This window comes from Phocoena sinus, chromosome 20, assembly GCF_008692025.1.
Source record: "Phocoena sinus isolate mPhoSin1 chromosome 20, mPhoSin1.pri, whole genome shotgun sequence".
NCBI lineage: Eukaryota > Metazoa > Chordata > Mammalia > Artiodactyla > Phocoenidae > Phocoena > Phocoena sinus.
This window is the reverse complement of record NC_045782.1, coordinates 41,079,902-41,211,761: the sequence shown is the minus strand read 5'-3', so window position 1 is coordinate 41,211,761 and position 131,860 is coordinate 41,079,902. Positions and strand designations below refer to the sequence as shown.

The window sequence follows — 131,860 nt, the reverse complement described above, 5'->3', positions numbered from 1 at the left end:
AGTGACATCACCCAAAAATTCTCTCTAGGTAATTCTTATGTGTATTGAGGTTTGAGAACCACTTAGGAAAAAAATGAAAACATGAAATGTGGGCCAGAATAAAAGTGAGAGGGGGATTGTTTTGAATGATCTCTGTTCAAGGAGGTTTAAACCTGACATAGCACATGAATGTCATCTCACGTGCCAGCTCAGGTTGATGGCTGTCTGGAGTGGAGGACTGCAGACTCTCATCTGGAATCAGTGGGTTAGTCCGTAAGTGATTTGGGGGAGGGGCGGGGGCCTCTGGGAAGAATGCTGTCTCCAACTAGATGTTTAAAACGTAAGTGGTTTTTTATTGGAGTATAGTTGATTTAAAATGTGTTTCTGCTGTACAGCAAAGCGAATCAGTTATACGTTCACATATATCCACTCTTTTTTAGATTCTTTTCCCATATGGGTCATTAGAGTATTGAGAAGAGTTCCTTGTGCTATACACTAGGTTCTTATTAGTTATCTTTTATATATAGTAGTGTGTGTATGTCAATTCCAATCTCCCAGTTTATCCCTCCCCCACAAGCATAAATTTTCAAAACATCCTCCAATATGCACTCAGGACTTCCGGCTTATGACTATGACTAGACCAAGAACCACCTCACCTTGTATATGAACGAGTTTGGTGTCTTTACTTTGGAGTTTCTCCACCCTACATTTTATAACATCTTTGAGGAAATTAGAAATAGGAAGTGACTCAGGTTTGGAAAACAAAAGGAAAAAGATGATGACATGGTAACACGCATCCGCTGTCAGTTGGTTTTCTCTCCTGCCCTCTCAATCCTGAGGAAATGGCACGGCACTTCCTTGCCCTGCCCTTGACATGCTATGCCTACTTTAAACGAGATTCAGGGATTGTGAAAGAAAACCTATGGAAGCCCACTGCTAGCGCCTCAAGGAAAAGCTGACCGGATTCCCTCTTTACCCTCGGCCAAACCTCCCCCAAGTATCCTTGTCTGCTCTGCTCTGCGGGGCCATCACACAGGGTATGGGCTGGCTGACAGCCTTAAACTCCAGGCAAGGCAGAACCAAGCAACCGTTCATAACCGATTTCGGTGCATAGCCAGTGACCTGAATGGGACCTGACCATGGGGAAGAATGATACAGAACTAGATAGCTTTTTTCAATTTTATTTTTAGTTTGTACAGTCAGTCCCGTGAAAGTGAAATTTTATCTTTGCTCTGGAAACATTGAAAAACACTGACAGGGAGCTCCTTCAGCCTGGCCCATTTTCCTGAAAGCGTGTTGCAGCTGTGGCTTCTGCCCAGCAGGCAGAGACTGATGTTCGATCCTGTACCCAGGTGCTGTAGAGAGCAATGACAGGCCTCAACTTCTGACTGCAGAGGGGTCTGCACAAGGATTTGGGCTCCGTAAGGCACTTTTAATGCCAAAAGTCCTGGAAACAGAGTGAGTGCAAATTGTCAGTGGATTGTTTACTTCACATTCAAATGGGGAAATGATCACAGACAAAGGAGCTACAGCTTTTTTAAAAAATATAAATTTATTGTTGGCTGCGTTGGGTCTTTGTTGCTGCACGCGGGCTTACTCTAGTTGTTGCGAGCAGGGGTTACTCTTCGTTGTGGTGTACGGGCTTCTCATTGCGGTGGCGTCTCTCGTGGAGCACGGGCTCTGGAGCGCGGGCTCAGTGGTTTTGGCGCATGGGCTTAGTTGTTCTGTGGCATGTGGGATCTTCCCGGACGAGGGCTCAAACCCGTGTCCCCTGCATTGGCAGGCGGATTCTTAACCACTGCGCCACCAGGGAAGCCTGAGCTACAGCTTTTGAACCAGTTGTGATTATAGACCAGCTTGTGATTGTGGTGTTTAGTTCCAGTGGTCTGCTTTGGGGGGCTTGTTGACCCAGAAGACACATAGTGTGGGGTAGGAACTGCTTTTCCTTTATCTTAATTGACCCTAGGCAGTGAGCAGCTGCTCAAGCCAGCCCTTTGAGTTGTTGGCTATGATCCCGGGAAATAGCTAGAAGAGTAGGAAGAGTAGGGACTTCCCTGGGTCCAGTGGTTAAGAATCCACCTTGCAATGCAGGGGACATGCTTTTGATCAGGGAACTAAGAGCCCACATGCCGCAGGGCAACTAAGCCCGTGTGCCACAACAACTGAGCCTGCGCTCTAGAGCCCGCGAGCCACAGCTACTGAGCCCGTGTGCCACAACTACTGAAGCCCACGTGCCTAGAGCCCGTGGTCCACAGCAAGAGAAGCCACCGCAATGAGAAGCCCATGCACCACAACGAAGAGTAGCCCCCACTCGCCGCAACTGGAGAAAGCCCGTGCATGGCAACAAAGACCCGATGCAGCCAAAAATAAATAAATACATACATTTATATATTTTTAAAAAAGTAATACACGTGCACATGTCTTAAAAATTCAAAGTACCGGGGCTTCCCTGGTGGTGCAGTGGTTGAGAGTCTGCCTGCCAATGCAAGGGACACGGGTTCGTGCCCCGGTCCGGGAGGATCCCACGTGCCGCAGAACGGCTGGGCCCGTGAGCCATGGCCGCTGGGCCTGCGCGTCCGGAGCCTGTGCTCCGCAGCGGGAGAGGCCACAACAGTGAGGCCCGTGTACCGCAAAAGAATAAAAAAACAAACAAAAATTCAATGTACCAAAATGTGTTAAGTGGGTGAAGAGTAAATATCCCTTTCCCAATAGTTTTTCTCCGCAAGTGTAAATGCTGGTCTGTTTTTGTGAGTTCTACACAGGTTTCTCCTGTGCGTATATCAGTCTACGTATGAGGTGTCATCCTATAGACACCTCCATGTCTTATTTTTTCACTTCCTACATCTTGGAGCACTTTTCACACTAGCATTTGTAGACCTGCTTTGCTGGATGCCTTCAGTTTTATATTTTATGCTCCTAGCAACCCTCAACACCGTGTTCTCGAGAACAGGAGAGAGAGCTTCCCAGAAGTGAATTTGCAAGCGCTTACCAAAAGCGAAGACCATGCAGGTGCTTGATGGGGGGTCTTCAGCTGTCTCTCCGAGCGTAATTTCGTAATTTCTAGTGTCTTCGTATAATACATCCTCTGAACAAGGATTGACATGTAGTTTTGGCTCTTTCCTAAAAACTAAAAGCTATTATTAAATTTAGCCCCCAAAACTTTCTCAGATTTAACATCTACAGATTTAGGCCAAATCATGGTAAGATGAAGGCCAGTAAATACGCATTTCTGATGTGGTCTGATCGGAGCACAGTTACTGCTTCTGTAGAAGTGAGGTTTCCTCATCAAGGATGGTATTGGGCCCACTGCTCTGGCTGTACTGGTCGTGACACTGGAATATTCTGTTTCTGGGCAACGTGCTTTAGGAGGAACATGGGTAGGTTGGGGCATGTCCAGAGGAGAATAACAGGACAGGGCAAGACCTGGGTCCCTGGCCCGTGAAGGGCACTTAAGGTATCCGAAAGGATCTTTAGCTTGAGAGAGAGAAGACTTGCACTGGGGAAGTAGGAGCAGTCCTCGCAGTTAAAGGACTCGCCTAGGAATTCCGTGGTGGTCCAGTGGTTAGGACTCTGGGATTCCACCGCAGGGGACACCGGATCGATCCCTGGTCAGGGAACTAAGATCCCGCATGCAGCGGGACGAAAAAAAAAAAAAGGACAGTCCTAGGAAGATAAGAGGACACTAGTAAGGAGGAATCGGAGGGAGGCAGAACGTGGTTACACTTTAAGTTTTCTGATAAAGAATCTCTAGGGTTTTGAGGTGGTGTGTTTCCCATCATTGTAATTCACACGAAGGCTAAACTGGGGGGTTTGCAGCAGGAATCAAGCGGGAAGTTGGACAGATACTTTCTCAAGTCCCTCTCATTTCCTGATTCTGCAGTTCTGTCTGAATAAACAAGATTTTAGTCTCTATCCCCCTTTCAACAACACTGATTATTAGGATTTTTTTCTTTTATTCTTTCCCCTGAAGCTCCTGGAGGGGCTGGGCAAGTATTTTAGTAAGTAAACACTATAAATCTTTGAAGTTTATGAATTACTCAGAAAAGGGAAGAACCCATGGAGATCCTCTGAAGCTAGTGGCCGGCTCTTGTGTTGGAGCAGCAGGCCTGTTCTACCTCACAGCTCCACCGTCTCCGCTCTGGGCCACGGCAACTGCACAGGGTGTCACGTGTTGGCGTCCTCCCCAACAAGGATGTTAGGTAGCCCCACATAGGAAAAAACTCTGCAGAAGTTGCAAAAAGACAGAAAACGAGACTCCCTGAGTGCCTTTACAGAGTTGTAGAAAATAGGAGCTTTACATCAAAGTTAACAGGGTCAGATGAATGTTACAAGCAACATAGTGGGTTCAAGGGGGCGTGTCCTCTAAGGCTGGGTTTCCTTATCTGTCAAGTGGGGCTAAAATAGACCTGCATTTGGCGAGTGTATCACCTGAGATGCTGCGCCAGTGCCCGGCCCACTGTAAGCCCTTACTAACTAGGGGCTGTGAGTTCTAAAGCTTCATACATGAGGGTACTTGGTGGGACGAATGGTGTTTCCACCAATAAACCTGGAAAGGCTCAGAGGAAATATGGTTGAGGGAGAGGGTTTGGGATTGGGAATATAATCCCAATTCTTTTTTTTTTTTTTTTTTTTTTTTTTTTTTTGCGGTACACGGGCCTCTCACTGTTGTGGCCTCTCCCGTTGCGGAGCACAGGCTCCGGACATGCGGGCCCAGCCGCTCCACGGCATGTGGGATCTTCCCGGACCGGGGCACGAACCCGTGTCCCCTGCATCGGCAGGCGGACTCCCAACCACTGCGCCACCAGGGAAGCCCCCCAATTCTTTTTTACAGTAACAAGTCAGTTATTCTTTCTGTTGTGCATTGGGGAAGACATTTCCACAGTGAACACCTGCTGTGGGGTATGTCTCAAATGAAACTGTTTTGCTCTCACACCCAAAGATCATTCACATTCCAGATTAAACCCCAGTTCAACACGACAGGGGCTCCCCTGGTGGGCCAGTGGTTAAGACTCCACTGTGTGGCCGAGAAAAACAAACAAAAAAGCAGGACAGTTGTGAGCCAGTCTGGATTTTCAGGTCCAGTTGTATGTTTCCTATTCTTTTCCCTAGCCCAGTACGCAACCATCCAATCCAGGCCCGTTTAGTCTTTGGAGGCGCTGCTTTTTTTTACTTGACAAACACTAAGCACCACGAATATTGCAGGCATCAGATTACGTGCTGGGAATATGATACTGTGAAAGGCAGGCTCTGCCCACCCGTCATGGAGCTGATGCTGTCTGGAGGGGTGGGAAGCATGCGTGGACAGGCTAGTGTGATGGAGTGTGCTGCGTGCTCTGATCTAGGAAGGAGAACAAGTGTTCCAAGAACATGTGGGGGAGACACCCAACCCAGGCGTCTTTCTGGAGCAAGGCACATCCATTGAGACCTAAATGATGAATAGGAGTTAGCTGGATAAAATGAGGGTCACGTCATAAATGGGGAGAAGGTCCTGAAAAACTTCAAGAGACTGAAAGAGATTCCCAAGGTTGGAGTCTAGGGGGAAGGTGGACTTGAAGTGAGCTGGAAAGGCAGGTAGGGAACAGGCAGGTGAGCCAGAGCTCCGCGTTGAGGAGCGACGGGAGAGGGCGTGGCTGGAGGAGTGGAGCTGGCCGTTGCCAGGGTCCGGATGATGGGATAGAGAAGGAGACGGATTTGGAGTTGACAGCCTCCAGTGTTTGCTCCAAGGACTGGATGATTTTTTTTTTTTTTTGCGGTACGTGGGCCTCTCACTGTTGTGGCCTCTCCCGTTGCGGAGCACAGGCTCCGGACGCGCAGGCTCAGCGGCCATGGCTCACGGGCCCAGCCGCTCCGCGGCACGTGGGATCTTCCCGGACCGGGGCACGAACCCGTGTCCCCCACATCGGCAGGCAGACTATCAACCACTGCGCCACCAGGGAAGCCCTGGATGACTGATGAGGAAATGTGATGGTAGGAGCAGCCAATTCTATCAAGAAGTGTGGCTGTGGTGCCACAACTACTGAAGCCCTTGCGCCTAGAGCCCACGCTCCACAACAAGAGAAGCCACCACAATGAGAAGCCTGCGCACCGCAACAAGCCCGCGTGCAGCAATGAAGACCCAACACAGCCAAAAATAAATAAACAAATACATAAATTTATTAAAAAAAAAAAAAAGAAGTGTGGCTGTGAAGATTCAGGACTGGTAGCCAGGGGTGTTCTGGTGGTGGTGGTTTTGTTTTTAAAGATGGAAAGGTCTTGAGTTTGGAAAGAAGTAGAAGATATCAGGGGAGAGGATTAGTAAATGACAGAATGGGGACTTCCCTGGTGGTCCAGTGGGTAGGACTCTGCACTCCCAATGCAGGGGGCCCAGGTTCGATCCCTGGTCGGAGAACTAGATCCCACATGCATGCCGCAACTAAGAATTCACGTGCTGCAACGAAGATCCCACGTGCCGCAACTAAAATAAATAAATAAATAAGTAAAACTTAAAAAAATAAAAATTAATGGCAGAATGATGTCCTGAGAAGGTGGGGGGGTTGTGGTTCTAGGTAAAGAGGGATTGACCTTTGGGGGGAAGGACTCAAGAACACTGGTAAGAATGCAAGTGGGACCCTGGTAGGGCTTAAGAGTGGGGTTTCGGTTTGAGAGTGAAGTAGGAGGCTTGTGGTTATCTGGGTGAGAAGGGGTGGGATGGGGTAAGTTTGTCGGGAGCAAAGGAGGTGGGATTAAATGACGGGGAGAGGAAAGCATCGACCAGGCAGATGCAGGTGTGCCTGTGCCGCCGCTGTGAGCACCCAGCTGAGGTGGGAGACTACTGTGTTTTTTTTGGTTTTGGTTTTTTTAATTTTACCTATTTCTTTAATTGAAGTAGAGTTGATTTACAGTGTTCTGTTAATTTCTGCTGTACAGCAAAGCGATTCAATTATACATATATGTATTCTTTTTTTATTCTTTTCCATTATGGTTTATCATAGGATACTGAATATAGCTCTGTGTGCTATACAGGAGGACCTTATTGTTTATCCATTCCATACATAATAGCTTATGTCTGCTAACCCCAATCTCCCACCCCATCGCTTCTCCAATCCCCTCCCCCTTGGCAACCATAGGTCTGTTCTCTATGTCCGTGAGTCTGTTTCTGTTTCGTACATAGGTTCATTTGTGTCATATTTTAGATTCCACATATAAGTGATGTCATATGGTGTTTCTCTTTCTCTTTCTGACTTCACTTAGTATGATAATCTCTAGTTGCATCCGTGTTGCTGCAAATGGCATTATTTCATTCTTTTTTATGGCTGAGTAGTATCCCACTGTATATGTGTACCACATCTTCTTTATCCATTCATCTGTCGATGGACATTTAGGTTGTTTCGAGACTATGGTTTTGTAATGATGTCAACCTGGGCAAGCCTGAGAGTCTCCCTCCCCCTGGAGGAAGTTACAGGGGTCAGGCTGAAGAAAGGCAGAGCACGAGTTTACTTTTAAACCCAAGTGGGCACTCCAGCTGCCAGGGAGGAGCAGACAGCTCTTGGGGAGAATAGAGGTTGGCAGTTGGTCAGACACTTGTCAGGAAGCATGTAGGCTGCCAAGTGGGCAGGGGTTCAGGTGGCTGGAGGCCAGGACTGTCCCTGAGGGGCCGGGGTGGCGAACTGCAGGGAGCAGCAGGTAACACTTCAGAGCCCCAGACGGCAGTGGGGGCACGAGGCCTGAGCCCAGTGGTCCGGGCTGCCCTGGGGCCGTGAGTGTACCGAACACGGCCGGCGTCACTTCCCGGGGGGTGGGTCAGGCTGGGTCTCAATTCGTGGTCAGACGGACCACGTGAAGAGCTCTTTTTTTTTTTTTTTTTTTTTTTTTGTGAAGAGCTCTTTGCAAGAGCAAAGGGCAGTCCAGCATCAGGGATGCTCTGTTGGCATTCTGGGGGACCAAGTGTGCCTCATCTCCTTAGAGCTGAGCTGGAATGCAGCACTGCATGGGGGATGGGATCCAGGGCTTCACAGCCTCATCAAGTTCAGGAAGTAGGGAGATAATTCTCCCAAGTTCAGGCGAGAGCAAGTCCTCCTGAGGACTCCTGCCCCAAGGGCTGTCGCCGCACCTTTCAGGAACTGTCACCAGGGATGGCGTCCAGGTTGTAAGGTCATAAAAGAACAGTGATAGTTTGAACCACAGCACCGATTGACGTTTATTTCCCACCTTGCTTTCAACACCAGGAGGCCTGAAGAGCCACTGTGAATGTGGAGCTAAGGTTGGGGTGCGGAGGGTTCCTGCGCTTGGCGGGAGCTCCTGGGGGTCTGTGTGAGCCTGGGGTGCAGAGATCTCACTCCCTTAAATGTATCTGTAGCATCTTAAGAAATGAGAATTAATCTCCATCTTCAAAGGCCAAATGTTGAAGCTGAAGCCATTACTGACAGCCCTTGAAGTCCTTTCGGCAAGAAGAGTCGTCATCAGCACCAAGCCGCGGGTCGGGGGCTGCCTGTCTCCCGCTGACCTTCTGAACAGGTTGATAGAAGTCTGACTGTACCTACAGCAAGTGCCCGGGGGCCAGAGCTGCTCTGAGGGCAGGACACATTTAGATCTCTCAATCTAGGTTAAGTTAAAATTCCCCAATCCTGGGACTTCCCTGGCGGTGCAGTGGTTAAGAATCCACCTGCCGGTGCAGGGGACGTGGGTTTGTGCCCCGGTCCGCCGTGGAGCAACTAAGCCCGTGCGCCACAACTACTGAGCCTGCGCTCTAGAGCCCGTGAGCCACAACTACTGAAGCCCATGCACCTAGAGCCCATACTCCGCAACAAGAGAAGCCACCACAATGAGAAGCCCCCGCACCGCAACGAAGACAAAATAAATAAATTTATAAGAAAAAGAAAAAATTCCCCCACCCTGCCAAAGTCATCCTAGCCTCTCTCTCGCCTTCTAGAAAGGTACACACGGGATCCCTCTGACCTCATTCACGAGATCTTGTCCACTGCAGCTGATCCAAGTCTTCCATGCTGTAATTTGTTTCCTCTCTTCTGTCCTTGCCTGATTTCCAAGTTGCCTGGGTTTAGATATTGCAACCTAGCAATGTTAGTTATTTTCTGAACCTACGTTGTCCGCTCTGGGAGCCACTGGACACAGGTAGCAGTTGAACACTTGAAACTCTGCTGGTCCAAACAAAGATGTGCTTTAAGTGAAAATACATTCCCGATTTCAAAGGCAGAGGGCAAAAAACAAATGAACCCCCCCAAAAACCCCAAACCCAATATAACATCTCAGTGATTTTGTTGATTACATGTTGAATTGAGATTATTTGGGATATACTGGATTTAGTAAAATGCATTAATATTAACTTTGCCTGTTTCTTTTTTTAATGGGGCTACTAGAAAATTTTAAAATACATACATAGCTCGTTTCTGTGGGCTGCATTCAATTCTGTTGGACACTGGGATGAGCCAGAATGAATTTGTAATCATTTCTTCAACTCCACAAGGAAGCTCTGAGCGAATTCAAGGTGCTAACGTCCCCAGCTCTCCATCCCGGCTACCTCCAACTCATGAGGGCACCAAGGGGACCCACACATTAGCCTGAATAAATAGAACTGGGAGCTGAAATCTGCACCCATGATTCACCCAGAAATCCTCAACAGGTGGGTGCTGGTTTAGGGAGTGAGACTCAGAGGCAGTCTGGGACAGTGATTTTATCTGCTTTTTTGTTTCTACTTTTGAAAAATCAGATACCTGGGAATTCCTTGCAATAGGTGGTCTTTTTTTTTTTTTTTAATTTTAGCTGCACCATTAGGCATGCAGGATCTTAGTTCCCCGACCAGGGATGGAATCGGCACCCCCAGCAGTGAAAGCGCGGAGGCTTAACCACCGGACCGCCAGGGAAGTTCTGCAATAGGTGGTCTTCACAGTAAGTTTAATTTCTGGTTCCACGTCACACTCTTTAGGCACCACTCTACCAGAACTGCCTGACATGTTCTGAAACCCAAGTAAGTACAGGTTTCCCCCACCATCTGAAAGTAGAGCGTTCCTAGGAGAACCTTCATAAGCCAAAATGGAGTACAGCAAAGAAGCAATTACCTTAGGATACATCTTGCTAACGAACGCACAAAATAAATCACGATAAAGCACCAATGCTCACAGTGCATTGGCAGCTTGGTGCTGAGTGTGGTTCTTGGGGAAGGAGCTTGGCGGTGCCACTCTCTCTGCTTGGGGTGCTTGAGGCCTCTATAAGGGCTGTTGCAAACATGCTGAACGCTATTTTCGCCTTTCATCTTTTTTTTTTTTTTAATTTTATTTATTTATTTTTGGCTGCATTGGGTCTTCGCTGCTGCGCACGGGCTTTCTCTAGTTGCGGCCAGTGGGGGCTACTCTTCCTTGCGGTGCACGAGCTTCTCATTGTGGTGGCTTCTCTTGCTGCAGAGCACGGGCTCTAGAGCGCACGGGCTTCAGTAGTTGTGGCGCGCGGGCTCAGTAGTTGTGGCTCGTGGGCTCTAGAGCGCAGGCTCAGTAGTTGTGGCGCACGGGCTTAGTTGCTCCGCGGCATGTGGGATCTTCCCAGACCAGGGATAGAACCTGTGTCCCCTGCACTGGCAGGCAGACTCCTATCTACTGTGCCACCAGGGAAGCCCTTTTTGCGGTACACGGGCCTCTCACTGCTGTGGCCTCTCCCGTTGCGGAGCACAGGCTCCGGACGCACAGGCTCAGCGGCCGTGGCTCACAGGCCCAGCCGCTCCGCGGCATGTGGGATCTTCCTGGACCGGGGCATGAACCCGTGTCCCCTGCATTGGCAGGTGGACTCTCAACCAGTGCGCCACCAGGGAAGCCCCATCTTTTTTAATAGAAGTAAAAATCCTCTTCGAATTTCTTTCAGTTAAGGAAACAGGTACTAATGTAGGTCTCTTGTAAAAGCAAAGGGGCATAAAGTGAACTGTCAGAAAACGGGGGATGTCTGTACTTTCCAGATTATCTGTTTGGACCAGATCTCATTGTTCCATTCCAGCCTACAGAGCCTGGCACCTGGGCAGACGGGAAGTGCGCTGGCATCAGAGGCGCTACCTCTCCGGCATTCCCGCTGCCCACGCCCCTCCCCTGCGCCTGCTCCGTGGCCTCCTGCACCTCTGTGCACCCTCGCAGGTAACATGTGGGGCTCCGGGTTGGGCCTGAGGCTGAGCGCTGACCTACAAGAGCCAAGTGCTGGGCCTCCCGAGTCCTCCGCCAGTGCCTGTCGGCAGCCACACTTTTCACTACCTGAAGTGTCAGCTGTATCTACACATCAGACCGAGTTTGAAGGTCACCACGGACCCAGAACTGAGAAGGGGTCTGCACGGGGATTGGCAGAGTTGAGAGGCAGAGCAATGAAGTTAAAAGCAGGGTTTCCAGCCCAGAACAGAGAAGAGAGGGCAAACCTAGACTTCCGGTCATGACTGAGGTTTGAGAGCGATTCTTGCCGGGCTGCCTCACCCGTGAACCCAAGGGGAAAACGCTGACCTTCTGTAGTGGGGGAGTCTGGGGGTAGAGGTTGCAGATGTGCTGGGGGATTGAGATGCCGGAACAGGGTGGGGACCAGGAATTTAGGCCAGCACTGCCCCGAGCCCTACTCTCTCTGCCCGTGGAGGTGGTCCTAGGAATCCTGCCCTTCCGGCAGCTTCTAGCTGCTCGCCCTCCCCAGGCCCTTGCCCACTGCAGCTATTTCTTGCTCCCCTTATCTCTTCTCTACCCTTCCCTTCCTCCATCCTTGCCCCAACCTCTCTCATCTTATCTTTCCCCTGAACAGGCGGGACTTTCAGAGCAAGATATCTGCGGGCCCAAAACGCTCTGGAGGGGAGGATGGGAGGAGGAGGCTCTTGGCTCAAACTGGGCCCCCAGTGGGGGAGGGACTCCCAGCCTTGGCCTTGCTCAGCCCCTTCCTGCCCCGGGCACAGTGAGGAAAGAGAAAATTCTCTGCGGGATCAAGAGCACAGTGCCCTTGGGACCAGATAGCGGTTTTATCCAGCTTTCTGGACTCTCTTGGGAGGTGAGGACAGGCTGCTCTGGCTTCAACCATAAAAGGGAAGTTGGGTCTTCTGCCTGTTGGTAAGATGCTTTCCTAACTCAACTCCCATCTGCTTTGCTGAAGCCAGAGACAGCAGTTATCTTTGTCAGGAGAGCAAGGAAGCGGAAGCGCCAGGCCCTCCACCCAGTCGACGCCTATTTCCGGTCTGGGAATGGAAAGCTACGCCCCTTCCTCCCAGCCTCCCAGAGCCCAGTCCTGGGTGCTCCCGTCCCACCTTTAGTGCCCAGTCATCACACTCCCTCCTGGGCCAGAGAGGACAGGGAAGGGTCCTGGGCCACCGCTCGGTCATTTACAGAAAGGAGAGACACAAGTCGGTGTGAGCTCCATGGAAGCCCCTGGACATGATCTTTAATTGATGTTCCTGTCCCTGCCTCCCCACCCCGAGCCCCAGATGACATATTTACAGGATGCTGTACGGAGCCAGTTCCAGGCCCAGGTCAGTGCAGCCTCCACTCCTCCCTGGGCACTGCCAGGGTGGGCGCTGCCAGGGTGGGGCAGGAGGATGCAGACAGCTGGGAGCCAGGTGGACTGGTCACAGGAAGTCTTGTGTTCTCCACATGCCCACCCCCACCCCTATGCGCACGCACACACAGGTATGCCTGTGCGTGCAGAGGTATTCAGACTTGTGCGGAGATGTGGATCCAAATGCTTGTGCCAGATGCGTCGCCACCTGTGTGCACGTGTGTACCACCAGAAGATGCCTTAAGGTACCGCAGCAATAGTGCAAAACCCGGCCCTTAGCCTCCTGCCCCTGCCTCAGTTTGTATGGCTGGTGGGGCAGTACTGGCCAGAGGGGTACTCCATCCACCCCCCTCACTTGGTTAGTACCAGCTGGAGCTCAGTGTCAAGGACCCCACTGCAGCTGCATCCAGCCACCTTAAAGGGTGTCAGTGGCCCTCAGTCCCCAGGTTGCCCTGAGGGGTGGTGCAAATAAACAGGGAGCCATTTCTTCCATGATTCCTCCTCAAAGATGCCCCAGGGGGAGGCAGCTCAAAGGCCCTGGGGTGTTCAGAAACCCCTGCTGGTCTGGGTGGGGGTATCCCTGGGAAGACGGGCTCCGTTCATTTGTGGCTTTCATCCGGAAGGTGGCTTGACCCCCAGCTTGCCCCTGCCGGCTTTTTCTCAGCAGTTAAGGAGCCAGCTCCTCTGTCCCAAGCGAGGGTCATGAGGAAAGGCCCTGGGCAGGACTGTGTTTATGGGGGGACTGAGGAATTCTGCCAGCCTCGGTCTCGGGCTCAGCTGCAGTGGGGATCAGAGGACGAATGGGGAAAACGACTGTAAACTTACTACTCTGCCCTGGAGTGGGGTTAAGGAGCAGAAAGGGTTTGACAGGGACTTGAGGACTTTTCTAGAAGCTGAGGATCAAACATGAGACTTGCCTTTTCCTACGTCCTCTTGCACGTCACAGGCAGAGCCCCTAACCCTCCAGGCACTGGGCCACCCCTGGCCTTCCGGCCTTGGGAGAGTGCTCCCTGGGAAGATGGCCCAGCCGGGAACCTCCAGGCCACGCCAGGGGGCACCTAAACCCTGAGTCAGAATCACCCTTCTTGAAAGGGGGAAGGTGCCATGTTATTTTAGGGACTGTATTTTCTAGGACCGTCCCCCCAATACATGTGTCCTGGCAGGGACAGCAGGACGGTTGTTTTGGAATTGAAGACAATCTGGGACATGTGGTTGCCGTACCCATAACCTAGGCCTTGGGCACGGAACAGGCAGCTTTGGTTTGAATCAGCACTCATACTTCTCTCCAAGCTCAGCAGGGCTGGGCGGAGGGGGCAAGCAGGGATGCCAGGCCCCTGCCTGGCTTGGGGACGTCTGTGTTCAGTGAGAAGATTCCAGGTGTGACCATCCCAGGGGAGGGACGGGGGGGATGGTCAGACCTCAGCTCCTCCAGTCCTTCCTGCAAATGTCAAAACATCCCCACAACTGCCCTGGCCCCAGCACCCCCAAAGTTACATTCATCAGTTGAGATTCAGTTAAAAAAAAAAAAAAAAAATGTAGATGTCAGCCCTCTCCCCCTAGGTCCCAGAGAGCTTAAACCCTGCCTGGTCCCAGCTGCCAGGTTTTGAGGAGGGGCCATCCCAGGCCATGCCCACTGGTGGCTGCCTGCCCCACTGGGGCACCCCTCTAGCCCTCCCCCTACCCAACTTGAGCTGTGGCAATCTGTGATGATGGAAGGTACATTCACACAGGGAGAGTTGGTGTGCAAGGCCAAAGCTGCATGAGGTGGGGTGGGGGACCATGGGGGAAATGCCCTCCAGGCCTGGTCCACCCTGGTGGTGTGAGGGCAGGGCCACAACCCGGCCCCAAGCCCCTGTAGGGCCGGGGGTTGAAGGGCTGAGCCCGGAAGACATTTGCATGACGCCTCCCTCCGTGGCTGGGCTGGGGCAGACTCCTGGTTCAGGGCCGAGATGGTGGACGCCAGGCTCGGAGGGAGGGGGAGGGCACTTAGGCTCCTCCAGACCTGGAATGGAGAGGGGGCATCAGGGGAGGATATAAGGCAGGGCCCAGGAGAGCCCTCGAGCTGGGCCCCGGGAGGTCAGTGCTGGGCCCTGGAGACGGCAAGTCACAGGCTGGCCAGGGAGGGGATCTGACGGGAGGTCAGACAGCGGTGACATGAAAGACAAAACAGATGGGACGCAGAGGTAGGCTCCCTTCCCAGGGGTTGGGGCCTGTGTGGGTGGGGGCACAGCTCCAGGGTCCACGGGGCCAGAGGTGGTCTGGCCGTAGGAAGGGCAGGAGTTAAACGACCAAGGCCTGAGGGGGTGGGTGGACTGGAGGAAGGGGCAAGGGGCAAGTTGAGGACACTTCCTGGAGTGGGGTTCTCCCACCCCTGTAGTGACAGCAGTGACAGCAAGGGTGGAGGAACCAGCCCCAGCTCCCCATCCACAGAATGCGAGGTGACGAATGAGATGGAGGAGACAGGGACAGCAGGAGGGATGGCGTGGCCGGCGTCACACTGCCCCCTGCTGGGTCGGGTCATACCTTCCTCGGCGGATGTTTCTTCAGGAGCCAAGGAGAGGACAGGCAGAGAAAGGAAAAGGAGCCATCTGTGACCTTCTCCTTCTCCCAGGGAGGGGCCTTCTGGCTCCCGGGAGACCCTTTGCCCCAGAGATGGGCCAGGGGCCCCGGGACCTAGATGCTAATGACAGGCCCAGGGAGCGCTACCAGGAATACCTACTGAACTTGGGTCCTGGGTTTGAGTCGACTGCAACTAACTCACCACATGACCCTGAGCCTCAGGTCCTCCTCTGTACACTCAGGGGTTAGACCAGCTCGAGGGCCCCAGACACGGGTGCCCACAGAGCACCGTAGGCTGGGTGGGGCCTGGGGACTGAGGACTCGGGCAGCTCCCTGCTCAGCTCCACTCTGTGGCCAGGCTGGGATGCACTGAAGCACAGGGGACCCCCATCTTCTCACATTTCAAGAGAAGCTGGAAATCAGGATTCTTAACGTAAAATCTCCTGGGTTTTTAAATGTGAGCAACCAATATTTTTAAATGTTAAGACAAGACGCTGTGGGCTGGCTTGGATTGTGATAGGCGAGCTCCGGTTTGGTTAACCTCTCAGGGAGGCCCCCTCAATTCCAACAGCCTGGGCTTCTGATAACCCCAGAGGATGCCAGGGGGTGCAGGGGCCGTGTGTGTGTCTTACTTAAATCCCCAGCCCGTGCCGCCCAGGACGATGGCTGCAACCAGGACAGCCCCGGCGATGGAGCCGATGATGATGTTGGTGCCACTGGGACCTAGGGAGGAGGGCAGGGCTCAGTTGGCAGGGACAGTCACGGAGGACAGGAAAGATGGAGCCCCACCCTGGCCAGCTCCAGCCTCACCCTTATATCTCTCCGTCTCCCCTGTGGGCAGAGACGTGGGCAGGGGGTTGTGGATACTGCAGTCCTTGCCCGTCCAGTCTGGCTGACAGATGCATTTCCCTTCATTGCTGCAGACCTAGAGGTGGGGTGGGGCCAGTAGAGGTGAGCAGGGCCCTGTCCCCACTTGTAAGCCCTTCGCCTGCTCCCTGACCTCCAGGCACCCACCCCGTGGTGGGAGCAGATCCGGTGCTCCCCGCTGCCAGGGCAGGTGCTGAAGTTGAAGGCAGAGGCTGGCAGGCAGCGATGGCCCAGGCACAGCATGTTGGGCCCGCAGGCCGTGCCGTCCTCTACGTAGCTCAGGTCTGAACCATCGGCCAGCTGCACGTGGCCACCCCTGGGGGAACAGCACAGCCGACCTCTGCCCTTGCCCCCGACCCCATCACGGCTGCAACCTCCCCTTCCCCGGCCATGGTGCCAGCCCACACCTGCAGTCCAGCTCCTTGCCCTGGTGGTAGAAAGTGACGCTGCTGATGTCTCCCCCTAAGTCCCCCAGCCGAGGAGCTCCAGAAATGTTGACACAGAGGAGGAAGCCACAGAGCACATCCCTGTTGGGGTAGTGTGGAGACAGTGGGCCCCAAGTCTGACCTCAGACCCAACAACTGACTTCATATCTGCCCTCTCCCCATCCCCTGATTTTTCACATAGTCTCCCCCTGGGACTCATAGCCCGCCCCATCTCTGAAAAAACCCTGCCCAGCCCCAGAGCCCCAGCCCCAAAACTGGGGAAGCCCAACCAGGAGATTTGACTACTCACTGTTTATTGCACTGGACCCAGCCTGACCCCTTGCGCCCACAGTTCCCACGTTCTGTCCCCTCCACATTCAGCTTCTCGTAACAGAAGCGATCAGCAGCCGCTGTAGGGAGATGATGCCAGGCATCACCCCACCCACTCCAGAACCCACCTGGGACCTCAGGCCTGCACCTCCAACACTGGCCTGACCCCAAGTCCAGCTGGGTCCCTGAGATCCTGGGGAGCCACACATCTGGTGGAAGGCATTTCAGCCAGAGCCTGTCCCCGCTCCAGCCTCTCAATTCCAGGTATTCCACAGTCCCTCTCCCATCTCCAGCCAAAGACTCACCATGGCCCCAAAGGGCCTGGCACTGCCGGTCCCGGGTTTTGCAGCGACCTCCGTAGCAGCGGCCCTGAGGGACAGACAGGAGACAAGGGACACAGACGCTGAGGACAAGAGACTACACTGAGCCAGAGACCCAGAGGGGGTAGAATCTCCACCCCATCATACCTGTTCATGATCACAGTAGTAACCATCCAGCTTGTGCAGGTTGGGGGGACACTGCGGAGAAAGGGGCTGGACTGAGTAGAGCTGACCCAGGACTGGGAGCTGAGGTTGGCTCCAGGGAAGAATAAAGGGGTGCCAAAGGCCCACCAGGTGGGGGCTCAGGTCACAGGGCTCCTCCAGGTCAAGGACAAGAGGAGGGAACTCAGACCACACATGGATTGGCAGGTCCCATAGCTTCTCCAGTCTCCCTCAGTTTCCTGCACCTCCTTCACAGGGCTGGGAGGACTGAATGCCTGGTATGTAATAAGGACTTAGAGGTTAAATAATATTATCCACTGTGATCCCTAGTAGACACCAGGCACTGCGCCAGGCACTGGGAACACCAGCTAGACTATAAATACTGGTTTAACGATTGGAGGAGCAAAGCCAGAAGGCATGAAGAACTCCTTTCTCAGATGAGAAACTGAGGCTGATCAGCGGCGGCGACTACAGCAGCGGAGAGGAGGGGCGCGCAGAACAGTCACCCAGCAGAGCTAAACGGATAGGGATAGTGGTTGCCTCGCTCGGGACTCCTTAGGGCGGCCGGGACGGACGGACCTGGCTCGAGTCCCCGGTGCAGGTCTCCGCGATGTCGCATTCGTTCACGGCCTCTCGACAGGACACACCCCGCGGCTCGTACTAGGGAAGAGATGTATTGCGGGGCTCAAGCAAGAACCACTGACCCCTCGTCTTCCCGCCTCCTCGGCCCGGCCCCCGCCCGCTCCCTGCCCACTCAGCACCGTCCCCAGGTCCGTTCACGGCTCCGCCCACCCCGCTACTTCTCAGCAGGTGCTCCGCCCCACTCCCCGTAGCTCCGCCTTCAACAGAACGGAGAGGGCCGCACGCCCAGCTCCTCCCTCCCCGTTGGCGCTTTCTTCGCGTCAAGCCCCGCCCCTACAGATTTGCCTCCAGCGGCTCCTCCTCCTTAAGTCCCGCCCCCTATCTGGACGTCCGCAGCCCAGTCCCTCCCGGTCCCCGCTCCTTCCCGTCCCAGCGGCGGGTCCCCCTCACCTTGCAGCGGCGACAGCAGAGCCCGTCGCTGCACATGGCGTCGTGAGTCAGGGTGCATTTCTTGCAACAGTTCCCGCCCGCGCGGCTGCACTCCTGAGGGACGCAGGGAGACGGCGAGCCCTGACCCTCCCCACCCAGACCCTCCCTCGCACTCACCCCTGCGTTCCCGCCCCCCACCTGGCACCAGCACTAGTCTCGCACCTGCACCGAGCCGCAGTCGCACTCCTCCCCCGCCTCCACGAAGCCGTTCCCGCACTCAGGCGGGTCCAGGAGCTGGACGGGGAAGGGGTGTCGGGAGTCTGGCCGGGACCCTGCCCAAGCCCCGCTCCCACGTTCCCAGCCCTGGGGCTGGTACCTTGAGGGGCTTGTTGAAGAGGCAGCTCCCGCCGCCCTCCTGCAGAAACTGGTTATACTCGTCGATGCTACAGCGCGAGAACTTGCGGGGTAGGTAGAACCTGGGTAGGGATGAGGGGACCGTGCCGCTAAGTCCCCGCCAGCCCACTGTCTCGTCCCTTCTCAAGACTGGGATGGGGTGCACCGGCGGACTCGGTCACCATCTCGAGGAGGCTGAAGATCTATGTGCCTGGACACTGCATGAGAATCCTCCCGCCTGCCCATCAAGGGGGAGTGGGCAGGGGACGCCGCTCCTGGCTTCTCCCCGAAACCTCAGGACTCCGGGAGTCGGAGGTTTGTGCGCCAAGGAGGGAAGGTGCCTCCAAATGAGGCTTTGGCGGTGCCCAGTGGCGACAGTGCGCACTACAAGCCTGAACAATTCGGGCGTCAGCCTGGGGAACCTATGCAGTGCGTCTCCCTATGCAGTGTCCACAGACAGCTGTGCTTCCTGGAATTCTGAGTGGTCCCGAGAGAGAGCTGGGTCTCTTGAGGCCACCGGGTCCAGAATGTCACCCAGTGCTCGCTCTAGGACTCCCTTTGCCCAAGATCCTCCCCCGTTTTGTCCCCAAGAACTCACCCAGTGTCCTCCATGATGCAACCCAGCCAGTTGTCCGGACATTTGCAGTCCCCTGAGAGGTGAGCCAGGTGAATATAAGGGAGGGTGAAGAACCGCCCCCCTCCCGTGGACAGCCTCTTCATCTCTAGAGTGTGCGTCTGGGCGGGGTGTGAGGGTCTTCACTGATACCTGCCGAGCTCCGGTGTTTATTCCACATCATGCCCAGGTTCTGTCCCAGCGTCTGGGCCAAGGTCACCGCCATGGCCCCCATGTTGTCATACTTGGGGTGAGGAAGATGGAGCACAAAGATGTCTACATCCCTCCCAAAGGCACAGGGCTCATGCCCTTCGCAGCCCCTCTCCTTCCCACCCGGCACCCCAGCCACGCCCCCCACACTGCTCACCTCGTTCACACCCCCACCCCTGGACAGCGAGCAGATGCCCCCCACGTAGGCAGCGCCACTGCTGGTGCTCTGGAAAGTTCTGCCCCTGGAAGGGAGAGGCTTGTCAGGAGAACCCACTGCCTTCCCCGTGGTGGCTCCCCTGGGCTCTGATGGGGAGACAGGTGAGCCCCCCCCACCCCGCCCTCCATGAGGAGGTGAGTTCTGCCCTTCACGTCAGTCTGTGTGACCTCAGGCAATCCCCTTCCCTTTGGATTCATTTGCCCTTAAGCCAAATGAGGGATTCCTAATAGATCATCTCTAACTGCAAGGACCTTTTATCAGATTTTTTCTTACTAGGGCATTGGAAGGGATGCCCTGAGGAAGGGATGCTGGGACCATTTGAAAGGGGAAGAGGGGACGAAGGGGAGGTTATGGGCAGAGGAAGACCACGGGTGGTAGGAAAAAGGGGCCTGAGCCTAAGATGCAGGGGAAGATGCCCAGCCACTGCTGCAAATGGCTGGGAGTAGGTACAAGGGGAGCCCAGTCCCCACACCCTGCCAGCGTGCCTGGCCCAGAGCCACGTTCAGTAACCCTGTGCACCACAGCTACCAGCAGAGGCTGGCAGGGATCATGGGGCGAGGGACTCACGAGAAGAGGTGGGTGGCATCACTGCGCTCAGGCAGGCCCTCCCGCCGGTAGACCATGAGCCGGGCCAGGGTCTCCAGGAGGTCATCCTGCACCTGGATCTTGTCCCCATCCGCCCACGTTTCCATGGCAACCAGCACGATGCGGGTATTCAGCTGTTCCTTGTACATCTGGGCCGGGAGGGGAGAAGATGAGGAGGGGGCTGGAGGGTGGGAGTGGGTGTGGGGGAACAGGGCCGGAGGAAGGTCTCAATCTGTCCCTCCAGGAAGTGGGGGTCAGAGGCTGACGGTGCCCTTGAGAGCTCACCCTGAGGATGCGTGCGGTGGCATGGGGGGCGGGAGGAGAGGAAAGGGAAGGGAGGGCTGCTCACCACATCTGCCAGGTTCACCACGGACTTGGCAAAGTTGCTGGTGAGGACCACCGACTGTCGCATCTGCTCAAACTGGGAGAGAAGAGAGTGGGCGGAGGGCCAGTCTGTTTCCAGCCCCTCCTCCCAAAGTTACTCCCAGCCTGGGACTGTACCAGCTGGTGGTCGTTGATCACAATCAGCTCCACATACTTGGTCTCACTGTGCACTGTAGGGTGGCCCCGGCGGACCTGGCGGGGGGGAGGTGGGCACTTGGAATCAGTCCCCTCCATGCCTGGCATCGTGGCCAAGCCACAGACAGACTCAAGGAGGGGCTGGACTCCAGCCAGAGACAGTGTCGGTTCCCCACTGGTGCGGGTCCCATCCAGCCTTGGTACCAGGGCAGGCAGCCTCGGTTTGCCTAGACTCTAGGGGTAGGGCCTAGGGTGGGCGCTTCCTGCCAGAGGTGGTTCCCTGGCTTCCAGCCACATCAGTCTGAGCCCTCCTTTGCCCCAGCTATGGATGGGGGTGACCTCCTGCTCCCGGCCACAGCCTCAGGCCTCTGCAGCAGGAGGTCTGTGCGGGCCCCCATACCTGCCTTTTCCTTCTCAGCCTTGGTCGGTTCGGAGAAGCAGAATGGGCAGGGGCAGCAAACAGGCAGCCTGGGGGGAGGGTGCCGGTGAGGGGGGCACAGTCGAACCCCTCCCTAGCCCCATTTTCCCTCCCTTACCTGGTTCCCTGCATCCGAGGGGGGCTGGGAGGAGAGGGGTCCGGTAAATGAGGTGGGGAAGGGGTCCCTGCAATGAGGGGATATTAGTTCTTGGGGAGGCCGACCAGATCTGCTCTGAGCCCAGTTGCGGGGGAACATCTCCAGCCCTTCCCCCCACCCCACCCCAGGGTGACCCAGAACTGGCCAGAGCTCCCATGTCGGATCTGATCTCCCAGATGCTCAGATTCCGGGGTCAAGACCTGGGGGCACCCTGAGAGACAGGGGCAAAGGACACTGGAGCCCGATGGGAGGTTACTTGGGGGACAGAGGGGACATTGGAGCTGGGGGCACGGGGGAGGGCAGTGAGGCTGAGGTTACCAAGGCAGGAGGATGAGGAGGCAGCAGTGGCCACTGCAGTGACAGCCATTGGGACGAGCGTGGCAGGGCTGTCAGAGGGGCCAGGGAGGGGCTCACCTGGAGGGTTTCCCGAGGCCTGGCCACCTCGTGGGGCTCCATGATGTAGGTGAAGTTCCCGTCAGAGAAGACCCCGCTGCAGTGAGAGAGACGCAGCTCCCCACCGTCCCCAGGGCTGGAGGCTCATCCCGGCCGCCCAGCCCCTCCCCATACTCACTGCAGCCCCTGGCAGGTGGAGAGGGCAGCAAAGGAGTTGGGGTTCCCTCGGAGCCTCCCCTGGTAGTAGCAGTGGTCTCCAGCCCCCTGGGGGAGCAGAGAGCATGAGTGGACATGCTCCCTTCCCCGCATGAAGGCAGGAGGACGGGTGAGGGCCGCTGAAGCTGCCCCGTGTGCAGGACTGCGGTCCCTGGATACACCTGGGGATCTGGAGCCCAGCTCTGCTCTGGCTCTGCTCCTAATTTGCTGTTTCACCTTGGGCAAGTTCCTAGCCCTCTCTGGGCCTGCTTTACCTCACCTACAACGTGAGGACTTCGGGGCACATCAGTGGCTCTTAACCACGAGTTGGGGCTGGTACAGGGATCGCAGACTCATTTGAGAAGAATAGCTGACGTTCATATAGCACCTACTGGGTGCCAGGCACCATTCTAAGCACTTACCACGGATCAGCTCACTTAATCAGATGAAAGCTATGGACTCACCCCCAACACACACACACCATTCCACACGCGGTGTGTTCACAGACGCCACAGCCTCTGTGGACCACCCCTGGACGCATGGTCTGTGGCTGAGGAAATGTGAGCAGCGTGTGTCCTCCTGGCCAGGCTCACAGGTCAGAGGGGACGAGCACCCCCTCCCCTCTGCTTCCTGCAGAATTACTGGTGCTCCAGTTACTGAACAGTTTGGAGGGGGAGGGCCGAGGCTATATATAGACAACCATTCATCTCTGCTTGCACCCCTGGGCCTTCAGGGCTGGGACCCTGGGGTCCCAGGCAGCCCGGAATTCCCAGGGCCTTGGTGCTGAGCAAGACGGGCGTTGCCCCAACCGCCCCCTGCCAGAAGATTCTGGGCGTGGAGCAGTGGGGGTCCTGGAATGTCTCCATGCTGGCAGACAGGCTGGCTGGGGGGTCAGCCCTCTGGAGCTGGGCGAGGGGAGCTGAGGGCTCCATGCCATTCGACAGGCCACCCCGACTCCAATCCTGGAGGAGCCAGGCCCAACCCGAGTGTAGAATATACCCCAGACCCCATCTCCACCGGCCACCTGTCCCTTCATACCACCTTCCCATCCCCTTCCAAAGGCACTCACGGTGCTGTGCTTGGTGGGCCCCTCCCGGCCGAAGTGGCGCTCCACATATTGCGAAGAGAGAAGGTGACTAGAACAGACAGAGAGGGCAGGAGGAAGGAGCGGGTCACAGTGGGGCTGGGTCCTGTTTGGGTCCCACCACAGCTCAGATCCAGGTGCCCTGCCCCAGCCAGCCTGCCCACCTGCTGCCCTTCCCCCAGACTCAAGGCCACACTCACTGGTTCAGCTCCAGGTCCAGAGTGAAGTTTGAATTGAAGGCTGGGATGACGAAACTCACCTGGGCCAGGTGGACGGTCTGAGAGAAAGTGGGGGAAGGCAGAAGGGGAGTCAACCTGGGGAGGCCTGAAGGTGGGAACTGGGGGGACTGGCCAAACCCCAGTAAGGGGAGTAGCCCTGGGGAGGGGATGGCCCAGTCCCAGCAGCTGTGGGTACCATTGATCTAGGGGGAAGATGCTTTCCTCCAAGACCCTGTTCCTTTCCTGGGGGGAGGGGCAGGAGCACGCATCCCGGGGCACAGGCCTCCCGGCTCTCTGGGTGCCAGCCCACCCTCTCTGGTGTGGCCCTGGGGCCAGTCTACGGTAGGGATGGGCAGGGGCAGCTCAGCCTGCCCACTGCCTCACGCCAGGCCCTCCCTGCTGCTGGCAGGGCCACGCTCACCCACAGGTGAACTAAAGGGAGGCCCCGAGAAGTATCACGGGAAAAAGGCAAACAGGAGATGGGGTGCAGTGTGACCCCAGGGCCCTGCTGAAGCAGGCCTCTCCCTTCCTGTCCCCCTACCTTGGCCCTGGCCTCAACTTATGGAGGAGGCCTCGTACGCTGCAGACAGGGGTGGAATGGGTTAGAAATGATCGCAGGGCTCCTGGAAGCTGGGATGATGGGCAAATGCCATCCTGTCAGGGGGAAAGAACGTGGCTCCTCTACCCCCAAGTCCATTGCCCTCTGCCTCGCCCAAAGCAGCTCATCTTTGATATTTCAATCCCATGGTTAATTTTTAAACACGTAAGTTTTCCTGATAAATTTTTCAGAGGGGCCTTTGCAGTGGGGCTGGGAGGCTCCAGGTTGTCATGGCAACGTACCAGGCCTGAGCAAGATGGCTGCCCTCCCAGGCCTGGGTGCCCAGCTACTGTAGCGGGTGCGGATTCCAGACCTGACGCTAGGTGTCTGGAGGGAAAGCGACCCCAAGAGAAGAAGGGGCAGGAGAGTCTGGGCTGAGGAGAAGTCAGCCTTCTCGGCTCCCACGTCCCCAGCCCAAGCCTCAGGTCTTACAAAAGATCTCAAAGCACAGGAAGGGCCTGAGAGGGGCTGGAGCTTTCTGTTCATCCCCATCCGTTTAAGGAGACTGAAATCCAGATCCCCAGATGAGGGGCCCACCACTGGGCTGTACAGATGTGAGGAAGTTTGTTGGCTGCCTTTCTTTCGGGGGGAGCAGGTTACAAGATGGAGGGGAGCCCCGATGTCACAAAATTCCACAGCCTGGTGCAAGTCGGCTTCCTGATCAGCCACCTAGATTTCTAATCTTCATGAGCGCTTGTATGCGCCAGGCACTGTTCTAAATACTTTACAAGTATCATCGTATTTGATCTTCACTACAACCCAATGGGATAGATACTAATGTTATCCTCATCTAACATATGGGGAAACTGAGGCACAGAGAGGTTAACTAACATGCCCATGGTCGTAAGGCTAAGAAGTGGTAGAGCTGGGATTCAAGCCTAGGGAATCAGCTTCTAGGGCCTTCTCCCCTCAACGGTGAGGTAAGATGGAAACAGCCCAGTGTCCATGAGAGGCCCTGGGAGTCAGGGTGAGGTAGGCAGCCCTCTGAGCCCCAAAGACACTGACTCACCCCACCCCAGGCTGACCGAGGCTCCAAGCTCCATCCTGAGCTCCTAGAGCATCAACCAGATTTGAAAAAGAAAGTCAAAGACAAGGAGTCACTGCTTCCCTCTCCCCACCTTGGTCTGGACCACCCCTGCCCCTGGGCCTCGACCAGCTCTGTCCCCAATACCCTAACTCCTTGGTCTGGACCATCCCTGCCCTCCCTCTCCCCTCCTGGACTTGGACTATCTCTGCTTTCCCCACCCACCCCTGTCTGGACCACCCCTGCCCTCCATCTCCCCTCCTGGGCTTGGACTATCTCTGCCTTCCCCACCCATCCCTGTCTGGACCACCTCTGCCCTCTCTTGCCCTCAGGTCTGTTCCTGCTTGTTCTTTCTGGCCCCCACTGACAAGCCTCTATCCCGGCCCCTATGCTGGCCACCCAGGAGAGCAGCCTGTCCAGGCCCCTTGCCTTGATTCCGCTCTCTAAAGTTGGTGGCCTCAGGGATAATCCAGCAACCTCTCTGAGCCTCAGATTTTCCCACTGAAAATGGTAAGATGAGCCCAGATGCAAGGCTACAAGGTTGCCTTGTGTGGCAGAGGTTGTCCTGGGCCTGGAGGATTCTGGAAGAGTCGACCCTGGTGCTTGCAGAATCTCCCCCACTCAGAAAGTCAGTGAGCTAACCCATCTGGCCTCCCCACTCTCTGTGCAGACCAAGCTGACCCCAACTCCGGGTAAAGCCCGGACCGATGCGGGAGCAGACACCAGGTGGCTTTTGTCCCCACCACTTCCTGCAGCCTGCTGAGGCCTCATCCCTCTCCTTACCTGGCAAGGCCTAACTGTGGGGCTGGGAGGCCCCCTTCTCCAGCGGGACACAGGGGTCAGGCCAGGTAGGATCCTGGGGCAGTGCAAGGGCAGCTGCTGGGACTGGGAGGCAAGCCCAGGAGGGGTTGGGGGAACCACCAAAGGCTATGGGAAGAAGAGGACGGAAAGTAGATAATGGGGCACGTTTGCCTAACCTGGCCCGATGCAGGGGCACTGGGGGGGGGGAACACCCCCTGTCTGCAGGAAGAGAAAGATCAGGCAAAGCCACCTCAGTCCGCAGGCCCTCTGTACCCCAGGCGCCCGGGTAGGGGGTTCCTGCTGGCACCAGTCTTAACCTCCCCCCACCAACCCACACACTCCCAGCCAAGCTTTCAGCCCATGTTCTATCAAATCCAAACTGCTCCTGGCCTGCATCCTGCCAGACCTGTCCCTGACCTCTCTCGCTATCCCTCAGTCCCTCCCTCGGGAGCCCCTTCTGTCCCCGACTGCTGCCCTCCTTTGCGCCCAGCTCAGCGCTGCTGGTGACCGGCCGACCGGGCCTCCACCCTGTGCCCCGTGCTTGCCTCTCGCTCCCCGGCCACTGGCTCTCACGTGCTCAGGCTCATTCGATCTCAACCTGCCCGGGCAGTCTGGTGCTCATTTTATAAACGCCAGGGAGGAACACTTGGAGGTGACTGGCCCAGGGCCACGCTTGGGAGACACTGGGTCGAGGCTCACCCTCGGGCCGGAGTTCCTGTCTCTCATGGCCGCTGTGACCACCTGGCTGCGGTGACCTCACCCTCCCCTGTCGCCAGCTGGTCCACTCTCCAGGCACCTGCTTGCCCCCCACCAGATATGAGTGTGGAGGCAAGGAGGCAAAATCCCCGCTGAAGTCCCAGAATCACAAATGCAGATGCTAGGCCTCCACCCCAGACCTACAGAATCACAGTCTCGGGAAGGGGAAGCCTAAAGATCTTTCGGGTTCCCAAACACCCCAGAAAGTTTGAACATCCAGGCGCTACCCCTCAAACAGTTACCCTGAATCCCTCCTCCCAAGCTTCCATCTCCTCCCAGGACCTTCTCCTCACCCTCGTCTGCGACCACAGGGCGTGCACCCACCCACCCCACCTGACAGGGCTTCGGCCCCTCTCTATCCCTGGGACCTAGGGCACATCGATTTCTTTGGTCACTGATTCAATTCTTCACAGGGGCGGCCTTTAGTCCCCTGGGGTTCGGGCTACACCCACCTTTTTCCTTGCCCAGGGGCTCAACACTTATGTTGAAGGAAAGGCATCAGAAGGCCTGAGTGAGCTGCTTACCCTCTCTGAGCCTCAGTTTCCCCACTGGTAAAATGATGCTGTCATGGGGACTAAATGAAAGCCCTTTTAAATGTGTTTTTCTCACAAGGATTAGTAATATAATAATCAATGAAAAAGGAAGTGTAAATGTTCCAGCTGAACAGGGCTTTGAGGCACTGGAGAAACCGCGTGGGCTGGTGGTGGCAGAGGGGGAGGAGACAGAGAGGCAGGAGCCCCACCTGGGAGAAATCCCTGCCTTCCCAGCCCTGGTCCCCCAGGATGCACCGAGCCTGCACTTTTCGGCAGGACAGCGGGAGTCCCAGATAGTGAGAACAGTTGGACCAACTTCCGATAATGGGATTTGACCTAAATGCTTGAGGACAGAGGGACTCCTTACAGGGTCATTAGTCTCTCTGGGGACAGACTCTGGGCAGCTGGGTCCCTCCAGGCAGCCAGGAGGGGTGCTTTGGTGAGGCCAAGCCCACAGGCTGGAGTCTGGCTGGGGAGGGCTCAAGACTCCTGCCACGTTGCCTCTCCCCCAACCCTGCACGGAGTCTGACAGGTAACCCCAAATGCCCTGGCTCCTGTTCCTGACACCCAGCCCTCCTGCCACACCTGGCCCCGGACACTCAGGAGGCCAGATGTTGAACATCTGCTCCTGCCGGATCCCAGGCAGGACACCTGCCACCCATCATCTCCTCTAATCCTCACAGCAGCCTGGGCGAAGTAGAGACTTACTGTTACCCCCACCTCATGGATGGGGAAGGTGGGGTTCAGAAGGCTTGCCAGGCCACTCAGTCAGAAGCAGGGGAGCCAGGACCCACTGAGGCTGTCCCGCGCCAAAGCCACAGGTACAGCCTTTCAAATGGAAGCTGAGCTTCCTGCATGAACTCTCCCTCTGCCCAACCTCATGGCAGGGCTCGTTCAGGGCCCACCCTGGAGCAAGCTGGGCCCAGCACAAATCCTTCCAGCCACCAGCCCCCTCCCAGGAACCCCCTCCTGCCTCTGATCCCAGGTCAGAGCTGTGACCTTGGCCCAGGTCAGGTACTAGGGCTCCAGGCACAGGCCCTGTGGCTTCCTGCCCGTGACTGCCATCTTGCAAGGGGCTGGGGACTGAGCCTTGCCTAACTGCCCCCCACTCCTCCTCAGCAAGAAAACGCAGACACCACAGCACACGCCCTCGGTTAAGGGCTTTCAGGTGGCAAATGCTGGTCTGGGCAGCTCTCACAGGAGCTCAACCCAGTTACTGAGGTCCCCTCTGCCAGCTGACTCCTGGGCCTGGGACCCTCCACGCCCCCGTTCACTAACTCACATCCTGCCCTCTCCTTGGTTCTGAAGGAGGCTGGGTTTTTCAGGGGGAGGCACAACCTGCACAGCCGCTTCGTGTGGATTAGAAAAAGGGTCCCTTCAGAACACATGCAGCCTCACGAGTCCTCCGATCCATTCAGCCCACTGGCCCGGGCACCCTTGTGCAGTGAACACTGAGGCCCTGCTTGTTCTTCCGCCTCACACCCAGCTGCAGGCTCCCTGTGATCCCAGGTTTCTACACTTCCAGAAGCTCCCCGACCTCTCGGCCTCAGGCCTAGCCTGTTTCCAAACTGGACAGAAGTGAGATGTTGAGAGCCGTGGCAAGGAGGGCAGAGTCCCCTGGGCCTTTCTTTGCTGTACCCTTGCGCGAGGGGCCGGCATGCACTGGCTAAGAGGGCTGCCCTGAAAATCAAGCTTGACCATGCTGCTTAAGTGCTGAGCGACCTGGGGTAGTTACTTCACCTCTTTGTGCCTGTTTCCCCATCTGTGAAATGGGAATAATAATAGCCCCACCTCCTGGAGTTGTGATGCGGGTGAAATAAATTAATAACATAGAAAGGTAGAACAGTGCCTGTCCCATTGAGGGTCCAGTAAATTGTAATTTCTCTAGCTTCGAACTCCTTCCTGGACTGCTTCGCTCTCCCTGGTCCCCCCCCTCACAAAAGCCAGGAGTCTTTCCCCATCACTACCTCCTGGCAGTGGGTGGGTCTGAGATCAACGTTCTCATCATCCTGATTTGAGGGATCCGGGCTCAGAAAGGTGCTGGCCCAAGGCCAGAGCAGGTGAGCACCCTGGTTCCCACCATCCCAGCCCTGCCGGCCAGCATGTGCCCCCAAACTTGTCACATGACCCACAGCAGATGGAGATCTTGCTGCTGACCCAAGACCTTGTTTGGCCTGAGATCCCAAATGGGTACAAGAACTTCAGACAAAACCACACGGCAGCAGGGTGGGACACTTCCTGTGGGGACGTTGGGCTCAAAGCTGCACGGGCTCCACCATCGGCCCCTGAGGTTCTGAGGCCAGAAGTGCTCCAGGGAGAAATGCCAAGTGGGAGCTAGAGGGGCCTCCTTCCGGGCAGGTGGGAATATTCTGGACATATCTTTGTCTCCCCTGGCCTTCCTCCACCTTGTGCTGGGCTGGGCGGTGGGGGGGGGAGGTTGGGAAATGCCCCCCCACCCCCACCCCCGTGCCAAAACCCAGAGAGTGCCTGGAGGCAGAATGGCACTGTGGGAAGAGCCCTGCTCTTGGAGAAGATCACCCCACTGATTGAGATCTCATTGACTTTGGGCAAGTTACTTAATCTCTCTGAGCCGCAGTTTGCTCATCGCAAAATGGGCAGACAAAAGTTACCCGCCTGACGGAGCTGTAAGAATTCCACCCCAGGGGAAAGTGGTGTACAGACAAGTCAGGACGATGAGTGAGCCTCATCGGGAGGCCGCAGGGAGGTCCCAGGGAAGGCTCAGCCCCAGAGAGATCCCCGCTGGAAGCGACCGTGACCACTGCCCCACAGCTCCACAGAAGCTCCACTCCCACCCTCCAGACACCCGGTTGGGCTTATTCAGACTTGGTCACTCACACACTGTAACACATGCACACATGCCACCCACTCACCCAGCAGAGACACCCAGAGAGACTCCCCCATCCTCTGCATACTCAACCCATCCAGTCCCAGCGCACCGATCCCCATCTCCCCACCGTCACAGGTACCACCATACCTCAGACTCCTGCCCCCACTCTTTCTCTTCAGGAAGGACTAAGCTGAAGGAGCACCCCCTCTTCATCCTTCCCTGGCCCCCCGGCTTTCCCTCATCCCTGTCCTCTGACCCCACTGTGGTACCACCCCATCCTCCAATCTGGACATCCCCTAAGACACCAGTCAGACTCCCAGCAGCCAGGAACGGCAGCCAACTCCCAGCCAACACAGGCTTGGGGTGCACGGTTCACAGGTAGGGGGCCACCAAGGAAGAAAGTCAGACCAAGGGCCAAACCCAGCCAGGACACCCTATCCCTGGCCCTGGGACCATCCCGACTGCCCATCTATCACCTGCCAGGGAGCCTGGGCAGGCCCCAAAGGCAGCCTCCACCGCCTTCCCCTTCCTCCCAGCCCACCTCCCCCCACCCCTCCCCATCTTCACCAGGCCTGCCCGCTCAGGACCATTAACTACCCCTCCCCCACTCAACACTGCCCTGAGTGATGGTCCATCTATTATGCATGCCGCCTTCCTGCTCCATTCCATTTCCCCGAGTACCCCCACCCCCCCCCACACCCGGCAACGCCACAGCCCCCTCCACCCCCCCAAGGGCTTTTAACCAAGTACATTAGGCAGGGCCAGAAGCCAGTCTGACAGATGTCCGCAATGTTAGCCTCCGTTTCCCTGCTTCCTCCCTCAGCCCAGCCCAATTTACCTCCCACCACTCCCAGCTGCCCAAACTTCCCAGACCTTGATTGTACTCGTCTGAGTCTCTCTCCTCCTCCTATTTCTGCCAGGCCTTTGCCGTCCTGCCCTCGCCGACCCCTTGGCCTGGCTAACTTTCAGCTTCCAGCTCCTGGAGAGCCTAGGCATGCTGAATGAATATTCCATCTGGTGATTATTATTCACATGATATTAATTAATTATTAATTGCAATTAATCTCCTTCATTCCCAACCTTCCTCAGGGAGGCAGGGGGCGCCTGGCAGCTGAAAGGGACAGCGGGTGAGTGGAGTGGGCATTTGTGAGTGAGCTTGGGGCCTCGAACATTTTCCCAAGGCCCACCCACAGCGAGAACAGAAAGGAGAACAACAATTCGATCAGGGCACAGGGGGAAACTGAGGCAGAAGCAAGCACTAAGCTGGTCCCCAAGAAAGCCCACTGAGGGTGGCTGTGGCGGGCACCCAGCAGCCCTAACCCCTGACTGGCCTCTTAGCTGCTTCTTCCTGCCTCTCACTGCCCTCCCCAAGCCCCATCTGGTGTAGGACGGCTTGCTTTGGCAGGAGAGGGGGCTGGCGGAAAGCTGACCAAAGCTGGACTGAGCCCTGGACCTTCTGGGTCCACTGAGGGCAGGGGATCCACACCCTGATGGGAGGGGGCCTGGAGAGGGGCAGGTGTGTGCTCCCACTAGTGGGCTCCAGCACCCCCTTGGTAGCCCATTGTACAGAAGGGGAAGCTGCAGGAGCCGGGTGCTGGGGAGGCAGGCGCCCAAGCCCTGGCTGCCCCGTGGTCTCCCCTGGGCTCTAAGGCCTGCTCCAGCCCCCTGGCCTCACTGCCGGCCCCACTCACCGGGCCACCAGGAGGCTCCTGGCGGACCCTGGTGTCCAACTGCTGCTTTCGGACCTCTCCCCCGGAACTCTCCCCCACCAGACGGCTGGGCTCTGTGACCTCCGGGTCTTCCGGGCCCCCCAACGGGGGAGAGACCCTCCAGCGCAGAGCTCCGGCGGAACCCCGGGTCCCCACACCTGGGGAGAAAAGGGCATAGCTGCAGACAGATGCCCACCATGGGGCAAGAGACGGGAATGGGGTGGGTACGGCACGCCCATCCCCCACTCTGATGTGGCCCCTGGAACCCTGGGGGGATCTGGGTGGGAGGATCTGCTGCCCTGCCGAGGCAAGAACCCGATGGGGAGGGGGCCAGGAGCTGCACTCCAGCCCGACCGTCACGACTGCCCCCCCACCAAAGCCTCAAAGACCTGCAGAGTCCGCCGGCCGGCGGCAGGGGGCTGGCCGCGGTGGGGGGCAGATGTGGACAGGTGGGTGCATGCACCCTCCCTCCCTCCCCCCCCCCACGCCCTCCCGCGCTCTGGACCTGCTGTCACCCCGAGCACTGCAGGAAAATGTGGCTGCAGCAGAAACCGCCGCAAAACCCGGGGCGGGGGCAGGGAGGGGGCGCCGAGGCCGGGCCAGGCGGGGGTCACTCACCGGGCGAGGGGAGCAGCGGCAGCAGCAGCAGCAGCGCCGCGAACGCCCAGCGCCGCAGCCGCCTCATGGCTCGTTCATAAACCTCCGGGTCCGGGGGCTGCGGCGGCGAGCTGCGCGGCGCGGGCGGGAGGAAGGGCGGGCGGGGAGGCGCGGGCTGCGGGAGCCGCGGGCGGGGGCGCCGGGCAGTCGGGAGAGGGGCGGGAGCGGTGCGCGGGCCGGCGGCTGCGGCGACGGCGGCAGGGAGGACGCCCGGCTCAGCGCGCTCCGGCCGCGGCCATCCCGGCGGGGCTGCGGGCCGGGTTAAGAGCCGAGCGGCGAGCACGTGAGCCGAGGGCCCGCCCCCGCCCCCCGCGGCCCCCACCCCCACCCCCAGCTAGGCAGGGCCGGGGCCGCCGCGACGGGAGGACAAAAGAGGCGCCGCCCGGGACCAGCCTTCCCGCCCCTCCTCGGCCCCCTCGGCAGGTGCAGGGCTGGGCGCACGCGGTTTCCACCTCGCGATCCCCTCCTCGGCTGCCCTTGCTTGGGGAGCTCCGAGGACCCGTCGATTCATAGGGGGAGGGAGGCAGGGTACAGAGGGACCCCCGGGCTCTGATCTGGTGACGGCTCTTCTGGGGACCCGCGCGATCGAGGTGCGGGGGCGTGGCTGCCCCGCCTGGGGTCACCCCTCTGGCTTCGTACCCGGGAGAGGGCTTCCCTGGACCCAGCCCCCAGAGCCCTGCTCCACTGAAGGCTATTGGAGCTGGGAAGGCTGAGGCCCCAGGGATGGAAGCGAGGGGCAGGGGCTCTTGCGTCCAACCCAACTCAGTGCCTGTGGGATCTCTCTCGGTGGAGTAGGGCACTGCTGGGTCCTTTCAAACGCTTGGGCCAGACCCCTTTCCATCCAGCAGCCTCCTCTGGGCGAATGATGCCCTTGCCTCCAGGAGGGCTTCAGGCATTGCTGTCACCGGGGGGTCCTCCCCTCACTGGGCTGAGTCCCTCACACAGGACACCTCAATTCTTTCCCCTTCCCCTAAATAGATAAACTAGCCAGGTAATTTACATGAGGTTAGCATGTCCAATTTCTGTCCCTCCCTTGCCAGCCCACATCTTTGAGGAGCAGAAGATACCTCTGCAGCCCCAGCCTCCCCTCTCTCGCCAAACTAGGTTGCCCTGTCTATAGACCATCTGGCCTCCCAACCTACCTCCCCAGCTGTGCCCTCAGCTCAGCTCCCAGGTTCCTGGGCAAGGTGGGTGCCCACACTGGGGGCTTGGGATCTCTGACCCCTGCTAGGAATCCTAAGAGTCAGTGATGGGTTAAGGTGTGGTAAGACGCGTGAGCCCCGCTGGTGAGGCCTCACCCTGACTTTGTGCCCCAAGTCAGAGCATCCTCACACCCACCCTGGGAGACCACAGATCACTGAGGAGCAGGAATGGAGGCAGGGATCCCCTTGCTGGGTCCTCTGCTTCCCCAGGGACCCAGGGCCTCTGCCAGGGAGGGAGCGGCCTCTGGCTCATGACAGGCCCCCCCAGCTCTATTTTAGGCCCAGGAGAGGTGAGAAGGTGATTTCCCAGGAGGCGCTGACATCAATGCTGGGAACAGGGTGACTCCCCCTCCCCCCCATCCAACCACCTGCCATTCCAGACCCAGATGCTCAGCAAGTCTGAGTCGATTGTTCCTTCATCCTGGAGACATCTTGGAAACCTCCCCCGGGGTGTAGGGGCTCTGAGGAATTAGGACCTACTGTGTGATATTCCCTGGAAGCCCACAATTATCCAGGAGGGGGAGACTGTGTTTCTCATTTTACAGGTGGGGAAACTAAGGCTCCAAGAGGCTACGCGAGCCTCCCAAAGTCAAACAGCTGGTCGGTGAGAGGTACATCCCATATTCCAGGGTCCCCCTCCTCCCTGGCCACCCCTATCCCCACCCCTGCCTTCTATCTGGGACCTAGAAGGGACTGGCCCATCTGGTCCATCTATCCCACCCTCTACCCCTTTGGTTGGCACCCCAGACACCACCAGGGTGAGTCTGTCCTACCTTACCCTCGCCACGTTACACGGCCTCCCAGGGTTTCATTTCACCATGGAGGGCTTTGGGCCTGTGGGAGTCTGGATCCCCTCCTGCAACATGCCCAAGACCACACAGAGACCCCAGTCTGTGGCCCGGACCTCCTAGGCTGAAGCACATTCCTACAACTTCTGTGGCCCTGGTTCCTTGGTCTTCCTGGTGGGGAGATCTTGCTGGTCCTGAGTGACACGTCTCCCGTGGCTTTCTGGGCCAGCTCCCCTGGAGCTCAGTTGTAGGCCCCACTGGCCTCCAACAGCCCCTTATCTCTCTGGGTTCCCAGCTTTGAGCACACCCAGCTGGACAGCTTGACCTTCCCTTGACCATACTCCACTCCCCACCCAAGTCCCCTCCTCCCCATCTTGTCCTCAGTGGCAGCTCTGCTACAAGCTGCACGCCACTCCCAAGCAGGAGGCTTGCTTCAATTCCCTCATGCAACCTCCTGCCTGACGTCGGGGGTGGCGGCTGTAGACAGCTTCTCCTCAGGCTGGGACTTCACAAGAGTAGGGATTGCCGCCCCATCCTACTTGGCCCCTGATAGCAAGGATGGTTTTCTCCTTAGATGGGGGCCCCTGAGGGCAGGGCCTGTGTCTCCCCCTCAAACAGGGGTTGGTTTCCCTGGGGGAGTGCTCACCCTAACCCCACAGCTATGGTGGGCTCCTTTGGACCCTCTGCCCACCACTTGTTTCCCCACGCAGCAGAAATCAGAGGTTGGTGGCCACCGCTGTCTTGATGCCATCCTCGGGCCACCCTCTGGGGAGATGTTAGGCTCTGGTCCCCACCCCCAGTCCTCTCTCAGGAGCCCCCCTACCATCAGGAGGCTGCGGCCTCCTTCCCTGTACAGTCTTCCTGCCCTTCAGCCAATTTTCCCCTCAAATATTCCTGCACAGGGGCGAAGCTGGGCTTATGTGGGACCAAGACCTAGTCCCAGCAGCAGCTGCAGGTAAGGGAGGGGTGTCTGCTGCCTCCGCCCTGGGGCGGCATGGTGGGCAGGGATTCCTGCCAACAGAGGCAGTCTAGGCCCCTTGCCTGGTCTGCGAGGCCTGCAGCAGAGACCACGCCAGGCAAGGGGGCAGGGTGGTGAGGTGAGTAAGAGTAGGACTCAGGGCTCCAGGCAACCCACTGGGGTCCCAATCCTGGTTAATCGCCGTGTGACCTTGAGCGAGTCCCGCAACCTCTCTGAGCCTCAGTTTCCTCATCTGTGAAATGGGGGGTAAAAAGTCTTCCCCGCAGTGTTGCAGGGGAGATAAATGAGTGGATGGGCCTCAGGTGCTCAGAGCAGTGCCTGGTGACAGAAGGGCTCACTCACCCTGGGCTCGCACTGTTCATGTTGCCCTTACGGTGCCAAGGAGGAAACCAGCTCCTGGCCGTTGTCCAGGACCCAAAGGACTCCTTTATGGCTTGGGGGCCTCGGGGTCCTCTCTACCCAGCATGTGGGGAGACTGTGCCTAATGACATGATACTGAGGGGTGGGGGGTGGAACAAGAAGTTCGTTCTGCTTCCTCCCAGGTCCCACCCAGTGCTGTGTCCTTTCCACCAGGAGAGGACCGTTCTTGTCGTCGGAATATCCTTCCGAGGGAAGCCTCAGCTCCTCCCTCTTGGTTGTCTGGGCGGCCCCCTCCTTTAATCTCTGAAGCTCTGAGGCCTCGCCTCAGGGAGGAGTTGGAGGTGCCTAGGGTGCCAGAATCCTGGGGACACCCATCCTTTGAGAGGTTCACAGTGCACAAATGCAGTCGTGCCCCTGGGGGGCCAACAGTACGCCCACCCCGCTGCCCCTCCTGTCCCACGCAAGGGATCCTCCTGGAGTTCTGGGGAACCGGCTGTTGGAAAGTGGGGCGCCCAGGGGTGGGGTGTCTCACAGAGCCCCTTAGCAGCTTCATCCACAAATTTACACTGGAGACGGGGCTATGGGTCAGAGAGCCATCATGGGGTGGGAGAGGAGTGAAATTCATCCCTGGTGAAATGTCTAGAAGGCAGGCCTCGCAGGTGTGTGTGTTGGTGGGGGGATGTAATAATAAGTTAGTTTGCTGAGTGTTTACCACGTGCTAAGCACCTCGCTGACACAAGATTTAATTCTTACTTCCTGGTGATGTGGCAATGACAATTACTTCCATTTTTCAGATTAAGAAAACTGACTTTCAGGAGTTTGCCCAAGGTCACAAAGTGGCAGGATCTGGATTTAAACTCAGGCCTGCGTGGCCTGAAGGCTACAGGGTTCGTGGAAAATATGAAAGCTGTGCCTTGAAGAGTGGGCATTCTGGCTGTTTTGGAGGGTCATTCTAGGTCAGGGCCCAAGAGTGAGGACACGGGGCTGCATTGCCCGCGATGGTCTGGCTGGACAGGGTCTGAGATGGAGGGGATGGGGAGGACAGGGAGGCAGGGAGCACTGTCAGTAGGGAGAGTGCACAGGAGGGCCCTGGGGCTGGCGGAGAAAACAGGAGAGACGTATGACGAAGTGGGCAGGGGATCCAGGCTCGGACCAGAGTCCCTCTGTGGTGGCAGCAGGACAGGAGGGACGCAGGGATTCCTAGGAGGTTATGGTATTTTATTATCGGAGGAAGGACACTTGAAATCATCTCAAACAAGCCCCCTCACTTAAAGATCAAGGTCAAGCAGCACCTACCTGTCCTGGCTCGGACCTCAGACGTCCTGGGTTCCTCTCAACTTATATCCTGGAGGCCAGAACAGAGACATGGCTGTGGAGAGATGTTACCTTGGGGCTTGACCTGGCAGAGATGTGATGTCCAAGGTCACATGAAATTGTTGAAATGGGAGGGGAATTCCATACAGTTGGATGTGAGGTCCTGGGCAGATGGTGATGAAGGTATTAGGACCCGGTGCATCGGTTTTGGAGTGAGTAGCATGTGAGGCTATCAGAGGTCTCAGAAAGGGGTGGGGGAGCTCCCCACCCAGAGTGGCAGAGTCATGGGAAAGGCAATGGGGGACAAGGCACGCCCATGTGTCACAAAAGGAAAGGGATGCACCCATCAGGGAGCTCAGAAGGAAGCTACTGTCTGGGCCCCAGGGAAGGGGAGAGGGCCTGGAGCAGAACGCTCATTAGGGCGAAGGAGTTTCTCTGGGAGTGGGCGGCGAGCATGCCCTCGGCAGGCGACCACTCAGTGGGCAGCAGGGCCAGTGAGTGACCTGAGCAGACTGGACAGGCACGGCCCCACCTCCCTGCAGCCCTCAGGAGGGTGGTGGCACCCACACATGCTCTCCCACTTGCAGGAGGCACCCGTCCTTTTTACCAGTTGTTCTGTCTGTATCTGCTGGGCTGTCAGACTGCTCAGGTCCCTGGAGGGGAGATCAAGGCCCGACACACATACTCCAGCCCCCCATCTTTGCTATTTGTTATTAACAAATTTATTTTACATCTCCTGAACCAAGATAATTGTGAAATTTAACAGGATGGCATAAAAAGGACAAACATGACCTCTATGAGGGTTGCACACATAGTTGCTCTATTTCCAAACTAACAACTCAGGTCCTCACCTGCAGGTAGGCCCCCCTTTCTTCCTCCAAAATGAGATACAGAATAGCACCAGCCTTCTGGTAGCTCCCACATTTAAAGAGAGAAACACACAGAGGCAGAGAAGGGTGAGAAGAACCACAGTACAAAATGTTAAAAAAAAAAAAAAAAAGTGGCCAAAGAATCGATAGCAAACTCATCTCTGTCTCCAGATTAATGGCTTGGCTGAAAGAAATGGGGGGAGGTCCTTGGGGAAGGAGAGAGGGAGGAGGGTGATTGCAGAAGTTGGCAGGTGAGCCACTGACACTGGAACTGAACTCTGGGTGGGCAGCCAGAGCTGAGCGGCAGGGAAGAGCTGAGAGGGTCCCCAGAGTGGGCTCTGGCTACATCCTGGGCTCAGGGGAGAGGTCAGTGCTGGGCCCCCACTAAGTGCAGCAGGGAGGGAGCTCTGGAAGTGGCGCAGCCGAGCCCCTCCTCTGCTTCATATGTTCCTGAGGATCTGTGTGCACCAGCGTGGGGGGTTGGGGGAGGGGACAACACGCAGGCAACTCAGAAAGCAGGAGAGCCACACGCTTGTGGGAAAGGAGGCTGGGGGGGGGGGGTTGTGAACACCGACAACTAACCCGCTTGGCTCTGCAGAGCAAGTGCCTGCAGAGGGACGGTAAGCCAGGCCAGGGCGCCTGCTGCTCTAGCTTCCCTGTGGGCCCTCCCTATGCCAACCTTGCCTCTGCCTCCTGGCCTGGGCAGCTGGCCGTGGCTGCACAAGCCATGGCTGGAGGAAGGGGAGAGGGCAGCCCCCAGCCCAGACCCTCTTGGTCCCACCTGAAGACCTGGCGTGTGTGAGGACTGGCCCCGTCAACCCCACAGAGCTTGGCCATGACCACACCTGTTCACGTGGACTTCAAGGGCCAGGCCCCAGGCGCAGCTCCTCCCCGTGTGCCCGGTCAGCCCGGGCTGGGTATGCAGCACTCGGCAGAGGTGGAACTTGCCCTGAGTCAGGAGCTGTCTGGTCCCAGAGCTGCGTGCCTGGGGGGACTCACAGGAGTAGTTCTCTGTTGGCACTGGGCTGGGGTTGGGACTGGGAGACAGGGAGAGGCTGGGGGGTCCAGGACCATCGGGAGCGGCTGGCCCCCCGGCTGGCTGGAAGGGGCGGGGGCAGAGAGGTAGCCTGGCTCTCTGCAGGTCCTCCTGGGGTCTGTGTGCCCGCAGCTGAGTGCAGGTGGGCTGGCAGCTGGCCTGAAGCTGCGGGGCCGCCGGGGAGCTGCTCAGCCTGCTGGGAGACAGGGCCAGAGCCTGCGCACTCAGAATCCTTAGATCCTGGGGGCCATCCTCCCCCAGGCCAGGGGGCCTGTGTGGCCCAGAACTCTGCTGGCCTGTCTGTGGGCTGCCCGGGAAAGGGGCCCGGGAGGGACAGGCATGTCTGCTGGTGGCACACGGGCTGGAGGGAGGCCAGAGGCCTGGGCTCATGGCCTGGAAGGGGAAGGGAGGGAAGATGCTTGCCACTGGTTGTCCTGGTGCCACAGGGGCTGGGGGCTCTCGGGACGAAGAATGAGGCCTGTGGCCAGGACACCCCTGGCCTCTTCTCGGCATTGCCACTGGGGAACTGAACCTTCCGCTTGTGGCCAACAAGTGCCAGGTCTGGGCCAGAGGAGAGTTCAGCAAATCCAGAGCTGGTCAGCAGGCACTGGTAAGCAGGGCTCCTGGACACTGGTGTCTCTTGGGGGTCCACAGAGACATCAGCCGACCCTCCCGGCTCCTGGTGGCTTGCTATTGGTCCAGGGATCTTGCCAGCCTCCACAGGTTCAGCTGGTGCTTTCATGCCGCCCACTGTCCCATCTTGCTCTGAGGCACCTGGGGCCTGGTGATCGTCTTCTTTCCTCCTCCTGGGAGATGCTGCCCTGAGATAGGATGGCTGGCTGGGAGGCGGAGTCTCAGGACACGGAGGGTCACAATCCGAAGCCAAGGAGCCTGGCTGCCTGTGGGGATAAAAGCACCCAGCGGGCCATAGCGTTCAACTCCAGAGCAGGTGGCAAGCTGGGGTCCCCCCGGGCTGAGGCTGGGGCCGAGGGCAGAGCGGGGGCCTTCTGTGTTCCGGTTGTGCTGAAGACAGCTGGCCACTCTGGGTCCCTGTGAGAGGCCCGTTCTTGGCTCTGCGGCCTGTGCTCGGGGCTGGCCGGAGGAACAGGTTAGAGGCTGTTCCGTTTATTAACTTCACACAGGAGGCTGTGCCCCTTGGTGGCTAGAGAAAGCAGCACAGGTCCCGGGTGTCCAACCTAAGCCCAGGGAGGCTGCCCGGGGTGGAGACTTGGGGTGGGAGGTGAAGCCACAGCTCCTTGGTGGGCAGCAGGGGGAAGCTGGGGCTCAGAGGGCCCTGGGATTCTGCTGAGTCCCCTGCAGTCCTTTCTGGGGGTGAACGTCGAGAGAAGCATTAAGATCCTCCTCTTCACCCACCTGGGAAGGACCCAGGAACCCCCTCCCCACTTCTAGGAGGCAGAAAGGCCCACGACCAGGCACATGGCGGGAAACAGCAGCTGAACGGCTCCTCCTGTGCCCCTAACTGTGGCGATGCCCGGGCGTTAAAAAGGGAGCCATACTCTGATCGGGGCCCATCCTGATCTGATCAGCTGACGCCACAAATGGAGGTCTTCCCCCACCCCAACCCCCCGAAACAAACGGACAGGAGATGGCGGGAAAGAAAGGGAAGGGATGCCATAGCCTGGTCCCTGCTGCCGCCAACCTGAGGGTCCTTCCCACCTCAGGGTGGTCGTGCCCGCCACCCGCAGCAGGGCGGCACGGCGGCGCTCACCCGGGGAGGCTGGCCTGGAAGGGGATGTCCGCGAAGCTGTGGCTCAGCTGGGCGATGATCCGATCCACTTCGGCGTACGGGCGGGCTTCCAGGGCAAAGCCCTGGTGCTGGGGGCTCTGAAGATGCTGCCCAGGGTGAGAGGAGGCAGGGACATTAGACCAGACCAGGGCGGGAGACAAGCGGACCAGGTGGGAGAGACCGGGCGGGGCAGGCGGCCTCAGGACAGGCTGGGAGCTGCTGTGTGTGGTGGGGAAGGAGCTCACCCCGCGCAGCTCCTCGAAGGCCTCTTGGCAGCACTCGCAGTACCCCTTCTTCCTCCTGGGCACCGTGCAGGCGGCCGATCGCCGGCTTGGCTCCTGGTCCCTGGCTTCTCTGGCGAGGGGACAGGGTGGGGGAAAGCGGTCACTGCTGGGGCCCTCAGAGCAGGAACTGCTGCTCCGGGGCCTGGAGCCCAGACCAGGGCAGGGGTGGACCAAAATGGCCAGAGCCGGGCAGGCACAGGCTGGCCTGCCTACACTTGGCCTCAGGAGAGGCAGCAAGGAAGGCGAGGCCTCCCTGTGAGTACCCCTTCTTAGCTCTGTCCTGTCCCTGCCCCCACATCTCAAACCACAGGTGAGGACGGCTGATGACTGGCAGCAAGAATCCCTGAGGACATTCCAGCTCTGCGCGCACACCCAAACCCATGTTCATTTGACCCGCACAGCTGCACCTTCACTGAGGACTTTCACATCTTTCTCGAACCTGACCTCTCCTCTGAATTTCAGTCCTGTATTTTTTTTTTGAGTTTTTTTTTTTTAATTGAAGTATAGCTCATTTGCAATGTTGTGTTAGTTTCTGCTATCGAGCAAAGTGATTCAGTTTATATATATGTGTGTGTGTATTTTTTCTTTTTCATACCCTTTTCCATTATGGTTTATTATAGGATAGTGAATATAGTTGCCTGTGCTATACAGTAGGACCTTCTTGTTTATCTATTTTATATACAGTAGTTTGTATCTGTGAATCCCAAACTCCTAAATTATCCCTCCTCCACCCCCTTTCCCCTTTGGTAACCATAAGTTTGTTTTCTATGTCTGAGTCTGTTTCTATTTTGTAAGTAAATTCATCTGTATTATTCTTTAGACTCAACATATAAGTGCTATCATGTGGTATTTGTCTTTCTCTACCTGATTTACTTCACTTAGTATGATAATCTCTAGGTCCACCTATGTTGCTGCAAATGGCATTATTTCAGTGTCTTTTATGGCTGAGCAGTATTCCACTGTGTGTGTGTGTGTGTGTGTGTGTGTGTGTGTGTGTGTGTGTGTGTACATCACATCTTCTTTAGCCATTCATCTGTGGATGGCCATTTAGGTTGCCTCCATGTCTTGGGACTGATGGATCATATGGCATCAAAACTAAAACTCTATTTTTAGTTTTTTAAGGAAACTCCATACTGTTTTCCACAGTGGCTACACCAATTTACATTCCCACCAACAGTACAGGAGGGTTCCCTTCCCTCCACACCCTCTCCAGCATTTATAATTTGTAGTCAGTCCTGCATTTTTTTTTTTTTTTTTTTTTTTTTTTTTTGCGGTAGGCGGGCCTCTCACTGTTGTGGCCTCTCCCGTTGCGGAGCACAGGCTCCGGACGCGCAGGCTCAGCGGCCACGGCTCACGGGCCCAGCTGCTCCGCGGCATGTGGGATCTTCCCGGACCGGGGCACGAACCTGTGTCCCCTGCATCGGCAGGCGGACTCTCAACCACTGCGCCACCAGGGAAGCCCCAGTCCTGCATTTTTAACAGCCTGTAGGGTATTGGTATTTGGCCGTCCCAGCAAACTCAACGGGTCCAAAATATTCCCCTAAGGACTTTCTAAGTATGACACAAAACCCAGGAAACAGAAAAAAGCTGAAAAATTCAACTACATGCAATTTTTAAAAATATATGCATGGCAGAAAACATAAACAAAGTTAAAACACAAACCATAAACTGGGGAGGACATTTATAACTAATAACATAGCAAAGGGCTCGTTTCTCTGAAACACAAAGGGCTCCTTACAAATCAGTAAGTAATCAATAACTGAATAGAAAAGTGGGCAAAGGATATGAAAAAGGTTTACACAAAAAGAAATTCAAATGATCAAACACAGGAAAACACACTTCAGCTCATTCATAAAAAGAAAAAAAATTAAAATTACAATTACACTGAGATACGGTTTTTAATCTATAAGATTGGCCGAAGTCAACAGGTCTGACAGCTCACAGTATTAGCCAAGGGGATAGGGAAACGGGCTCTGGTCCAGTGCGGGTGACAGTGTACCCTGGCATCACCTCCATGAAAAGCAATTTGGCCGCATTTCTCAAAATTACAAATGTAAGCACCCTTTGACCTGGCATTTCCACTTTTAGGAATTTATCCCACAAATATGCTTGAACAGTCACAAATTTACTCTGAACAAGACGACTCCCTGCAGCACTGTTTATGATAGCCAAAGACTGGAAATCATCTACGTGTCTGTTAAATAAAATACAGCAAATCCATACCATGGGATACCCTGCAGCCATTAAAGGGAATGAAGATGCTTTTTAGGTACTAATAGAAATTAATCTAAGATATATTAAGTGGAAAAGCAAGATCCAGCACAGGGAAGAATATTGTGAGAAGAGGGAACAAAGGATACACAATGTATTTATGTCCATAAACTCTCTCTGGAGAGAGACTCACAGTCTGGAGATTGGGGGATGGGTGTAGAATATAGGTTTTTCACTTTAAACCCTTTGTAACTCTTGAATTTTGAACCAAAATATAACAATTTTAAAATTAAAAAAAAATTTAACATTTCCTCCCACAGATTTTCTATGCACACCCCCAGAACGCTGTGCTACCCCCTCTCTGTTCCTCACATCTGGTCACCAAAGCTTCACTGCTTCACTGTCTTCCCTTTACAACCTGTCGGCTCCTCTGCCATCCCCAGGCCATCCCAGGCCGAGCACCCCGCCCAGGCCCAGCCCGGGCAGCCTCGTGACTTCCTCTCTGCTGTCCCTTGCACCTTCTGGGAAAGGGATGAGGGGCACCTGGACTTCACCCCAGCCTGTTCTTGCCTTCCTCTGCTTTCCATCTACTGCCACATTCCCTTTCTGTTTTTCTTACCATTAGCACTGTTTCCTGATCACGTGGCCCTTTTCTGCTGGTGGAAGCCACAGGTCCTCCTTGGCCCTGGGGACCCTCAGGCTGAACATCTGCCTTCTATTCTCCTGGTCTGTAAACTAACCCTGCGGCCCACAAGTTAGAAAGGGGCTGAGAAGGTGTCCAGGCCATCACCCGAACCACCTTCCTTCTGTGATTTGGTCAGTGAAGGTTCAAACTCTCACCCATCTGCAGAGTAGGAATACCGACCAGCATACAAGCCACTCTGGACCACATGGTGTGGCAGGTCCCCCAGATCCCCTGCCCCCATGTTTAGCCCAAAAGGCCTCGAACTTTGATGTGCACTGAAATCACATGGGGAGCCCACGAACATGCAGGTTTGGGGGCTCCATCACCAGAGACTGTGATTCTGTGAGTGTGGAGTCCAGGACCCTGCATTTTTAAAGGGACCCCAGGGGACTCTGATGAAGGTGGTCTATAATTCGAGTTTCAGAAAACGGCCTCTTGCCCTCTGGACACAAGTCAAATTCTTCAGTATGGATGGAAAGCACCAAATAAAATGGATGAACACTCCTGGTGTCTCTCTTCTCTGGGCTAAGTTCCCGGAATAGACCTCGCCTAAGGAGCTAACACATGGCCATTTCCAAATCTGACCAGCAGGCCCAACGGGGAGGACTTTGGCCTGGAACCAGCTCTTGGTACTCAGGAACCAGAAAGACCCACCTGGTATGGTGCGAGATGCCCGGAGTCGTCGGGGCCTCAAAGGGACTTGCGTCTTTGGGTCCCAGAAAAGAAATTTCGGGAAAGGATTTAAACTGATGGTGGAAAGGACGAAACTTCCTGAAACACAGAAAACTTCCACTTTGACTACAGTGGGGAAGTGGAAAGGGTGAGGAAGGGGGGCTGGCCCAACTCCCGAGAATTCCACTCTCACCTGCCCAACTTTTAAATTCTAGAACAATGCTCTCATCTGCCTTACTAGGTTAGATTAATATTTTAAATTAACACTCTTCCTGTCTACTTTCCAAGACTGTTTACACTTACTGCCTCCCCTGAATCCTGTAACCTCTGAGCTGAGCGGGGCAACGGTGTTACCCTGTTTTACACAAGAGGAAACAAAGCCCAAAAGGTTTTGTGACTTGCCCGAGGGCTCACAACCCATAAGTGGCCAGGTCCAGATGGGAAGCCACGTCTCCCAAATCCTGATCTAGTTCCTCCCATCTTTTCATTTTGTTTCTCGATCTTCACGTGACCTCTGAGGACTCTAGCCTGGCAGAATCTAAATGCAAGGATGTTTAACCCAGAGCAGTGATCTTCCTGTTCCATGAAGAGGAACATCTCTGCTCTGGGCTGGTCCTTTGTACTATCTGAGGGGTGGTGCTCTGGAAGGAAGAGAGGCACAGTGAAGGTTCTGGATAGTCAGACCTACACTGAGTGGTTTGGGGGGTTTGCTTCAAGTTGCTCACGTTCAGGAGACTTTCAGAGCCAGATCTGGCGATCTGTGGATACTCAGCAAACCCTGGGCACACCGTGTTGGGTTGCAGTGGCCGGTACTCCAGAGGAGAGCAGGCCCTGGGTTGCTGGGTGGCACAGTAAGAGCCCCGTGGGCTCAGGAGTGAATTAACAAATGAGTCTTCTCGGGGACTTCCCTGGTGGTCCAGTGGTTAAGACTCGGCGCTTCCACTGCAGGGGGCTCGGGTTCAATCCCTGGTCGGGGAACTAAGATCCTACAAGCCGTGCGGCACAGCCAAAAAAAAAGTCTTCTTGGACCCTGAAGGAGAAGGAGGCGCCCTTCACAGTCCTGCTACCCGCCTTTCGCCTCCTCCATGTTTCTTTGTTCCTGCTTAGGAGTCTGGAAAGTTGAGTTTGGTGTGGCTATGCTGGGCTTTGAAGACCGCCTGCTTTAGAACCACACATAAAAAAGGATCGTGAGAAAGCTCAGCTCCACTTGGATCTTGCCTACGATGCCAGGGGCACACAAACCCATGTACCCTGCTCCGGTTACCAGTGACACGGACTGTGCATGCCGTGTGCAGAGATACTGAGGCCCTGGTGGTGTCTCAGCCACTGCGTTGGAGTCATGACTACTTGACTTAGCTGGTTGTGAAGGGGCTGAGTGCGAAGGACGTGCCTCCCGGCCCACTGGAACAGCAGACGAGAGGGCATCCTTCCATCCCTGTGTTCTTTCTACTGGCTTTCGAGCTGCCAGAACCAACTCTGTACTGTGTACCGGTGCCATCTGGAGGACGGGCAGGCAGGCCAGGCTCCTGGGCCTGGGTCTCTAGCTGGCCTACCTGAGCTGAGGGACACAGAGAATTCTGGTGCAGGAGTTGCTGCTGGGTACATGTGGGCTTTTTCTCTTTTAAAAAAACTTTTTGGGTTAATTCTAGATTCTCACAGACTCCTGATCTAGTTTCTATGGAAGAGTCAGTGGTAACCCAGGTGGCTAACAGCTCATCAGGTTATCATCAATGTGACCTTCCTGCTCTAGGTAAGAAGGGGCCCTCGTGGGGGCAGACAGGGCAGAGTGGAGAGGGTGCCCGGCTGGATGTGGATTCTAGCTTTGGGCTAAGATTCATTAGGAAAGTGGCCGTGTTCATGTCCCTTAATTTCTCTGACCTCACTTTCCCCACTGGGAAGAGAATGGACTCTCCTCATGCCAGTTTTACCCAGGGCTGTCACAAGATAACATGTACCAGGAAAGGGTTTTACACAGCCAGACAGAAAGGCTTCATCAAGTACAAGGTGATCTGACAAGGGAACCCCAATATCACCCCAGAGATCTTCACTTCATCCAAGACGGTACTAGCACTAATACCAGCAATGATTCGGTATTGTCAGTGTACATGTGGGGGGAAACGAGGAGCAAAACTGAGCCCGGATGGGACACCATGGACTCACAAAAGCAGAGCATTAAAAGGAGGGAATTCACACACAGGATCATTGACCTCTGACTTATGACCAAGAGGAGTGCCGGCTGGGCACGGTGCCTCCTGAGAGGCACCGTGTGAGACTTTTCCATGACAGAGGGGACAAAGGGGCTTCCAGGGAAGACAAAAGTGCAGGGCTGAGGGGCTCCATGTCCCCATGGCAGCTTGGGACCCCCGAGTACCTCTCCTCCATGTGTGTCTGGTGGCCCACTCACCTGCTCTCATCTTCGACTTTGAGGAACGGTGCCTTCAGTCTGGCCACTGGAAGGAAGAGTGTGCCCGTTAGCCATCTGTCTGCTCCGGTGTGGGGCCTGAGCTCTACATGCAGGAAATGCTCAGGGAGGTGAGGCTCTGCCAAAGCCTAAAAGGCTCTCGGAGCTGGAACACTCGCCGCCCCGAGGTGCGCCTTTCCATTTGCAGAGCGAGGCACCCACTCTTAATTCCTCCAGCCTCTACCTGGGAGAGAGGCAGCAACTCTTGCGGGGAGAGGCTGCAGGGTGCCCGGGGTCCTAGGAGTGGGTGCTGGAGGCTGTCAACCTCGACCGTCAGAAACTTGGCTGCGTGGGAGAAACCTAGCCCCTGTTGATTTCTGCTAAAAGCCTCAGCTCCTTCCCAGACCTTTACTCCTGGTGTCTCAGAATCCCAAGGGGCCTGAGAACAGCTCCTAGACAGAATTCTCCATGAGGATCCTGGGTTTTTTTGAGGGGAGGAGCAGTGAGGAAGGGAGCTAAAGAGTGTTTCGAGGTCTTGGCAGAAGGGCAGGAAAAAAACATCAAAAGTGAAATCTGGTTCCTGAAAAAAACAGGGCAAAGGGGTGCTGAGAAGACAGATTTGGAGTCAATTAATCAAGAGATTCATCCCCTACTAGCTGCCTATCTGCACAGTTTACAGACTCTCTTAGGCATTATAAACCACTTCCACGCTCCCACAATGACCGGAAGTCCTGTCAAAGGGGAAGCCAAGGCACTGGAAGCCTGGGCAGAACCAAATCCCCAAAGAGGCTGGCCCCTCTCAGCTCCCAGACCCGCTCCAGGCCACCAGTGCCCAAACAGAAGCAGCCTTTCTCCTTGCGAAGCAGCAGATCCCATTAATTGCTTTTTGGGGCGACCTCTCGTCTTTCTAATTAACTGAGACAGTGATTAAAATCAATTCCCCTACAGATTTCCTTGGATTTCAAACGTGAGAGGTGCCAAGTGACTTTTCTTAGCTCCTGTTTGTGCACAAATAAATGCCACTTAAAGAGCATCTCTGGGAGGAACATCCAGGGGGAGAAACTCTCCTGCTGTCCAAGAGGAGCCGGGCCTATCATTCTGCCTGTCTGTCAGTTTCAGGGAGTCTGGCATTTCTGCAAGTGGTAGGCAGCTGTCAAAGTGCCCACCCCAAACTGCTCCTGAATCAGAAGGAAAAGGATGCTGAACTGCGATCAGTGACCGGGAACAGCCAGAGGATGCAGGAGCCAGAGCGACCGCCTGAGGTCTTGGCTCTAAAGAGAAGGCCCAGCCCAGCAGCCCGGGACTCGCTCATGGAGGCCTCTCTCCCACCACTCTCCGCTCCGAAGCTCAGGCCCTGGAAACACGATGGGGCCATACAACCTGGACTTGCTTCCTGCCGCAGAAAAGTGAGCAGATGCTGCCACAGAGGGAGTCGTGGGGAAGCATTTAGGGAGGGAGGGATGGCAATTAAATGAGGAAGAGCTATCACACTGACCTTTCCGTGTTCTTGACTCTGCTGGACATGTTCCCTAAATGGAAAGGGAAAATAGGTTAAGGATGTGAGGCAGCCGGGGGAGGGGGGGGTCGAGGAACTGGGCCCAGTGAGCCGAGTTGCCACCAGTCTGCCCCACTTAGCTTCCTGCCCACGGCTGGACTGTGAGCTGGAGCAGACCTCAGCACCACGGCTCCCTCCACCTCCCCAGGGACTTGAAGTGTGGTGAACTCTGTGCGTGAATCTCAACGGCAGCTGACTTTGTACAGGGAATGCAGGGCAGAGCAAAGAGCAAGGGCTAGGGGGCCGATGTGCGGAGTTCCCACTTAACTCTTTGGATGTGGCACAGATGAAATTCCAGCAGGTAACAGACCTGACGCAGAGTAGGTGCTTGCTAACGGCAGCCTGTATTTTCTAGGCATGGCTACCATTTCAGGGCAGCTGATAGGAAAAGGGTGAAGACAACACCTCTTGCTTACGGTGCCCTACCTTGCATACCCTGACTGTGTTTGTCAAAACCGACTTTTAGGGGACTTCCGTGGTGGCACAGTGGTTAGGAATCCGCCTGCCGATGCAGGGGACACAGGTTTGAGCCCTGGTCCGGGAAGATCCCACATGCTGAGGAGCAGCTAAGCCCGTGCGCCACAACTACTGAGCTTGTGCTCTAGAGCCTGCAAGTCACAACTACTGAGCCCATGTGCCACAACTACTGAAGCCCGTGCGCCTAGAGCCCGTGCTCCACAACAAGAGAAGCCACTGCGATGAGAAGCCTGTGCACCACCACAAGGAGTAGCCCCCGCTTGTTGCAACTAGAGAAAGCCCGCATGCAGCAACGAAGGCCCATGCAGCCAAAAATAAATAAATAAAATAAACAAAAAAACCCACAACAAACCAACTTTTAGGCCAAGGTCAAACAAAGCTAATATTAAAAACCAAATGGAACAAGTTTTTAAAAATCAGTTAAAGAGTTGGGAGGGTGCGGATAGGATGAGAGATCCAACGGCTCCATGACTGTCTGCGCCTCTGGGCCCGAGGAGGTTCCAGATTCTCCTCCAGGCCACACTGCCGGGGCAAACACAGCCCAAAGAAGCCTTCCACCTGCCCTCACCTATTAGCAGATTGCACCCAGAACTTGCTCCGAAAGGGTCCCAAGTAACTACAAAAGAGATTATTAAGCAAACAAAGTAAAAATACTATGTATTCGCGTAAAAGGGGGGAATTTTGACGTATCTGCTTGTAGATGCTTGGAGTCCTGGAAGGACATTTGAGAAACTGTTCACATTGTGGACCTCAGGGAGGGAGCTCGGTGGCAGGGGAGCAGGAGTTGGAGGGGAACGAGACTTTCATTGTATACTTTTCCCAAATGCGAGCAATGTAAATCTACGTAGCAGCGGCACCAAGACCCTAAAGATGCCCAAACCAGAGGGGCTGGGGCGAGGGGCGTCGAGGCTGAGCACGCCATCTGGTTTGGATGTGGTTCTGCTCCTGGGTATCAGGCCTTGGATGGACCTGTAGGGCTTAACTTTTCCTCGGATTCAGGCTGGGTGAACACCCCGTGGCTTTAAATCAGCCCGGCTCTCTTGACGTGATACACATCAATTTCTAACTCCAGCAAAGGAAGGAAAAGCCAAACAAGAATTGGGAATATGGCAGCTACTTCCAACACCATCACCCCACTGCCACCACCCGTGCAATCTGTAGGCTCATTCCCGGGCCAAGAGCCATCCTCAGAAGGGCAGGCTGGCCAGCAGGCCAGGAGTGTTTATGTTTTATCCAGGCCAGGACTACCCGCAGGCAGTCCACAGCCCAGGCTGCAACGAATGCCTCAGTGTAGCATGGGGGATGCGCAGGTAGCACAGGGAAGAGAGAAGACAGGGCAACGCAGGGCTGTGAGCACCAGGGATGAGCTGACCGAGAGGCCGAGCTCCTCTCGGTCGAGGCCAGAAGGAGGTGGCTGGAGTGGGTCCTGGGTTTACCAGCGTTGTCACAGACTTTACTGTTGCCCTTCAGTTCAGGGGAATGACCTACCTCTGGCTCCTTTGGCCCTTGCTTCTTCACACATGGCGCATCAAGAGACAGCTGCTGTACGTGCATCACCATCGCTGTGGAGGAAACAGAGGGCTGCAGCCAAGGCTCCCTCTCCTCATCTCCCCAGCACAGCCCCACCGTGGGGCTGGGGGACTAAACTTCTCACCCGGCCTGGCGTGCTGGATCACACCAGCCTTGCCTGCCACCTTCTGGCTACGTGTCATCTCTGCACCTGCTGATAATAAAAGAGAGGGCTGGGTCCTCTATCCCTGGAAAAGTACCTAAGCTGGCTTCATGCTCCTTTGGAGCACTGAATACAAGTCTTGAACAGGAGGTGCCTTATGACCCATAAAGAGCTTTAAGGTACTACTGAAGAGCGGCTTCTGTGGGGGAGACCAAGCCATGGCAGTTTCTCAGATGCACCCTTAGGTGGCAGACCCAGCAGGGGCTACACATGCTGCGGCTTCTCAAATACACGGAAGGCAGGAAATTAGATCAAGTCAGAAATGGCCGGTTTTCCAGCGGCGATGGAACCCCCCAGCACCCCAGACCAGGATCTTCCCCAGCACAGTTCCCGACCACCCGCACCCCCCCCAACCGACCACAGATCTAGGGCTGGATCTGGACCATCCCCCTTCAATGGGTCAGAGAAAAAACCCCAGACTCAAAGTGCAGCTGGGTGTGAGGGCTGGCTGCAGATTCAAGACAGCTATTCTCATGTAAATTTACTATAACCTGCAAACAGGTGGTTATAGTGTGAGGCAACCCTAGAGGAAAGAACGAACATGAAATTTAGTTGAGCCAAAATAGGTGGGAATGTGAGCCACACTATTCACTCCTGGTGAGACTATGGATAATTTACTTAATCCACTCTCTGAGGCTCAATTTCCTCATCTGTACAATGGGCAGAAGACTGCGGTGAGGAGGATTAAATAAGGCGATTCCTAGCACAGCGGAAATACCTGATAAGGGGTCATGGATATTAGGATTTGTTTCTTATTTGTAAAACAGGATCGTCACAGCAGCTGAGGAGGGCTGTCCAGTGGGTTAAACAAAGCAGCCTCCCCAGCGCCCGCGCTCTGCTACTGCTCGTGCTGCTCCCCACGCCCTACCCCCCACCGTAGCAGAGCCGCACGCTAAGTAACTGAGGACATCTGGCTTCAACTAGGACACGGCTCCGGTCCCCATCACAGCCGAGGTTCCCAGACAAAGTCGGCAACCCTCCCCTCCGCAGGCCCCGGGCAGGAAGGGTACCGTCCACGTGGAGAATCCGCACTCCCCTCCCCTCCGCAGGCCCCGGGCAGGAAGGGTACCGTCCACGTGGAGAATCCGCACTCCCCTCCCCTCCGCAGGCCCCGGGCAGGAAGGGTACCGTCCACGTGGAGAATCCGCACTCCCCAGGAGCGGGCGTTGCTCAGGAGGCTGCTGCCGCGCCTGCCACCGCCTCCGCCGCTGCTGCCCTGGAAAGACAAGCCAAGTCAGGCAGGAGCATGAGACCCCCCAAGGCCTGAACACCAGGGGACAGGCTGGCCTCGCTTCTGGGAGCCCCGGGTCATCCATGTGCGGGGTTGTTGTGTGGGGCGGGGCGGACAGGGGCGAGAGCACAGGGCCTGGACAGTTGATCCCAACCCCTGGGAAGACCCTCTCCTCTGCACGGGCTGGCCACATGGGGAGGGCACGGACTGCTGATCTGCCTATAGGCTCTGCTCTGGCCACCTTGGGACCAGAAGGACACAATAAACACCAGTGACAGTCACCATCATCGAGCAGGAAACTACGCTGGCTGGCCGAGTCCGGCGACACCACCCTCCCGCGTCACAGCCACAGCCAAGGCACCCATTGATGGCACCTGAACTACTCCTTTGCAAGGTCACCTTAACTCCTCCTCCTGCCACTTCACTGTAATGGCCCTGGATTCTCACAAAAAGGATAAACAGCTACTTGTGAAAGCCGTACAAAGTCTGACACGTGCCACAGCGTTTCTCCCAAGTTCTCTTGGGAGGCCCTGGAGCTGGAAAGATCATGGAGTCAAATCCTGGCTCTACCACCTCCACCCTGGGTGACTCTGGGCAGATTACTTAACTTCTCTGAGCCCCACTTCCTTGTTTGTAAGGAGAAAATCTCGACAATTCTACACATCTGCCTGGGTGTGCCTTTTGTGTTAGTGCTTCAGAAGAACCTCCGGAGGCAAGGCTGACTCCGTCCCTGTGCCAGAGACACCGGCTTCCAGCCCGTCCCCCTCAGCTCACCTGGTTCCTGATGGCCTTCTGCAGGAGCTCCTTCCCTCTGCTCAGAGGCACCTGGCGGAAGAGAGGAGCCATGGGGGCAGCTGTGGAGACCACCTGTGCACAAACAGATGTTTCCACGGGGGCTGGCAAGGACGTCTGGGAGTCACATCCCTCGGAAAGCTGGGAGCAGTGACAGCTGAGGAGTGGCAGAAGTGAGAGCCCGGAGAACCTTCCAGAGGTAAAGGTAAAGCCACACTCAAGTTCAGGTCACCCACAGGGAGCTGCAGCCCAGGCAGCTTGGAGCCTGGTGAAGGGCATTCTGAATTCACCCAAGATCAAGCGTTACAAATGTCCTGAGACCTCTCTTGAAGAGCCCGCACTCCCCAGCAGACAAGCTTCGGCCAATCCAACAAGCCCTCTCTGGTTTACAGAGGACGCTCCTACCGCTTCTGAGCCTCGGACTCTGAAGTCCCAGAAAAAGTGACCGTGTATCACAGAAGGGAGGGCATGGGGATAGCATGTCGCTGAGGTGTGTGGATCCAGAGCTGTGATAAGACAGTTTCAGCCCCTGAATTCAAATATGAGATTAAAATAAACCAGATGAAACTAAAACCAGAAACTGCCGGAGCGGGCTCACCAAGGCCTGCTTCCTTCGTTTATCAGACCCACACTTCCTTCCCCACGAGGTTCTTACCGAGTCCACAGCTTTCTGTGCGGGGCTGGCACGGCTGCCTTTTGGGTTGGCTACGGACAGTGTTTCCACTCTGACCTCGCTGGGGCTGGGGCAGCCTCTGTGACTTGTCCCGCTGCTCTCGACCTTTGCCTCCCTGCGGCTGGACACGATGTAGCTTACTTCTTTGCTCAGAAACCCCTCAATTACCTGAAACCAGATCACAGAGGTGGCTAAAACCCAAAAGGCAGAAGTAGAATCATCAATATCGAGAGGTAGGGGAAGGAAATCTTGGCTGCCAGAAGTTCTAGAATCAATGTCTTTAAATAGACCAAATGCAGTTCAGTGCCAGGCCCCCAAGAAGACATCATCCTGAAATATAACAGGGTTTATATATATATATATATATATATATATATATAAAACACAGGTTCTTGTCTCCAGAACTGCAGCTCCTCCTGACCCAGCAGCAGAAGCCTGGAGGCTCTGAGTATTTGACTAGTTTGAGTTTGCATGGAGTGAGAGCACACTGAAGTGATTGGAGAAGATAAGAACTTGGCTAAGCCATGATTTTGCTGTGAAGATACACTGGGACATCCAGACGCTGCATCGGTAATCTTGACCACCCTACCAAAAGGAGCCTGAAACAAAAATGGGTTTTGGCTATGACTCAGCTGCCTAAATACCTGCTCATCCTACCTGTGAGCCCGTCACGGCACTGAGAGGCTCTGACTCATCTTGCATCCCAAGAACCCAACACAGTGCCAGAAACGCAATGACAAAACTCATGTCTGTGGGAAGAAGAAAAGACGGAAATGAGCAGTAGTGAGCTGGCAAATGCTTAATGACCAACTCTCCGGGTGAAAAAACCCGCTTTGTAGCATCTGCCGATTTCTGTGGGGTAAGATACTACTGTGGCTGATTGCAAGCTACCAGATGACATCAACGAATGTGGAACTGGAAAGAGATGGTAACAATTGGTTCCCGTGAGCCAGTAGCTGCCAGCTCCAGCACACCTGTGAAAGTAAGGATGGATGATCTCTCTGAAGTGTGACTGGATGAGAAACCTGACACTTAGGTTTAAAAAAAAAAGTTTAGGTTCCTCAAAAAGCTAAACATGGATTACCACATGACCCAGCAATTCCGCTCCGAGGTATACACCCAACAGAATTGAAAACAGGGACTCGAATGGATGCTTGTTCACCAATGTTCACTGCAGCATTATTCATAATAGCTAAAAAGCAGAAACAACCCGAGTGTCCATCAATGGATGAATAGATAAGCAAAATGTGGTTTATCCATACAATGGAGCATTATTCAGCCATGAGAAAGAAGTGAAGCTCTGATCTATTCTACAACATGGGTGAACCTTGAAAACTTTATGCTAAAGTGTAATAAGCCAGACACAAAAGGACAAACATCAGTGATTCCACTGATATGAGGTATCTAGAATGGGCAAATTCAGAAACATAATGTAGATTCGCGCTACGGGGGCTAGGGGGAGGTGAAATGGGAAGTTACTGCTTAAAGGTTACAGAGTTTCTGTTTGGGGTGAAAAAAGTTTTGGAAACAGATAGCGATGGTTATACAACAGGATGAATATAATTAATGCCAATGAACTTAAAAGAATGAATTTATAAATGGTTAAAAAGGCATATTTTATGTCATATACATTTTATCACAATTTTAAAAAATCTTTAAAGCTATGGCTTGAAGGAGTGTGCCTATCTTCTGTAATATGGCAAAAAGATGATTTCAGGGCCACACGTTCCTCCCATCCCAACAAACCCACTCCCTTGACTTTGCTGTTCCTCCCATCAGGAGATGGAGCCTATCTGTCCACTCCCTTGAATTGGACTCCTTTTGACCAACAGAATGTGATGAAAGTAATACGTGTGAGTTCTACAGCCTCAAGAGACCTTATAGCTTCTCCCTTCATCTTCTGGGAAAGCTGCCCTAAGACCACCTTGTACATTAGCTGGTCTAGCTCACTGTATGTACATATGATGGTATATATACATATGACGTATGTAAGACACTTCTCATACAATGTATGAAAAGTCACATAGAGGCAGCCAGCACCAACAGCCAGCTGTGTGAGTGAGGTCATCTCTGGTCCTTCCAGCCCAGCTGACCCTGCAGCCGAACGCAGCTGCAGGTGTGAGCCCTTATGAAACCAGCAGAGAAAGCACTCAGCCAGTACACAGAACAGTGAGAAACAATAAATAGTTTTAAGCCTAAGTTCTGGGGTGGTTTTTTACACAGCAAAGGCTAAATGAAAGAACAGACTGAAAGTTCAACATGTAATTTTGGGCTGGTTTGGGTGTATAATCCTCATTCTGTCCATCCCCATTGCTGAGTTTCTATATCCCTGAGTTTCCATTCGTTTGATGGCAAAGAGCCTCTGCATTCTGATCCTATTCATGCAATTTCCCCAGTTACCTGCCTCTTTTGGGCCAAGTGTTACCATCCTATTTTCTAAACACAGAAATACCCCTGTCAACTCCTTACTAAAAGTACTGTATGATGTGCTCTAGAAAATACTGTAATGGACTCAGATACAGCAAATGCTTTTACCCAAGTTGTTCACCACAGTACTATTTATAGGAGCTAAAATTCAGAAATAATCTAAATGCCCATAGGTTAACTGTTAAATAAATTAATAATTTACTCAAAAGGATATTATATACTCATTACAAAGAATGTCCATAAGGGGTAAGAATGATAGGAAAGTGCTAATGCTTTAAGGTTATGGGCAAAAAGTTGGTAATCAAAAATGTATTCATGATCATAGCTACACAGAAAATAAGCATTAAATAAAATAAAGTAGATGAGTGGTTATACAGGGTTGGGAGTGTTGAGGGAAATGGGGAGTGACTGATGATAGGCATAGGTCTTTTTTTGGGGGGGGCTGATGAAAATGTTCTAGAATTGACTGTGTAATCACACAATTTGCACATCTCTGTGAATACACTAAGAACCATTGAACTGTATATTTTAAATGGGTGAATTGTATGGTATGTGAATTATATCTCAATAAAGCCACGAGAGAGAGAGAGAGAGAGAGAGAGAGAGAGAGAGAGAAAAGAAAAGAGAAGGGAAGGGGAGGGAAGGGGAGGGGAGGGGAGGGGAGGGGAGGGGAGGGGAGGGGAGGGAGAAAAGAATCCACAAGAAAATAAATATATCACAATGATGGTTGTTACTTGAACAGTTCCATGTTCTCCAAAGTCTCTAGAATGAACAGATATTACTTTTCCAATTAGGGAACAAATTTAACTTTATTTTTAAAAAATGGTTTATACTTAAATTGCTTTGGAAAATGTAGTGATACCCCTGAAAATACCTGGAGGTCACAGATATAATCCCTCTCCAGCTCCTGCCCTACAACGCACAAAGGCACATGGTACCACAGGAGAGAAGCAGGTTACATACCCCACCCAGCTGCTGGATGGCCCCCGTCAAAAACTGGAGGTTCTTGCCAGCGGGCAGATCCAAGTAAAAGGACTTTCCAGAAAAGGGCTGCCTCCCAGCATCCGGTGAGCTCTTCTGGCATTTTCCCAGACAACTGGAAACTCCTAGCTGAGCCCCTAGAAAACAACAACAAAGGGGAGCAAAGTGAGAAGCCTGAGGTAAGAGAGAGTCCTGCAGGTCAGTCAGCCCTCGCAAACAGCCCCCGCATCATGGCACCTGGCCAGGCCTCGGGCACCCATCCACCAAGGTGGACGTGAGACTTGTGTTCCTGTCCTCGGGAAGCCCAGATGCGGAGAAACCCAACCCTCATACATGGATGGTGGGAATGTAAAATGGTGCAGCCACTTTAGAAAACAGTGTGGCAGTTTCTCAAAAGGTTAAGTATAGAGTTAACACGAAACCCAGCAATTCCACTCCTAGGCATACCCCCAGGAGAAATGAAAACATACTTCCAAATAAAACTTGGGCAAGAATGTTCACAGCAGCATTATTCATTTTGGCCCCAAAGTGGAAACAATTCAAATGTAAATAAAATGGTAGGCAAAATGTGGTCTATCCATACGATGGAATATTATTTGGCAATAAAAACAAATGAACTGTGGACACAGGCTACAGCAACAGGCTACAGTTCTGAACCTCAGAAATATGCTGAGTAAGAAAAGCCTGACACAAAAGACCACATACTGTAAATTACATTTTTATGAAATGTTCAGAAAAGGAAAATTAGAGACAGAAATTAGATTAGTGGCTGCTTAGGGCTGGGGGTGGGGATGAGGAGTGTTTGCAAACTGGCATGAGGTTCTTTCTGGGGTGATGGAAATATTCTGCAATTAGATTGTTGTGTTAACTGCACAACTCTGTAAATTACCTAAAAAGCATTGCAAGTGTATATTTGCAACAAATGAATTTTACAGTATGTAAATTATAACTCAATCAAGCTAAAAAAACCTCACCTCAATGAACATACCTTTGAGAATTGTGCATTTCATTGTATACACGTTTTACATTAAAAGGAAAAAAACTACAAACAAGTATGGAATTCTGGTCAATGAAATGCATGCTGAATTATTATAATGTCTACAAATTACTTGAAGTGTGTCAAAAAAAGATGGACAGATATGTGATAAAACAAATGTATTAAAATGTCAGTCATAGGGAATTCCCAGTGGTTAGGACTTGGTGCTTTCACAGCCAGGGCATGTGTTCATACCCTGGTCAGGGAACTAAGATCCCAAAACCCGCGTGGTGCGGCCAAAAAAACAACAAAACAAAACAAACAAAAACACATACACACACACACACACACACACAAAACAAATAAAATGTCAATGGTAAAATCTAAGTGGTGTGTCTGTGCTCACTGTTACTTTCAACTTTGTTGCAGGTTTGAAAACTTTCACAACAAAATGTTAACATTTGAAGAGATAAAAAGGATTCAAGAGAAGGTGGCAAATATTGAAGATAAGCACAGAAGTTCTAATATACAGATAATCAGAGTCTCTGAAGACAAAAACTAAAACAAACAAAAACACCCAGAATACTAAAAACTCTAAAATCTTTCCTGAAATAAAAATACATATTTGAAACTAACATATTGAAAGAGCATGACACATACTTCAAAAAATTGACCCAGAATAGCTGATACCAAGATATAGTTAGTAAAACTGCTGGACTTTAAATGAGGGGTTTGGACCTGATTTTATTTTTAAAAAATATTTATTTATTTATTTGGCTGCGCTGGGTCTTAGTTGCGGCACGTGGGATCTTCATTGCCGTGTGCGGGATCTTTTAGTCGAGGCATGCAGGATCTAGTTCCCTGGCCAGGGATTGAACCCGAGCGCCCTGCATTGGGAGCGCAGAGTCTTAGCCACTGGACCACCAGGGAAGTCCCATGGACCTGGTATTTTTTAAAATCTTCTAAAACTCTTCGATTCCATGAATTCCTGAATTTTTCCTATCTACCAGCCAGACAGACTTTTGATTGAACCTCCTCAGTTAAACCCTGCTTGCCCTGATGAGATACTGTTTCTCTTTCTCTGAGTTCCACATTACTGATTGTCTGTCCTCTTAGTATTTTCAGCTTCATATTCTTGTTTACTCACTCCTTCAGGTCCACCTCTGACCTCCCCAGTAGACTGGGAACTATTTTGGGAAGAGTCCTCTGACTTACACATCATTATCATTCCCATAATGCTTAAACCAGATCCTGCTCTCCCATCCTCAGCTGGCACCTGACCCTCAAGCACTTACCTTCTGGTCCCATAAACCACCCTTTTCCTGAAAGTCCTAGGTATATAGAGACAGAAAATACTGGAAAGTCAGCTTGGTATTTTACAGAAAAGGCCTTTGTTCTGAGTCCTGCCTCACCCTCCTACTAGCTGTGTAACCCTGGGTAAGTCACAATAATCTCACTTAGTGTCTATGAAACCCTATTTCCTCACTTCTGAAATAGTGATAATGATAAACACCCACCCTCACTGAGGAGCTATTCAAAACAGGCACCAACCATTCAGAATGGAGACTGGCCAGAAACATCTGATACAGCCATACCAGGAGTATGCGCTGAATGTCAGCCAGGGGAATTATTATAACTGTAGCCAGTTTGGTTCCCTCCCCAAGGCCACCTTCTCCAGAAGGCTTTCTTTTTCTTTGCTTTTTTAAAAAAAAAAATTAATTAATTAATTTATGGTTGCATTGGGTCTTTGTTGCTGCACGGGGGCTTTCTCTAGTTGTGGCGAGCGGGGCTACTCTTCGCTGTGGTGGCTTCTCTTTTTGCGAAGCACGGGCTCTAGGCATGCGGGCTTCAGTAGTTGTGGTTCTCGGGCTCTAGAGCACAGGCTCAGTAGTTGTGGCGCACGGGCTTAGTTGCTCCACGGCATGTGGGATCTTCCCAGACCAGGGCTCGAACCTGTGTCCCCTGCACTGGCAGGCAGGTTCTTAACCACTGTGCCACCAAGGAAGTCCCTCTTTTGCTTTCTATTGAGGTATAACTGACATACAACATTATATTAGTTCCAGGTGATACAACATAAAGATTCAACATTTGTATAGACGGCTTTCTCAGAATAAGCCCTTTTGACTTTCAAACAAGGCCTGTGACTTTCTCCACAGGACCTAATCCTAGGGAAGCCACTGAAGAGGGAATTAGATGGATGCCAGAGTCAGAAACGGGGGGCTGGGTGAACAGCAAGCCTAGAGCGGAATGCCAGGACTCATAGGAGGGTGAGACTGGAGAATGCCTTCTAGTTGTGCTCACTGGGTCACTGCCAGTGCCAGATAAGCAGCCCAGCACCAACCAGACACAGTAGGGCAACATCAGGGCAGTGGTGGAGCCTACCTTGGGGTGAATATGCTTGTGTGTGAAAGAGAAACAGTTAACAAGAGGTCAAGATGGCACGAATGAGCCTCCCTCCCTTGCCCCATCCATTTGGTTAGTTTGGTAATTACATCTCAAGGAAACAGTTCTTGCAAATGAGTAGTACAAAGCAACATGTGTGTACTGGGGGGCTCAGAATGCTGCTGCAAAGGGGGGGGTGACTGAGTCCACACTGGAACCAGGGGCTCCCCACCTTGGGGTGGTTTTCCTCTTCTATCCAACCCCCAAGCCCTAAACTCAAAGGAGGGGCATAACATGAGAACTTAAGCTTTTGCATCTTCTTCCAGGAGCACATTACCAATCAGAGTGGCTAACAGTCTCAAGAGAACATTAGCTTCTAAGAAAATATGAGGCAACTGAAGAAAGCAAGTACTATAAAAGATGCTTTCTCTGGTATAGGTTGTCTTTCTCTCATAAGTAATGGACCAGACAGAAAAGAGAATTTTAAAGCATAATAAATATCCTCAAGACGGCAAGGAGCATACTAGAAACATAAAATAGGAACAGCAGGTAAAGAAAAGAAGTAATTGGAGATAATGGACGTAAAAATATAATAGTTAAAAAAACCCTCAAATATTAAAAAAAAACCATCCAATTTAAAAATGGGCCATGAACAGACATTTCTCCAAAGATATACAAATGGCCAATAAGCACATGAAAAGATGCACAAAGTCATCAGCCATTAGGAAAATGCAAATTGAAACCACAAAGAGATACCACTTTATACCCACTAGGATGGCTTTAACAAAAAAAGACAGATAATAACAAGTGTTGGTGAGAACATAGAGAAATTGGAACCCTCATTCTTTGCTGGTGGGAATGTAAAATGGTGCAGCCAATTGGAAAAGTCTGTCAGTTCCTCAAAAGGTTACACAGAGAGTTACCATATGACCGAGCAACATGACTCTTAGGTACACTCATGGAAAAAAATATATGTCCACACGATAACCTGGAAACAAATGTCTATAGCAGTATTATTCATAATAGCCAGAAAGTGGAAACTCATGTCCATCAACCGTTGAATGGATAAAATGTGGTAATCCACACAACAGAATAATATTCAACAATAAAAGGGAATGTTGTATGTCAATTGTATCTCAATAAAAAATTTTTTTAATTAAAAAAAAGGGAATGGGGCTTCCCTGGTGGCACAGTGGTTGAGAGTCCGTCTGCCGATGCAGAGGACATGGGTTCGTGCCCCGGTCCAGGAAGATCCCACATGCCGCGGAGCGGCTGGGCCCGTGAGCCATGGCCGCTGAGCCTGCACTCTGCAACGGGAGAGACCACAACAGTGAGGGGCCCGCGTACCGCAAAAAAACCCCACAAAAAAACCATCATCAAACATTAGCTCACACTCCAACATTAAAAAACACACAAAGAAAACAAACCATCATGGATAAGAATCAGCAGAAATTAAAGACAGCAAGATTGGATCCCCAAGAGCTTCAAACAGAATGATCAGGCATAGACTATAAAATAAGTATTTAAATTATTAAATACTTAAATTTTATTAAAATAAGTATTTACAATGCTGGGGGAAAATAAATGTCAACTTTGAATTTTACATCTGATTAAATAAAGAATGAGGGTAAACTAAACACATTTTTTAAACAAAAGCCCAAACAGTTTATCATCAACCAATTATTACTAAAGGACTTCTAAAAGGTATACTTTGGAAAGAAGGAAACTGAACCCAGAAGGAAGGACTGAAATGTCCCCAAACTGGTAAAAATATGTATAAATCTAAACAATCACTGACTGTGTAAAACAATCATAATGACGACTAATTCGGAAGTAAAAAGGAGAGACAATAATAACAGCAGTATTGTTGCTAGACAGCAATCATGCTAGATGGGGTAGGGGTGGTTCAGAGCACATGGGGTCTAGGCCCTTGCAGTCAGTGTGCAGGACGAGGGTGGAAATACTGACAACATCAGACTTTGCCACAGCACAGTGGAAGCTAAAAGATGAAAAGTGTCTTCAAAACTCAGAGAAAACTATTTCCAACCTAGAACTCTTTATGTGGCATAAAGAACTGTCATACCTACAAGGTCTCAAAAACTTTACTTGTCACATACCCTTTCTCAGGAAGCTATACTAGAAGATGTACTCGCCCAAAATGAGGATGTAAACAAAGAGAGGAAAATATGGAATTTAGAACACAGGGAACCCTACAGAGGAAAGCGGCAAAGGGAATTCCACAAAATGATGAAGGGAGAGCCTAGGATGGAATCAGTGCAACAGGCCTAGTGCAGAGCTGGACCAGACTGTAGTACTAAGACAAATGGTCTCAGGAGGTATGTCCCCCACAAAGAAGAAACTGATTCTCTGATGAGCTTGAAAGTATTGAGAGAAGGTTTATATTTTTGGTTTATATTTGGTTTATATTTAGACATGAATTAGTGATCCATACACAGAAAACAAAGCTTACTTCGGTTTGCTATATGGCTCAGCTAATATCATCATAATGTAAATACAAAAATGACAACAAAAATTACTACATATATATTGGGGGAATGGGAGGAGAGGAGGGAAATGTGTATGTGTTTATGTGTGATGTAGAGGAGAGGGGGCCAGAAAAATCTCTTTATCCTCTATATCAGAAAGTCAATAGATATAATTGAAAATTGAAAACAACAAAAGCAGTATGAGCTCGCTATTTAGAAATAAGAAGGTAATACTAGAAGAAATAGCTAAAAGAGCATAAATGGTTGTACCCTAGGGAGTGGGAATCAGGAGTTATGAAAGGGGGAGCAACTCCCACTCGTGTGTGTGTGTGTGTGTGTGTGTGTGTGTGTGTGTGTGTGTGAGACATACCTCGGCCTTTTAAACTGTGCAAGCATAGGGACTTCCCTGGTGGTGCAGTGCTTAAGAATCCGCCTGCCAATGCAGGGGACATGGGTTCAAGCCCTGGTCCGGGAAGATCCCACATGCTGCGGAGCAACTAAGCCCGTGTGCCACAACTATTGAGTCTGCACTCCAGAGCCCGTGAGTCACAACTACTGACCCTGCGAGCCACAACTACTGAAGCCTGTGCACCTAGTGCCTGTGCTCCGCAACAAGAGAAGCCACTGCAATGAGAAGCCCTCGCACCGCAATGAAGGGTAGCCCCCGCTCGCCCCAACTAGAGAAAGCCTGCGCGCAGCAACAAAGACCCAACGCAGCCAAAAATAAATAATAGATAAATTAAAAAAAATAAACTGTGTAAGCATAAAACTGTAATTTTTGTTTTCATTTCTCATAATTTTATTTTTATGAAAACTAAAACCCTCCAAAATTCACACATGGTTATGGTATAGTGAATTTTAAGAACAAATATAAAGAGGATAATCTAAAATCTTCTACAGAGAAAAGCAGGTCACAAACTAAGTAACAAGAATCAGATCGACATCAATTTTCAACAGCACCTGCTTTTTGCAAGAAGAAACCACCGTCATTTTTCAATGTGTTGAAGGAATAAAAACTTTGACTCAAGAATTTTAATACAAGGGTGAAATAAACATGTTCTCAGGCATACAAGCCTCAGAAAGTTTATCACATAAAGCCCCCTTTTGAAAACACTCTTGGAGAAAGTTCATCAGCAAAAAGAGAAATAGATCCAGAAGAAAGCAACAGACACGGGAAGGGAGAGTAAATAATTTAGTGAGGTGTATCACTGTTTGAAAGGCAACAAACAAATGGCATATGTGTAACAATCCAGGACTCAAACTAGATGATGCTAAGAGGGGAGAAGGCAGTACCGAGGGAAGTGACTACATGCTGGAATACTTATCTAATTGGGTGGGGCCGTTTATCGATAACTTTAAGAATTGTATGGTAAAAATAACCATGGATACGGGTTTTATAAGTTAATAATTAGCAAGTCTTCTAATCTTATTCATAATATCTGACTGAAAGCTCTTGTTTGACCTTTATCATGAATTCCTAAATGATCCATGACATCCCTCAACACATACTCCACTCCCCCACTCCCCCTCCGCCACACAAAGTAATTAGAAAACCTTAAGAGAACTAACATTTCTCGGCCTTTTCTTCCCAAGAGACTCTGGGGCGGGAGTTGCAACTGTGACCTCGCATCCCTAGGTTTGACCTGTTACCCACCTAGGTCCGGAGCCCGGAGCCTACTCTCAGCCATTGAACTCTCCAGTTCAAGGCAATCGTCGCCTGAAAAAGAAGGACAAAACAGCAGCTGAACCACCTTCACTAGCCTTCGACCTTCCATCATCCCCTCCTCCCGCCTCCCAAACCCCGCACAATTCCCATCGAGGGTCCCAGGAACCCCAAGACTCAACTCCATCCCAACCCATGTCCCCTCTCCATTCCCGCGCCTCCTTCTAGGTTCTTATCCCTCAGTCCCTCTGCCCGCTTTCACACTCTGCTCCCTCAACTCCCGTGGCCTCTTCGCCACCCCTTGTCTTACATTTCAATTCCCGTGCCTCCCTCCAGGCTCTTGTCCCCCCAGTCCTTCTGCCCCCTTTAGATCTCTATCCCTTCTATTCCTGTGACCCCTTCTCGGTCCCTCTACTCTCCCCAGCTCCCGGACCTATCTGCTCCCCAATTCCTGTGCCCACTTCCCAACCCCGCACCCTTCTTTAACTCTTAGGACCCTTTCCGCCTTGCTTCTCACCCCTGCTTCCCCTTCCCGGCATCCGTACCCTTTCCCGGCTCCCTCCTCAAATTCTCGGCTCTTTCTCGGCCTCCGTACTCCTCTAAGGCCGCCGTATCACATTCGCGGGTTCCATGAGCTTTCAGCCTCCCGTGCGCCGGCTGTTTCTCTGCAACTATAACATCATTCTCTAGGTGCCCAGGGCCGCGGCTTCGGTTTAAATTTCCTGTCGTCTCCGCCTCTAAAATTACGTAAGAGCTGCGAGACTGCCCTACGGGGGCCCTGGGAGGACAATATTAACTCAGCAAACCTTTTTCCCCCCCTTCCCCTTCGTTTTCCGCTCTGTTCTCTATTTCTGTCTCTTCATGTATCGGCTTTTCATAGGCTGGAGATATTTTGAGGCTTAATAGCCAGCAAGCTGGAGACTAGCAGTAGCATCTTAGTGATTCTTCACACTAAGCTAGTTTGAAATTCCTAGGAGTTCAATAATAACTAACAAAATAAGCCTAAAGCTTATAGTTTACATAAAGATTTCACATACACACAATTTCATCTTCACATCTTTTGTCTCCCTTTTTCCACTTATCCAACCCCCCCCCAAAAAAAAATTCTCAAAAGTGGTGTCTCCATTCCTCACTTCCCTTCGTTTCTTCAACTCACCCAATTAGAGTTTGATCCTCACCCCTCCACTTATCAACTGTGACTTGCATTTTCCCCAATCCTATCTGACTTACAGAACATTGAAACAGCCTACTCCCTCCTTCTTGAAACACTTTCTTCTTTTTGCTTCCATTTCTACCCATTTTCATCTTACCTCAATGGCTCTTCAACCTCCTTTGCTGGATCCAAAGCCACTTCCATTTAAAAATGTTGGCGTAGGCCAAGGCTTTAGCCCTTAACCCTCAGCCCTCTTCTCTTCCCTATTAACACTTTCTCCCAAGGAGATCTCTTCCAACTCCATGGCCTTACAATTCAGCTCTATGCTAACGCCCAAGTTCTGATATCTCCCCAGATCTCCAGACATATATTAAGTACCTACTAGACATTTCCATTTAGGTGTAAAATAGGCATCTCAGGCTTAAGATGTTTAACATTTGTTCCACCCCCCCAAAAAAACCTCATCTATCCTTTTCTCAGCCTGTCCCATCTCAGTAAATGTCACATCATCCACTCAGTTGTTCAAACCTGTAAGTTATCTTTCAGTACTTTCCCTTATCCCCACCCCACTCCCAGAACAAATTCTACCAACTCCAAAGTACATCTTGAATCAGACCACTGCCACAACTGTAGTCCAACCCACGGTTATTTCTTGCCTAAAGTACTGCAGTCAATTCCTAACATACTTCTACTCTTGAATAGCTTCCTACCTCTTCCCAGTATAATCCATTCTCCATGAGCAACCAGTGATATTCTTTAAGCACCATGGTAGAAGTTTATATACCACATATACTTGGTATCCCTTCCCATGGGGCCTCTCCCTGCAGAAGAGTATACATCTCAGCTCTGAAGAATCCAGCTTGGCCATGTGACTTGCTTTGGCTATGAAACAAGGAAAAAAGTGACACATCATTTCCAAGAATAAGTTTTAAAAGGCAGGCTGGTTTACCAAGTTCTCTCTTCCCCTATCTAGCGATGTCCAGCCAAAGGGTGCGCTGTCAACATGGGTTCTTTGATGAAGAGTACCTGGAACAGAACCATGGGCAAGCCATAATGGATGTGTAGCATGATTAATAGGGATTCCCTGGTGGCGCAGTTGTTAAGAATCCACCTGCCAATGCAGGGGACACGGGTTCCAGCCCTAGTCCGGGAAGATCCCACATGCCACGGAGCAATTAAGCCCGTGCACCACAACTACTGAGCCTGTGCTCTAGAGCCGCAAGCCACAACTACTGAGCCCATGAGCCAAAACTACTGAAGTCCGCGCTCCTAGAGCCTGTGCTCCACAACAGAAGAAGCCACTGCAATGAGAAGCCCGTGCACCACAACTAAGAGTAGCCCCCCGCTCGCCACAACTAAGAGTAGCCCCCGCTCGCTGCAACTAGAGAAAAGCCTGCATGCAGCAACGAAGACTCAACGCAGCCAGAAATAAAATAAATTAATTAAAAAAAAAAGCCATTCATCTTAAAAAAAAATAAACCTTTGTTGTTGTAACCTACTGAGATTTGGGCATCATTTGTTACCATATCAGACTCTAGCTCAAGATTGTCAAAGTGTGGTTCAGCCCTTTCAGAAGGTTCCATGAGGTTGAAACTTTTTACAGTGATATTAACATCATTACCCATTTTTTTTTCAATGACGATAAATGCATTTCATCATTTATTTAAGGTTTAAGCCCTCGCACTAGATTTTTACAAGCTGGTGAACACTGACAAATTATTTCTCCCACAGAAGTATAACCACATGTTCCCGGGCAGTATAAATATATGGTTGAGCTATAATATATGGTTGAGTATAAATATATGGTGATGTGGTTAATACACATCACCATATTATCAATTACATAATAAAACAAATTGTCAAGTATCCAAATATTAAGTTACACAGCTCAAAAGGCATATAAAGTATTAAATGTAAACCCACTTCTGTTTGTTTTTTTTTTCTGCAAGAGAGGTTGGGAATCACACTTCAAACAAAATTAAGTTGGTAAACAACTTCAGATAAGTTTGAAAAATAATTACAAGAATTTCAGAAATTTTATGATTAAGAATTGTTTTAGCTACAATAACAAAGTATTTCTACCTTTTAAAAAATATTTACTAAGTTAAAGGGCATGTTCTCTACGTCCTGCACAAGACAAAGGCAACATTTTACTAAAAGTACTTAATAGCCTCCTCCCATTCTTTCATCAGGCCCCCCCATGTAAGTTGCACCCCAAAGCGCAAACATTAAAATTAAGGCTATTTTTGTCTGGAGACATTAAAAACATGTGCTTCTGTACAATGTAGATTTTCAAAATGGAGGTCTTCTATAACAGCACAAAATGAGATTTACAGAAAGACATTAGATAATCACTGTAAGACTTGGTTAATTAAAAAAAAAGAGCAAATCTGATGTATACTGGTATGAATGTGGGAACTGCGAGCAAAGAACCTTACAGGCCCTACTTTCTATGTTTGAGATGATGGAAGGAATAAACCACACAAGGTCCAGAGTGTTCATAGTTCCTGGGATTTCAGTTCTATATGATACAAAAAATATGTAAGTATTGTCCTGGGTATTTTGGCACCTAGTCTTTCTAAATTTCTTATATATTGATACAACTCTGGCATGGAAACAGATTTAAAGACATGACTCAATACTGTATGATTTCAGGAAAGGTCAATTGGTACAAATGATAAGCACATTTTAAATGCTGAACAGCAAGAATCCTTTGCTAAGTGTCCAAGTAGGTTGATCATAACCCAAACATAGAGGTTGCAATTCTGCCAGGTTTCTGGCCTGGTAAAACTGCTTTTCAACACTCCTATGGAAGCTTCATCAGACCTCACCAAGCCAACGTGCTGGATAACACGTATGACAAATTCCATCCCGTCTAGTTTCCACTTCCAAGCAATGGCATCAGGCACCCCAGTTTTACTGAAGGCAACAGTTGTTTCTATGACCACTGGAGTCTTTGAAGCACAGCCACATTTTAGGACGATACTTCTCCAAATACAAAAGTTGCTTGCTGTTAAAAGCTCCAAGCCGCTTTTGTCTTATGAACTGTACTGCATCTTCATATTTCATTCCACCTTCAATTAATGCTAGGGCGACAAGCACTGGAGCTCTCCCAAGGCCTGCAACACAATGAATGGCAATACAACAACCAGGGTCTTCACGGAACTTAATTTTCACAAGACTTAACCAATCATCAACAATCTGGTTAGATGGTGGTGTGCCATCATCAAAAGGCCAGTCGAGAACATGGATGCCTTCTTTCTCCACGAGAGTAGTGTCATAAGTTGCTTCACATAGTCTTACTATTGTGGTAACTCCATACATCTTAAGGTCCTCTATAAATTTGCTTAAGGTCACATTTGTTGGATTGTGTGTAATAAGAAATCTCATGTTCTTGTAAGTGACTTCCACAGGAGCTGCATGGATCATCTGAGCCATGTTAATTTAGTTTTAAAACACTCAATAGAGTTTATGAAAGAATTTTAAAAATTGAATACAGAAATGATGCAAAGAAACTGAGTCTACTTCAATATACTCCACTTGAAATTCTCAGTGCTTTTGAGTATGAAATTGGGAGTAATGGGAAATGAAATGAACCTCCTAACAAAAAGCAGCAATTCTTCAATCCAGTGATACTGAGGCAGTAGAAAGGAAGTACAATGCTCTGAGGATTTCAGTTCCACGCTTCCGTGTCCAGGTTAACCACTTTTATGGGGGCTTCTCGGTGGAGTAGTAATGGATTTCTACAGTTCACTTGTCTGCACAGAGGTCATGCTGTGCCTGGCAGTAATCTCCACTGCCCTTCTGAAATTCCATAAATGGGTGACCAAGAGCACCACAGAACCTGTCTCCAGCCTGTTCTCTTGGCATAGGTTTGGTTATCCCAAGAAAGGTCCACTCCTGTAGCTTCACTCTCAGGACACCAAATGCTCATTAACCATTTTTGCTCTCTTTCTCTCATGAATGTTCAGTGGAGTATGCAGAGGCAAAAATGAGACTCCAACACTCTTCTGTTAAATCAGGTATTAAAGAGATTTGCAGAAATGTACAATAATGCCATTCTTCTATTTCCATTAAAAATGCACCATCTATGTTAACACACAGAGGGCTTATTTTTATTTATTTTAAAAATTATTTATTTATTTTTAGCTGCGTTGGGTCTTCGTTGCTGCGTGCGGGCTTCTCGTTGCGGTGGCTTCTCTTGTTGTGGAGCACGGGCTCTAGGCGCACGGGCTTCAGTAGCTGTGGCGCACAGGATCAGTGGTTGTGGTGCATGGGCTTAGTTGCTCTGTGGCATGTGGGATCTTCCCGGACCAGGGATTGAACCCGTGTCCTCTGCACTGGCAGGCAGATTCTTAACCACTGTGCTACCAGGGAAGTCCCTCAGAGGGCTTATTTTTATTTTTTAAAAATTTATTTATTTATATTTTTGTCTGTATTGGGTCTTCGTTGCCGCATGTGGGCTTTCTCTAGTTGCAGCGAGCGGGGGCTACTCTTCGTTGTGGTACGCGGGCTTCCCATTGCAGTGGCTTCTCTTGTTGCAGAGCATGGGCTCTAGGCGTGTGGGCTTCAGTAGTTGTGGCACACAGGCTCAGTAGTTGTGGCTCGACGGCTCGGAGCGCAGGCTCAATAGTTGTGGCACATGGGCTTAGTAGCTCCGTGGCATGTGGGATCTTCCTGGACCAGGGCTCCAACCCGTGTCCACTGCATTGGCAGGCAGATTCTTAACCACTGTGCCACCAGGTAAGTCCCTTTTTTTTTTTTTTTTTTTGCGGTACACGGGCCTCTCACTGTTGTGGCCTCTCCCGTTGCGGAGCACAGGCTCCGGACACGCAGGCTCAACGGCCATGGCTCACGGGCCTAGCCGCTCCGCGGAATGTGGGATCTTCCCAGACCGGGGCACGAACCCATGTCCCCTGCATCGGCAGGCAGACTCTCAACCACTGCACCACCAGGGAAGCCCCACCTATTTTTTATTTTTATTTTTTTTCACATCTTTATTGGAGTATAATTGCTTTACAATGTTGTGTTAGTTTCTGCTGTACAACAAAGTGAATCAGCTATATGTATATCCCCTCCCTCTTGAGCCTCCCTCCCACCCTCCCTATCCCATCTCAGAGGGCTTATTTTTAAATGAACAAACTAGTATTTTAAAATTTTGGTTTAATTCCTAAGATGGTAAATATCAAATATGATTTTATAAGAATATATATACACACAAATACATAAAATATATTTATTAGTATAAATTTAAAGATACCCACATTGTGGTAGCCGGTCTCTAAAATGGCCTGCATTGACTATCCTCGACTCCTGATAGCATGCCCACATCCAACAGGGCTATGTACCAATAGAGTATTGAGGAAATAATAATGTGTGGCTTCTGAGGCTAGGTCATAAAAGATATTTCAATATCTGTACTGCTGTTTCTTAGATCACCTGATATGGGGGAAGCCAGCAGCCATGACATGAGGACACTCAAGTATGCCTGTGGAGAGGCTTGCGTGGAGAGGAATGGAGGCTTCCTGCTAAGAGCTGGCCCCAACTTACCCATCCTGTGATTGAGCCATCTGGCAAGCAGATCCTTCAGCCTTAGTCTAGCTTTCAGATGACTGCAACCTCACAAGAGATCCCAAGTCATAAAATTCCAGCCAAGCTGCTCCCAAATTGCAGGCCCGCAGAAACCCAGAGAAAATAAATGATTAGTGTTGTTTTAAGTCATTAAATTTTGGGTGATTTGTTACACAGCAATAAATAACAAATACACACATAAGCAAAAGCTGTTTGGCATTCTCCATTTTTTTTTTTTTTTGCTGTACGCAGGCCTCTCGCTGTCATGGCCTCTCCCGTTGCGGAGCACAGGCTCCGGACGCGCAGGCTCAGTGGCCATGGCTCACGGGACCAGCCGCTCCGCGGCATATGGAATCTTCCCGGACCGGGGCACAAACCCGTGTCCCCTGCATCGGCAGGCGGACTCTCAACCACTGCGCCACCAGGGAAGCCCTAGCATTCTCCATTTTAAAAAATGGAAAAGGGCCTAAAACCAGAACCTACCTTATCCTCACTGACAAAATCACATATTACTCTCCCTTTCAAAAACTCCGAGCGGCTTTCCCAGTTTGCTCCTCAGACCAAACCTCTCTGAGTCTTGAACAAGCCTAGCTCGTTCCTGCTTTAGGGCCTTTGCACTAACAGTTCCATTTCCCAGATCTTCTCTTTCCTTTTAGGCATCAGATCAAATCTCATTTTTTTTCCAGCTAGGACTTCTGAGACCACACAACCTAAAAGTAGCGCCCCCATTCCTTGTCAGTTACACCATTTCGGTTTATTTTCTTCACAGCACTTACCACTATCAGAAAGTATCTAATTTGTTTTCTTGTTTGTGGTCTATATTGCCGCCCTAGAATGTAAGTCCATAGAACAAGGACCTTTTCTGTTTTACTCACTGCTATATCCCCTAAATAAAGAATTTGGTAGGTTCTTTGTTTTTAATTTTTAAAAAATTTTATTTATTTTATTTTTGGCTACATTGGGTCTTCTTTGCTGCGCGCGGGATATCTCTAGCTGCAGTGAGCAGGGGCTACTCTTTGCTGCGGTGCACAGGCTTCTCATTGCAGTGGCTTCTCTTGTTGCGGAGCACGGGCTCTAGGTGCACGGGCTTCAGTAGTTGTGGCACACGGACTCAGTAGTTGTGGCTCACGGGCTCTAGAGCACAGGCTCAGCAGTCGTGGCGCACGGGCTTAGTTGCTCCACGACATGTGGGATCTTCCCAGACCAGGGCTCGAACCCGTGTCCCCTGCATTGGCAGGCATATTCTTAACCACTGCGCCACCAGGGAAGCCCCAAGAATTTAGTAGGTTCTTTTTTTTTTTGCGGTACTCAGGCCTCTCACTGTTGTGGCCTCTCCCATTGCAGAGCACAGACTCCGGACGCGGAGGCTATCGCTCACGGGCCGAGCCGCTCCGCGGCATGTGGGATCTTCCCGGACCGGGGCACGAACCCATATCCCCTGCATCGGCAGGTGGACTCTCAATCACTGCGCCACCAGGGAAGCCCAATTTAGTAGGTTCTTAATGAATATTTGTTGAATGAGTGAAAAAAAAATGAATCTCTCTGATCTTCAGTTTTTTCATTTGTAAAGTGAAGATAATATCTACCAGGAAGTGAGGCTTTAAAGATTAAAGATGTGTTTAGCACAAAGTCTGTGAACAGAAAAAGGGAGCATTTACCATTCGGCAAAAATATTTTGAGATAATAATTCAAGTTGTTCTCTCTCATTGTTTTTCTTGATTCCTGAGAGGAAGTGCTTAGAAAAAAAAATCAGCTTATATCATAGAACAAGGACTGATTTCCCAATATCTAAAAAACTTTAACAAATAGATCCAGAAAAGATCAACCACCGAATTGAAAATGGGTAAAGGCACATTCACAGAAAAGGAAATACAAAGAGCATTCAAATATGCTCAACCTCACTTAAAATAAGAGAAATGCAAATTACATCTATACTGAAATACCATTTTTCACTTAACAGCCTGGCAAAGATCAATTTTGCTAGATAGTGCCAAATTGCCTTACATTGGGGTTGCACCAGACTCCTATGTAAGGCAATTTGGCACTATCTAGCAAAATTACAAATGCACATATCTTTCCACCCAGCAATCCCATTTCTAGGAGTTATTCTACAGATACACTCAGACATATGGGATATGACTTATGTAATAAAGGTATCTACTGCAGCATTACAGTATCTAGCAGCTATATGGTGTTGGTCAGACAAATACCTATAAAATAGTGACACAGAAAAGGGCTGCACATATATATGTTTAATTATTTAATTTTACAAATACACATGGAGTGCTTACTATGATGTTCAAAGTGCTTTAAAAATAGTAATTAGGTTAAAAAAATAGTAATTAGTTTAATCCTCATAATAATCCTTTGAGATAGGTAGTAACTGCACCCATTTTATACATGGGAACACTGAGGTTAAAACCTGCTTGAGGTCACACAGCTAGAAGGTGTCAGTGCTGGGATTTGAACCCCAGCAGCCTGACTTCAGAGTCCATGCTCTTAACATTGCTCTCTGCTGCCTCTCAGTGTAGGGCAAAATGGAAAACTGATACAGTGATATTAAAATCTGACAGGATAGATTTCAAGAGATAAAGGATTATTAGGAATACAGGTGTCATTTCTTGACGATAAACAATTTGCCAGGGACGAAATAAACTGGTACTTATATGACTCTAACAACATCAAAATATTTAAGCCAGAAATACAAGGGAAGACTGTAAAATCTACAAATATACTGGACATTTTAAGATACTTTTCTCCAAAAAACAGATGATAGATGAAACAAAAATAAAACGACATTAGCAACATATAAAAGATTCAATGATATAACTAACAAACATTAATATATAAATATTAGAAAAAATGTTCAAGTACACATGGAACATTATAAAAATTGACATACTATGCCACTAAAGTACCAACCGATACCAAAAAATCGACATCATACAGAACACATCCTATGACCACAATATGATGAAGTTAGAAATCAAAAACAAAAAGGTAAGTTTTTTGTTAAAGGATAAAACAAAATGCACTATTCTGGAATTTAAAAAACCACATTTCTAAATAATTCATGATAGGAGAATAAAACAATTACAGTGGAAATTGTAATATATCTAGAAGTGCAACAATGAAAAACGATATATCAAAAGCTGCGAGATTCCTTTTTAAAAGTTGTAAAATTCAGCTAAGTAACCAGAGAGAAATGTATGACCTTAAATGTATACGCTATATTAGAAAATAAGACAGACTGAAAATGAATCAGCTAAGTGTTCACCTTGAGAGGTCAGAAAATGAAGATTACAGATGGTCAGATGGTGTAATGAAGATTACACCCAAAGATTACAGATGGTCAGAAATAATAAAGGATAGAAATTAATGAAATTAAGAAAAATTAATGAAATTAATGAAAAAATTAAGAAAAAAGAAAAAGTAGACTCCTACAAATTAGCATGGCAAAGACAAACAAATGATCCAATAGAAAAACCCACAAGGGATATAAACAGGCAATTCAAAGATGAGGAAATTTTTTTTTTTACTTTTTTCACTCAGAGTGTTTTTTATTTGCATTTCTTTTATGGCTAATGATGTTGAACACCTTGTTATGTGCTTATTTGCCACTTGTGTATCTTATTTGGTAAAATATCTTCATGTCTTTTGCTCATTTTCTTTTCTTTGTATCTTTATTGGAGTGTAACTGCTTTACAATGTTGTGTTAGTTTCTGCTGTACAACAATGTAAATCAGCTGGGACTTCCCTGGTGGTGCAGTGGTTAAGAATATGCCTGCCGGGCTTCCCTGGTGGCGCAGTGGTTGAGAGTCCGCCTGCCGATGCGGGGGACACGGGTTTGATCCCTGGTCCGGTAAGACCCCACATGCCGCGGAGCAACTAAGCCCATGTGCCACAACTACTGAGCTCGTGGGCCAAAACTACTGAAGCCTGAGCGCCTAGAGCCCGCAGTCCACAAGAGAAGCCACTGCAGTGAGAAGCCCGTGCACCGCAAGGAAGAGTAGCCCCCGCCCGCTGCAACTAGAGAAAGCCTGTGCGCAGCAATGAAGACCCAACACAGGCATAAATAAATAAATAAAAATTAACAAACAAAAAAACAAAGTAAATCAGCTATGTGTCTATATACATCCCTATATCCTCTCCCTCTTGAGCCTCCCTCCCACCTTCCCTATCCCACCCCTCTAGATTGTCACAAAGCATCAAGCTGATAAAAGATGAGGAAATTTTAATGGCTGATAAATGTATTAAAAGTGCTCAGACTCACTAGTAGTTAAATGCAAATTAAACTAGTAATGCAAGTTAAATTAGATGCTCTTTCACACCCCTTTGACTGGCAAAAATTAAAGTATATTAAAAGCAAGTTTTAGTAAAAATGTGAAGGCAAGGGTGGGAATGCAAACTGGGACAAGCCCTTGGGAGAGCAATATGGTGATATCCACAAGGTTTATGCCCTTCAACTCAGCAATTCTGTTTCTAGGTATATCCTCGTCTCCAAAGAGAGATGTGCACCCCTCAGACACAAGATAATCACAGAGGTGCCAAAAGGAAGCATTAGTATTTAAATATATTTTTTTATCCAAAAGAAAAACAAGTAAGTTTTACTAATCTTTAGGAAACAGACTGATGCTGGCGCCCTCCCTGTGCTCTTGTCAGAGATCCTGGGTTATGAAGTAAAGCAAGTGAGTTATATGGGTAAAGGGTAAGGGAGCTTCATATTTGGAGGGGTTGTCTGTGTTTTCTTTTCAGGGTTTGGAGACGTGTTTTTCACTGTTCTCCACAGTTTACAAATCCCCAGATAAATGGAATTACAGATTATGCTATTTGGATTTTCCTAGCCCCCAAAAGTGAACAAGAGGCTTAACAAGATTCCTCCAAAGAAGCAAGATTAAGATTACAAATAATCCTAATGACTCACACACAAGTGTGAGTACAAACTCTCAGGTTCAATAAGAGAGTCAGCTGGTCAATGGGTGAGAAAATCACTGAAGTTCAAGAGAAACTCTTGCCAATAATGAATCCTTAACACTACTGAACTGTACATTTAAAAGTGGTTCAGATGGCAAATTTTGCCACAATTAAAATTTTAAATAAATAATAAGTGGGAAAGTAATGAAGCATATTTAGCCACATTATTTTCACTAAAGATTTTTTTAAAAAAATATTTACTTATTTATTTGGCTGCACTGGGTCTTAGTTGCGGCGTGCGGGATCTAGTTCCCTGACCAGGGATCAAACCTGGGCCCCCTGTATTGGGAGCGTGGAGCTTAGCCACTGGACCACCAGGGAAGTCCCTCACTAATGATTTTTGTACTACAAATAAATAAATATTTGTAATATATTATTCCCTTCTTTTTTCAATTGCCCTTTTTACAGTTATCTTTTTGTATATCTTATGATGGACATACTAATTTGGAATAGTGGTTCACATATGTATTTCATAAATAAATACATATTCATATTTTAGGGGTGCACAGCAAAAATATTTTTCCTGCTAAGAGGATGTGGCAAAAATATGTTTGATGCTTGCTGGCCTAGAGAAACTTTTCCACAGGTGGGCAAGGAGACATAAAAAGGAATGTGACTTGAAGCACTGTTTGAAGAACGGGGAAATAATCTAAATGTCCATCAGCAGAGAAATGGATCAGCTGGGCTATATTCAAGCACTGGAATACTATACCGTGCTTTAAATGAATGAATAAGAGCTACATGTATCAACATGGGTAAATATTTTCAAGATCTTAAGTGAAAAAAGCATACTGTAGAATGAAAAGTCTAACATGCAAAACAATGTGATATATTGTATATGGATGCATACACACATATGTTATAATATGTATTACATATGTAGTAATATGTACTATGTTTAAAAACATTCAAGAGGAGGACAAATACCAAATTCAGGAATAGAGGTTACCTCTTGGTAGGGAAGGAAGCAAAGGAGATTGGAGGCATTATTTCTTTAAAACAAAAAGATGGGGCTTCCCTGGTGGCGCAGTGGTTAAGAATCCGCCTGCCAATGCAGGGGACACAGGTTCAATCTCTGGTCCGGGAAGATCCCACATGCCGCGGAGCAGCTAAGCCCATGCGCCACAACGACTAAGCTTGCCCTCTAGAATCCGCGAGTCACAACTACTGAGCCCTCGTGCCACAACTACTGAAGCCCTCACGCCTGGAGCCCGTGCTCTGCAACAAGAGGAGCCACCGCAATGTGAAGCCCATGCACCACAATGAAGAGTAGTGCCCACTCGCCGCAACTAGAGAAAGCCCACATGCAGCAACAAAGACCCAATGCAGCCAAAAATAAAATAAATATTTTAAAAAGATGCAAGGTAAATTAATATAACAAATAGCTCATACTTTTAAAACAAGATGTTCTAAAACTAGTCTCCCTGAGTTCTCCTCCTCAGCGACGACCCTCTTCACATTCCCTTGTGTATCTTTCCAGAGATATTTTATGCACATGCCAGGTCAGATATGTGTGCGTATTTCTCCCCATCCCTCCAACTTTTTAAACACAAATGGTAGCAAACATTACATACTGTTCTGAGCCTCACTTTTTTCTTTAACAATGTATCTTGAATTTTGTTACATGTCACTACATAAAGAGCTTCTTCCACTTTCATGGCTGCACAACACTTCCTTCTGTGGCTTTTTTGAGTCAGTCTCCTATAGATAGAATGTAGACTATTCCTGTCTTTTCACTACAATTAACATCACTGCAACGAATATCCTTATAAATATGTCATTCTGCACACATGCATGTATTATAATAAATTCCCAGAAGGATAAATGCTGGGTCTTTTCAAATTGCCCTCCAAAAAGATTGTACCGATTTACTTTCTGCAGAAACATTTTCCAGTGCCTGTTACCCAATGTCAGATCAACACAGTATTATCAGACTTTTAAATCTAAGAAGAAAACATGTTATCTCATTGCAAGTTTAATTTGCATATTTTAAAAGTTATAAATGACTCTTTTTTTTCCAGTGTAAAAAGCCATCTTGATTTTTTTCTGTAAGCTTTCTGTCATTTGTCCAGTGGTATGAATTGGTTTTTTGAACTATGAGCTGTAACTTTTGTAATAAAATAGCCAATGAGGATTTTGTAAAATGCAAGGTCTGTAGAGCCTTCACTCAGTTTTGTAAGAAGTTTCTAGGATGTCTTCAAAAAGCCTTTGTGCGCTGTACCAATATCGATTTCCTGATTTTGATATTATACTATAGCTATGTAAGATGTTACCATTGGGGAAAACTGAGTGAAGATGCACAGGTCTCTAAGTACTACTTTTGCAACTCCCTGTGCGTCTGTAATTATTTCAAAGTGAAAACTTAAAAAGGAACAAAATTTTGTGCTCCTTTTTCTTTTTTTAATATTTATTTATTTGGTTGCACCTGGTCTTAGTTGCGGCACGTGGGCTCCTTAGTTGTGGCACGTGGGCTCCTTAGTTGCAGCATGCATGTGGGATCTAGTTCCCTGACCAGGGATCGAACCCCGGCCCCCTGCATTGGGAGTCTTAACCACCAGGGAAGTCCCCTGTGCTCCTTTTCTGATCGTGGGGGCTCTGACCTCAAACTATGATCCTTGAGTCATGATGGCTCCCAAGTCTGTTAACCAACAAACCCCACCTGCAAGACAGCCACTGGGTTAGAAAGTACATCTGAGGATCTGAAATAGGGGCAAGTCTTTGGGGGCTGACTCCGGCTTCTGACTCCATTATTGTCACATTCTAACTCAGGGAGCACACAGAAGCCATGGGGCTAATAGTCACAGTATCCTGTATTTCTACTGAGCTTTACAATGTTCCATGTTCATTCATTTACATTATCCCAATGATAATAAGGGTAGAGGATTCTCTCAGGAGGCGCTCTGCCAGGTATATAAGACCCTTCCTTTCCTTTTGTCATCCCTTGAAAATCTTCTATCTGAACTCTGCTGCTCAAGCCATCCATGATTCTCTGGAGGGCCCACACAGTGCCATGCATCTGGGTCTGCTCCCTTTCTCTTCTAGTCTTTCTGCCTAAAAAACTCTCACTTGTTCTTCAAAAAAGTGAAAGTATCGCCTCCACCAGAAGCCTTCCTAGATCTCCCATCTCCAGTTTCCAACTCCCATCCAACAGGCAATGTTAACCTAATCTTCTTCCAGGCAACCTACTGCAATCTCCATTAGATATTGAAACACTTATCTCACTGTACTGTCATGATTAAACATGTCTGTTTCCACTGAAGACCCTTTGAAGGGAGAGCTTTTGTGACATTTATCTTTATATATCAGTGCCTAGCAGCAATGCCAATAAATATTTAGTGAATGAAAAAGTCAGGCCAGTGACCTGCCAGCCCCCTCTGCAGTTCAGGGAAAGCTAACCCGGGTTCTCGGGTAGTTCATTTCAGCCCAGAGACAGGTGTTTTCAGAGCCATCTGAGGCTCTGCCTGCTATGCAGGCGCACTTGCCTCTGGTTGGGCTCCCTGTAACTGTGTGACTCTGTGTTTCATTTTCCTTACCTTTACTATGTGGACAATAAAAGCATCTCCTCACACGGTTGTTGGGAGGATTAAAGAGATAATGTACCAAAAGCTCTTAGATAATGCTTGACCATGGGTAAAGAAGGCTCCTCGGAGTTATTTCTGTGTAAGTGTTGACTGAGTGAATGAAAGAAATGACTCGAGGTTGCCTGTTCATTTATTGAGCATCCACTATGTGTCCGGTAGCGCGTTAAGCACAGCATGGTAAATGCAGAGAAGCAACCGCAGCACACTGGAGTGGTCTTAACACAGATTGCAGGGAATCAGGGAAGGTTTTCTGGAGCTTGAATTTTCATACGGGAGGAGCATGGAAAGGTGCAGGTGGTAGCAGTTGATAGAGACAGTGGGCATTCCGGACAGAGCCAGCTGTTTCCTCCTTGAAAGCTGTGTGGGAGTGGGTGGCTTAGCTTCCCACGAGTGGCGTGAAAGGGCGGCTTGGTGAGGCCGGTCGAGGCGCTAGAATCGAAGGTGAGTTCCAGTCCCGTTTAGTTATTAGCCGCGTGACTTTGGTCAAGTCACTGAACCCCTCCGAACTTCCCCAACTGTAAAAAAAGAGTCGGTTAAGACTACTCACCAGCCAGGATTCCTGAGAGAACACATGACCGTGCGTAAACCAAGACGCGCTCTACTTAGAAGGTACAAAACACCCGGCAGGTCACTACGGGTCGACGAGGTTCTACGCCCCGCGCGCCGGGGCGTGGATTTCGCTTCTGATCATGCGCAGTGAGCCCGTGGCGCGGCCCGTCAGGCGCTGCGGTAGGCGCCCTGGGGGCTGGCAGGACCCTGGCCCCAAGATGGCGGCGCCCAGCGCAGTGGCTGCTGCTGCCTCCGGCGAGAGCGATGGAGGGGGCAGCGGCTTTGAATCGTGGCTAGACGGACGGTTGGAGGCGCTGGGAGTGGACCGAGCCGTTTACGGTGCCTACATCCTGGGTGTCCTTCAGGAGGAGGAGGAAGAGGAGAAGCTGGACGCTCTGCAGGGTATCCTCTCTGCTTTCCTGGTGAGAAGCCCGGACACATTCCTTTAGCCTCTCTGCCGGCCCCTGTCAGTACTTCGTATCCCCTTTCCCCTACTTGGTGTCCCAGAGGATTAGTGGTCTCACCTGGGAAAGGAATACTCTTCTGAGCCCTGGGCCTCGGGGGAAGGGGGTTGCTCCCCATCCAGGGTTTTGGGAGCCGGAAGGTTGCAGGTGCATAGAGAGGAAAGGCTTTACCTTATTCTTGAGGACAAGGCCCTCTCAGATGCCTGTGGATGAGCTGGGTGAGTATTCTTCCAAAGGCGTTGAAATGTCTAAATGAGTTTTATCATAAACGTCTAACAACCAATTTCATTCCCATCCGCTGACAGTGTTCAGAGGGGGGAATTAAGTGCTCTGAGATGTCTGTGCCCTTTAAGAGGCAGTGCCCCTGACAAAAGCCTGCAGGAGGTACCCTCTCGGTTTCCTATTTTGGAGGTAGGAGTCCAAAAAAGGTCCGTTTAGGCGGTAGAGGTCTTTTCACGCCTAGGCAGAATGGAAACAAATTTTGTGCTTGATCCTTTACTGTATTTAGAAATGCAGTAATCATTGGGGGGAGTAGGTTGGGGAGTAAGAGAGATCAGAGTTTTAAAGAAGAGAGATAAACTTGATACTTAGCCTTTTAGAAGCAAATTCAAGAATCCAGAAATTGTGCTTTAAACTGTATTTAAGTGGTAAGTCACCAAGATGTCCACTTTTCCAACCTAATCATTTCTCCTGCCCTCATCTCTACCTACACTTACTTCGTGAAAGTGCAGTTCATTGACTGGTCACGTGGTTAAAACATAACACTAGTGCAGCTGTCCCAGGGCCTCCTGGCAAGGGCCCCCTTTTAGTTCCAGAGCCTGCTCTGGTGAGATTGACCTATAAATGGGAAAGCCTTAACACAGCTTGTGATGCAACTCGTAAGTTCAGTGGAAATACAACACAGTGGAATAACTTCTTTCCTTGAACTATTACATTGCAGGTCATAGAGGGAAAGAGTAGGAGGCAAGCAATTTAAGTTACTTTTTAAAAAATTTCCCACTGGGAAGTTTCTAAAGACTCCATGAAAAAGAAGTTGAAGTAATTTGGGTACTCATTGGTACCAGCTCCTTAACCTGTTCTTTACATTGTATCATTACTTAGAACTGCATGTCTGCTGATGAAGGCAGGCATGAATTTGCCTTAGACTCTTAACAGTCTCTTGGTAGAAGAGTTATCTAGACCAGATTTGGTTCTTTGTGTCTCCCTCTTGTTTGCATAAACTGCAGAAGACAAACTCATTTTTAAGGTGGCTTCCCCCCCCTCTGCCCAATTCACACACCATGCTTAATTTTCTCACAGTTTCCCCAACCCCTTCTATGTAGAAAATGACTTTGGGAAGAATTGGCCAGGAATGATATGGGGAGGCAGGGGTCCTGTCCATGAAAACTGAGGAGCAACTTTACAGGGCAGCAAGGCCAATGAATATGGTATAGACCAAACACATCACTCATAGCACTGCTTGTTGTCTCTCAGTTGGGCTGCATATAAAAGCTCCCGACTATTGTACCAGATCCCATTCTAGGAAAAACAAAAGGCATAGCCAAATCAATTGCCATATTGGGCTAGATTCAATATTAGGAATTTAGAAGTTTGTCAGCAACAATTTGAGGTAAGATTCAAGAATAGTATATATAATTGGGAGCAAATGACAGTAAACAAAAACTTCTGCCATCCTTCCCTTTATTCCTTCTGATTGCACTGGCGCTGATTGATTTTTTTTTAAGTCTTTTATTGAATTTGTTACAATATTGCTTCTGTTTTATGTTTTGGTTTTTTGGCCGTGAGGCATGTGGGATTTTAGCTCCCCCACCAGGGATCTAACCCGCACCTCCTGCACTGGAAGACGAAGTCTTAACCACTGGACTGCCAGGGAAGTCCCACGCTGATTGACTGATTAATCAAATTTTTATTGATGGATAAAAATATCCATCGGCCAGGCACTGCCCTAAGTGCTTGGGGTACTTTAGGGAACAACATAGACAGAAATCCCTGCCCTCAAAGGGTTATATTCCGGTAAGGGAAGACATAATCAGTAAATTATGTAGTATGTTAGAAAATGATTAGTGCTAGGAAAAAAGGAGCATTGTAAGAGGATCAGGAGTGGAATGGAGGGGTGAGCAGCTTTAAGTAGGATCATAGCATTAAGGAGGATGTTACATTTTTTTCTTCCAGTTGTATTGAGATATAACTGACTTACAGCACTACATAAGTTTAAGGTGTACAGTATACATCATGAAATGGTTATCACAATGAGTTTAGTAAACAGGATATTACATTTCGTCACAGCTGTTTATATACCGGCCTTCTAAACTGTAAGTGTTATGAGGCTAGTGACTGTTTCTCATTCGTCTCTTAGCACTCATCTTAGTGCCTTGAATATGGCAGGAACCATCTGGATGAATAAATGAACGAATGGAGGAATGAACTTCTTTGGTTTGGATGAGGAGATTGGGGGAAAAAACCACCTCGTCCTCCAAGAGTGCCCTTTCTCTTCTGCCTCTCCATTCCTTTTCCTACCCTTTTTTCTTTTCCTCTCCCTTCGCTTTTCCTGCTGGGGATCCTTGCAAGTCAGGAACTCTGGACCAAAGAAGTCCAGTATGTCTGGCATGCATGCTAAAAGTATGCAGGGTAGAGGATGGAATCCTTTGTTGGGTACAGAGTAAGGATATCCACAGTAAGTCTGTGTTCTGCCTCTCCTTACTTTTCTCTGAGAGATGGTGTAATATAACGGTTGAGAACGTGGGCTCAAAGCCAGAATGCTTGGGTTCAAATCCTGTTTAATCCCCTTATTACTTGTATCACCTTAGGCAAGTTACTTAACCTCTGTGCCTTGGTTTCCTCACCTCTAAATTGAGAGTGCTTCTTGAGACTGTTTTAAGAACTCTGAGAGTTCTTATGTATTTGAACGGTGCCTGACACATTAGGAAATGTGAACACTGACAACTCATCCTGAGGGCTAGAAGGTGAAGGTGGTGAAGGCAGCCATAATGAAGATGGAGGGAAAGACCTATATTTGTTGAAATGTCTGTTCTTTGCCCAGTGGTGTAGGCCTTTTTTTTTTTTTTTGGCGGTGCACAGCACGTGGGATCTTAGTTTCCTGACCAGGGATTGAATCCTGGCCCACGGCAGTGAAAGCACAGAGTCCTAACCGCTGGACCACCAGCGGTTAGGACTGTAGGCCCTTTATACACATTCATCCTCTCTCAAATCCTGGGAAGATGTGAAGCTTGGAAAAGTTAAGAAACTTGCGCATAGATCTGGGATTTGAATTTAAGTAAGTCTGACACCAAAGCCAACATCCTTTTTGTCATACCATGCTAAGGAGGAAGATTGGTTGGTGTGGAGAATATGTCTGCTTATGAAAAATGGACAGAGGGATGGTTGTATAGGAGACCATCTACTCACTTAACTTCTCTTTATTATGGATCAGCAAGCTCGTGGATATGTTCCAGCAAGAAAGTTGATAAACTTTGGAGAGTGTTCTGAGTTGAGTAAATTGGCCAAGGAAGATTTCATAGAGTTTTGACTCAAGCAACAGGTTTTTGCCCCAAAAGGAGTTGGTGAGAATCCTTTCCTTTGGAGCTTGACAGGATGGGGTGGGTGCTCTTGACCTAGCAGGTGTGGCTTCTGGGACTCACACATAGGAGATTACCTCTGTGTTTGGAGCCTCAGAAGAGAAACATCATCTCTATTCTGTGGCTCCCAAACCCTCCCTGTGATTTCTTCTCATCACCAGCAAGGGGAGCTCTGCCCTCTGCATAGACTTTGTTCAGGTTGAGGGCTCTCAGGAAATTAATTGGTCTACTTTTCCAACCAGGAAGAAGATTCCCTTCTTAACATCTGCAAGGAGATTGTGGAACGATGGTCGGAAACTCAGAATGTTGTCACCAAAGTGAAAAAAGAAGGTAGAGTTGGAGTTTTTACGTCTAATCTCTACAGCTGTTAGAGAAAGAGTTTTTAGTTTTCTCCAGTGGATGCTCATTTGCCCTAAAATAAGTTAAACTGGCAAACACAGAGCAGCTTACTTTCACTTTTTTTTTTTTTTTTTTTTTTTGCGGTACACGGGCCTCTCACTGTTGTGGCCTCTCCCGTTGCGGAGCACAGGCTCCGGAGCATGAACCCGTGTCCCCTGCATCAGCAGGCGGACTCTCAACCACTGCGCCACCAGGGAAGTCCTACTTTAACTTTTTAACTGAACATTGGTTTTCTTTTTTCCTTTTACACTTTTCCGCTTCAGCTGACCATGGCTCTCTTCATTGTGGTTTTTTCCTTTTTCGTTTTCATTCCTCTTCCCACTCCCCCTTGTAGATTTGCTCTGCAGGTATAGGGTCAACTATATTTTCCCATCTTTTTCATATTCTCATTTCATAACACAAATTATGATTGGTCTTTTACTTTATTCAGCTAAACCCTCCACCCTTTAAAATGAAAGAGATGTTACCATTAGGATGACAAATCAGCTGCAGAAAGCTCAAATCATAAATCCAAACTTGAACAGAATCTGTTCTAAGCCATCCGCATGTGGGTTCTCAGTCATGGCTGTACACTAGAATTGCTTGCTGTACGTTTAATAGTGCCAATGCCAAGACTTCCCTGGTGGCACAGTAGTTAAGAATCCACCTGCCAATGCAGGGGACACGGGTTCAATCCCTGGTCCGGGAAGATCCCACATGCCGCGGAGCAACTAAGCCCATGCGCCACGACTACTGAGCCTGCACTCTAGAGCCCGCAAGCCACAACTACTGAGCCTGCATGCCAGAGTTACTGAGCCCATGTGCCCAGAGTCCGTGCTCTGCAACAAGAGAAGCCACTGCAATGAGAAGCCCACGCACCACAGTGAAGAGTAGCCCCCTCTCGCCACAACTAGAGAAAGCTCACATGCAGCAATGAAGCCCCAACACAGCCAAAAATAAAATAAAATAAATAAATTTTAAAAATAAATAAATAAAAGTGCCTGTGCCTGGGCTGCACCAAGGACCAATTACATAAACATCTTTGGGGTGGGGACCCAGGCATTGCTCTTTTTTAAAGCTCCCCCAGATGATTCTGATATGCAGCCAGGCATGAGAATCACTGCTTTACACCATTGCCTCCTTTCTTTGAGAATGGAGAAGTTAACAGATGATTTTATTTTAAAATAGTATAAGAATTTCACCTAGCATAATTATCAACATGAAATAGGCCAGCTTAAGTTGGTGCTAGATTCCCTCTTTGGCTTCTGAGCTGAGAGGAGAGAAAGTTTCATGTTTGGAGGCTTCATTGTCTATGGTTCTCATGCAGTGCTTTTTAACCTTTTTTTTTTTTTAAAGCAGCAGAACTTCAATATATAAAACAAGTAAAAGCAGGGCTGCTCTGATTGAAGACGGATATGAGACCTAAAGCCTGGCCTTCACGGCCTCTCCTTGCCTTTCTCATTGGCCCCCGAGGCACGTCCTTTGCACCCCAGAGCTCTAAGGAGTCAGCAGATGCCCTTGCCTTTACTCCAAGCACTGCCAGGGTGGTGGACTAGTGGTTCGGTGAGCGTGTTTCCTCTCACATACAACCTTGTTGTCCCTCCCTTCCCTCCCACCACCTCCCAGATGAGGTCCAGGCCATTGCCACCCTCATTGAGAAGCAGGCGCAGATTGTGGTGAAGCCCAGGATGGTGTCAGAAGAGGAGAAGCAGAGGAAAGCTGCGCTCCTGGCGCAGTATGCTGACGTGACAGACGAAGAGGAATATCCTTTCTGGAGTCTCAGCGCCATTCCCTGAGGCTTGAGCCAAAAGCCTTTGCTGGTTTACAGTGAGCTCTGGGAAGCTGCCAATCCCCCTCTATAGCTTAATTTTCTCCTTTGAAATGGCAGTGATCTGTAGCCCTCGGTGGGCGTGAGGAATGATGTTGGAATGGTTGATACTGGACTTACATTTTTTAAGACACAATCTATATGTTCCTGAAAACTTCAGTGTGAAACAAATAATGCCTGAATGGACCACTGTTATTATGTTTTCAGAAAATATGCTCTAGCTGTGATTCTTTATAGCTGATTTCCACTTACGATTCTTTACATTTGTATGATACCTTTCTGTGAAGTACAGTGTTACATGTATGATCCATCTTTATATTTTTTCACAGTTGATAAGGAAACTGAGGCACTAAGCGATGAATGGGTGATCAGAGACATTCAAAGAATTAATAGCAAAACCAGGACTAGAACCTGGATTTGAATTTGGATTCCCAAATTTGGAGCAATTTCATTTGAATCTTTTTTTTTTTTAATATTCCAGTGACCACATAATTAATAAAAGTGAGACTGAACCCCCAAAGTGAGACTGAACCCCCCAAAGCAACACCAGAATAAACCTGGAATTTGAGCGGGGACTGTGTGAAAAGCAAGTGTTGCTGGTGGGGGCAGATCTGGTTCCCTGTGAATTTGAAGTCTGTTTAGGGAATGCCTAGCTTACTGAGCCAGCTTGAATGGAGTGGACATCATACCAGAAACGTCACTAGGTTAGGAAAGAATTCTCAGGCTCTTTGGGGCCAACTCCTCTTCTAGTTTTCCCTCATGATTTTTCTTGCCAGGTTTGGCAGAGCTGAGGTTCCAACTACAAAATCTCATTTCTTGGGCTAGAAAAGAATGTTTTAAGCAGTGGTTCTCCTGGAGGATTGCTGGGCCTTATGCCCCACAGTTTTAGATTTAGTAGATCCAGAGTGGGGCCCAGGAATGTGTGTTTCTCACAAGTTCTGGGAACCACACGTTGAGAACCACTGTTTTTGAGGTTATCTTGCCATCCCCTGGCTCCCAGGTAATGTGGCAGTCCACCTTGACCAGCTTCAGTTTCTTTTCAGCCTCTGACAGATAAGGATTTTACAGAAGCTCTGAGCAGTCTTCCCCAAGTTGAGACTTCCCAAGATGACTCTCCTGGGTCTACCGTCATATCCCTGACAGAGTCCTTCCATTCAGCGCGCTTTTCCTACCCATCACCTTAGTCACTATTTTCTGATGTTGGGTTGGGATGTGCTAACCTTTGTTTTCCATCTGACTTTCCTTAACGTCACTCACTGAAGCAGATGGGAAGGATGATTCAGGTGCCACCATGATGAGCACTGGTTCTGAGAAATGTATCCTTCTCTGTGTCCACCCCCATGTGTTTCTCCATAGAATATTCTTGTGGGTCAGTTTTTATTTTACTGTCCTTGCTGGGGGCTCCATTTACCTCCAATGACACAGGTCAGGCCAGCATTGTGAGCCTCAGTCCTAGGACAGTACTAAATAGTCAATTTAGCAAGAATTTTCCCCAAAGAAAATATGTTAACATGAACTGTGAAGGGGTTAGAGAAAGGATTTCTAAGGGAAAATGAGAATCTATATTCCTTGCGTATGGCACTGGGTTTCCGAGCAATGTGGAAGCAAATAGAACAATACTGCAGTTTTGGTCTTTGTCCTCAAAGATCTTATAATTCAGTGGAAAGAGACTACAAACACTGAAGACTTTAAGTTAAAATACGGACAGATTGAAACATACGTGCTGAGGAAAATCCCTACCAACAGAATCACTTATGAGCAGCTTCCTAGAGAACGTGGATTTAGAAATCCGCCTTAAAGGTGAGGAGTATGGTGGATTATCTGAGAAGGGGGATTATTTCAGTGAGACTTACTCATTTTAAAGCACTAAAGCAGAAAAAAATTATGTTTTAAGTGTAAAGAGGAGCTTGTCTGGTAGTAACAGGTTATGTTTTAAAGTTGTAAGAAATGAAGAGTAAAGTTTTTGGCTAGGTGTTTTCTAACTGGTTAAACTTATTTCCTTAGAACACGATTTTCACTTAAGCTTTAGTGGTCTAGGGTCAAAAGCAACCTGATAAAGTTTAGTACGGTTAAACAACTTAACTCTTTTCAAGCACTTTAATAATGCCAAGTACATAAAAATTTTGCCAGTTAGTTTAATACTGTAGTTACTAAAACTAGCCTGGATACTATACAATATTGCATCAGTGAATAAGTACTTATTGAAATAGTAATTTTAATTTCATTGAAATTGTGAAATTTCATTTTCATGAAATATTTAACACTCAGATAAGTCTGAATGAGATTTTTACTCTAATTTTTTACTAATGGTAGTTTTAGGATTTCCCATTAGACCAAAGATAAACGTAAGGGTTTTTTTTTAAGACTAGGGATAGGTAGAGAGTATTGAAGACTTGGCATGTAGAGAGACGACAGCAAGAATGAGGAGAGAGCAGTAGTTGAGACCTGTGTGACCTGGACCCTCATCCCTTAACTCACCTGTAGCCCTGTTTCGAAACACCAACGTGGAAGATGTCCTTAATGCCCGAAAATTGGAGCGAGACTCTCTTCGGGATGAGTCCCAAAGGAAGAAGGAACAGGACAAGCTGCAGAGGGAGAGGGACAAGCTAGCCAAGCAGGAGCGCAAGGAAAAGGAAAAGAAAAGGACTCAAAGAGGAGAGCGAAAGCGATAACCTTGGTCCACTCTATTCTTTCTCCTCATGAACTTGGTCAAGGGGAGAACTGGTTGTGCACTTGTGTATTTAAGAGAAATGAGAAAACATTGCAAAAGTGGTTTCCCAAGGCATTTCCCCTTTTGTTTACATGGTCAAAAGGAAAATCACAAACACTTCTAATTACAAAATGTGCCATGTCTCTGTGATGTGGGTAAGCAGATTATTGTAGTTGATGTCTGTACCAAAGATCTGGAATGGGGGCAACCTTTATATTTTAATACTGAAGTCCTGTACTCCTTTTGGCCACTTTAAAAAGTCTTCCCTCACCTGGGATAAAGAGCAGGAATATTCAGAAAGCTGACAGTTTTTGTCCTGAAGGAGCAGAATCATGGCCACTCCTTCCCTGAGATGAAATGTAGGAGTGTCAATTGCTTCAGAAGTAGTATTCACCCCTAAATGTATTGTTTTATGGCTGAAATAGGAAGCCGATGAAGAGCCCCACCTGGATCCAGACTTTATGTTACATGGCAACAAACTAGGAAAATGAGAAGTTATTTGGTGGATGTTCTACATTTGAGATTTTTTAAAAGTTTCAGCCTATGGTAGGAAACAAAGTGTCTTTTAATAAGAGATAGTTATATATTTTTCCCTATCTGGGCTGTGATTTTTATTTTTATTTTTTTTGCGGTACGCGGGCCTCTCACTGCTGTGGCCTCTCCTGTTGTGGAGCACAGGCTCCGGACGCGCAGGCTCAGCGGCCATGGCTCACGGGCCCAGCTGCTGCCGCGGCATGTGGGATCTTCCCGGCCCGGGGCACGAACCCGTGTCCCCTGCATCGGCAGGCGGACTCTCAACCGCTGCGCCACCAGGGAAGCCCTGGGCTGTGATTTTAAGAAGGATGTGTCAGTATTGAGTGCAAGGATATCATTGTTAGCTAGATTCATTTTTTATAATCATGAATCCTCTTGAGTGCTTGTAGAGATTTTAATCCTGATCTGCCCTAAAACATATAAGGACCTGATAATTACAAGTTTAAAGAAACCCTTTTAAGGAAGAAACACTGGAAATCTCTGCTAGCACAAAGATATTTAAGAGTGTACATAGTAGGTGCAACAAATTTATTGAATGAGTGAGTGAATGGAAAAACTGCTTGGGAGAGTCAAAAGTGAGTAGGAACTCTCCTCTATGTCTACTTTTGTCACAAGCCACATTCGGTTGTAAATAGGCCTTTCCCTACTTCAGGCAGTAGACTGTCAAGAAGCCTGAAGACAGCAATTCCTCTGTCAAGACAGAAAGTAGATTTTATACCAGGGGTGGGCAAACAACTGCCAGCAAGCAAATTTTGCCCAGTCTGGTTCTGTGTGGTGCAAGCTAACAACGGATTTTACATCTTCAAAGGGCTGTAAAAGAATATGTGACAGAGACCTTATGTGACCTTTAAAGCCTAAAATATTTACTACCTGGCCCTTCGGAGAAAATGTTTGCTGACCTCTGTTTTATACCATTAACTATGAGATTAACAAATTTTTTTACCTTTCTGTGGAAGGTAAAACGCATGGTTAAGGAAATGATGTGTCACCTCTGTACACTCCTATAACCGTGGCATTGCAAAATTTTTTTTAAATAACCACCTTTTAAAAAAATAAACTATTTAAATCACTGTCTTCTGATTTATTCTGATTCCTTCCACCTGGAAGTGAGTTCTGTGTGGATAGTCACTTAGGAATGGGTTTGAATTTTACTTATGTTTTGATTAGCCCAGTTATCTTTTCTGCTAGTAGAACCTCTTCCTGGAATCCATAAATTCTCTGCCTCAGTTTTCCTTTCTATGAGTTGGATATTAGGAGATCAGAAAGATTACCTTCTCTTTTGGACAGTCAGTAGATTGGCTTTGAAGTCTCTGAAGTACTGTTGGAGTCTTAGTTTCATATGTGGCTGTGGCTACAGATAGCATATGAGAGAGCCTATTTTAATTTAATAACCCATATTTTGGACTTTTGGTTGGTTCTCACCTTGATTTTGGTCTCTGAAGCAGAGTCAAGTTATATCCATAGACCCTTGAAGGGTTCTAGTTTCAATCTGTTATAACAGTAGGCAATTCTTTCTTCTGGGACTCTATTACATAGGTTATAGTTAGTGTACACTTGAACTAATGCTTAAACAGAAAAAGAGGATCAGCTCATTAGTCTTTGAGTAAGGTTATCCAGTTAACTCAGGTGCCAGTAAATCCTTTATGTCTAAAATATTCAATACGGCAAAAGGCAAATTTTAAACAACCATATTTTCTGTGGTACGATTGACATTTTAGGCCAAATTTGGAATTTCGGTCATAACATTAATTCCCAACCCTCTAAAATGTTATAGTACCAGATTATTCATAGGTTGTAATTCAGAAGTACAATGCTTAAGAACCATCCATTAGAGGGTATACAATAGAAAGGAACAACCTACTAACTTGAGTTATCCAAAGCGTGACTTGATTAACAGAATTTCAAAGAATTTTTGTGTTTGTATTTTGTTAATGGACTAGTGTTTAATTTCTGACCACTGTCATGTAAAAGTTTCCCCAGAATTTTTATTCTGGTTTGCCAGGATTAGCACAAAGGCAGAACAAAAATTTATTTGAAGGAGGTCCGGTTAGATCTAAGGATATCTGAATGGCATTGGTTTATTATCTACTAACACTATTATTTATGTGTTAATAATGAAATTTAAAACTTACCACCAGTTCTTATCAGTTAAATGAAATTTAATTGGTTTTCTGGCATGAGTGACTCTTAATGTTAGAAACTAATACAGGGACTTCCTTGGTGGTCCAGTGGTAAAGAATCCGACTTGCAATGAAGGGGATGCCGGTTTGATCCCTGGTCGGGGAACTAAGATCCCACATGCCGCAGGGCAACTAAGCCGGCTCCCACAACTACTGAGCTCACGCGCCTCAACGAGAGAGCCCGTGTGCTGCAAACTACAGAGCCCACGCGCCCTGGACAGCCTGTGTGCCACAACTAGAGAGTAAAACTCACAAGCCACAACTAGAGAGAAGCCCACACACCGCAACAAAGAGCTGGCGCGCTACAAGGGAAGATCCCGCGTGCTGCAACTAAGACCCAACGCAGCCAAAAAAGAATAAAAGAAAATAAATATTTTAAAAAAACTAGTACAAACATGTAAAAAAACGAAACTAAATATTTTCAACAAAGTAATTTATTTATTTTTCCTGAGAGACTAAATTCAGTTCAATATTTGTTTTCATAACACCCAACATGTCTTACATCAAACTTAACCACTTTCTATGCAGTGACTGTGGTGGGATGATCTATTTTATTTGACTACCCTCAGTGTAATTCATTTGGGTAGTTCTAAGGCATTTCAGTGATCAAAGTGTTTCTCCCTACAGTTAATCCTGCATTCTCAATCAGTTTCTTCTGAATATCATCTAAAGAAAATTTATGTGGTGTGATTACACTTTTTTTTTTTTTTAATACCAGGATTTCTAAAACTAGGAAAAACACCAACATTTGAAACATTAGTGTTTCTAGTCAAGGATAGTTCAATTAAATTTCATCAATACATTATATTATAGTTTAACTCATGCTAGAAATGTTAAAACCCAAGATCTTCTGAGTCACATAATACCAACATTTCATATTAATGAATTACTCAGGTTCCATACAAAGATATTAAGTGATGAGAAACAGAAAAAGCCAAGCTTTCAAGAACGCTTTTAAAAAAATACAGAAGCAAACTAATGAACAGAACTACACAAAATATACACTAACCAATTGCAAACTAAACTAGTTAAAGATTAACCTTAAAATACATTTTAGAACTTCGTGATACCCTCATAAAAGGCAGCAAACTAAGGATATTAAAACAATACTCATTATTTTAGTTACTGTGCATCAAGTCTAAAAGATCCAGATAAAGGAAATGTTTTGTTTTTGATTCAATTAAAATACTTTAAAACTGGAAATATTTAATAATTGATAGTATAATTAAATTTTAAAGAATATACACAAATGATTTGAACAGGCTTTATATTCAGTAACTTGCATGGTCTTTTCACTGGCACTTTTATCCCTGCTTTAGGAGAATCAGATGCATTTTCCTCCATATACTTAGGTAGTAAGATTTCAAATTTATAAATATGGTAGTATTTTAAATATTAAATTTTTACATGAATATTGGGTTCATCCTTGTTTTCCTTCGTTCCCTAGGTATTATCCAGTTTTGTAAGGAAAACACTTTTATATCACAATCAAAACTATGTCTTGGTTACTAGACTGTAGCCATAATTGGGTTACAGTCACTTAGATTCATTATTTGGAATTATACTTATTAAGGCAGACCTAAATGAAACATCTTCTAGAAGAATTTCACATTTGCATTTACCTGCACTGCAGAATGGGTTTCAGCAATATTTTAGCTGTTAGGAAATATTTAATTTACTTAAACTTGTTATCTTTGACTACCCAGGAACCCCTAGGGTAGTCAACTTTAGCTTTGAGTTCACTTTAAACTACATCTGATTCATTCCAAATAGAAGATTTTTAAATAGAAGTTAGACTTCATTAAGGTATTACCTTTAAATCTGAAAGAAAATTAATGTAATGAAATTTTCAAGTTTGACAAGTTCATTAACATTTTTTAGCATGTTTTGATACATTTACTTATCAGCTTTTTATTCTTCTTTCTGCTGGCATTTCCTTAATGTTTGTTTGCTTCACCTCTCTGGTTCATTGGATTGCTACTATTTAGGCTTTCATGGACTTTATCTTCACAGTTTACTATATCTTGTGAAGCCTTTTCCACATCTGTTTGGCCGGCTGTACTGGCAGTTTTTGGCAAGGTCATCTGCAGTGCACACCACAGGGTAGTGCGTGCTTTCCGAGTAGCCACACACATCTCTTTAATTGCTGAAGCAAGGGCAAAAACATCTGTAAAAGAAATATTTGGGGTCAGTTCATATCAGATGCCATTTAAGTAACCCTTAACTCATAAAACCCCGTGCTGTGCTACTAAATGATCAAACATTATTTTTATAAAAGAAGGATAGCTATTGACTGAGCTAACCAAAGTACTTGACTTAATATTTAAAAGTGCTGATACTTGTATTTATTTCTGACTTGTATAACCATGACTATGCTTTAGGTAGAACACAGACTTTAACAGAGTTATTATAATTAAATGGGTAATATTAGCAAAATAGATCAAAGTACTTCTGGAGTAAATTATGTGGGCACCATTTAACAATTTATTCTTTAGATAAGTATAAATGTTAGAAATTCAACCTTTTAACTTTAGAGTCTGATTTTATTAACATTCAAATTATCTCAGTGCCTTATCAAAAGAATATGCATTAATGTTTGTACCTCTGTCATCTTGGCATCTAGGAACACCTTGCCTTTGCCGATTTGAAGCATTAACAATTTCGTCCTTTCTACGTGACTGTACAATGTGAATGGACTCCAAGTGTCTATCAAGAGCTGTAGAGATACTGGCATGAAGGGGAGAGCTTCGAAGCCGTTCCATTTTGCCCAGTAAAGTCACAACCTGAGGGAAACATTTTAAATTTTGATGAGGCATGTAACCACATTGCCCTGTCAGCAACTTAAAACAAATCTTCAATGAAGCAGAATAGAGATGAGAGCAGTAATAATGAATAAATAAGTGAATGCTTACTATGTCCTGACACCATGCTGGGGGAAACAAAGATGGAAAGTCAGTCTTTTGTACCTATTTGTGTATGTTAATTCTAAAAGGTTTAAGGGTAGTCAGTTACTGGGAATAAGCAACAATGAAAAAGTCAAACATTCAAATATTTCCGTGTTATTAACAGTAAGTGCAAATATAAGATATGACATTCTTTTTGGCAAATAAGAGAATAGCCTGCAAATAGAGCATTATTAGGAGTTACTGTAATTAAAAGGGAAAAAAACTGAGCTAAAAAGGAGAAATCCTAGATTGATTAATCTTGACTTCAGCAATTCCTTTCTGGGCCTCCAAAGTTCTCCTTTTGGAAATCAGAAATAATACTGGCTAGCGGTAGTTTTAAGGAATCCATAATCCACAAAATACCAATTTAAACTTATGCTGAACTAATACAAAATAAATCCTATAACTGTCAAAACTGCTAAGGAAAATCAGGAAGTCTCAATCTTCTGGTTAATTAAGCTTAAAGAAGAGCACTGTATATCAGTAAGGGTAGTACGTTTCATAGTTGTATATGCCTAACTTGTTTCAAATTCTAAACTTGGAAGGTGTAAGGAAAGAGCAGTTTTTGAGTAAGTAGGATTTGGACATCAAATAAATACAATAATTGCCTTTGGGAGCTAAATGATTTAAAATTCACATTAAGAACTTGGTGTTCAGTGATTGGAGAGAGTAGAAAAATACCTCTCAATTAATAAGCACCTGAATGATGCCTCTAACCTCACACTCCTATCAAGTTTCTTTGGAATAAGTCTATCCCAGTTTAAGCTCATGGAGAAAACACAAGTGTACAGGTATAAAATATTTTCTTCCCAACTGTACAACCAGCCAGATTCTTGAGGGGAAAATAAGACAACAAAAGAAAATACCATAGAAAAAACTCCAGTGAACTACAAATTATGTATTTTTAAAATAAGACAATCATTTTGAATAAATGATAAGTGTAAAGAAAGAAATTTACACAGGTGATTTTTAATAAACTTTTTTTTTTTTTTTTTTTTTTTGTGGTATGCAGGCCTCTCACTGCTGTGGCCTCTCCCGTTGTGGAGTACAGGCTCCGGACGCGCAGGCTCAGCGGCCATGGCTCACGGGCCTATCCGCTCCGCGGCACGTGGGATCTTCCCGGACCAGGGCACGAACCCTTGTCCCCTGCATCGGCAGGCGGACTGTCAATCACTGCGCCACCAGGGAAGCCCTTAATAAACTTTTAAAAGATTTTTTTCAGAATTCCACAAAACCAGCAAACTAGAAAGTGGTACACATAAAAATATTTTTGCCCTTTGTGTATTACTGATCTAATGTTGCTAAATATAGATAAACAAAATTATTATAACAGCTATAAACATAACCTTCTAAATTAGGGTGAAGCCTAAGTAAGGCTAGAAAAAGTATATTTCTTAATATCCACAGTTAGCAATCCTTTGATTTATTGCCTAGAAATGTATTACTGAGAAAAAGAAAATTTAACTTGGAACAGTTTTAAGAAAAAAACAGAAGAACTAAGTTTTTATAACGTTTGGCTATAACCCATGTCAGTATCTGACTATACCACTGATAAATTCCATTGTACAAATTTACAAATTTGATTAAAAATTACAACTGAATGAGGCTGAAAGCTAGGTAAAATCAATCTTTTTCCATTGAAGTAGTTCATATCTGTATTTTAAAGACAGCATGGTACAAGTAAGAAACTAATGTTCAATAAAATAAGACTCTGTGGGCTTCCCTGGTGGCACAGTGGTTAAGAATCCGCCTGCCAATTCAGGGGACACAGGTTCAAGCCCTGGTCTGGGAAGATCCAACATGCCGCAGAGCAACTAAGCCCGTCTGCCACAACTACTGAGCCTGCACTCTAGAGTCCGTGGGCCACAACTACTGAAGCCCATGCTCCTAGAGCCTGTGCTCCACAACAAGAGAAGCCACCGCAATGGGAAGCCCATGCACTGCAACAAAGAGTAGCCCCCACTGGCCACAACTGCAGCAAAGAGTAGCCCCCACTGGCCACAACTGGAGAAAGCCCATGCATAGCAACGAAGACCCAACGCAGCCAAAACTAAAGTTAAGAGTACAGAGTTAAGAAAATGAAATATGGTAATTTCCTGTTAATTTACTATCTTGTATAATGCAAGCAGTTTGCTCATGAAGCTAGGAAACAAATGTTTGTGACTAAGAAATGGGACTTTCCCTGTAAAAGGCAAAATGATTTTTGCTTAAAAAAATTTTTCTTTCTGTTGAGGATTAGTTCCATTGCTAATTTGGGTTTCTTGAAGAGGAACCACTTAGACTATTAAACCTACTATTTCAATGACTGAGTGGGGCTATTTTCCCTTTCCTAAATAACTAATAGTTCTAGGTCCAAACATGGAAAAGAATACATTTCAGAGAGTTACACATAAATGTGATTTTAAAATCCTTCAGAATTCTAACTTGCTGAAGCATTTTAAAATTTTATCAGTTTAAAAAATCTGCTATTGGATATTTTCACAGCTTACTCTGGCTTGTTCTCGAAGTTCATCCACAATTAAGCGATCAACTCTAGATGGGTTGGAGGTTAGCCTTGGAATTGGAGTATTATTAGTACTCGATACCTTTTTCGCTGGATAATTTTTGGCAAGGGCCAATTCAGTCTGTAAAAAAATTATATAACTTTTAGATGCTAAATTTTCTAAATATGATTCAATCATGAATAATATTTCTCATAGGCCTAAGAAGTAAATTGAAAATTACTCCTTTAGATAAAAATTGTTTTGGTATCAAAAGGCAACAAATACAAACCACAGTACCACAGTACTTTTCTGTCACACTTAATGCATAAAATACCTAAACACTCCAATAGTTTAATACTTAGAAAATTCAAAGAAATAAACTTTTAACCCATTAAGGAAAAAGTCTACCTAATAGGCAAAATAACCTTTAAAATAACAAATTTTTTTAAACCCCAAGCATTTTTAGTCTCTAAATTACCTAATTAATTCTCTATAGTCATGAACTTAACAAATACTACACATTATAGAAGAATGCAACTTAAAAATAAGGCAAGTACTCTTTCTTAAGCTACACTAAGGTAAATAAAATGAAGACAGGCAAAGGGGATATAGTAAGTTACACCTAAATGGATAGTTTTGTGTTACCGTTTTTCTCTCCTTTTCTAATGCTCTCCATTGTTCATAGCACTCTTCTAGACGAATATGAAGTTCACTGGCTGGTCCACTACGGGTTTTAATTGGTCTTTGAAATCCAAAAGTTGGCACAAAACCAGAAAAGGAATTATCACCATACATCATATCATTGAAATACGGGTTTAAATGGCTTAAGTCATCGTAAGAAAACAAATCATAGGAATCCAGCAGTGGAACAACTGAATGGCCAAGTGGGTGTGTGGATCTTAGGGGAAACCCATTTGAACCAAGTTGTTGAAAACTCTGATTATGCCTTAAATCTCCCATCATATAATTATTAGAAAAGCATGACACCTGTGTGCGATTCACACGGCTATTAATATTGTTCTCTCCACTTCCCTGTCTGTGGCTATTAAAATGACCCTGTGACTCCAGCAGATCTTGATATGTATTTTGAGATAAGCTATCTAAATGCTTTGGCCCTTCCTCAGGGTCATAATGGCCACTCTGGGGCATAGCTTGAAAATAATGTTTGTTTACATTTTCAATGATCCCATACTGCTGAGCTGAATAGTTATCATAAAATCCATTTGGCTGCTTTATTTTTTTATCGGTAACAGATTCAAAGAGATTTTCTTCTCCAGTCTTTGTCAGTCCTTTCATGTGACTGACAGATTGAATTCTTTCTGCACCATTATAACCAAAATCACAACTAGAAAATGCTGAAGGGTTTTCTTGGCAATACTTCTGAAATAAATTGCTATTTGCTGTTAAATTTGTAGATGGTAGTTGCAGGAAATCTGAAGAATGGTTAGAACCTTTTGAAGCTGCACTTAAATGAGTATTTAATTTCATCAAGTTACCTTGATTTCGATAAGGAATAAGAGTGTTATTTTTTGTTTGGACATTCATCCAAGTTGGTCTGTTTAAGTTGATACTGCCTGAAGATGCTGCTGAGTTTGCTAGTAAATTCACTGACCTAAAATACTCAGAATTTGGGGGGTCAGTTTTAGTAAACTGTTGCTTTTCTGTGACATTGACAAAATCATTATTAGCTGGACAAGCTGTGTGAGGTTTTAGTCCACATTCTGATTTTAAGCCAAAATCAGCAGTAAATGCTTCCTTTGCAAACTGTTTTTCTGTCAGATGTGGTATAGTTTTTGGAAATGTGAAATTCTGCTGGTCAGGTATTGTCGCCTCCATTTTTTTCTGATTTGCTGGTTTAACCTGAAATAACTTTGTGTGGGTGTCTGCTTCTACAGTTGGTGTTTCAGGTGTGCCGCTGGCTAATTTTTTACTATCTTGGACACTAAAATTTGAACACTTATTCAGCTTAGCCTTATTAGGATAAGCATATTCTGGGTATCTACAATAATCTGCATTTTCATTGTATCTATTAAATTGGGAAAGAAACATCTCTGCCCTCTTTTGCTGTAATGGTGCTTCAAGACCTTTAGCACATATTTTTTCTCTTCCATAAGAGTAGGTATCAACTCCTGATTCTTTCATGATGTCAGACAGACCAATGTGGGGTGTAAAACAGTTTTTGATAGATAGATATTCTTGAAATGCCGTCTTAGCTGTATCATTTGTCTGAATACTGTAACAGTTAGAATGATCACTTCGTGAGGGGTACATCCATTGTTCTTCAAGGTCTAAACCAGTAAATCCATGATAAAGTTCATCTATTTTTTGTTGTGGTATCAGATTACTATTATGCAGGTACTGCTTTTCCACTGCTGACACAGATTCACCAGTATAAAAAGCTTGCTGAGAGATGGCTGTATCTATTGGCCTTTTGGTTTCTGTTAAGAGGTCATGGTGATCTGCAAATCTGCTTGTGTTCACAGGCCAAACTGACTTTAAATTGGAGGAGCAGGTCCTAGAACAAGTAAATACATTTAATTACAATTTAGGTTTTAAAAGTCTTTATTTTCTTAGTGGAGAAGGTAGGAAAGGCTTTCAAAAACATTTATATTGCCCCACCTCACCAACCTCTAATCCTTTCCAACTTTGCCTTATAAGCTGCCATTACATCCAAATAACTATAACTTGAAATGTGCTATATGCTATATAAATATGCATTTTAATCTTAATATGTCTTCACTATACTTTCCCAAGAGACATATACTAAGGCCTGAGGCTGGTGACTACCTGGTCTTACATGAATTGTTTTGTTTTTTAATTTATTTTTCTTTCTTTCTTTTTTATCTGTGTCGGGTCTTAGTTGCGGCACGTGGGATCTTTGTTGAGGCATGCAGGCTCTTTTATGTTGCGGCCCGCGGGCTTCTCTCTAGCTGTGGCGTGTGAGTTTTCTCTCTCTAGTTGTGGGGTGCACGGGCTCCAGAGCGCATGGGCTCTGTAGTTTGTGGCATGCGGGCTCTCTCATTGAGGCGCATAAGCTCAGCTGCCCGCAGCATGGGGGATCTTAGTTCCCCCGACCAGGGATCGAACCTGTGTTCCCTGAATTGGAAGGCAGATTCTTTACCACTGGACCACCAGAGAAGTCCCCACTTGAATTGTTTATATATAGTAAGTAGAAACCAAAATAAGTTTTTCTTTTAATTAAGTTATTATATAATACAAAAGTGTTGTTGACCTCAATTTTTTTTAAATAAAAAAGATGTGCTGGGATTTCCCTGGTGGTCCAGTGGCTAAGACTCCGTGCTCCCAATGCAGAGGGCCCAGGTTCAATCCCTGGTCAGAGAACTAGATCCCACATGCCACAACTAAGAGTTCACAGGCCGCAACCAAAGATCCCGCATGCTGCAACTAAAGATCCCACGTGCCGCATAACATGGCTTCCACACCCAAATAAAACAATTAAAGCATACTTAAAAATTTTTTACCGTATGAATAAAATCCATACATACTTCTGCACAGCAGTAATGATAGTTTTATTTTTGTAGGTATAAGTATAAAAGTCCTTGGAATGTATATTTTTTAAGCCAAATTTTAGCTCATGAACTCAAGGGAAATAGCTCTGAATTATGCAAGAATAATTATGCAAGTTTCCAAGTGAAAGTTCTTTTTTTAAAAAAAATTAGTCTTTTATTTGCCAGTATAACTACAGTAGCCTGCAAACTTTTTTAATCTAAAAAGCACATTTTACATCACAATCCAACAAACACACACATATATAATGTGTATACATATATAAAAGTGAAACAAAAGTTTTGCCAAAAACGTCTACCCCGAGTGTTAATTCTTTTTAAGACTTTTTTTTTAACCAAGGCTGAACTGCATTGACACATCATAATCACCAACATCCCTAGTTCATCTTAGGGTTCACTTTACGAAGTGAATAGTGTTTCATGTTCTATGGGTTTGGACAAAAGTATGATGACATAAAATCATTATAATGTCATACAAAGTATTTTCACCCCTCATAAAAACGTCTGTACTCTATGTATTCATCTCCCCTCTCCCCGCAAACTCCTGACAACCATTGATCTTTTTATTGTCTCCATTGTTTTGCCTTTTCCAGAATGGCATATAGTTGGAATCTATTTTTCTGCTTTTTTGAAGAGAGGGGTTCAAAGCCTTTATGCCTATAAGACCATTCATGGCCCACCCACACGTGGACCAGACAGGCTCCAGGTGGCAAACTCCCCCACTGCATGCTGTAGCTTTCCTTCCAGTACTGAGCCCTGTCCCACTGGTCCTGCCCAGCAGCCACATGGAGGTGCAGGGGGATACGTGTTGGGTATTTGTTCATAGGAAGGCCACAAGTTTTGTGCCCCTTGTCACAATGAACCCAGATTCCTGTCAGGTATGTTGTAAACAGACGAGCCATTTCTTCAGACCCCCTGCTCTAAGCACACCCCAACAAATGAAAGTTCTTAATAGCAAATTAAACTTTGAATTGTATGGGAAGCACCACAGCAAAATCAAGGCTTCTCAAAACAAATATCTGAATTAAGATGTCTACTGTCAGATGATCCTCTATTAACTAAAAATAAAAGTTAATAGGGTAATCTAGTACCTGGGAATTTAAAGGTTTACTACACACTGTATAGCTTATATAATATACTAACCCCTCAGTGAAATATGGCTGTGATTTATCTTGCTCTTCCAAAATGTTAGACACAAGTCCATATAAGTCTGTTTCACTACCATAGTCATTTCTTTCTGTTTGAATCCTAAAGATAAATGAATATCACATGTAAATACTTTTGCTCATATTGAAATACAATATATTGATTTCTATTTCCAGACTTATTCTGCCATTATTTTGCGATAAAATATTTGGATTGACTCTATACCATCATTTCAAATAAAAAGGGAACAGAAAAAAAAAAAAAAAGGGAACAGGAACTCAGAATATTTTCCACTTTAGCATAGTGTTTATGTTACATAAGTATTTCTCCTTCATTCCAAATCCTATGTCTAGTTCACAATGTATGCTTACCTCTTATTTCTCCAAAACACATGCTAGTCATTTTAGGTGATCAAGATACAAATCTCTGATCCATGATGTTGCAGACACGGTTGGTACCATGGCTGCTCCTGAAATCATGTTTAGTCCTAGTATACATCATTACATCAACAACACTTGCTCAGTTTTTCCATTTGTGATTTGAAAACCATATGAACCTGTTGCTCTATTTTGTGACTCTTCATACTAAACGTTGGATTAAAAAGTGAAATGTGATATGGTCATCCTAGATATCACAGCAACATTGCAGTTGTCCCTTAAATGTAAAAGATTTGGAGGCTACCCCTAAGTCTTTGCCGAAGAAGTGACTGTACTCCATGTACCTGAAATCCTACCTAGTGACTAAAACTATCTAAATAATACAAAATGTAAAAGCCACAAGGAGATGGAAAATTGGTGCCTTTTTACCGCTTATGGATTTGGGGTAATTTGTTCCTAGAAGTAATATGTTGTTTTAAATTGTAATTTCTTGTTTTTTCATATTTTATGTCTATCATTTCATAGTGTTAGGACATTTTAGAAATAAATAAAAATACCTTATATTTGCATAACATTCAAAATTTCATTGATCTTCATAAGACAGGAAGGGAAGATATTAGTAATCATTAAGCTGTTGAATAAATGATCATGTGTGATATTAAGAAACTTGAATTTTGCAAGGGCATGTGATTTGCCATGCCTTACTATACACTTGCTGAATAAATGGTCTGCCTACAAGTCTAATGCTTTTTCCACTACATCTTGTTATTTCAAAAAGACTCAATATAAAGTTTTTTTGTTTAATAATGTTAGTATATATCTAGAAAAATATTCTATGTAATATATACCAAACTGTTAATAGTTGTTACTGGGAGGTGGAGAGGCAAGGTTATGGTAAAATTCTGCTTGCCTTTATATATTTCTGTAAAGTGTGAAGTTTTTCAATGAACATGTACCAACTTAAAAAATATTTTTGTTTTTTGTGGAATTATATGTTATATAGTCCTTCTAATAAAATCACTATTTTAGAGAACTTACCAAATTAAAATTTTTTTAACAATTATTTAATTAATTAGTAGATTTTAAAAATAATTATGTCCTGGTTAAACTAAAGATGCATCGGCCTCTATTAACTGCTCCCTTATTATAATTAACATAAAAGTAGTGTCACTCCCTTAAGCTTCTCTTGGCAGTAAGCTCCCATAATATTCTATACTACTTCTTTTAAACCTCACTATACTTGCAGTGCCTGACAAGTTGTCGTCATCATCATCATCATTACTGTAAGATCTATAAAGGCAGGGATAATTTTTGCCATGTTAATTCTAATATCCCCAGTAGGAGAGAATCTGACATAGAGTAGGCCCTTATTATTACTGGAATTGAACAGAAAAATAATTAAAGTATCTTATGTTTGATAAAATCCTGTTTGTTGTATACTTGTGAAGGAAAAATTACCGAAAATTTAGAATTGGATTTAAAAAATAAATTGAAAAACTGTAACTCATTTATGTAAGTTATCTTTAGAAAGAGGAACTTAAGATTTACTCAGGGTTGCCTCTGATGAATGAAAAAAAGTAATAAGAAAAAATTATACACACGTAACTATCCCGTTTAAGATTTCCTAAAAGTTTGATAAACAAAATTATAATGCCATAACATAAAAATGCTGATATAGGGAACAAAGAGCTAATGCAACTAGGTTCCCATGTAATCAAACTTAAAAACACTTCATTTAGCCTCAGAAATCTAATTTATTAATTTACCTGTTCTTTACACTGATCTGAGAATTAGAGGGCTGTTTAATATCATCTCCATACGTAGACGATGTTGCATAGAAAAGTGAAGAATCTACAGAACTTGCATATTCTGTTGATGAAGAAAGTGGAGCATAGGTCTGCCTTAGGTCAACATTGTCTTCACTCTGAAATTTTAAAGACATGTTTGTATACCAGACACAATCAAAACTGCATTTATTACAGAATATTAGCCAAATAATAGGAAATTTGAGGAGTTGGGAGACAAATCTAGACTTAGCCACTTAAGCTTACTTTACAGTAGGGGTTGGCGATTTTTTTCTGTAAAGGGCCAGATAATTAATATTCTAGCGTTTGCTGTGTTAAGGTCTCTATTGAAACTCCTCAACTCTGCTGTCCTAGCACCAAAGCAACTATAGACAGTATGTAAACAAGTGGGCGTGGTTATTCCAAGAAAATTTTGGTCCCGTTCAGTGCCTGTTGCTTATCACTGGTATAAAACACCTACAGTTATTGCAATTTTAATTTTTTGAACAGATGAGCATTGTGTGGACTATAGCAGTATTATTTTTGATAAATCATTTAGAAAACTCAGTCTTACTGCCCCCAATCTGTGAAAAAAAAGTGAATGTACATTTACATAGAATTTTCAAAGAAATTCCACAAACATTATTGTATCCAGTCAATCTTATGACATGGATATTCTCTATATTTTAAAAATGAGGAAATGGAGGCTAAAAGTTACTGAGCTAAGAGGTGACAAAACTAAAACCCAATCTCAAGGCCTTCTTACTCCTACATTAGGGCCTTTTAAAACAATATCTTTAATTTTCAGCCTAGTTTGTATTTCCAAGAGAAAGTGTAAAAATGAGATGAGATGTTATATCTTAAGAAATTTTAAAGATATTACAATTAGAAGAAAAAACAAGCTCATTTCCTTTTTTCTTAACACTTCTATAATGAATTTTGAGTAAATAAGATAAAAAGTTTGAGTTTTAAGATTTTAATGAATTATTAAAAGTCCTGCCTCCTTCCCAAAGGGATTGAGGTACAGTGAAAATACTGCCCCCTCAAATTTTAAATACTTAAAATAGTCTGAAAGTATAGATTCACAATTTTCTTTTTTTTTTTCGGTACGCGGGCCTCTCACTGTTGTGGCCTCTCCCGTTGGCTCCAGACGCGCAGGCTCAGCGGCCATGGCTCACGGGCCCAACCACTCCGCGGCATGTGGCATCTTCCCGGACCGGGACACGAACCCGCGTCCCCTGCATCGGCAGGTAGACTCTCAACCACTGTGCCACCAAGGAAGCCCAGATTCACAATTTTTTTTTTTTTTTTTTTTGCGGTACGCGGGCCTGTCACTGTTGTGGCCTCTCCCGTTGCGGGGCACAGGCTCCGGACGCGCAGGCTCAGCGGCCATGGCTCACAGGCCCAGCCACTCGGCGGCATGTGGGATCTTCCCAGACCGGGGCACGAACCCGCGTCCCCGGCATCGGCAGGCGGATTCTCAACCACTGCGCCACCAGGGAAGCCCCAGATTCACAATTTTTAACTCTCCAAATAAGGAGCTAGTAAAACGTGAGATGTAATAACTATAAATATCCAGGCATAAACACAGTAGAAATAGTATTTTCTTATAAATATAGAAGATATATAATCCTGGTTAAAAATATTTTCTAATTGCTTTCATTCTCTTAATCGAAATTTATGTAAAAAGAGATAAAACATGTTTAGATCAAAACATTCCTAAACTTTTGTTCTTCATAGACATGATAATTGAAAAACAACACTTTAAACATTCACTGAGTTTATACCAATAATACATGAAAATTAATACCTTCTAATCACTCACCTTCAAGAATCTCAAATATTTTACAGCCATTTGTTTAAATTCCAGTTATGATTACTATTTGAAACCTACACATTATAATTTTCTCGTTTATAGCTTACATTTTGTTGACTATTCTGAAGCTGGAGAGACTGAGGCACAGAAGGGATTTTCCTAAGAGTGCCACTAAAAACTGCCTTTCCAAAATTTCTGTTTGTTAGCAGTAACTTTTATAAAGGATTTTATTGTTAGAACCTTTCATAATTTTATTCCTTTAGTTCTGCAGTTTTTATCACAGACCCCCTTAACTCTCTTTTAGGTTTGAAGTATCCAAAGTGACATAAATAATTGTTCATTTTCTGAAAGAGTTGCTTAAACAAAATAAGCATCTTCAGATTATATAATATCAAATGAAGTAAACAGTATTTGAAACTAAATGTATTTTGGGAGTATTATTTCAAGTATATTTTATATTTTAAAGTAAGATTTGAGTATTAGAAAAAATCCTTTTAAAAGATTGATTTAACTGTAATATGCCAGGATAAAACAAGCAACTAAAGTAATGTGGTGGATTCAAACAATTATACTTTAAATATCTGGATCCTTCTCAGTCAAAATATTTCTGGAAATTAAATATGCAAATGCTTAGGGTTGGCATATTAATTAGTCTAGATAACTGCAAAATGTATCACTTTATCCTTGCTATGCTTAATCAACTGAAATTAAATCCAAGTAAATTTTAGTAGTCATGTAAACATTACAGAGAGCAGTGGAATGCTGGTCTTGGCAGTGAAAAAGAGCTGGGTTCCACTTGGGCTTTGTCACTTAGGGCACAAGTCAAATGCTCTGAGCCTCAGTTTCTCTATCTGTACAGTGGGTATAATACTATACAATGTTGTAGTGTGAATTAAATAAAATTATTGATTTCAGGATATTGTTATAATTCAAAGTATAACAATATCAACAGTGATGTCCTGGTTAAATAATTTCAAATGAAAATGGCTTACATTAACCTAAGCTTAATTTAACACGATTAACAACAAAACTAAATGTTTTACGTGAGGTAAAAGGCAGCATGTCATCAAAAACATTGTTAGAGCCAGAGAATAAAAGAGTAAAGAAAAATTTAAATTATAAAACGTATGTTTGCACCGACTTACAATAAACGCCGGAAGGAAGAAATATTTTATGGTCTTAGTAAATACAGATTTTTCTTACATTTCTGGCATCACGTCATGCTGAGGACAAGACAAAAATAAGAATCAACGAAAAATCTTATTCCTTAACTTTTTTTCGAAACCAGTGTGTATTCTGCAGACTCTGTATTTAAAATGCTGCTACCGGTGACTTCCCTGGTGGCGCAGTGGTTAAGAATCCACCTGCCAATGCAGGGGACACCGGTTCGAGCCCTCCTTCCGCGAAGATCCCACATGCCGCGGGGCAACTAAGCCCGTGCACCACAACTACTGAGCCTGTGTGCCACAACTACTGAAGCCCGCAGGTCTAGAACCCGTGCTCGGCAACGAAAGAAGCCACCGCAACGAGAAGCCCCCGCACCGCAACGAAGAATAGACCCCACTGCTGCAAGAGAAAGCCCGCGCGTAGCAACGAAGATCCAACGCAGCCAAAAATAAATAAATAAAGTTATTAAAAAAAATATATTGTTACCGGGTGTCTGGTCCTAAACATGGAGCAATTTAAACACCTATGTGAATGGCCTGGGGGGTGGGGGTGGGGGTGGTGCTGGACCTGATGGAGAAAAAAATCCTCTAACAAAGGCAGAGCCGAGTAACTGACCTGCGACTTGTAGCAATCATAGAAGGAAGGGGAGCCAGTCAACATCACGCTGTTGAAGACATCTGTTAGCCGACTGCTGGCGTCGACACTGAGGTTCCAGCAGCGATTCGCACCTCCACGTAACGCGACTTTCCGCTGCACGAAACGGGGATAGGAAACGGGAGAGAGACATCACGCAGGTTAGAGCCAGGACCGAAACGGCCGGACGACGGCTCCACGTCGGCTGTGCGCCCAGCTCCACCCGGAATCAGTTCCCAGGACACTCATTTGGGGGCCCCGGCTTCCCTCTCCACCTTCCGGCCCGACCCCAAGGCGCGGCCCTCGCCCACCCGACGGGCCCTCGCCGCCGGCCTCCGCCTCAGCGCCGCCGCAGCCCAACGTGGAGGAGGTAGCGGCAGCCCGGGCGTCGCGGGCCGTCACCTCCCGCCCCAGCCCGGCCGCCCGTCCTGTCAGCCCGCACCGCGCCCCCAGGCCCCGGCCTGACCGACCGCTGCGCCCCCCGCTCACCCCCACGGCGCGGCCCGGGCGCCCCGTCGGGGCTCCTAGCTGGTGACCCGGCCTCTCCCGCCCGGCCTGGCCGCCTCAGAGACCCGCGTCCAGGGACGCGCCCGCTCCTCAGTCTCTCCTCACCGTCGCCGTCCTCCAAGGCCGGCCAACACCCGGACCCGGACCGTCCCCGCGGGTTACCTCAGGTCCCTCCCTCAGGCCTGGGGGATAAGAGGGCGGACGGGCGTCTCCGCCGCTCACCTCCATGGTGCCCCCCAGCCCCTCCTGGACTAGGCACAGCTCCTCGGGTACGGGGGTGAGGAGGCGTCGAGGCCCGGTTTCCTCAGCCCGCACCCCGCCGCCGCCGCCCACAGCTCTGCCTGGAGCTGGTCTGTGGGTGCGGAGACCAGAGCAGGGAGGGAGGGGCGGGGTGGAGGGGAAAGGCCGTTACATTGCACCGGCTCGCTACCAGCACGCGACCTGACACCTGCCCGCCTGGCCCCGCCCCCTATGGCAGGGCCGCCCCCCCCCCTCTTCGCACCCCTCATTGGCCCGCTGCCCGGCCAATGGGCGGCTGCCTCCGGGGTCTGTTACCACTTTCCTACCCAGAGACAAGGCCAAGAACCGGCAGTTAGGCGACCTCTCTCTCCCGGAGCTTCTGCGACTTTCCCGCTCAAAGTAAACGTGTTCGGGATTGGCCCGGCCCGTCAAGCACCCTCCTGATGATTGGCTAATAGGGCAGCCTAGGGGGCGGAGCGTGGAAGGAAGAGAAGGAGCGTGGGCGTACCCGGTGGGAGAAGTGTTGCAAGTGGTCGGAAGATTTGAGAAATCGCTCAGCAACCAACCGATAATCCTAAACCTATCGGCTGCTCACCTTGGGCCAACATTTCTTTTTTGTCCCTGGTCCCGACCCTAACTCCCAGAATCCTTTGGAGCCACCCGGAGAGTGATAGACTTGGGCCCGCTTAACGGAGTGTGAGGAAACAGTTATGGAGTTGGGTGTTGTTGGGAGAGCCCCTTCCGAGGGGGCAGAGAGCTTTTCTCTGTCCTAGGCCCCACACTTCGGTGGGGGTGAAGGCATCTTGGTGCTAATGGAACTCCTGAACAAAGTTTACTCTGACCTGTACCAGACAGGCCGTTCACATCGGCGGTCCCATTTGGGGATGTGATATCTCAAGGTTTTGTCCCCAGACAATGCTAAACAATTTCGTGTGCGTTGAAATACTGAAGACGATCAAAGTAAACACAGTAGCCACCTTTAGGGCACGTATGTTTAAAATAAAAATTTGAGAAGCGCTCAATTAAGTGGAAGATGTTCTTTTTAACTCCGGCACAAATGGAAATAGGATAGGGGGACACGTTTTATTGGCCCGTATTATTCTGAGAGTTATTTCGGATTCTCTTCTCAGCTTTGAGTTAAGAAAGCTGTTTAGGTGACGTGGCTGTACCAATTACATTTCTTTCCCTACCTCACCCTTAAAGTTGCTGACGTGGAGCATATTCCACCCTGCCATTCACAGAGCGTACTGTCTTTTCTCTCTCTCCCATAACACCCAGAATGATTTTGAAAAGCTGTGAATCCTCTTATGTATCTTTTTTATTGTAGTAAGATATACATAAGATTTAGCATTTTAACCACCTTCGAGTGTAAAATTCAGTGGCATTAAGTACACTCACAATGTTGTACAACCATCATCACTATCCATTTCCAGAAAGTTTTCATTATCCCAAACAGAAACTTTGTACCCAATAAAAAAATAACTCATATCTCCCCTTCCCTCCACTCTCTGGGGAGCTTTATTCTACTTTCCATCATTATGAACTTGCCTATTCTAGGCACCTCATATAAGTGGAATCATACAATATTTGTCCTTTTGTGACTGTCTTATTAACATAATGTCAAGGTTCATCCATGTTGTTGTACGTGTCAGAACTTCACTCCATTTTATGGCTGAATAGTATTCCATTTTATGTGTATACCACATTTTGTCCATTCATCAGCTGATGGACACTTGGATTGTTTTCACCTTTTCATTGTTATGAATAATGCTGTTATGAACATTAGTGTACAAATATCTATTTGATTCCCTTTTTCAATTCTTTTGGATATACATATACCTAAGAGTGCAATTGTTGGGTCATATGGTAATTCTGTTTAACATTTTCCACACAAAACTTTCCCACGGCAGCTGCACCATTTTACATTTCCACAACAATGCACCAGGATCCCAATTTATCCACATTCTCACCAACACTTGTTATTTTCCTTTTTTTTAAAAAAAAATAGCCATTCTAGAGGGTGTAACGTATCTTATTGTGGTTTTGATTTGCATTTCCCTTATGACTAATGATGTTAAGCATCTTTTCACGTGCTTCTTGACCATTTGTGTACATTCTTTGGAAAAATATCTATTTAAGTCCTTTGCTCATTTTTTTTTTTTTTTTGCGGTACGCGGGCCTCTCACTGTTGTGGCCTCTCCCATTGCGGAGCACAGGCTCCGGACGCGCAGGCTCAGCGGCCATGGCTCACGGGCCCAGCCACTCTGCGGCATGGGGGATCTTCCCGGACCGGGGCACGAACCCGTGTCCCCTGCACCGGCAGGCGGACTCTCAACCACTGTGCCACCAGGGAAGCCCCTTTGCTCATTTTTGAGGTTGTACTGTCTTGTTTAGTATCGATATGGTTTGTTTTGAAAATGAATATTACAGGAAAATGTAACACTCCATTGAACTCAAGTGAATACATTAGTAAAGGGAACATTTTGGTTACGGAGCAGAACAAGTATTCAGTGTGTAGTTAGTTCTTTCTTTCAGCTCTTGTATTTGTTTTTTGGAAGATCTCATTCTGAATGGGTATGTTGAGAGGTAGATGGGATTGGTTTCACAATATTACCTAAAGATATACACAAACCTCAGACTAAAATGAGAAGGGGTTACAAATACTCAAATAATTGTTTTATGTGTTCTCTGCCTTCATCTGAATTTAAAGTTTTGGGGGAAATGGTGACCTGTCTCCATTTATTGAATATTCCTATATAGGAGCAACCAGGGAAGATCTTTACATAAGATGACCACATTTCAGTAACTTTGATCCAGCTCAGAATTATGGTGCCCTCAAGTAATAAATTCATTTTTTTCTTGCTATTTTTGGGATAAGTAAGTGAATCTGAATTTATGATTTTTTTAAAAGATATTTAAGAACATTCTTTAAGAACAATTTAACTGTATTCCATCCTGAAAACTTATTGCAGAATGCAGACTTTCTCCTCCAAAATATATTTAAAGGTTAATTTCTTCTTCTTCTTCTTCTTCTTGCAACCCTGGAAGACAATGTACAATGTGGTACTCTTCAGTTACATTAGCGAAGCCCTTTTTATACTTTTACAAATATTTAAACCTTCTGTTTTGTAACAAAAATAAATTGTTGGTTTCATTTAAAAAAATCAGCTTGCCCTGTAGAAATGTTTTGAGTAATAAATAGTATTTCATTATTCTCCTGAGAAAAACTTTCAGCTCAAATTAAGCACTTATTTTCACAATATTTATTTATTTATTTATTTATTGGCTGCATCAGGTCTTAGTTGTGCTGTGCAGGATCTTTCCTTGGGGCGCGTGGGCTTAGTTACCCCACGGCATGTGGGATCTTAGTTCCCCACTCAAACCGTCATCCCCTGCATTGGAAGGCAGATTCTTAGCCACTGGACCACCAGGGAAGTCCCCAAGTGCTTTTTTTTTTTTTTTTTTGCGGTACGCGGGCCTCTCAGGGCCTCTCACTGTTGTGGCCTCTCCCGTTGCAGAGCACAGGCTACGGACGCGCAGGCTCAGCGGCCATGGCTCACGGGCCCAGCCGCTCAGCGGCACGTGGGATCCTCCCGGACTGGGGCACGAACCCGTGTGCCCTGCATCGGCAGGCGGACTCTCTACCACTGCGCCACGAGGGAAGCCCCCAAGTGCTTATTTTTGAAAATTCAAAGTGTAATATTAGTGGCACAACCTCAATGCCAAAGAGAGAACTCTGAATTAATCCATAGAAAGCCGTCATGTAATTTCAAGTCAGTATATAATTAAATCGCTGCAGAATTGTTATATATGCTCACATCTGTATTAAATGAATTTTCCAGCTTCTCAATGGACTCTTGGTCCAACGATTCAAATGGGCTGCAAACCTGCTGTGATTTCAACCATGCAATTCTTCACAGGCTTCTCTGATTTGAGGGACTAAACTCCTTAAATTATACCTTTCGAAATTAACTGGGCTGCCAGATACTATTTCTCAACCTCTAATAGCTTGTTGGGAGGCTTACAAAATGCTGTTTATTAGAGCTATTTAAAACTGCACTTCCGGGCTTGCCTGGTGGCGCAGTGGTTGGGCGTCCGCCTGTCGATGCAGGGGACGTGGGTTCGTACCCCGGATACGGGAGGAACTCCCTATGTCGCGGAGCGGCTGGGCCCGTGAGCCATGACCACTGAGCCTACGCGTCCGGAGCTTGTGCTCCGCAGCGGGAGAGGCTGCAGCGGTGAGAGGCCCGCGTACCGCAAAAAAAAACTACGTTTCCTTTTTCGTATACTCAAATTAGTGTTTTTCTGGATCTCTAGCATTAGTTTTAGAGCTTCTTCCTTGGTAGGTAGTAAGCTTGTTTCTGCTTTTCCCCTTCCGGTTAGATGGGGTTCTAGGTCATTCTCTCTTAATCTGTGCTCCAGGAAACTTGTGGGTTTCTACTTAGTTTGAGATGAGACCCTGAAAAATTCATGCATTTACCTTTGCTGAGCAAATGTTTCTACTAGGAGTGGGGGGAGGTACTTGAGTTGATATTTATCAAAGATAACATTAATGTGCATTTCATATGGCAAATACTTCTCTTATCCCTTCAAAGGTCAGAATTAATGTTCTCTTTCATCTTTTAATATTCTGATCTTTTTCTAAGTATCACATTTATTTCTTGGATGGATTCTAATGGGGGTATATTTGATATTTAAGCTATGAATTAGGCATGGAACTAGGGTTTTCATTGTAAATTGAAATGTTCTGAATACCTCTGTTACATGGCTCTCCAAAACTGAGTTGCTATTTCTCAGTGTTTGATTGGAACCGGAGGTTAGAAAAGATTCATAAACGAGTGCCACCAGAAAAAGACATTTTTAAAAAGATGTCTTTATAAATTTCCTTTAGGCCTTTAATATTCTCTTGAATTTGAGGGATCCCCTGGCTATCGAATGAAAGGTCTTTTGACACCAAGGGACTGGAAAACAACTTCTTCTTTTTTTTTTGATTAATATCCAGAGTTTTAATTTAGACCACAGAGTTTGAGAACTTACTAGAGGTCCTTTTTTAAAGTTCCATTAAAGCTTTGTGTTGTGATATACTGCTGCAAGCAAGCTTCCTTCTAAAAGGTAAAAAATTAAAGGACATTCCTCAAAAGATGTGGTTTTCAAATTGAATGATTTTGTATCCTTAAGGTGGGAAGTAGATTCTGGATTTATAGAATCTTCCTGAAAACACATAGCCCACCTCCGTTTTGCAATCTTTCAGCAGCCGAATTTCTATATTAGAGCCTGGAAATAGTTGTGCCATTGCAAAAGCTTTAAAAACCTGCTCAGATTCTGAGCTGACTCCTAATTAGGCAGAGTTCTCCAGCTTTCCCTTTCCTAGGACACCTACAAAATTAAATACTAAGGAGCATGACTGCTGGATTGCATAGTAAAAGTATGCTTAGTTTTGTAAGAAACTGTCGAACTGTCTTCCAAAATGGCTGCACCATTTTTCATTCCCACCAGCAATGAATGTAAGTTCCTTTTGCTCCACATCCTTGCCAGCATTTGGTGATGTCAGTGTTTTGAATTCTGTCCATTTTAGTGTGTAGTGGTATCTCATTGTTGTTTAATGTTCATTTTTTACCTCTTGCTTTTACATATACCTGGCTCCTAATGCTTCTCTACTATCTCCTGTTGCTCAGCTTCTAGACAATTTGTTCTCGAAGTGTGGTCCCCAGACCAACAACATCAACACCACCTAGCAACTTGTTAGAAATTCAACTTTTGGGGCCTTCCCCAAATCTACTAAATGAGAAGCTCTGGGGATGGGGCCCAGAAATCTGTATTTTAACAGATCTCCAGGTGATTCTGATGCAAGCTAAAGTTTGAAAACACTGTTCAAGGCATGCACTGTCCAACACGGTATCCTCCAGCCATATGTAGCTATTGAGCTCTTAGAATATGGCTAGAATGAATAGAGACGTGCTATAGGTGTAGAATACACCCCAGATTTTAGAAACTTAGTATGAAAAAAGGGGAAGTAAAATATCTCTTTGGTAATGTTTATACTGATAACATTGAAATGACAACATTTTGGATATGTTGGGTTAAATAAAATATATTATTAAAATTAATTTCACCTGTTTCTGTCTAGTTTTGACATGGGGTTACTAGGAAATTTTAGGTTACATACATGGCTCTCATACATCTATCGGACCACATTAGATGAGTCTGCAACTATAGCCTGTGGGCCAAATCTGTTGTCTATTTTTGTATGGCACATGAGCTAAGAATGGTTTTAAATTTTTAAATGGTTGGAAATAAATTTTACAAAAAAATGGTATGAAAATTATATGAATTTCAAGTTTCGCTGCCCATAAATAAAGTTTTATTGGAACATGGGCACACTCATTTATTTATGTATTGTCTACGGGTGCCTTTGCTCTACAATGGCAGAAGAGTAGCTGTGACTAGGACTCTATGGCCTGCAAGTCTAAAATATTTACTACCTGATCCTTTACAGAAAAAATTTGCTGGCTCCTAGTCTAGACTATCAGCTTCCACTTACTCCCTGGGAGAGGGCCCTGCTTTTAACTTGACCCTGTTCTTTGTTCCCAACATTTGCTAAGCTTTTAGGCCCAACTCCTTGACCATTATGCCCAAATCTCAGTAGTATTTTGGGGTTACAAGATTTGACCTCTGCATTATTTAGGCCACAAGTAGGCAGGCCAAAAATGTTATTGCCTTCTAGAGCGGCACAAAGAATTCATGGAACCAGCAAAAAGGAACAGGGAGATGCTCAATAGCTTGTTTCTCCAAAGGTGGGTCCTTCTTTCTCAGAAAACAAGAGAACCCAGGATTGACATTTCCATCAGACTGAGATGTGAGCCTATGATATAGGGCTGGCCCGCTTCTTTCACAACTCAGCAGCACCTCTTGAATTAAAACTCTCTCTCTCTTTATGAAGTTTATGGCTACTCTCAGCCAGTTTAGTTGGCTTCCATGACACGTTGTCCTGCCAGGTATATTGTGGAAATTGCTATGATGGTTTTTCCACTCCAATAAAGCAGATGTCTGGATCCCTTTGTGAGCCTCTTGATCCTTATTCCCTACTGCCCACACCAATATGCAAGCAAAGCCTTGTTGGCTCAATGAATCTTTATGGTCTCATTTTATAGTCTCCCCAAAGACAAGTATGGCTGTGGTTTCCAGAATGTTAATTGATAACAGTCCTTGGCAACCATGTTCTTTCTGGCTTTCCTTCCTTAACCTGCTCCTTCCACCCATAATAACATCATTCCTTAGTAGATTGGCACCAGTCAGGAGTTTCTCTCTTCTCTCTCTCTCTCTCTCTCTCTCTCACACACACACACACACACACACACACGCACCTTCATTCCTTTTTTCCTTGCTCTATGGATTACACCTAGGGCTGTTTAACTTTCTAATATGAGATAGTTTGTAAGCAAACTCCCTGAACAGTGTTATGAAGTGAGTATCAATGACTAAAGGGGCCTCACTGAGAGATGTTGCCCCTCATTTCAACCACACTTCATTGTCAAAGTTAAGAAGAGGTCTTGCATCTCTGTTCATTTAAGAACTCTCACTCTACGTCTACCAAACATATGGATACCAAGGGGGGAAGTGGGGATGAGTTGGGAGATTGGGGTTGACATATACACAGTGTTGTGTGGTGACCTAAATGGGAAGGAAATCCAAAAAAGAGGGGATATATATATATATATATATATATACACACACACATATATGTATACATATATATATACACACACATATAGCTGATTTACTTTGCCGTACAGCAGAAACTAACACAACATTGTAAAGCAACTATACTCCAAAAATATTAATTAAAAAAAAAAGAACTCTCGCTTTGGACAAGTGTCTTAGATTCTATAGTTGAGTTTAATTTAGACCCTAGACGGAGGATGGGAAGAGGCAGGAATCCTTTTACATGGGTAAACCCTAAACAAACCTGGCTTTTCTTATCTAGCTCATCTTAAATATTGGGCACCAAGAGGGAAATCTATCAGGGGTTACTGTTGGGAAATAAGCTGGGGGATCAAGTGGCCTAGTGTTTTATTCCAGCTCTTGTCCAGACGATCTCCAAATTTCTGTCTCTTACCTTCTCTTGGTTTCAGTTTTCTCATTTGTAAAATAAAGGGTCCAATTCGTCAAGCTTTAAAGTTCCTTATAGCTCTAAGTTTTTCTGATTCCACATCCCCATCTCTAACCTAGAGACAATAGTCTCTATCCTTGCAATCCAAAGATTGAGTAATGTTAATGAACTGCCAGAAATAAAAACTTGTTGAGCTCCCCAGAAGACAGAGAGATTCACTGAACTCCCTCTTAATCAGAGAGAGCAGGTAACAGAGTATTACAGTTTATTCCGTATGGTGGTTAAATGAAAGCTGTCATATACCATATATGCATTAGCAAATATTTATGCAATTAGAACAGAAATACCAACAACAGAATTATGATAACCATTACATAAAATTTTTGGTTTATCCTCTTATAATGCCTTCAGAATAGAGTCTGAACTCTTATAACCATTGTACAGCACTGGAGCTATAGATAAGATTGGGGTGAGTTAATAATATATACCTAAAATTGTTTCTTGAAAGCTTTGTTAGTAATTTTTCTTTCTCACAAAATTAGAATATAAAACAATTGGGGGCTTCCCTGGTGGCACAGGGGTTGAGAGTCCGCCTGCTGATGCAGGGGACACGGGTTCGTGCCCTGGTCCGGGAAGATCCCACATGCTGCGGAGCGGCTGGGCCCGTGAGCCATGGCCGCTGAGCCTGTGCGTCCGGAGCCTGTGCTCCGCAATGGGAGAGGCCACAACAGTGAGAGGCCCGTGTACCGCAAAAAAAAAAAAAAAAAAAAAAATGTGCAGAAAGGATCTATTGTCTGGGAATAAATTTTTTTTCTTCATCAATTTGGTAAGGAATAAATACACTTTCCTTTTTGATTTTATTTATAATTCTTTGATTACTAATAAGGTGAAACATATTCTTAATATCTAGTGACCTTTCAGGTTTTCTTTTAAAAATTATCCATTCTTTTGCTTATTTCAATAGAAATGATTGGCTTTCTCTTATTAACTCGTAAAAGTCTTTGTATATTGGAGAAATTAGTTATCTATCATAAGAGTTGCAAATGTTCTCCCAATTTGTCATTTGTCTTTCCAACTTATTTATATTAATTTTTGCTATACAGAATGTGCTTTCATTCCTGTGTTTTGTGTGTGTAGTCAAATTGATCAATTTTTTTTTTCTTTTGGTTCCAGGGCTTCATGTCAAGCCTATTAAAAAACAAAACAAACAAACAAAAAACAAACTCACCCCAGGATTATATAAAGTGCTACCATATTTTCCTTCTAGAACTCTCATGCTTCCATTCTCCTGCATTTAATCCATCTGGAATTCATTTTGGTATAAACTGTGAGGTATGGGCCTAGCTTTACTTTTTTCCCAAATAGTTAGCTCTTGTTCCAACAGCATTTATTGAACAGTCTGTCTCTTCTGCACTAATTTTAACTGTCTAATTTAGTGAATACTAATTTCCCAAGTACATTTGAGTCTACTTTCGGACTCTACCCTGTTCCCTTGATCTATCTATTGTCTATTCCTGTGTCAATAACACATTGTTTTAATTTCTGTAGCTTAAAAATATTTTCTAGGGAATTCTCTGGTGGTCCAGTGATTAGGACTCTGCACTTCCACTGCCGGGGGCCTAGGTTGGATCCTTGGTAGGAGAACTAAGATCCTGCAAGCCGCGTGGTGTTGCCGACAAATAAATAAACAAAATTCTAATATCTGGTAGGGCTACTCCTTTAAAAATATTAGGTTTTATTTCCACAAGTTTTAAAAAAATTTTTTATTTTATATTGGAGTAGAGTTGATTAACAATTCTGTGTTAGTTTCAGATGTACAGCAGAGTGATTCAGTTATACATATACATATGTCTGTTCTATTTCAAATTCTTTTCTCATTTAGGTTATTACTCCACAAGTTTTTAAATTGAAGTGAAATTCATGTAACTTAAAGTTAACCAATTTAAAGTGAAAACTCAGTGGCACTTAGTACATTCACGTTGTTGAGTAACAACCACTTCTATCTGGTTCCCAAACATTTTCATCACCCTAAAAGGAAACCCTATCCCACTAAACAGTTTTTCCCCCTTCCCCATCCATAAATTTTTAACACAAAAAATTGAGCTTTTATTATAAAACCTCAGGCTTCATGTCTACCGTGTATTAAGGAAGCTTAAAATTCAACCCCAAGTTCAGAATCATAGAGAAGACTTTCCTGATTAAGACCTTACTCCAGCATGCCTCTGCATCCCCCAAGCTTGCGTCTGAATCCTCCAAGCTTGCTTCTGTATCCCCAGTAGCCCAAACTCAACTTGGATTCTGTTAATCTGTTAAATTGCTTTGTGATTTTTCTCAAGCATCTGCGACTTGTGTTATGTCTCCTCAACAGCCTTGTAGTCCTGCTACGTTTTTTTTTCTCTTCTCCAGTCCACCCTCAGAGCATCTGGCTCTGGATTTACACTGTCACGTTCTCATTAAATTATTGTTGATTGATGGTTATCAAAATTTCCGTATTGGGCTCAGCAGGGTCCAATAGAGACTGCCTGTAGCATGATTTAAATGAAAATTAAGAGGGAATTCAACACACAGTCTTTTAATTTCAGATAATATGAAACCATTAGCTGTCATTTATTAAGTGTCTATTAACTGTCTTGTCATGCCATTTAATTCTTACAACAGTCTGGAGTGGTGGTTTACTGATGCTATGTATTCACAGAGGTAAGGCAACTTACCTAAAGTGCCTGGGCTTAATGTCAGGTCCAAGCTTTGAAGTCAAGTTTGCCTGACTACACAGCACTTTCTAGAGTGCTGTGCTGTCTCCATATATTCCCTCCATCAAGGGCTACCCGTCATGTTATCCCAGTTCACTTCTATTGTTATAGTCAGGTTTGCTTAGAGGAAACATCTAAGCCCTCCTGCTGTAGTATATGGTTAGGATAGCCAATAAGCACCAAAGAATCACCTCTTCTCTCACACAGGACCTTATTTCATGCCTTGACCAAGCTATCAAGGACCAATGTCATTCCTTGCTCCATTATAATCTATATTCTGGACGGAGTCCCATGCTGGCTGGCCCAGCTGTTTTAACTGTCTCCTTGGCTAGAGCTGGAGCTGGTATCTGGAGTTGAAGACAGGTGCAGTCTCAACTGTAAGAAAGGGAGACATAATGCTCCTAAGGGGGTGTTTGGGAGTGCCATCTCTTCTCAGTCTGCTCACACAGCATCTCCCAATGTCCTGTCTTCTAGAAGCTGTGAAGCTCAGGGATGTCAGAGAATGCTATTTGAAGAAATTAAGTGTAAACAATTCAGAAACACGTGGATTGGCTTTCCCTCAGAAGAGACTCACATTTTAAAGTGGAAAGGAAAATAAATGGAACACAGATCAGATGGGCTTCAGAGTATGGCATGGCAGGGTTGGGGTACATCAGCAAACCCTAATCACACAGCCTCGCCTCTCCCTCACAGGTGCAGAAAGACAGGCCACCTCTGAGATGGTGTGGTCCTGGATCTGTGTTCTCAAGGACAGAGGCCCCAGATGTGGAAGCAGAAGGCATGGGTTCATAATGCAGCAACGCCACTTAGCAGCTCGTGTGACTTTTGTGACCAGACAAGACACTTGGTCCTAGTACATTTCCTCATCTGTTAAAAAAAGGAGGGGGTGTTATAATGATAGCATCTTTCTTACCTGCTTATAAGTTTTTTATAACATCATGGTTACAGTTTGCTGTAAATTATCAAGCCATTATCATCATTTAACTGCATGATAAAGACTTCGGAGAGGTAATAAGTAATGATAATGACCAAATTTGGTCAAATGTACTGACGTTTTGTAAAATGGCTATAAGACTTTCTCTCCAAGTGGATGTTAGATGAGCACTAACTTCAATAACTATTTTTATTAGATGACACTTTATCAGACTGGCCTCCTAGGTGACATATTCATTCCATCAATGATAACAGGAGCCCAATCTTGGGCGCTATGTTTGAGTGTATTTGGAGGGTGAGGGCGTGTGTGGAGCACTGGGGGTATTGATGAGCTAAAAGACCTTAATGCTGGAAGGAAGTTAAGGAATCATTAAGTCTAATTTCCTCATTTTCCAGATAAGAAAAATGAAGCCCAGAGAGACAAAGTAATTTGCCTGAAGCCACACAGCTAATGGCTGAAGTGGGGCTCAAACCCAGCCTTTTGTTCTTATACCTTTTCACACGCTTGTTAACAGTTTCTCAAAGTGCAAGTTACAATACATTAGTGAGTTGTAAAATCAATTAGTGAGATGTAACCGGCATTTAGAAAGAAAATAGAGAATCAAATAGGAAAGATCAGAGTGCATGGCTGGTAGGAAGAGTAAGTATTGTCTTCTTCTTTTTTTTTTAATTTATTTTTGGCTGCATTGGGTCTTCGTTGCTACGTGTGGGCTTTCTCTCGTTGTGGCCAGCGGGGGCTACTCTTCGTTGCAGTGTGCGGGCTTCTCATTGCGGTGGCTTCTCTTGTTGTGGAGCACGGGCCGTAGGTGTGCAGGTTTCAGTAGTTGTGGCTCGCTGGCTCTAGGGCGCAGGCTCAGTAGCTGTGGTGCATGGGCTTAGTTGTTCCACAACATGTGGGATCTTCCTGGACCAGGGGTCGAACCCGTGTCCCCTGCATTGGCAGGCGGATTCTTAACCGCTGCACCACCAGGGAAGCCCGTAAGTATTGTCTTGAGAAACTTTTGTTTCACTTATATATTTTTATAAGTATATGTGATCTGGGACATATGTAAAATGTATTTCTTGCTATGGGTTGATTTTTTTTTTTTTTTTTGGTGGTACGCGGGCCTCTTACTGTTGTGGCCTCTCCCGCTATGGAGCACAGGCTCCAGACGCGCAGACTCAGCGGCCATGGCTCACGGACCCAGCCGCTCCGCGGCATGTGGGATCTTCCCAGACCGGGGCACGAACCCGCGTCCCCTGCATCGGCAGGTGGACTCTCAACCACTGCGCCACCAGGGAAGCCCTGGGTTATTATTTTTTAAAGTCTAAAAACTGCTATTCTAGAGGGACATTGATTTTGCCCTCAGATTCTTATAGTCCAGTGATTCAGTAAAAGAATAACTGAACACGGGGACTTCCTTGGTGGCGCAGTGGTTAAGGGATCCATCCAGCTCTAATTCAGGTTGCCAGGATTAAGCACAGCCCCACCTGGAAATGCCCTCTAAACTAGAGCACTCATGTCCAGAAGGTTCTGGGATTATTATATTCATTAGTTGGGTGGCTTGGGCAAGTCACATCCCCTCTCCAAGCCTCAATTTCTTTACATATAAAATGGTAAGACTAGCTAACATTTATCAAGCACCTACATGAAGCACATAAGCACTGCATACATTATAAGAAATCAGTAGTAGCAGATGCTTACCTAGAACTTAATGTGTGCCAGACACGATACCAAATGCTTTACATGTTCGTATTCACTCAATCCTCACAACAATCCTTTGGAAATGCTGTTAACCCGATTTCACAGATGGAAAAACGGAGGTCTTCAAAGCAAGTAATTTACCCTAGATGGTTCCAGCCAGTGGGCGGTGGAGCTGGGCTTACAGCTCAGGCAGTTCTGGCTCCAGAGTCCTTGTCTTAACCACTGTCCTATACTACCCCTCATTTTCTCATAAAATGAGGGGGGCTAATTTAAAATAATCCCTTAGCATTTTTATAGCACTTTTCCAGTTCTAAACCACTGTTCACATTCTGTACCCTATTTGATTTTCACAACAACCCTAGGGGTAGAAATTATTAGCCTTATTTACGGGGCAAGAGCTGAGACTTATTAAGAGGGTCGTGTGTCCGAGGGCACACAGCCAGCAAGGGCAGAATCAGGACTTGAACCCAGGACTGCTCATTTCCCGTGTCCCTCCTGCTATACCTCAGATGCCAAAGGGCACACCCTGTCCTTCCTTTCTCACCTCCCGCAGCTCCAACAGCGTACACTATTCTTTCTCCTTTGTTTTTCCCCCAAGAGGCCTCACGTTTCCTCGAATCCACTGCGGGTCACCCCCCTACACCCACTTTTCAGTACTTACTCACAAACAGCAGCAGGGGGCGCTGTAGACCAGCTCGGAGGGACCGTGCTGACCCGGGAACCCTGTTGGAGGAAACAGCCATAAGTCTCTCTCTCTTCTTTTTAATTTGTTTATATTAAAAATGTTTTCGTGGGCTTCCCTGGTGGCGCAGTTGTTGAGAGTCCGCTTGGCGATGAAGGGAACACGGGTTCGTGCCCCGGTGCGGGAAGATCCCACATGCCGCGGAGCGGTTGGGCCCGTGAGCCATGGCCGCTGAGCCTGCGCGTCCGGAGTCTGTGCTCCGCAACCGGAGAGGCCACAACAGTGGGAGGCCCGCGTACCGCAAAAAAAAAAAAATGTTTTACTATGTACTACTTGTACATAGTGTAAAATTTTAAAGGTACAAATGAGCATGTATACAATGTACCTGCTCCACAACTACCCAGATCGCGCTCCTGGAGGCAAACCGAGGAAGTTTTTTCCTGTTTCCTTCTCCAGATATTCAATGTTATGTAAGCAAATATGTATTTTTCTTCCCACACAAATGACAGCCTACAAACATGCACACACTGTTTTTTATTGTTCACACAAATGGTACCATACTACACCAGCTATTCTTCCTCTAGTTTTTTGAAGTAATTTATCTTGCAGATCTGTCCACACTATAATTCATGATACTTAATTGGATGGATAAACCATCATCAGTTTTGCCAGCGCCTTGTTATTTTTTATCTTCTACAATTATAAGCAACTGTACACAGGCCACTTTGCACACATGTGTACCTGCAGAATAAATCCTCAGAAGTGAAATTGATTGCCTGCAAATTACACACATTTATAATGTTGATCGATATTGCTAGATCGCCTTGCACAGAAGCTACCCATTTATCGCTGCCTCAGCAGGGCATGCAGAGGTCTATTTCCTGCACACTCACTAACACAAAATCTTCTCAAGCTTTCTGGTCTTTGCCTATCCCGTAGGTGAAAGATGGTTTCTCACTGCAGTTTTAATTGCATTTCTCTGAAAATGAGTCCCCGCCCCCAACCTCTGAGATTCATTCATGCAATCCGTAAATAATTAGCAGGTGCCTCCTATGTGCCAGGCACCGTTTGGGCGCCTCCTCCTCCAGCTGTCCCAGATCTGACTTCTGTTGTCTTTTCCTGTCTACCCTGCGCTGGCCTGCCCTATCATATCCTCCAAGAAGCTATTTTCCTTGCTTGGCTATCCTCACCAGGTCAAGCAGGGGCGACCTCGCTTGACCTCTTCTTTAGAGGCTTAGGAGTGAGGAGAATGTAGTTTCTCTGTTTCTCGAGACTAATTCCTGTAACCCAATTAAGCAAAGCTGAGAGGTGGGGGACATGTGTCTTGAGGTCAGAGTTAGCCCTGAGTCCTTGGGCTTCTCAGACCCACCCAGTCCAATGGGTCAGTCAATGCCTAACACTCTGGGGTGTTAGAAAGGAAAACAAAGAGCAGGTACCTGGACACTTGTCTGTATTCAGTGGGTATTATTTGCTTCATGACTGGCTGGTTGAAATTCCTCAGATTAGGCGCCTCCTAAATGCAAAATATGGTTAAGAGCAGGACTATTTAGATTAAAGCGAGGAAGACAAGATGTTAGGATCATTGTTCTCTTCTTAGAGAGAAACCTCTGAACTGTTTCTCAAATGCTCCTTTTGTTGGGGTCCCAGCACACTTGACCTCATCGTAGGGTAGCTGTTCCCTTGCCGGCCTTCTCCGCAAGGCTAGAAATCAACTAGTCTGTGTCTTTGTTCATCTTTGTATCTCTCCTCAGAATAAAGGCAGAATAACACATGGGAATTTTGAATGAATATCTTCCTGCCTTCCAGTTCTGAAGGATAGCATCCTCGCGAAGACCTGCACCATTCTCTAATAGCTTAACTAGAGGGACCTCCAGTTCATCCCGTGTTTGGCTGCCAAAGAGTTTTCTTCCCAAAGCACACGCTAAGCCAGTCACTTGTGGGGGTGCCCTGTGGCCTACTAAATGAAACACATATTCCTTAGCCTGGAATTTAAGGGCCTCTGTGGTGATATGGCTCCAGTCTACATTTCCAGCCCTTTTTTCCACTACCTCATGCGCCAATCAAGAGGAATTACTCAATGCTTCTTAAGTGTGCCCACATTCCACCCCCCTGCCTGTGCCCTTGCCAGCCCTCCTCGGCCTGGAACTCTTTCCTCTTTGTTTGCCTTCCATCACTGATGCCCTCTTCTGTCTCTCTCCCCACCCCACCCTTTGTTTAAAAAGTAAGAGTAATCACTATCAAAATTCCAATGGCATTTTTCACAGAAGTAGAACAAATAATTCTCAAATGTGTATGGAACCATGAAGGATCCAAAATAGCCAAAGCAGTCTTGAGAAAGAAGAACAAAACTAGAGGTATCACACTCCCTTATTTCAAACTATACTACAAAGCTACAGTCATCAAAATGGTATGGTGCTGGCATTAAAAACAGACACACAGATCAATGGAAAAGAATAGAGAGCCCCAAAAGAAACCCATGCATATGTGATCAATGAATTTATAACAAAGAAGCCAAGAACATACAATGGAGAAATGACAGCTTCTTCAATAAATGATGTTGGGAAAACTGGACAGACGTATTCAAAAGAATGAAACTAGACCACTGTCTTATACCATACACAAAAATCAACTCAAAATGGATTAAAGACTTGAATGTAAGACCTGAAACCACAAAATTGCTAGAAGAAAACATAGGTGGGGACTTCCCTGGCGGCACAGTGATTACAAATCCACTTGCCAATGCAGGGGACACAGGTTCGAGCCCTGGTCAGGGAAGATCCCACACGCCGTGGAGCAACTAAGCCCGTGCGCCACAACTACTGAGCCTGAGCTCTAGAGCCCATTAGCCACAACTACTGAACCCCGTGCACCTAGAGCCCATGCTCCACAGCAAGAGAAGCCACTGCAATGAGCAGCCTGCGCACCACAACTAAGAGTAGCCCCTGCTCGCTGCAACTAGAGAAAGCCTGTGCGCAGCAACAAAGACCCAACGCAGCCAAAATAAATAAATGAAAAAAAAAAAAGAATAGAACTACTGAATGATCCAGTATTCCACTTCTGGGTATTTATCCAAAGAACACAAAAATACCAATTTGAAAAGACACGTGCACCCCTATGTTCATTACAGCACTATTTACAAAAGCTAAGATATGGAAACAACCTAAGTGCCCATGGATGGATGAATAGATAAAGAAGTTGTGACATACACACAATGGAGTACTACTCAGCCATAAAAAAGAATGAAATCTTGCCACTTGTGACAACATGGATGGACCTTGAGGGTATTATGTTAAGTGATGTAAGTCAGACCGAGAAAGATAAACACCGTATGATTTCACTCCTATGTGGAATCTGAAAAAACAAAACAAAACAAATGAACAGGGAGTTCTCTGGTGGTCCAGTGGTTAGGACTCTGAGATTCCACTGCAGGGGGCACAGGTTTAGGGAACTAAGATCCCACTGGTCTGGGAGCTAAGATCCCACATGCTTTGGTGTGACCAAAACAAAAAAAAACAAAAACGAAAGAAACCCCACAAGTGAACAAAAAACAAAAAAAAACAAGCTTGTAGATACAGAAAATAGATTGGTGGTTTCCAGAGGGAAAAGGAGTTGGGGGTGGGCGAAATGGGTGAAGGGGATCAACTGTGTGTCAATAGAGGGTAACTAGACCTTTAGTGTTGATTGCTTTCTAGTGTGTACAGATGTCAAATGATAATGTGGTACATATGAAATTTATGTAATGTTGTATATCAATTTTACCTCAATAAAAGAAAAAAGGAAGAATATTTTAAAACTTAAATGAACAAACAAACAAAAAGTAAGCGTCATTGGTTTTTAAAAAGATGAAAGAAAATAAATTTTACATAACCATCCAGGTCCTCTTTTTTCTTTTTTTGGGGGGCCACCTTGTGTGGCATGCAGGATCTTATTTCCCCAACCAGGGATCGGACCCCTGTCCCCTGCAGTGGACTCATGGAGTCCAAACCACTGGACCTCCAGGGAGTTCTCCAGGTCGTTCTCAAAATGTAATTGCCCCCAAAGACTCCTGTTCAGATCGATCCACCATCATCTACCCCCACACCTTAGCTCCCCAGTCAGACTGCTGTCTATACATCTCTCATGAAGCTCTATCTTGCCCAATCTGTGTACATTTTTTCTTTTTTTGGCAGAGCTGTGTGGCATGTGGGATCTTAATTCCCTGACCAGGGATCGAACTCCCGCACGCACAGCCCACAGTGGAATCACAGAGTCCTAACCACTGGACTGCCAGGGAATTCCCTCTTTCCCACTTTGAGTATGAGAAATGGGAAGAGTTTGGGACCTGTCACCCTGACCTGTGCAACCATCCCTTCAGACCCTCCTCTAAAAGGGGTTTCCTCTTGGCTGAGAGCTGCCCCACTAGTGTCAGGGGATAATGTCACCCCATTATCTCCTGACACAAGCCCTACAGAGAACAGTGGGCACCCGTGCCTGGGACTTGGGAGAAAACTGTCCTGTCTGCCCTTTTCCTGAGGGAAGTTATCATGGTTACATGTCTAACTGACTGGAAGGAGGAGCGTTTTTTCGCTTCCAGTCTGTGGAAGGGACGAGGCCAGGAAAAGGAAATGGAAAGTCATCTCCCCTTGCCCTGCGGCCCTGGTCTCCCCCACTAAGCAGATGGGCTGGGGTACTTGTCTGTTGAAAAAGTCCCATCTGCATCCTTGGGAGGTGGTGTGTGCCCTGGCCAGGCTGGAGGAAGACAACCTGGGCCTTCCCCAGGGTTTGCTTCTGGTGCCTTCCACAGAGGAAAGAGTGGTACCTTGGAGTTCCAAGAGCCCAGTTTTAATTCTTACTCCACATCCAATAGCCAGATAACCTTGACCAAGTGCCTTCATCTCTCTTAGCCTAAAAATAGAAAGAGCTTCACCTTCTTTACCTTCCACATAGGCTATTCTCAGCACCGAAAGAGAAAATGTACCCAAGAGTGTTTTGCAAGTTGTAGTTTTAAAAATGTTATTTATGCCCTGCCTTATTTTGGGCAATGGATTTCCAAGAGGCTTGAAAGATACAGAAGACATAAACTAGCATAAATTAAAAGTGTGATTAGCAGAGGTACAAAAGAGTGAGAACATAATGAGCCCAAAATGAGGTTAAATGCATCCCTTGTTTGCTACAGGTGGATCTCAAGGTTGCTGAATCTTGTGGAAGTGTTATCTGAATCTGTGAAAGGGGTTGCTTGGGTGGTGGTGTTTCAGGGTGTCCAGCATGGAGACTGAACCCTCACAGCAGGGCTTACACATTCTGGATGGGCCCCAGATCTCCATGGACAGGGACTGGTCCCAACTTCACCCTCTGCATAGATGTTACTGCTTTAGTCCAGCCCAGATCCACCTGAACCTGGAGGCAGCCAGGTCCTTCTAACCATCTGTCCACCCCCACCACCCTGTGCAACTAGCATTATCCCCCTCTGGGGACAGACCCACCTGCCTGTCCCACTTAGACACTCATTTAAAACAACAACAACAGGGCTTCCCTGGTGGCGCAGTGGTTGAGAGTCCGCCTGCCGATGCAGGGGACACGGGTTCGTGCCCCGGTCTGGGAAGATCCCACATGCCGCGGAGCGGCTGGGCCCGTGAGCCATGGCCGCTGAGCCTGCGCATCCGGAGCCTGCGCTCTGAAGCGGGAGGGGCCACAACAGTGAGAGGCCCGCGTACCGCAAAACAACAACAACAAACCAGCTCTATTGACATATGTAATATACATACCGTAAGTTCACCCTTTTCAAGTGTACCATTCAGTGGGCTTTAGTATACAGACCCTCTAAGCCTCTGGTAATGAGCAGCAGACTAGCCGGAACTTCTTTGCCCCCCGGACCAACTTGCTTCCTTTTCCTTTGCTCTCCCTCCACCCTAATACTTCTGAAGGAACCAGTCGTAAGAGTCTGCACTCATATTCGGAAAAGTTGCCCTGTATTTCCAGGATTTTCCATCTCTGACCCATCTCTTTGGCTGGTGTCCATGTTAGGTGGCCTCTCCCGAAAGGAATAACTGGACCTGGGGATGGTGCACAGGGCACAGAAAAGCCAGGGCATGATCTCGGAGTTTTGTGAGACTGAGAAATGCCCAGTGAGGATCCAGGCGGTGGGAGGCTGTGGGTACGAGTGGCCCAGAGAGCTGCAGCACTTGACAGATCACATTGTTAGACCGTGACTCACTCCCACCGCCGCTGCTGACGCTGGCTGCACCGCAGTCTGGAAAGCTGAACCTCTCAGCCTGGCCTTCAAAGGAGGGCCATTCGGACTGTGGGTGGACCCCCTGAGTCAGCCTTTGAGGGCCAGGCTGGGCTGGCAGAGTTGGAATCTCTTTATTCCCGAGCTGGACTGTTTCACGCCCCTCGACCCCACATGTTCAAAGGTCATGTGTTGGGAGCCTGAAAGGCGCAAGGAAAGGTATCCTCTTTGTGCTTTTCAACAGAGGAGGGGGACCTATCTGAGCTCCTGACTTTCCTCCCCAAAAGATTTGGGCTCTGGGGCTTCCCTGGTGGCGCAGTGGTTGAGAGTCCGCCTGCCGATGCAGGGGACACGGGTTCGTGCCCTGGTCCGGGAAGATCCCACATGCCGCGGAGCGGCTGGGCCCGTGAGCCATGGCCGCTGAGCCTGCGCGTCCAGAGCCTGTGCTCCGCAACGGGACAGGCCACAGCAGTGAGAGGCCAGCGCACGGAAAAAAAAAAAAAAAAAAAGATTTGGGCACTGCTGACTGGCTGTGGGGACACAAACTCCAGCTCTGGAGTTAGTGAGAATCGAGCAGACCGCTTCCCGTGCCCTCACAAGGCACTCTCTCATTATTTTCTTCCCCATGTTCAAGATTATTTCTTGACCTGTGGCACTCACATGCCTTTCTTCTCCTCTCTCCTCCTCCCCATCATCCTACTGTTTCCCATCCACTATATCAGCCCATCAGATCTTTCACAATATAAAGAAGAGAGGAGGCGGAGCTTCCCTGGTGGCGCAGTGGTTGAGAGTCTGCCTGCCGGTGCAGGGGACACGGGTTCGTGCCCCGGTATGGGAAGATCCCACATGCCGCTGAGCGGGCTGGGCCCATGAGCCATGACCGCTGAGCCTGCCCCACTCGCTGCAGCTGGGGAGGGCCCAACACAGCCAGGAATAAATAAATAAAGATTTAAGAGAGGGGGAAAACAACTATACCCCAATAAAAAAAGTGGAAAACAATAAATCATAATTTGAATGTGTTTGCAGTTGCATTTAGTGGACAAAAAAATAATAATAAGGAGGGGGGGAATGCCTTCCACGTCTATCTTACTCAATTGGTTTAGGATTCCCTCTGTTTTGAGCATCCATTGATGTCTGGATCTCCAAAAAGATGGTCCCACCTCAGGGGCCTGGGGACGGGCTGCTGAATCATTTCCCTCTGCAATTCTAGCACATCACAAGTCCACTCTCCCTGTGTGCTTGGGCTAGGAGCGGACTGGGGTGTTGAAAGGGTGACCCAGAAGTCCCTGTCTGGTGGAGGAACTTAGATGAAAATAGTGAAATACTATTTCCCAGAGCAGTATGTTCCCAGCTGCAAAGCCTACAAAACACTGAAGCTCCAGAAAGTGGTTGAGATGGTGGCAAGAGTCCTTCAAAAGGCTTCCTTAAAGCCCTCGTGGGAACCATCCCATGTATGCGGTCACAATTTCTAACCCTCCCTAAGCAAAGCCAGGCAGAGTGTCCATTATCCAGGGAAATTAACTCTGGGCTGCACTGGGGAAGCTGTCCCTGGGTTAGGTGTCTTTAAGAACAAGATCCCCGGGGACTTCCCTGGTGGCGCAGTGGTTAAGAATCTGCTTGCCAACGCAGGGGACACGGGTTCGAGCCCTACTCCAGGAAGATCCCACATGCCGCGGAGCAACTAAGCCCGTGCGCTACAACTACTGAGCCTGTGCTCTAGAGACCGCAAGCCACAACTACTGAGCCTGCGCGCCTAGAGCCCATGCTCCACAACAAGAGAAGTCACCGCAGTGAGAAGCCCGTGCACCGCAACGAAGAGCAGCTCCCGCTCGCTGCAACTAGAGAAAGCCCGCACGCAGCAACGAAGACCCAACGCAGCCAAAAATAAATCAATAAATAAAGGTATAAAGAACAAGATCCCCGAATCCAGCGGTCTTTCCCCTGCCCCAAGCCACTTCCGTTGCCTTCAGATCATGTGAGGAAACCTGGGAGCGGACGTGGTGGGAGACGGGCTGTGCGGTCAACTAGGAAAGCTACAAGATGGGAAGACTTGCTCTACCTAATAAGGGGAGGGGGGGGAAGAAGCCGATTCAGGTTTCTTGAAACAGTATTTTCTCTTCTATGGGAATAGCCAAGTGTATCTGGGGGAGACAAAGAGGAGCTTCCTATCTGGGGAGGAGGTCGGCCGCTTAACACGTGTTGGGACACCATCTCATAGCAAGAGCTACACAGGCACTTGGACCAGCTCGCTGCCTGCTCGCAGCCACCCCGTACGTAAGGCGTGTTCTTACCCCCATTTTCCCAGTGAGGCTCTGAGAAGTGAAGGCGCTGGCAGCGGCCTCACGGCAGATTTGGGACACAAGCCCAGGCCTTCTGATTGGAAGCCTAGTGGTTGTGGCACTATTGTGCCTTGTCACCCCACGAGGCTGGTGCCTAGGGTCATTGCTGATTCCGAGGTCCCCACCATAGGCCCCTATCCTTGACCCAAACAGCTGCCCTGTTCAGTGTTTGGGAGGAAGCTGGAATGGCTCATACTCAGGGCTCAGAGACCCCTGGCCGCTCTCCCAGGCTGTTCTTCCCAAGAGGTTCTTAGGCTCGAGTTTTACACTTCCCTCCACCCCACACCCTCCTAGCCCCAGCTGCCTTGGAAGCAGGGAGAAGGAGGCAAGACCAGAAGGCTTTTGTTTTCCAAAGATGGAGAAATGGCTGAAATCCCGGCATCTGCCCCAGAAGACAGAGGCAGCTCTGGATTTCCTGCTGCTCCCAACACGGGCCAGATAATTGGAGACAGATTTTTGGGCTTGGGTTGGGGAGGTGAAGCTTGAAGTACAGTCATCCGGTCTCCTGTAAGTCCGTGTGTGCGTGCGCGTGCGCTGCTTTGTTGGAGTTTCTTTGTTAGTGGTGAATGTATGTGTGTGTGTAGACATCTGTGTTTGAGACAGCGTGTGTATGCCTCTAAGTGCATGTGTCTGAGTGTGCGGCACGCCCATGTTCCTTGTACTTCTTTGTTCGTGTATAGGACTCTGTGCGTGTGTGTGTGTGTGTGTGTGTGTGTGTGTGTAAGAAAGTGTGTAAGCACGCGTCTGGCTCTCTGTGAGTGGCTCCCTTGTTTTGTTTTGTTCCTTTGTGAGAGTCAGTTCAGCCTGGGGAGATCTCACTAACTCTTTAGGATCCTATTACTCAAGACTTGGTGATTAAATGTAAAACAATAATTAAGATAAGAAAATAAAAGGCAGGAAGGCAGATGGCCTTCAGGGAAAGGGTGTGAGGGATAGAAATAACCAGAGTAGAGTCAGAAGGGAGAGCAGAGGTTCTCTTTTAAGGGGTACAGATAAAACCCCAGCCCCTCCCCCCAACCTCTCTAATAGAGAAAGGCAC

At 47.6% G+C, this 131,860-nt stretch overlaps 5 protein-coding genes and 2 non-coding genes across 11 annotated transcripts; 2 read left to right on the top strand and 5 right to left on the bottom strand.

Annotated features, from left to right (window-relative positions):
- The first annotated feature begins 6,294 nt into the window (after nt 1-6,294).
- On the top strand, nt 6,295-6,367 carry TRNAG-CCC. The gene has a single exon. It is a non-coding gene; the product is annotated as a tRNA-Gly (tRNA).
- Nucleotides 6,368-14,960: 8,593 nt separating this feature from the next.
- Nucleotides 14,961-32,098, bottom strand: ADAM11 (ADAM metallopeptidase domain 11). The gene is made up of 26 exons (XM_032616791.1): nt 32,032-32,098; nt 31,396-31,571; nt 23,127-23,203; nt 22,912-22,978; nt 21,826-21,911; nt 21,669-21,744; nt 21,216-21,282; nt 21,080-21,147; nt 20,662-20,736; nt 20,510-20,581; nt 20,143-20,309; nt 19,516-19,600; nt 19,302-19,392; nt 19,134-19,185; nt 18,519-18,618; nt 18,365-18,436; nt 18,164-18,256; nt 17,711-17,791; nt 17,117-17,167; nt 16,955-17,018; nt 16,630-16,729; nt 16,302-16,421; nt 16,042-16,210; nt 15,838-15,952; nt 15,660-15,750; nt 14,961-15,009 (listed from the first exon to the last, which is right to left on the bottom strand). Exons 1-26 carry the CDS (start codon nt 32,096-32,098, stop codon nt 14,961-14,963), a joined length of 2,331 nt encoding a protein of 776 aa, XP_032472682.1.
- A 5,354-nt stretch (nt 32,099-37,452) lies between these two features.
- On the bottom strand, nt 37,453-79,870 carry DBF4B (DBF4 zinc finger B). Of its 3 annotated transcripts, XM_032616466.1 has the most exons (16): nt 79,820-79,870; nt 70,697-70,802; nt 65,857-66,028; nt 64,539-64,771; nt 63,985-64,047; nt 56,469-56,623; nt 53,061-53,246; nt 52,388-52,438; nt 51,511-51,598; nt 50,139-50,212; nt 48,114-48,147; nt 46,622-46,667; nt 44,200-44,316; nt 40,611-40,719; nt 40,348-40,472; nt 37,453-39,517 (listed from the first exon to the last, which is right to left on the bottom strand). In XM_032616466.1, exons 2-16 carry the CDS (start codon nt 70,698-70,700, stop codon nt 38,578-38,580), a joined length of 2,397 nt encoding a protein of 798 aa, XP_032472357.1. In that variant the 5' UTR covers nt 70,701-70,802; nt 79,820-79,870; the 3' UTR covers nt 37,453-38,577. The 3 variants fall into 3 exon arrangements, with proteins under 3 accessions (XP_032472357.1, XP_032472359.1, XP_032472358.1); XM_032616468.1 differs by lacking the exons at nt 70,697-70,802; nt 79,820-79,870 and adding an exon at nt 65,304-65,328 and having other exon boundaries at nt 64,539-64,664; nt 65,857-65,969; XM_032616467.1 differs by lacking the exons at nt 63,985-64,047; nt 64,539-64,771; nt 65,857-66,028; nt 70,697-70,802; nt 79,820-79,870 and adding an exon at nt 63,900-63,960.
- On the bottom strand, nt 68,063-68,584 carry LOC116745611 (protein tyrosine phosphatase type IVA 1-like). 2 transcript variants are annotated; one of them, XM_032616471.1, is made up of 2 exons: nt 68,249-68,584; nt 68,063-68,191 (listed from the first exon to the last, which is right to left on the bottom strand). In XM_032616471.1, exons 1-2 carry the CDS (start codon nt 68,582-68,584, stop codon nt 68,063-68,065), a joined length of 465 nt encoding a protein of 154 aa, XP_032472362.1. The 2 variants fall into 2 exon arrangements, with proteins under 2 accessions (XP_032472362.1, XP_032472363.1); XM_032616472.1 differs by having other exon boundaries at nt 68,063-68,386; nt 68,480-68,575.
- Nucleotides 79,871-79,882: 12 nt separating the features above from the next.
- CCDC43 (coiled-coil domain containing 43) lies at nt 79,883-107,165 on the top strand. Of its 2 annotated transcripts, XM_032616469.1 has the most exons (5): nt 79,898-80,243; nt 84,103-84,190; nt 85,865-86,000; nt 87,324-87,382; nt 88,551-90,384. In XM_032616469.1, the coding sequence occupies exons 1-5, from the start codon at nt 79,962-79,964 to the stop codon at nt 88,736-88,738; spliced, it is 753 nt and encodes a 250-aa protein (XP_032472360.1). In that variant the 5' UTR covers nt 79,898-79,961; the 3' UTR covers nt 88,739-90,384. The 2 variants fall into 2 exon arrangements, with proteins under 2 accessions (XP_032472361.1, XP_032472360.1); XM_032616470.1 differs by lacking the exons at nt 87,324-87,382; nt 88,551-90,384 and adding an exon at nt 106,854-107,165 and having other exon boundaries at nt 79,883-80,243.
- Nucleotides 91,984-106,782, bottom strand: MEIOC (meiosis specific with coiled-coil domain). Its single transcript, XM_032616098.1, has 6 exons — nt 106,772-106,782; nt 101,589-101,693; nt 97,564-99,433; nt 96,925-97,059; nt 94,093-94,273; nt 91,984-93,657 (listed from the first exon to the last, which is right to left on the bottom strand). The coding sequence occupies exons 1-6, from the start codon at nt 106,780-106,782 to the stop codon at nt 93,428-93,430; spliced, it is 2,532 nt and encodes an 843-aa protein (XP_032471989.1). The 3' UTR covers nt 91,984-93,427.
- LOC116746511 lies at nt 101,249-101,378 on the bottom strand. Its single transcript, XR_004347768.1, has one exon. It is a non-coding gene; the product is annotated as a small nucleolar RNA SNORA11 (small nucleolar RNA).
- Nucleotides 107,166-131,860: the final 24,695 nt, after the last annotated feature.

Bases quoted from the DNA above. Each gene is read 5' to 3' on its own strand.
- ADAM11 (XM_032616791.1), bottom strand. From the start codon at position 32,098: ATGAGGCGGCTGCGGCGCTGGGCGTTCGCGGCGCTGCTGCTGCTGCTG. The intron at 21,745-21,825 runs GTGAGTATGGGG...CTCTCACTGCAG, and splicing joins TCCACCTGCCAGGGGCTGCA to CGGGGTCTTCTCTGACGGGA. The intron at 20,310-20,509 runs GTGAGCAGCCCT...CTCCCGGCCCAG, and splicing joins TGGTGAACCTGGCAGATGTG to ATGTACAAGGAACAGCTGAA.
- LOC116745611 (XM_032616471.1), bottom strand. From the start codon at position 68,584: ATGGCTCAGATGATCCATGCAGCTCCTGTGGAAGTCACTTACAAGAAC. The intron at 68,192-68,248 runs GTGCTTGTCGCC...GATGCAGTACAG, and splicing joins CAGGCCTTGGGAGAGCTCCA to TTCATAAGACAAAAGCGGCT.
- DBF4B (XM_032616466.1), bottom strand. The intron at 56,624-63,984 runs GTGGGTAACAGG...GTTGTTTTCTAG, and splicing joins GCTCCGGGCTCCGGACCTAG to GGGCTCAGCTAGGAGTTTCC. The intron at 51,599-52,387 runs GTGAGCTGAGGG...TTGTCTTTCCAG, and splicing joins AGAAGGCCATCAGGAACCAG to GGCAGCAGCGGCGGAGGCGG.
- CCDC43 (XM_032616469.1), top strand. From the start codon at position 79,962: ATGCGCAGTGAGCCCGTGGCGCGGCCCGTCAGGCGCTGCGGTAGGCGC. The intron at 84,191-85,864 runs GTAGAGTTGGAG...ACCACCTCCCAG, and splicing joins CACCAAAGTGAAAAAAGAAG to ATGAGGTCCAGGCCATTGCC. The intron at 86,001-87,323 runs ATATCCTTTCTG...AACGTCACTCAC, and splicing joins GACGTGACAGACGAAGAGGA to TGAAGCAGATGGGAAGGATG.
- MEIOC (XM_032616098.1), bottom strand. The intron at 94,274-96,924 runs GTAAGCTGTGAA...TGTTTCCCTCAG, and splicing joins AACTTCGAGAACAAGCCAGA to GTTGTGACTTTACTGGGCAA. The intron at 93,658-94,092 runs GTACAAACATTA...TTTCTTTTACAG, and splicing joins TAGATGCCAAGATGACAGAG to ATGTTTTTGCCCTTGCTTCA.